The sequence below is a fragment of the Pezoporus occidentalis genome, unplaced genomic scaffold (assembly GCF_034315485.1).
Source record: "Pezoporus occidentalis ecotype Australia unplaced genomic scaffold, CSIRO_AGI_Poc_V1 ctg111, whole genome shotgun sequence".
Classification (NCBI taxonomy): Eukaryota; Metazoa; Chordata; class Aves; order Psittaciformes; family Psittacidae; genus Pezoporus; species Pezoporus occidentalis.
In genome coordinates, this window is record NW_026912898.1 from 2080543 (window position 1) to 2211163 (window position 130621).

Below are 130621 nucleotides of genomic sequence, written 5' to 3' on the forward strand. Positions count from 1 at the left end.
TGGTTGTAACAGCATACTAAAAAGGAGGGCAGATTGGTTTGGGTGGGAATGTTCCTTCCCAGACTCACCAAACAGCTACTAATGTTCAGACAACAAGCAGCGGGACAGCCAGCCTTTTTACTGATCTGTCCTCCAAAATCCACATGTAGTTATGCTGTTTCTTTGTACGTCCAGCTGCGTTTTCACCCCAGCCAGACGCCCATCCTGTTGCAGTGGTTTGAATGCAAGTTATCCTGAAACAAACGTATAGGAGGGTCCCAGCTGAGGCCTCCAGGCTTCTTGATGTCCTTAGCATATAGTCAGCCTCTTTCCTGGTGTCAGGGCACTGTGGTATCAGTTGTCACACTGTCCACACGTTCACATCCAGGATACGTAATATTCTCTGCCATCGCCTCTGCTGGAGAAACCCCATACAGTCCAAATCCACTCCATTTGAAAGCCTTTCTCAGGACCTGAGTGCCTTTGGGAGTCTGCCAGCACATATTAGCTGCAATGGGCAGTTCAGAGCTTGTGTATGTATTTCATTTATACCACTGACCTCAGTGGCAAACCCCATTGTCTCCGTGTTTTCTGCATCCAGGTAACTTACATGTTCATTTGGATTCACACTGCTGCCTCCCTCTTTCACTGTCCGTCATTGCTCTCATAGACTCATGTCTTGAACCAGACTGTAAATTTCTGAGGCAACAATCAACTTGGGAGAATAAAAACTAGTATTGTGGCTGGCTGAGAGATCTGCTGACTGCAGGTATCTAGGAGCTGCAGGGCAAAGCCAGCTCTTTCTTTGGGATGCTGTGCTGGCTGAGGGGTTTGGTGTTCTTCTCTTCCCAATGTATCAACTAGAATGCCTGAACACAAGGATGACCTGAAACCTACTGTTTCCTTCTCCTTTCCCCCTGCCTAGCTGCACTAGTGTTCTAAGAACGAAGTGTTCTTTGCTGTGAAACCCTGGTTGTGTGCACTGTCCCTTCCTGGTGTTATGAGTGAGGGTCTTTCTTTTGTTTAATCTTTTCAGGATCCCAACGTCACTTTCAGAACTACAGCTCTTTGGAGAAACAAAGCCCACAAGGCCCTTTGTGTCTTGGGACCCCCCCCCCCCCCAAGGTGCAAACCTGTTTGCTGGAGAAAAGCCCTACTGCTACCAATAGAAAACCTCTCTGTGGCATCCTGATTTATTGACATAATTAGTATCCCCTACTTCCCATGTCTGGAGCTAAAAATGCAGAATCCCATCACCCATGGATGCTTTCTCTTTTTCATACTGAAGCCTAAGGTATGCCTACACAGTTCACTGTAGAATATACACTGTGCCTGGCCAGCATAATGTGTGCCAACCCACCAGGTCAGACAAGTAGGTCCTCATGAGACTTTCTATGTTGTTGCCACAGTCCTCTTAGTTCTCCAGACTTCTGCCCATTTTGACTGTGAGCTTCTACCTGATGCTCAGCAGTACCTGTCTGATGTCTGGCTGTATTCACACCTTAATTTCTGAGGGTTTTCCTAAGTTATCACACTTCTTTTGCAAGGGGAGGGCAGGACCAAAAGCCTTATTTTGCAGTGTGGAGTTGCTGTTGAAGGACAAGTGATAACCTGCAGCAGCAGAGGCTAAGACATTTAATGGGTGCCAAACATACTGAGCAGAGTGCCAGTGCTGCACTGAATGGCACACCTGGGGTAGGAATAGCTCCTGAAATCCATGAGGTTGTCCTTGTTAAGGGCATTTTGAGGGCACTGTGAGGAAGCTGCCATCTGCCAAGTGCCCTCTCTGCCTCCAAATCCAGAGTGCTGTTGCTTCTGCCAGACAAACCACCTGTAAGGGCTTCTGTGTACTTCTGTGGGATCTTCGGCAGTCTCCAGAGCAAGAGACACAGTCCAAACAAGTCTTCCATAAGCTGGTGATAAGGCAGAGAATGAAGGGTATAAATGTCAAGATTATGAGCACTACTCCAGCCAAATGATGACTGCTTGGAAAGAAGAGTGCCTATGAAGAACACATGGGTTCTCTCTGAGGTAGCGTAGCACAACTGTTCCAAGAGAGACATTTTGACATACAAAATTTGTTCCTTTATGTTCAGCATTGCTATCTCTGTCTTAGTCACTGCTAGGAGACCACAGCAGCCACTCCTGCCTCTTAGGACTACATCGATTTTCTTTTTGCCTCAGTTTTCAGTATGTTTAAGCACAAAAGTGTGGTTTATAAACTCCTTGCTCAGCCTGAAACCCTTGAAGGTGTTTGCTGAGAAACCAGAGCTCCCACCTCAGGGCAGAGACCGCAGGTAATGTCTAATCAATGGGAAACTGAGCACTATCAGGACAGTAGTTGCAGACACTGTTGGCCAAGAAAGGTGCTGGATGCAGATATGAATCTTGGGACATGACCAGGGCAGTATTGAGAGCAACTATCCATCCACTGTCACAGATACATAAAGCTGATGTCAGAGATACGGAACCTAAACTGGTTTGCAGCAGAAAACTGTCCATCTACCAAGGGAGAGGGAATCGGCTTTAACATCATTCACAGTTACAACACACAGTCAGAAATCCAGCATCCCCAAGCCTCATCTAAAATTGACGAGTGCCTCCAAAGGAATTGTTTGTTGCTTTGTTTGCAAAAAGTGCAAACAGCACATCAGAGAAGTAAAAATGCCTTGGTGGCTTGTTTGGCTGCACACTTAGTGTATATTGTAATGAGCCATATGCTAGCTTTGTGTAGTATTCACGGGGTAAGCCAGCTGCAACGTGCAGCCGATTAGTTTGGTTGGAAAAACCTTCATTTTCCATAAGAGGGGGCCAGCAAAATCAAACATTCCAGCAGGTACCATCAGCCCCTATTACTGCTCCTGTGGATGAGGTGAAGCTAAGAGAGCAAGAGAACCTCTGCTTTATTTCTGTCCTAAAGGAGGGACCCTCCTTTAGCTCAAGGCTATTTAATACTAACTGGTTTTATGAACTATAACCCTTGTACATTCTTATGGAAGAGGTTTCCACCACCTCTTCCCATAGCTCCCAGTCTCATTGCTTCAGCCAGAGCTCAGTCGTTCAGCATTCAGCTTAGCTGACGTGGTGGAAACCTCCTGTGCATTAAGGGGATGGAGGTCAGGAGGGGATGAGAACCCGATGAAGTGCAACATCACGAAAGTGACTGTGCAGCAGGAGAGCAAATGCCCTTTTTGCCCCAAACCCCATTTCCTGCTGTGGCCAGAAAGACAGGAGTATAAGACGAGAGGGTATTTCCTCCAGATATCAGCTTTGAATAATTTATTTCTCAGGACTTTCCGCTGCCAGAGATGTTTCCTCTTTGTGTTAGACAAACCTCAGCAGACTTTCCTTCTGTGTACTTGTTGAGCCTTTCGCTTGAACTCACTTGATCCTCTGGCATCTGCCGCAGCCCAGAGTAAGGAGTTTCACAGCTTACTCACAGACATCCACTGATGGATGAGCTGAAACTTCCTCCACCAGGAGAAGATCTCCTTAAGATCTCCACTGTGCTAAGTGCTGAATCAATGGCTTGTGTGGCCACCCTCTGACCCAGTGAGAAATTCTCACCCAGAAGATAGGAACATCCATAGTTCTCTTAAGGGTTTTTTTTCCAAAGTATTATTGGCTGCATTTCCAAGCCAAATTAACAGCCACATCAGAATCTTCTACAAATTAATGTGACAGAATCAGAAACACAATGAACCAGCTGAAGTTTTTAGCTCTTAAAATATCTGATTAAACTTTTTCTTTCCCGTTTTTAAGGAGGAACTTCACTTAGGGGTATCCCTTTGCATGTATGTATATCTAGTGCTTTGACTGCTCTGGGCCATCATTACAGACAGGCAGAAAGGGACTGAGCATACATTATTTCAGAAGGGCTGGAAAAGAAGCCATGCAGCTGTCTCAGTTTTGGGATGCCCACGTGAACTTGACACTCTAAAGAGCAACAAAACCATGAAGCAGTAGTAATGGAAGGGGGTTGGGAGCAATGTGGGAAACCCTGGGGGGATACCATATTTATGTCTAAGGAAGAAGCCTGAATCGCTCTCATTAAAATTCCCCACAGACAGGATTGTTAAGATTATTCTTATTTGACATGATTATTAATGAGGAGGAGGAGAGAGCAAATTGCACCTTAATGAACTTCATAGATGATAATACTCTGGGCAGATCTGAGGGCTCCTGTGAGGAAAGACCACTGGGCAAGTAGAGCGCAGCGCTATCATTAGGTTGACAAAATGCTGAAACCTCTGAACATTGCATCCAATCCTTTCCATCAGCCTCATGGGGCAGACAACAACCCCCATGAGGGTGGTGGATGCAATGATTTCACTGGCAATAAAACCAGGAAGACTAAAAAGCCTGTTTTCCTTTAAATTCACCACATGGTCATTGTAGAATGGGACATGAAGCAACCTGGGGGGGTGGGGGGGGTTAGGGCAATGGTTAACAGGTATTTTACTTTACTCAGCCAGTTCTTCCATTTCTTTCCCTACACCACACCTGGGTTCTTTGCTTCATACCTCTGGTCAGTGTCCCATAGACAGACACCAGTCAAGCCCCATCCTCCAGGCTGAGCCCAAAACAATGCCCCTTCTGCCAACACTCATGCTGGAGCAGCTCTCCTATGAAGACAGGCTGAGAAAGTTGGGGCTGTTCAGCATGGAGAAGAGAAGCTGTGTGGAGACTTCAGAGCAGCTTCCAGTGTCTGAATAGGATCTATAAGGATGCTGGAGAGGAACTCTTCATCAGGGACTGTAGTGATAGGACAAGGGGTGATGGATTCAAACTGAAAGAGGGGAAGTTCAGGTTAGATACAAAGAAGAAGTTCTTTATTGTGAGTGTGGAGAGGCGCTGGCACAGGGTGCCCAGAGAAGCTGTGGCTGCCCCATCCCTGGTAGTTTCCAAAGTCAGGTTGGACGGAGCTTGGAGCAACCTGGTCTAGTGGAAGGTGCCCCTGCCCGTGGCAGGGGGTTGGAACTGGTTGAGCTTTAAGGTCCCTTCCAATCAAAAACTGACTGGAAGGCAGCACCACACGGAGGTTATGTGGCAAAGCACAACCAGTCCCAATTGCTGCCCAGCAAGCAATTTGGCAAGCCTGTAGCTCAGGTGGCTGTAAGGAAGCAGTGAACATAGGATGGAAAACTACTAGAGAGGGGTGCTGGAGGTCCCAGGAGAGAGAAATGCCTGGGGACAGAATAAGGGAGCAGATGGGTTCAGGAGGTAGTGCCCTCCTGGCAGGGAGCAAGTACCATCACCTTCTCTTAACTCTGCTCACCTCAGCTCCAGAAGGGGCTGAGAGTTGATGGCAACAGCCCTCCCCACTGCTGGGCAAGCTGGAATAAAGCTGCAGTTACCACAGAATGCAGCTGAACTGACTGGGAGGGCAGGAAGGGTGTGGGAAGAGGACACTGAGTGTCCTGGGCACCCTCAGGAAACCCCCTCTGCATCTTTGCCAAGTAATAAAATTGACAAGTGCGGTTGGGTGCACACCAGAAAGGTCCTGACATTTCAGAAATCCTTTGCTGTTTTACCTTTAATCAATCTGTACTAAGCCTCAAATATGAAAAGAAGTGCTTAGGGCAAAGGTGAATTTCATATTAAGAGTAAATTGCTTTGATGCTTGTCAATTTGCCAAGATCTTTACAGCAAGGAAATGGTACTATTTCCCAGGCTCCTGGCATGGTCTTAAAGGCCACATCTCACAATGACTCTCTTCCTTTCTCTCCAGCTGTTGTTCATACCATAAAAGCCATAAGCATAAAGATGTTGCTGCTGCTGCTGCTTTTTGGTATGACAAGGTGAAAAAAGACTGAACAATCCAAGTTGTTTCATGTTCCTGGAGCTTTACTGTAAAGGCGGAATGAAAACAGACCGTGACAAGCTCATTGGCACTTTGCATGAAGATTATTATTCATACATGTATTTATCTCCCTTCCCGCTCTGTGGAGTTCATGTTCCTCCAAAATCCAGCCCCATTACTACTAAATCAGAACTTCTACTGCATGTTCACAGTGAAGGCTCTCCAAATAAATGGCAAATACTTTTCACACCACACATTACAGTTATTTGTGAAGATTGCTGTGACAGTCATGTCCTCATTAGGCATTAAAGCAGGAGCATCACAATCTGTGTAGGTCCAGAACTGAACTCTAGCTACAGCAGTTTCATATAAAATGCACTTTTTTCAACTACCAGCACATATGCTATGAAGTATAATCACAGTTGAGGTATGTCAGCAGTGTGTTGAGGTATGCAAGAAACATGAACTATGTGGGTACAGCTTCCCACACACAGGGCTAGCACTGTTCAGTAAAGATGCAATACCACCAAGGGCAGACTGTAACTTAGCTGCGCTCTTCTGATGAAACCAGATCAGGGCTAAGCTGCTGTATGGAGAATGCCACAACACCTAGAACCACAATGAACCCAGACTAGCCTTCCTGCCAAGCACACAGGGCCAGCATGCTGACTTGGTCCGATCAAGGGTCCAGCATTAATGCCTTTGTCCTCCTCCCCTTCCAAACAACTGTGACCAAAGCTGCTGCACCTCATAAAGAACACCACACACCACCACTTAGCACCCATCTCCCCAGTCTGGCTCACTGTAAGCCACCCAGCCACTTCTGTGCCACCTCCCTGACAACCCTCACATATCCCTACACACACATCCCTCAGATCCCTTACACCCCTTATACATCTGCTCCTAGACCCCTCACACATCCTTTACATACCCCCCAGACCCCTTACACGTCCTTTACACCCCTTCACATCCCTTACACGTCCTTTACTTTTACAAACACACACACACACACACGACCTCTTACACATCCCTTACACCTCCTCGCCCATCCACACCCCAGATCCCTCACATCCCTTACACCTCCTCGCCCATCCACACCCCAGATCCCTCACATCCCTTACACCTCTTGGCTCACCCACACCCCTGATCCCTCACATCTCCCTCACATCCCTTACACCTCTTCGCCCATCCACACCCCAGATCCCTCACATCCCTTACACCCACCCCAGAGCCCTTATCCCTCCACACACACCCCCCTTCGGACCCCGAGGGCAGCCAATAGCATCCCCCGCCCTCATTTAACACGGGGGACGTGCGCTTGCACTGGTCCTCATCCCAGGAACGCGGCAGCGGCCGCGCTTCCGCTTCCCAGCCTGGCGCTCGGGAAGGAGGAATCTCTGCGCGCGCGGCCCGGGGCGGGCCGTTTCCTCCCCATCCCGGCGCCTGCGTGCGAGTGCCGCATCCCGCCCTTTCTTCCTCCTGCTCCTCTTCTTCAGTGAGGACGCGGCGGCTGCTCCGCTCCGCGCCCCGCCCCGGGCCGGGAATGCGCTGTCGGGCGGCCGGAGCTGCGCGTCGGGTGGGAGAGCGGGATGGAGGTGGAGGAGGCGTTCCCGCTGGTGGGGCAGATGGGGCCCTACCAGGTGTACCTGTGCGTCCTGCTGGCCGTGCTGCTGCAGGTGAGACATAGCCTGCCCGTCCTGCCCCTTTCCCCACGGGATGCGGTGCCGGGAGGAGGGCACGCACCCAAGTGAATGTGGGGCGAGTGCATGACGCTGGCTGTTGCCTTAAGGGTTATGCTTTGTCTCACTCGGTGAGCAAATTGGGAGTGTGCAGTTTGTGAGCTGCAGTGGGGTGGAATTAAACTGAGATTTCCGTGAGCTAGACTGGAAGGCAGCGACTGCTGTCATAGGCTGTGCTGGGAATCCTGTGCAACTTAGAGTCGGTGGCCTAGGGGAGTGAATTCTAGGTTGTGTGTGGCTTGTTTGTGGTGGAAGCGTTTAAAAAGCAGAGGTCACAGGTACCTCTGTGCGGAAGCTCCCATCTAATCAGTTGATGGGCTGTGATTGGTTATGGTGCTTTGGTTTGCCTTGACTTAACTCTTAAGATGTAGGGTCTCAGCATCAGGTGTTTGGCACAACGCTTTACGTTTTGGGTAGTCACATTTGTAATCTGTGAGATGCAAAACTGTGGCTTTCTTAAGTTTCATAATAAAATTGGAGTCCAAAGTAATAGTGGAGAGCTATGATGTTGTTCAGAGGCTCCATGACCAAGTGATATGCTCTGCAGCCAGGTTTGTCTTTGTTTTCAGCTTTGCTTTGTCTTTGTTCCCGCTCCCTTGTGGTGCAGAGGGGAGATGAGGATAATATGTGCATCTCTACAGTTAGGTCAAGACATAAAGTGTAGTTTGAATCTGAGAGAGGTTTAGTTTACTCAGTGTTAAAGCTTAACAGTTAGTGATTTCAGCTAGGCTGAGGAGCACTGGGTTACTGCCACTGTGGAAACCTACCTAGCTGCAGGAGGGAAGAGGGGGACAAACTTAAGTGTCATTGAATCATAGAATGATTTGGGTTGGAAAGGACCTGAAGATCACCTAGTTTCAACCCCCTGCCACTGCCATGCCACCTAAGGCTCTGTCCAACCTGGCCTTGAATACTGCCAGGGGTGGAGCATCCACAACTTCCTTAGGCAACCCATTCCAGTGCCTCGCCACCCTCACAGTAAAGAACTTCTTCCTTATGTCTAACCTGAACTTCCTGTTTCAGTTTGAGCCCGTCACCTCTTGACACTACAGTCCCTGATGAAGAGTCCTTCTCCAGCATCCTTGTAGCCCCCTTAGGATACTGGAAGCAGCTCTGAAGGCTCTGCACAGCTTCTCTTCTCCATGCTGAACAGCGCCAATCTTCTCTGGGCAGCTAGGGGCCAGACAGAAGTATTAAGCAGATTCTATGACCAAAGAAAATTCAGATGCCTGCTTTGTTTTCTCTTCACTGGTTTAGCTTGCATTTCTACTGGAAGAAGTAAAGAAAGATCTTTACAAATCTTGGAACTAATTCAGAATAACTAAAGGAAAAAAGTTATCAGGTTTGCAGGTTGTTTTTTCTTTCTTCTTAAGTTACCTTTAATTCTTGAACTTTACCAATGAGGACCATCCCCTGACTGATAGGGTTCTTTGCTTCAGATCATGCAGGCGCAGGAGTTTGTAGAGGATTTGGATGTGAAGTTTGTCTGTCAGACTGTGAATAGATTTGGACTTGCACAACTGGTTCCTGCTTGGGTGTTTGATTGCTTTCTGTGTTCCTTTATTGGTGCCAAGTTACATAATGTGTCACTGGGATGTGACACCATAGAGCTAGGTAATCATGGGCTCCTTTAGTGGACAAGATGCACCATCTGGCTGCAGAAGAGCTGTTAGTTTCTGTCACTGGTTCTGCCATGAGCTGATTATTCTCTTTTATTGCTGTCACAGAACCAGTAAATTGAGGCTAAATGAAGTTTTTGTGCAAACTCAAAGCTCCACCAACACTGACTGCAGATTCCGTATGTCCCATGGTTTTGGCACCACACTGCTGATTCTTAAACTTTAGGGCCAGTGATCCAAAATGTGCAATCACCCTCACCTAAAAAGGGAGGTAACATGTCATGTTACCTTGGATGGTATACTGACCCAAGGGGAGAGTCCCCAACTTCAGGCCCACTCCTCCAAGGAGGACTGACTCCATGTGCCTCTGGTCTCTTTTATACCCCGGTTGAATCTGAGCTGTGGTCAGGTATAGTTATGTAGCCCCTCATGGGCTCAGGGTCCCAACTTCCTCACTCCTTCACCCACCAGCTCACCACGTGGCTGGGACAAGAGCTGTGCATGCAGGGAAGCTCATCCAGGCATTTGTCTGTAGCGGGAAGCTCTTGAGGGCTTTGTCCAGGTGGGTATGGGTGCCACAATTGCTTGTTTCCCTGTCCCTTCCCATGTTCTCCCTCAGTTCCTTTGTGTTTTCACATTTGGCTATTAGTATAAAAAAAACCTTTGTATGTACTTAGAGATAAGAATACCATATGGGTGTGAACTGCTTTTGTCTACTGTGTCAAGTCCCTTCATCACTGATTCTGATATACTGAGCTTAAACTCTGCTTTCCCCGCCCCGTAAGATCCCCAGCAGATGTTCTTGCTTTCCTTGAAAGGCTTTTGTGCCTTTTCATTGATTCATCTTTCTCATCTTTTGAATTTCATACTTTCTAGGTATTTTCCAACATTTTAGTGGTTTTCTGCTCGTACAGATTGCTCCAGTAAACTACTTCTGCCATGTACTCGTACTGAGATGCCGATGTCTCTTGACTCTGAATTCAAATTACAAACATAGTTTAGCTCACAGAGCTTCTTTCAGCCAAGTTGTACCAAACAACTGTGTCTGCATGGGGGAGACTTTCCACATGGTAGTCAATGGGCTTCAGTGTACTGGTTCTTGACCTGTGGAATGAGCTTACTGACAGTGGCGAAAAACCTGCAGGTTGCTTGTAGTCACAAAAATGGGTTTGCACGTCATCAGTGTAAAACTAGATTAAGTAAGTCTTACAGGCTGCTGCTTTCATTTCTTTGCCGATCTGTATTACTGCTCTGCTACCTGCCAGTGTTACTCATGAACTCATTGAGCTGTTATTGTATTAAGGTAATCCTGGCTTAGCCACTACCAACTTAATGGGACTTTGGAAGACTTCTAGGAATGTTCTAATAACTTCATAATGGAGTGACAATAGTTAATGTAGAGAAACTTTTTTTTTTCCTGAAATCTGTGGAATTACCTGAAGACAGAAATTATCTGAAAGAATGTAGGGATAGTCTAACAACATGAATTTGAGGCCAGATTAGTCTTGCCTTTCCACTGTACCTTTAAGAGGGTGAGAGAGGAATAAAGGGAAGCTGGTAACTCTTGGAATACTTAGGACATTACTTTGAACTAAAAGTCATTGCTTGATACCTATTGATTACTAGAAAAGTGTTCACTACCTTCTGAAGAAATTCTATTGAAGCATTATTAAAGAATGGTGTCTTTTAAACCTGCAGAAATCTGAGAATGGAAATGTGTTTTACTCTATTAAAAGGCATGTTAAAACATGTTGGAGTTGAAAAGGGAGGTATTGTTTGCACAGCTGAAAAAGGTTTTGCCTGAAGTTGGGTAATGTGTATTGCACAGCAGTCTGGATAATTACCAAGGTGGTGTTTCTTTCTCTCCAACTTATTATTAGCTGAAGGGAAGATGGAAAAACAGGATGGTAACATCAAGTTTCTTGAATAATAGTTTGGTTTAAGGCAAAGGCATTCTTGATGCAGTGCAGCTCTAATGAGTAGTGCTGCTAATATCTCTTTGCTGTTGGCAGCAAGATCATGTATAATATCTATCATTGGAATATCCCAATGCAGAAAGCTGCTTTTAAACAGCCCAACTGCACAAGTGTTTTAAGGGAAAGCAGATTCTGGGGCTTGTGGCGTAAGTAAGGCAGGCTCGTCCCAAAATAATTCTACAGTAGTGGTGCCTGTCTGCAGATAGGATAGAGATGTGATCCCAGGCATAGCTTCATTTTTTGACAAGGCTATGACTCTGTTTCTTGGCATTATTTTTATCTACCGCCCCCATATACACATTCTGTGTCTTTAGTGGCATGAGACATCACTCTGTAGTTGTAATGATGGTAATAAAATAGTTTGTCGGCAAGTCTTAGCTTAATACTTACATTTGTGTGAGTCTGTTAAGCTGTTCTTTGAACTAGCCAGAAGTGATCATGCATTGGGCAACTTATTCCCAGTCCCTGAGTAGGGCTTTATCTGAATAGAAAGTACAAACCAAATCTGAAATGTAATGAACAATTTAAAATGAAGGGAAAAGGTGGCTTTAGCACAGATTGCTAGTATAGGGTGTTGAAGTTATTCCAGAGGCTTCATGACAGGTATGCTGTTTACCCAAAATTACTTGCAGTGTGCCTGAGTTCAACTATAAGTACCTGTAAGGTATGTAAGCAAGGTGGCAGATAGAAAAATGATTTACAGAATTGCTGTGTACCTTCCTTTGATTACCTTCCTGTTTGGCTTTTTTTCTTGATGTCTATGGGAGAAGTAAAAGTTTTAAGTCCCTCAGATTCTCAAGAAAGTTACAGAATGTGTGTCAGATGTGCAGCCTCTTACACAGAGGTGTGGTTTCAAACATGGCATGAATACAGACATAAAAAGGAGGGGCCAAAATTTTTATTTCTTGAGGTAAGCTTCTTATTCCTACATCTTTTTGTGCATTGCATCTTACTTGGAACATGCTAAAGGATGGTGTGGCTTTACTTGCAGAAGCGATGAAGCCTTTTAGAGTAGTTGCATCACTGAATGTAGTTCCTTCTTTTGGTATAGCTTACGTCCTGCTTGGGAAGCAAAATAAGCAAGGTGAGTGTAAGTATGTAAACTAATCACACAAAGAGATACTGCTGCTCATTTAACTAAGAATATCTCCACCTCAAAATTGGTGGAACTTCTAAGTGAAAACCCATTTGCTCCATTTGTGCATGGCACATCTCTGAAGGGAGAAAGTGTACTACTTCAGTCACCTGTTACATTTAATTTCAATGATTTAGATGCTAAGACTCTTTTAAATAGTTAACTTCTTGTCACTTTTCCAGAAATCATCCTGAGTGAAGGGGGTGTCATGAATACCTTATCAGCTGCCTACATCTCAGTCTTCTGTTGTGTCTTAATCTAACCCAGTGCACTCTCCAATTTATGGCTTGTGTTCAGGGGGAAAGTGTGGTCAGAGTGAGCTTGAGGCATCAAACATGAGCTGCAGCTTTGGGACCTTCCATTCTTCAGGTGCATCTGAACTGCAAAGCGCATGTAATTGAGCTCTTTATTTAGGTAGTTCTCAAAGTGTCATTCACAGCTGCTAGGTCTTTTGCTCTTCTAATCATCACTAGATTCACTCAGACATTGCAGTCACATGTTCTGTGTGTATACATCTGTATCAACACATCCATCCAGTCAGTTTTTGTGGCTTAACTTACTAGGCTGACTTCAATTTCTGTCTAGTCCTAGAAGATGCCTGTTCAGTGTGCTGTTGTAAAGATCTTAACAGAATTACTGCTGATGGGCATAGCAAGATGCATGAGCTTTGGGAGAAGGCATTCTGAAGGCGTAGCAGCACAGGGAAGGAAGCAGATTGTTGTGTCTATTAAAAAATAAAAGAATCTATTTTAAAAAGTGAGGGCTGCGTGCTGTGTAAAGAGTGAAGTTGTCAGAAGGAACTGGCTCTGGGGCTCTGTAGCTGTGGCTGAATTTGCTTTTGCAATGTCTTTTTAACAGCTGGGTTGGAAGGTGCCTGGGAGGCACAATGTCAGTGGTGATTGTTGTCTTCGTATGGAGTGTGGGGAGATGTTTTTACATTGGTAACAATAAGGTTATTGTTACATAAAATATTTTCTGCAGTGGCTGGTGTTTGGATTCAGTGGGAGCTGAAGCAATCCTATCTTCTGCATTAATGAAGATGGCTTTCAGCCTGGTAGACTGCTGAGATATTCCACCTAGCCCGACTGCCCTCTTAGCACCCTTGGAAAGTGAGCCTCGGAGTTAACATAATTCTACTGCATAGCAAAGACTATGGATTAAAAATATTTGTATTATGACACATTATCTCCCTTCCATTTCCATGCGTACACAGTCTAATTTCCTGTGTTTTGTAGGCAGTAAATTATCTGTGTTTTTCCATAAGCAAGCCACACCATCAACTTGGTTTTGGGAGTTTTCTGAAGTAGTTAACCTCTATACACCTACTATATAATTATATACACCTTTACATATTGCCTAGAGGTATTATAGTGCTTCATGCACATTGTTTGCATTGAGTAAAACCTCTGCTTGCTGTTTCAAAGTGTCAGCCCAGTGGGACTGGAGTCCCTCTAGAGCAATAGGATCTGTTTTCTAGGTCTTGTCTGTTTACAGTATTACCTCTAAGTTTGGGATTTAACCAGGTTAAACATTGTATTTGAGTTCACCTGGTTATTTTGCTAATCCCGCTGAGCTTTGAGGGGAAAGGGTGTTAAGAATTTGCCTTGGAAGGCACAATGAAGCTTTTGAGATCCTTGGGTAAGGAAAGCTGAAGAGAATTGTATGTATAGCTTATTCCAGCTTTCTGCTTGTGCAGCTTATACACATCATAAAATCATGGAATAGCTTTGGTTGGAAAGGACCGTAAGATCATCTTCTTCTAACCCCCTGCCATGGGCAGGGACACCTCACACTGGACCATGTCACCCAAGGCTCTGTCTAACTTGGCCTAACACTGCCAGGGATGGAGCATTCACCACTTCTTTGGGCAACCTGTTCCAGTGCCTCACCATGCTCACAGTAAAGACCTTCTTCGTTATATCTAACCTGAACTTCCCCTTTTTTTCCAGTTTGAACCCATCACCCCTTGTCCTATCACTACAGTCCCTGATGAAGGGTCCCTCTCCAGCATCCTTGTAGACCCCTTAAGACACTGGAAGCTGCTCTGAAGTCTCCACGCAGCCTTCTCTTCCCCAGGCTGAACAGCCCCAAGTTTCTCAGCCTGTCTTCATACGAGAAGTGCTGCAGCCCCTGAGCATCCTCGTGGCCTCCTCTGGACTTGTTCCAGCAGCTCCATGTCCTTCTTATGCTGAGGACACCAGAACTACATGCAGTAAATACCAGCAATGTCCTTCTTTTTGTCTGGATATTTAAATGTCAGAAACTTCTGATGCAATAAACACCAGAATTTAGCATACGGTCTATGCTTTTATTGCATCTTTTTACCATGTTAAAAGCTTTAGTCCTTTGGTAGCAAGGAAGTCGAGGCACAGCTGAGAATGCTTTTCTCATAGTCTTAGGTGAACTCCCTCTGAGACCAAGAGGCTCACCCACTATTCTTTGGCAGTGTCCCAGACCAGAGTGCTAAGGTGAGGACTTTGACCTCTTACAAAGCTGTGACTCAGTTATATTTTTAGCCAAAGCAGGCTGAAAGATAGGAGAGAAAGGTGAAATGCAGACAGAAGAATAATCCTGCTTGTTGAAGCAGGACTACATTGTGCCTGCTACTTGTCATCCCAAAATTTTTGCCTTCTTTTACCAGCAGTTCCTGATGTTTTGTTCATGTTATCCTATAATGCCATTGAGAGAGTTCAGTCCTGGGCTGGTTTGTAATGTATTTGTAAACTGGGATGGGAACTTCTGGCACTTTTTTTGCTTGGGCCTCATATAAGTCCTTCTTTACATAAAAAGAGTGGAGTGGCATTCCTGGCATGGCATTGATGGAGCTGTACTGCTGGTGTTCAACTGAGGAGTCTTGATGCTTAATGTCATTTAACTTTCTTGACTATTCCTACGATTGGATAACACCAAAACATGTCTCTATTCATGCATTTCCTGATTCAACAGGTCAGTTGAAAGTGTTTCTATCTTTGCTTACATATCCTTGCTTACTGCAGCCACTAGGATGCTTAAGGGTAAATTTTTTTCATTAAAAACCATCTGTAGTGTTTCTTTGTGTGCTGCTGCCACTTGTATTTTGATTTAGTTTTTTGCAGGTGGGGTAGGTTTCACCTCAAACGAAAATGAAAAGCATTATGCTTGTGCTCTCTAAACCAAATGCTTTGAGGGTTTCATTTCCTGAACTACTTCAAAAGTATGTTTATTATTTCACAAGACAAAAGCAAAGATGTTATTACTTAGTCCTGATGCGGAATTGTCTGAGTGAGTCAGAGCACAGGGATGCATCACAGATCATCACCTGGAATTCTCATTTCAAACTGTTCTTGAGTACTGCAGTCACACATCCCTAGCAACATGGACACTTAGCTTTTTAACACCTCTTTCTCCATGTAATCTCAGTCACTGCTTTCTTTCCTAGATGAGTTCTTGTACTTTTCATCGTAGTCTGTCTAGTTGTCCTTTAGCTTAATAACAGAGTAAAGAGATTGCGGATTTTCTTCTAAATTCATTTTGATTATTCAATAATTTCATGCTAAAAAGTTGAAACAGATTGATTTTCTTGAACTGTGGCGGGAGGTAAATAGTTTTCTCATGTAGAATGCAAAAAGGAGCTCATGGAAAGAAAATGCTTTCAGGTAATAACTCAGAGGGTCTCTGTTAGTTTAGTGGCAATTCTCTTTTAGGTCTGGGTGTAACTGCTGTACAGAGCAGAATCAGATTACCTGGGGGTGCTTACATCAAAATTCAGCGCTCCTCAGACTTTTTTTTGTGCCTATCTGTGGTCTTTCCAGGTTTGAGACTTGTTTTTGTAGCAGCCTTCTGAGAGAACACCTCCCTGCAGGTACATTCTTCCCAAGAACAAATGGAGGAGGTGCTAAGAGCAGAGCAAGGACTGCATTCAGGAGGTGGCTGAAGTGGGGTTTGAGGGATGGAGTGACATGCCTGAGGGTTTGGGGTTTTTTTTAATGGGAGACATAGCAGGATAAGTGACAGGACTTTTTGTTTGCTTGTTTTTCAGGAGATACTGTGTTGGGTTACTGTTCCACAGTGAGAGCTTGAGACAAGAGGTGGTTTTATTTGGCGAGTAAGGGGTCTTTGTGTTGTTACCAGCAACTCTTTTTGTCTCTCAGCCTTTATATTGTCTTGTGTTGTAGAACTTGTGCCACTTCTGTGTTCCAACAGGTCTAAAAGCACGTGGGTTTTAAGCCAGTTGTAATGTAGTCTGTTAAAGCAGTGGCCTGTGAATGCTCATCATTCACAGTCAGCAGTGGGGCAGCTCTATACCAGGCTTGAAATGTCTGGTTTCCAGCAATTTTATTTATTCTTTCCTAAACAGTGCCAAAACTGTTAATTTGCTTTATTTAGACCTCGTGTCAGTACAAATTTTTTATTTTTATTTTTTTACAGTAAAAGAGGTTCACAGAAGATTAAAAAAAAAAAAAGGAAAGAATTAATTTTGGTAAAACTGGGGAAGTTTAGATAAGGGACAATGAGGAGCAGATCTGTTCCAAATATCAAATTAGAGAAATGAACAACACAGGTGGAAGAAGAGGATACAACAGAGTAATATACTTGCATTAAATAACAGTTTTATTTTATCTCCTTAGTACTAATAATATCCAGATGGTTTACTTGCTGTGTGTGAGTTAGGGGGCCTCTGACTGAGGGAAGGGTGTCAGGAGGGGAACTTCTTTTCTCTCCAATAATCAACAGATTAACAAGTGCAATAAACCACTGTGTTGTGGTTCTGTAGTGTGTGATATTTGGTAATGGGGGCTATACATGGCACCTTGTATTGATAGAAGGTGAATATAAAATAGGATTATTTCTTAATATGGATTTGATGCAGCCACAGATGATTCATGTTTAGCATCTTTGATGGGTTTTGTCTTTTATGCCAGCTCTATGTGGCCACTGAAGCCATCCTCATCGCGTTGGTGGGCGCAACTCCTCCCTACCACTGGGATCTCCAAGAGCTCTCAGCTAATCAGAGCCATGGCAACCAGTCAGTGAGCGAGCAGAGAGCTTTTGGGGAATGGCTTCTGACCGCCAATGGCAGTGAGGTGCATAAGCACGTACACTTCAGCAGCAGCTTCACATCGATAGTCTCTGAGGTAAGTCTGAAATGGGTTTTGCTGCCTCATGTGTGAGCAGGAAATCTTACTGGATTGGTAACAAGGGGCTGGTTGTACTGCTTCTTGCTGTCATACTAATGCGCGTTTTGGTTAACAAGTGAAATGGGTGCTACCTCCAGGTCGAGAACAGGTAATCTACTCCTATCTGTAGCAGGAACAAAAACTAGCTTTACTTTACTGTTCAGATCTTGAGCAAAGTTCTGCTCCAAAACTTCCCACTTCTTCCATGTCAAAGTTACGTAGCCTGTAGTCTGGTTCTACAACTGAGCTGGAATCATGCCATTTGTCATCCTAGCATGCTCAAAATCCATTATGGACCCTGAGCTCTTTTTGGCCACCTCTTGTGATTCCCTTGCTAAGGTCAGGTGCGTGTAGTGCATCCCTCATGCAGTGAGCAAGCGGTGGAGGAACTGGAGAGGAAGATGCTTCTGCAGTTTTTGCAGCTCCAAATATGAGGGAAGATGTGATCTGTGGGGAATCAGGTGGACAAAGCAGCTCCTCCCATTCTATCTCCAAACAAGCTTTAGCCTGATTGGCATAGCCTTTGTGTTTTGTGTCTTCTTTCATAATCTAGCCACAGTCCCTACAGAAATGATTCAAGACTCTGCACTGATTTGTGCAACACCGTTCCTTCCTGGGCCCTTCAGTCTCTGTGAATGTCAAATTCTTCTGTGAAAGAGCCCTGAGTACATCTCTGAAAGACCTGAATTTAGAGCTGTACAGTTGAGTTGAGTGTAGTACCACTTGATAATTCAGGGGTGTTGTCCAGAGGTATTAATGCAATTTGAAGTAGCCCTGCAAAGCACTTAACTTTATTGGTTAGGAGCACATTAGTAAAAGCTGCTAGCTTTGAAACAGTTCCAAGCAGTTATGTACAACAGGTATTGCTGCTCATTCTCGTAATAAAGAGAGTATGAGTATATATGCCACAATTTAATTTAAAATCCTAATGAGTGGTGGAATTTCTTAAGCGTGATTTAAAGCTCAGAAAGGTTTTCAAACTTTCTCTAAGCTTTTTCTTTTTTGCTTGTTATTTATCCAAGAATCTTCAACTTGACAAGTCAGACACGTTTGTGGAGCCTATGAATGCTTTAGGACTTAAACTTTATATTCTTGTGCATTTTAGTTGCATAAATAAGAAATGCAGGTAAAGAACAAAGTTTACTTGAAAAATACAAACCAAAAAGAAATCCCAAGCTAACTTCTGTAGATCCTGCTTTTTAGCTCCTTAACAAACTTCTCAATAAAGGCCCATGTGTATAAAATCTTGTTACCTCTCCCATTTCCAACTGTTAAAATACATTTCCTTAAAGGTTTTTACCTGAGTATGTGGTGTATTTGGAAGTTATGTGCTAAAAAAGTGAGATCACACTTACTTGGTGGTTCTCATCACTAATTTCATTACTGATGTATAAAGAAGTCTTTTCTACATTTGAGGAGGATGTTTTTCATGCATGTTTTGTGGCGTTACGTCTGAATAAGGGGACCATTGAAAACCGACACTGAAATATAATCCAATGTAAAAAGGTTAAGTTGTGAAAATCAAACATATGTATGTAACATGCTTTATGTAGAAGAGGAAAGCCTAGAGCCCTTTAAAGGGCTGCATAGCTGTTGAGATTAATTTGCAGCTCAAATATTGCTTTGCAACCAAATTATGAGTTAATCCCTGAATGATTCAGAAAGCGTCTCGAGTTTGAGTTCTGGCAGCTTTTGTATACTGAAAGTTAGGGTCTGATTCTTCTAACTCTTACAGAGCACACTGGCCATGTTATTTCAAGATAAAATTAATCTCATCTGCTATTATTGTACAAATGTATTTTTCTGAGAATTGATTTTAAAATCTAGAGAGGCTTCTAAAGCTGATTTCTGGTCACGTGGTTGGTTTTAGAAGTGAATTTTGTCAATGTTGATGCTTTATGGGCACATTACCTACTGTATCAGTAAACACCTCACCATTAAAGTGACAATTCAAAATGAAGCATATACTGAGAGTAAGCAAGTTATTTTCTTGGAGCTTCTGAATGATTTTGTTTTGCTAGCTCCCTAATCTTGGTGAGGTTTAATTGCATGGCTATGCACGCATGGTGAAGTAGTTCATAACTGAGCTTTGAAATAATACAAGCTTTGCTAGAAAGGATATCTAATGGGATTTTGGTAGAGGAAGAGAAGATTATGAGGAGAAGATTAGAGTGTTATTACAGGGATAATGACATAATCACGAGTTTACCAGCAGAGGAAGAAAAGTTGGGTGTCAGTAAAATGATACATTATCTCAAGATACAAGCAGAGTAGCAAAAGTAAAGAGCACAAGGTATTTCCTTTTGTATTCTAAAAACTCTCACTTTTGAACAGTGAGAGCATGGCATCTGTTCATTCTACAGATGTGTGGAGGGAAATTTCCTGTCAGGTTTAACCTGAGACATGAAGTCTGTAAGAATCAAACAGGTCGGGTTTGTATTTAGAATGGAGAAGAACTGGAAATGACATGAAGTACACTATAAAAGAGATGAGTATTTGCAAATTTAGCCAGAAAACTTGGCTAATGCTACCAAAGTGTTTCTCAGTGACAAGACTCGTAAAGAAGTGTATAAGCATATACATTAAACAGGAAGTTCAAGTTAGGTACAAGGAAGAAGTTCTTTACTGTGAGGGTGGTGAGGCACTGGAACAGATTGCCCAAAGAAGTGGTGAATGCTCCATCCCTGGCAGTGTTCAAGGCCAGGGTGGACGGAGCCTTGGGTAACATGGTCTAGTGTGAGGCCCCCCTGTGCATGGCAGGGGTTTGGAACTGGATGATCTTAAGGTCCTTTCCAACCCAAACCATTCTGTTATTCTATAAGGAGGAGCATATGCAGGATTATCTTTGGACATACACCACAATTTTTATTTTTGCATAGTGTACCTACACTAGTGTCATGAGGTAGGACTGAGTCTGAGTTAGATTTATGTGAGAAAAGGCGATAAAAGGAAGACTGGGAGAAGGCTGCAAAAATGACAGTATTCCAAGGGATCTGTCCTGGATTTTAGAATCAAAGACTGCACATGATTTGGAGGAACTGTGCAGTTCGTTTAGTACCACCGAGTAGGAGTTGTGTTTGGCGACTGAATGTGATGCTAAGGATATTTACACAAAGCTTGATCTTCCTTCAAGTATGTGTCATTCCCCCCCCCCAACTATTAGCTATTGCTGAACTGCTTGGATTCTGGTTAATTCACTCTTTTTCCTCCATCCAGTGGTTTTTAATCGGCAACACATCATACAAAGTGAGTGCTGCCAGTTCTTTCTACTTCAGTGGTGTGTTCGTTGGAGCCATCTCCTTTGGCCAGCTCTCTGACCGCTTCGGGAGGAAGAAAGTCTATCTCACAGGTAACCAGTGCCACCTAACAACATGAATGAAGTGGAGGTGGTGTGGCTCTGAAGAGGTGGCAAGAGCCCAGTTTCTGCCAAGAGCTTAATATGTAGTAGTGAATCATATGCTGTAATTTTTGGTTTTGTTTTGTCCTTCCAGTATACTTCAGGAATATAAGCAGGAGCAAGAAATTAGTATTTGTTCAGTCACCATCTGAATATCTGGGAGGTGTTCTGTATTTAGGTATCATACCATATGGGCATACACTCATGCATATCATGCTCATGAGATCTCCACATGTTGCAATTAATATTCCTGATAACTTACTGGCGATGTTCTTAATGTATAACCTGCTAGGAATTTGCTGTACTGATTAAATCATGCAGACAGGAGGTAAATTTTATTTATGTGTGTTCTTCATTGTGTTTTAAAGCTCAAAAGCTTTTTTTATTGTCCCCAGATCAAACAAAAATTGGAACTTCATGTTTTATGGGTGTATTTATGAAGTTGTGTGTCAATAGGGTAGCATGTAGAGCTAGAAACAGATTATTTTTCTTAAAGGAAAACTTCATTCAAAGCAGATAAAGGTGGGCTTGCTATGCAGTGCAAACTCCCCATATACCACCCCTGGTAATGTTTCTCATCACTAGTTTGCATAGACTGCTTTTGAAAAATGAGAGGAGATACTTGGTCGTGTGTTTCATCTGTTTCTTCTGTATGGGGATAAATATCAAACCAACTTAACTGGAGCCAGACAGTAGTTCTGAGTATATGAAAAAAATCTGTTGTGAACCGAATTTGAAGGTTTAGGACTGCAAACTAGCTGTCCGAAACCACTCCTTTTTGTGTCCCCCAGTTTATGATACTGACTGTAGGTACTTAAATTTCTGCCCAAACCTGTGTTGTAGTTGTTGATTGTGTTACTTAGGACAGATGCCACTGAACTTCAAGTAAAGATACTGATAAATGCTTCTGGTTTTCTTTAGGTAATCTTCTGAAATGGAACCTTTTGCCTTGTTTTCTAGGTTTTGCTCTTGACATCTTGTTTGCCATTGCAAATGGATTCTCACCCTCATACGAATTCTTTGCCATCTCTCGCTTCTTGGTAGGGATGATGAATGGTGGGATGTCACTGGTGGCCTTTGTTCTACTGAATGAGTGTGTGGGTACTGCTTACTGGGCATTAGCAGGTAAAGTTTGAGTGCCAGTGTCTTTACTGCCAGGTAGATTTCAGTTTTACACAGTTGACACAGCAGAGCTAACACCATAGCAGCTGCAAATTTAACTCTGCTTGAGCATCTGTGTGACCACAGTCTGAGTCTTGCTCTGTCTAATATGAACCTTAGACAAACACACTAGATGACTTGGGGCCATTCAGATTTCTGCATCACTGAAGTTGACAAAGGTCCAGTTGAAACATCTCTTGTGAATGTTAGACAGCTAAATTACTCATCCAAAGTTCGCAGTAGCTGAGCTCTATCCATCACAATGTTGGACTGTGCTAAATGGAGTTTAGTGTTTGTGTGCTAATAGCAGTTCTTTCATTCCTGGCAGTTCTCAAAAAAATCAAAAGTGTTTTTATATAATGGGAAGATGAGACAGCTGCCATGCGGTAACCAACCTTAGAATTTAGAACAGAAGATATCAACACCTATAACTGTCTTGGTTGTTAGGTTTGAAGCTGTCCTTCAGATGTGATGTGCATAAATTGTTCAGTTACGCCTCTGGGGCCTCATCCAGTCTGTGATGAAGTCCAAAAGTGCTATGTTGAGATTGTCTTAAAATAGAGTATCTTGAAAATCATGAGAACTACAAATGAATACTACATACTTCTGAAAGTACCAGTTTTCTAATGGTATTTATTTTTACACATACAAAGCTGAAACATACATTTGGAATTGCAAGATTCAATTGTTTATGGGGCTTCTTTGGGTGAGGAGGATTCAGAAGAGTGATTTGGGCTTGTAGTGACCTTTGCAGTTAGGTGTAATACTTCTGCCCTGCATCGGTGAAGGACACAATATTCTTTGGTCAAATAGCTGTGGTTTTGCCTGTATTGTGGAGTGACCTTTTCTTAATGAAGTGTTAGTTTGTCTGATTCCATGTGTTGAGAGTCGGTAATGTTCCTTACAGGAGTAATAATGTTTTGTTTTGTTTCTAATTGTACGCTAGGATCTATTGGTGGCTTGTTCTTTGCTGTGGGAATTGCCCAGTATGCGTTATTAGGGTACTTCATTCGTTCCTGGAGGACGCTGGCTGTTGTGGTTAACCTGGAAGGAACGGTTGTCTTCCTCCTCTCTCTGTAAGTTATTTTTCAAACTGAGTTCCATCAAGAAAGATGTCAAAACCAAGAAACAAACAAAACCATTGAACAAACCAAACTACGAAGTCAAGGTGCCTTTTTAGGATGGCATGAAATGGTGTAGTTAAGGTATTTCTCTCAACCTCTGCCACTCCATGTTCTGTACTTCCTTTAAATAGTATTGCTGCAGTATTTGAAACTGTAAGTGTACACTATTCTATATGCATTATTACTGTAGATGAGATGCAGTCTCAAGTATGGTGCAGAAGCACATCCTGTTTTTTAACTGGCATGCGTAGGTCTAAACTGGTCTGGTATGCTACAAGATGCTATATATACACGTTAAGAGATACAGAAGTATTTATGTGGGTTTATGATAACATGATGCTTCTCTTACAATTGTGCTAACCCAGAAGGAACAGTGTTAAAATTGCTTGCACATACAGTCTTAAAGGTAGCATGAAATAAAAATAGGTAGCTTCCTTTTATTTTTTCAAATACGATTAAGAAGGAATAGGAAGAAGGCTTCTTTATTAAGACACCAGGGGTCTGTGTTTGTGGATTCCATCACTGAAAGCTATATGATGCAGTGTTCTCTTCTTACATACTTCCTGACAGTAAAATCTCAGTAACTGAAAGAAGAAAATAACTTCAGCTGCTGTTTAAACTTAAGGGTTTTTTCCTTCTAACTTCAATAACTTCTTGAATAAAACTCTTTGCTAAAGAGTCAGTACACCCTTTCAAAAGGAAGCATCACAACTTAGGGAAGAGCTTTAGAGGCAGTTCATGAAGTTAAAGTTTTTTAGCTTTCAGATTGATAAATACAGTCTTTTGAAGTGCCTTATTCATGGGACTTCAGAGCTGTGCTCAGAGGCTTATCTTAGTCTAAGAAAGGACTTTTTTACTCCAAGTTTCACACAGCCTCCCTCCTACATTGCTTAAAAATTACTTTGTGCAGGAAATACTACCAGTTTGGTTTTTTTTTAATTGTGGGAAAGAAAACCTGTTCCTTTCCAAGCTCTTTTCATTTATAAAAGCACAGATTCACTTTCCTTTAAAATTAAAGGTAAAATGTCACTTCTGGTCAAAGGCAAAAATCTTACAAACCTTCTGGCAAAAGTCTAAAGCTTAAATTACTTCTGGGAATCTGAAAGTAATAGATTTGCTTTGTAGACTGTGTTGGAGTTATAGATGTATCAAGTGAACAGTGCACATGGGGAGCAAGAGCGTGACCTTTGCACAGCCTCTGCCTTCCTGTCGACAGGAGAGAATTTGGGGAAAAGTTGGGAAGTAAGAAATGGAAGACAAGTTGGTGTTACAAAAACATCATCTGTTACTTGTAACAACGTGGTGAATCCTTAAGTCTCTGAAGACAGGGTCTCCTAATGATACTGTAACGTGTAGTATTGTGCATGTATGTTATGTGTATGTATGTATACATTCAACATAACTTCCTGGTATCTAAACTGCATATGACTTATGTTCCCTTTCCTTTCAGTATGCCTTGTCTCTGTTTCAGTAAGTGATTTTTATACCTGAAGGGTTGTTTGAAAAATTCTTTGTTACACTCAAATGTGTTTCAGCTTCATTTCCATAGGCAAGTCAGCCTCACAGAAAGAAAAAATCCTGTGTGTATGTATGTGTGTTTCAGATTCATTCCAGAGTCCCCCCGCTGGCTTTATTCCCAAGGCCGGCTGAATGAAGCAGAAGATGCCCTCTACCTCATCGCAAAGAGGAACCGCAAGCAGAAGTGCACTTTCTCATTAAAACTCCCAGCAGAGAGGAGCTCCAGAGAGGCTGGCAGCTTCTTGGACCTGTTTCGATACAAGATCCTCCTGGGACGCACCTTGATCATGATGTTTACCTGGTACTTGAAATACTTTCTAGGCCCAGCTGTGTTGCTGCTGCCTCTTTTGAGTCTTTGAGAGGAAATGTTGCTCACCCTGCAGATTATACTTAGCCTGTATGATTAGGGACACTGTACCTAAAAATGATCCTTTTATTATAGTATTTGCTTGGTGCATTTTTAACAGGAAGGCATTTTGCCAGTCTGGGTGTGAGGTGTTTTATCTCTGCGTTTTCATCATGCTTTGAGAGTCTCAAATTAGTTAACTGCCTCTTCTCTTCTGACCCTCAAAGGCTGCTTAGGGTTAGTCAGGCTGTTCTTTGTCCCATGCTGTGTCAGTACTTCCAGTCACATGGATCATTCTTGGTTTTGTGTATAAGGAGACCATTAACAGGGGGGTAGCCTACCTTGTGAGATGAACATGTTCAACCCATGGTGCTCTAGTCACCAGCAGAAAACTAATTCCAAAAGTGCCTGTTTTGCTACAGATAGCTCTGCTAGCCCTGAGGTCTTTTGCTGCTACTTTGAAATAAGCCTTGTGTATGATGTGTTACGTGAGTCCTCTGGCATTTCTATTCATACATTTGGTTTTATAATGCGTATATTTGAAGAAGATGTATTAAGAAGAAAACAAATGGCATCATTTTGTTAGTAGACAACACGGAGCTGTTTTTCCTTTGCTTTTCCAGAATGGCTACTGCAGGCTAGTTGATTTTTCTGTTCCTTAAATAAGAATTGCTGATTTCCTGCAAGATGAGTTAGTTACCAGTTCCTTTCCTCTCTGTAAAGGTGACAGCCAGGCAGTGATACGAAAGAAAAAATAAAAGATGCAAATGAATAAAACTAGACCAGGGTGTAGAAATTAAAAGAAGGCGGATGTGTTGTCTGAACTGTTTCGGAAAGGGTTTACACACAACTGGAAAAGCATGGATGAAAGTGGAAGCTGATAAAACCAAAAAGGACCAAGTCATAATTTCTCAGGTCAACTAATATAGTCATATTTTAATTTTATTCTGGTTTATGCCCATTCTTATCAAGTGTAGTCCTAAGATTAACTGAGTAATAAGTCAGTTGGGTCTGTGCAGAGGCAAAATGGTTTCTTTCCCTTGGAAGCACCATATACTTGTTAGGGTAACATGTTAGACCTTCTGAAACTCTAAATCTGGTTTATGGTGATTTGCCAGACCAGTGCTTTGATTTGGCAGGCAAAGTGGCAGCTCCGATTTTACTCTTTTTCTCCTTTTTGCAGGTTTGTGTGCAGCTTGGTTTACTATGGTCTTACCCTAAATGTGGGTGACTTGGGTGGAAGTATTTATGCCAATTTAGCCCTTTCAGGGTTGATAGAAATCCCAGCATACCCAATCTGTATTTACTTGATTAACCAAAAGTGGTAAGTATGAAATTTATTAACCCAAACCCATTCAGGGTTTTATTTTCTTTCAATTTTACTCAAAGATAGGTTTCCTGTATATTGCATCTCCTAGTTTATATCTGTGTATAGAGCTTCCTGCTTCAATTTGAAGGTGCCATTGATATGTCTTTGTTTCAGATAAAGTTTAACTTGTTCTCAATAGCTCACTTATTAATGAGCTGTCTGAATTTGGCTCAGATGGTGCTGATCCCGTGGATCAGTTGAACCGAGCTGTGCTAGCCCCATGCTAACACAAGATGGCATTCTTCCCACCTCTCTCTCGTAGTCCCCATTCCCACTATTAGATCAAAGCAGTTGCAACTGAACTCAACGGCAGCTGTAGTGTGGTTTCATGTAATATTTGCTTGTGTGCACTAGTATGTGAGCAGAGATTGATTCAAATATTCAGCCTTTTCCTGAGCCATGATACTCTGGACAATGTAGAATTGACCTCCCAGTTTCTTCTGCCCGTGTCTCCTGAGGAGCTTTACAAACGTGCACACGCAGTGGGAAACAAATCAAAATCCTAGAAGCTGTCAGCCACTGCATATAAAGACTTCTTGGTGCTCATTTTAAGAGGGCAGTAGAAGCCGTTTAAAAGTGTGAGAGGAAGTGTTTGTGGGAGATGGCATTCAGGATTCCCAACTGCAAATAAAGAGGCAGCATGAATTTAGAGGACTTACTGCTCTGCAAACGACAGATCTAATGCAGAATAAAGCTTTGTTATCCTTGCACATCAGGTTTGGCCGGAAGCGAACACTGAGCACATTTCTGTTCCTGGGAGGATTGGCTTGTCTTATTGTCATGTTCCTTCCTAAAAAGAAAGGTAAATACTTACTTTTGTTTCTGGAGTGCGTGATGAGAATTGTTAAACACAACATCCTATAATCTAAGAATTTGATGGTTGCTTGTAGATTAGGTTCATACCACACGTGAGTCCCAAGTTTTGAAGCCAGAGAAGGTAACTCACAAAAAGGCTAAGCAGCAGCCTTCCTAAGATCTTAAGGAAAGCTTGTTGGAAAGGGTTGGATTTGAGCTTTTGTCTTTGGATTCTGCCCTGTATTTCTGATCACACCAGTCACTCCTTTCCAGTGTTTGTGACTTAAACCCAAAGACTGATGCTATTTGGGGACTTTCCATAAGCCAAATGATATGTTGGTGTAAGTAGTATGCATGCAATTTGTATTTATCTCTCCAAGTGAAACACCGATGTCAAAAGATCTTAAGAATTGAATCTTGGTGCAAGTTTCCATGTTTTCCTCACTGCTCTGTAATGTTCAAGACTGGTATAACTGTGATATTAGTAATGTGGCCACATATACTTCAAGACAGGAGTCTGAAAATCTTCTGAAGCAAGGGGTTTTTAAGAAATGTGAAATAGAATGTCTTTTTTTGTAGACACACTGTGCTCATTTCTTCATTTCTGAATTTGTTCAGCAGAACAGAAACAAAAGTATACCATGAGTGGTTTTTCTTTTTAAAATTAGGTGCATAAATTCATCTCAGCTTGTAAGATTTTGTGTATGTTTAACACCTGCCGTAAGGAGAGCGAAAGCTGCAAAGGTTTGAAGCATGATTAAGAAAGATTAAACGCTTATGATAGCGTGCCAAAGTTACTCTAGATGGCTATGAATCTAATAGTTGAAACTTTTAAAGAGGAGCAACTTGGGTTTCCAGAAGTAACCCAGATGCTGGAGCCCAGACTCAGATATTCTGGTTAGGCTGGTACCTGATACCAAGTACATTTTGCATGTTAGTTCAAGTACAACATATGAAAGAGATTTTCAGAGCAGAGGACTGTGGAAATAATCCAGGACCCAGGAAATAATCCATATGCTGAACTGCTGAAGTTGGCCAGGAGCAAAGTGCCTTAGGAAGCACGATTTATTCAAGGCCGCAGTGGTTTATTCTGTAGCCTTCCTTGATAGGCATGTAACGTGTCTTCTGATGTGCTTGGTATAAGTGAGTAAGCACTGGCTGTTCTGACCAACAATATCAAGCCCATGTTTCCTTCTGTACTTGAAGGTATAGATCACCTCGGACAAACTGTCCTTTAACAGAAAACTGCTTGGCTCTCAGCAAATTCTTCAGTGGGTTTGCTTTCACTCCATGCTGTTGTGCGATTGAAATGATTAGAGATGTATTTGAGTGCTCAAAAGCCTTACAGGGATCACATTTTCTCTGTCAGATACTGGAGTGTTCGCAGTGGTGAATAGTCGCTCTCTGTCTTTGCTGGGGAAACTGACAATCAGTGCTGCATTTAACATTGTCTACATCTACACATCAGAGCTTTATCCCACAGTGATCAGGTAACACAAGTTAATTTTAAGGTCTTCATGTTTTCTGGTCTCTTACCTGATCACCTTTACTTCTTTTACTTTTTTTTTTAACTATACCTTTTGGGGTTTTCAGTTACATATAATGATTATATGTAGTTTACATGCTCAACTTCTTCCCTTATCTTTTAATTTCCTCTTCCCTCAAATTTGCGGTGCTTTTTTCAGACTAACCATATTCTTTATATAACAGTGAAGTATCCCTTTGGCTGCTTGGTGTGCTCACAGCCCTCTCTCCGCTACGAAGATAACAATAGTATTGCTGATACTTCTTTAATGAATGATATCTAACTTTTTCAGTGCTTTATAAGCCATACAACTGTATTAAACATTCATGCTTGCTTAACCAGCACCACTGAAGATGACTGGTCAATAAGCTTTGTAATGTTAACTTGATACTTCATAGGCCACAGGTTTCACGAACTAGAAGCAGAAGTACCCCATGCTTGTGCTGACAGAGCAGACAGAGGCATCTGTCATATGGATGTAATTTTATTGGGTATTTTAAGCAGGTATTGTTGTTGATGATCTGCCACCAGTGAAACTATACTGTGGTGTTTTTCATGGGTGGACAAGTCTGCTCATAAGTAGGGTTTGGATAAAGGAATTTAGCCAAAGTTTCAGGCAGAGAAGATGCATTAACTGAAATTGCACGTATGCCTCTATATGTATGTATGTTAGAATTCTGAGCATGAAAGGGATTTGTGCTTCTAAGCCCAAAGCATGTTTTAATTCCTGTCTTGGGATTCTTTCACTTTCATTTGACTTTGTCAGTTACTGTGGTCGGGGTCATGATTGAAGTGTGGGGTTTCTTCCTTGCTCAGTGGCCCTTTTCAATATGCAAATATCATTGATTAATGACTTTTCTTTGCTTCCCAGAAATGTTGGAATGGGTGCCTGCTCCATGTTTTCCCGGGTTGGTGGAATCATTGCTCCATTCGTCCCTTCATTGGTTTGTCTGAGCTTCTTACTATTACATATGTTTTTGGTTTGTGGCTCTGACTCGGCAGAGGCTTACAGAGGTGGGAGTAATTTGGATAAGTTATGGGTATAAACTAAGATATGTAAATTACATGTCTTAACAGTAACATGGTAGTCCAAAGGCATTGCAATATAATCTTTGTGATTAGACAAAAATCAACATTATTTAGTTCAGAAGGTGTTTTAGCCCTGTAAGAATTTTGGGACTTAGCTGGTGGACTTTAGCAATACAGTAATTTCAGTTTCAAAATGGTGATACTCAACTTTAAACCCTAAGTGAGCAGTAGCAAGAAACCCACATAGTTAAAAGATCTGCTGCATCAATATAAAGCATATGGGTTTAATTTATATATCTGAGAATAAATTAGTTTTGCTATCAGTGCACTTCATTGAATATCCATAGATTATAGTTATCAGCAAACCGGTTTATCCTCCAATGAATGGAGATGGTGATGGTGCTTAGTGGTGGACTTGGGAGTCCTGGGGGAGTGGTTGGACTTGATGATTTTAAAGGTCTTTTCCAACCTAGTTGATTGTATTTATGTGGAGACTTGATACACCAGCAAAGCTTTTGTGCACAAACTTCACAGCAGTCTGTTAAGGCAGAGAAAATTCTGAAGAGCAAAACATGGGCATGATACTGTTATTTTCCTCTGTGTTCATAGACTTGTGCATGCAGGTAAAAGTGTGCCAGTTTTTCACACAAACTGCTTGCTCAGGTCAAGTGACAGTTCCTTTAATGTAACATTTCATCTGGAATAACTTCCCTCTCTGCCATTTGCCATCTCCTTATGTCAGGCAGAGGGCTAGCAAAAGGGTAGATGAGCACAGTGAGCCTTTTAATCTACAGAATGAAACACTGGGTAGGTGAGAGTGTGAGCACCTCTGGGGTACAGCAGGCAAAGCCAAGACTGGTGCAGGTCTCCCAGGCAGGTTTAATAGGCAGCTTTTATGTCTCATTTGAGGCGTCTATTATGTTGTGCCTAGCAGAGATTTTGCACTGCAGGAGACACAAATCTTGGATCATAATGTTTGAAGGCATCCAGTTAAAGTGAAAATAGCTCGGTTTAAGTAACAAATTAACACTGATTTGAGGAAAGAAATATTTTTGTTGTTTGGAATTTCTTCAACTATTTTAATGCTTTTTCAGTATCTTTTGTCTGGGGATATTATAAAAAGGGTAGGAAGGGAAAAAGTTAATTGCTGAGATAAGAGATGAAGTATTGCTCTTCTACTTAATCACAGCCAGTCATTTTCTCAATTTAGCATTGCTTTTTACTATACAAAGTGAGCTTTTTGACACAAACAGCTAAAATCTTGCCTTTTAAACAAGCCCGGTGTACCGGTTGTACAGTGAACATACACATTTTGGAGCTGTGTTGTAGATGACTCATTTTTGCACACACCATCTCCTAGAGTAGTTTTGCCTGTAACAAGCCATGTAAAAACAGGAAAAGGCATCAGAGGAGTAAAAACATTGCTTAGGCTGTGGGGATAACAGGAAAGCCAAAGTTCAGTTGAAGCTAAAACTAGCAAGGAGCATAAATAGGGATTCTCTCAGCTAAAGGTAATTTAAAGAAAATGTTTAGACTGATGTTGAATGGGATGGACATCCTGTTGGTGGCTGAGATGCAGTAGGCTGAAATAATTTTCCTTTAGTCTTCATAAGCAAAGCCTAACCCCAAGGCTGTTCATACCAGCACTGTTGAGGAAGCAAAGAGCCAGCAAGCACTGAAGGAGTGATAGGTTCAAGAACAGTTAAAGCTGAAAGCTTTCTGTTCCATGCAGTAGGGTTCCCTAAGAGGCGGTGAAAGAGCTGGCAGAGGTAGTGAGGCAAGTGTCCATCATCTGTGACAGGCTATTGTAGAGAAAGGTCACTTCTAACTCTTGGGGGAGACAGGTGATGCAGTGGGCCTCTTTAAGGTTAGAAAGTGGATCCAGGGAGTTACAGGCTGAGCAGCTCAAACTTCATCTTGGGAAGATGATGTGACATGGCCTCTCAGAGTCTGCTTCTGAGCATATGAAGGCCAAGAAGGTAATCAGGACCAGCAAATGTAGATTTACGAAGGACAGTTTGCTCTCAGCCAGTTTGGTTTGATAGCCATTTTCATTGCAGAAAGTAATATGGATGAGGAGGGCTGGGAAGGCTTTTGACACTGTCTTGCAATATTCTTGTTTGGAAGCTGAGGAGGTGAGTCCTGATGAAAGGAATGTTTGATTTGAATGTTGCATGTTTACCAGGCTCAAAGGAATAGTGACAGGCTCAGTATTTGGTAGCTGGTGGCACGTGGAGGACTGAATACATCCTCGCCTTATTTCTAGAGGATGCAAAATAAGGCGGAGAGGTTGACACACCAAGTGGTAAATCTTGAGTGGGATCTTCTGGGCCAACAAGACCAACAAGAAGAATAAAATTTTGTTTGTGGTATGGACTTATTACATGGTCAGTACAGGCTGGGAACCAACTGGCTGAGTAGCAGCCTTGCTGGAAGAGACCTGGAAACAGCAATGGATGTCAAGTTAAATGGGAGCTGGCAGTGTCCTCTCATCACAAACAGGCAACCTTCACACTGTGCTATGTCAGGCCCAGTTCGGTGTGTAGCCCATAGATTAAGTTTCCTCCCAGTTCTAGAGGGATGTTGAAAAATCAGGAGGATCCAGTTGAGGGTAAACCAAGATGGTCAGGGCTAGGGCCCATGGCTTCACATGAAAGCTTGAGGGAATATTGCACCTTTGGTTGTCCCAGCAGTGTGGAACAGTTCAGCAGGGGTCAGGGGGACAAGTTTTGGCCTGCACAGAGGGAGAATCTGTCCTTGGAGTCTTTTCAATACTTGGTTACATAATGATGTGGTGTAGTCTTGGCTGTAGTTGTGCTCAGAGTAAGTGCTTGGCCTAGGTGACCTCAAGAGATCTCTTCCAACCAGCATGTCTATGACTGTGATACCTCTTTCCTACTACAAAGTGATGTTGCATTTATTAAGAAGAGTGTGTATGTTACGGACAAGAACTGAGTATAAATTCAGCAGCCATTTCTTTAAAGTCCATCCCTAAATCTGTGTTGATCTAATAGTATTGATAAGATGCAATTGACAATATTGGTTAAAAAGAGTAGGATAGGTAACTTTTATGCTAAATATGAATGCAAACACTTGCCAGATGGAATGGTTGTCAAGGCTGAGTGCTTTAATATGCAGTATGAATTAGAGGGAACCAATCTCAACCTAACTCTCTTCTTTCTTTTTTTTTGTCAGAAATCTGTACAGTGGTCTCTGCCTTATATTGTCTTTGGAGCAACTGGTCTTTTGTCTGGACTCTTAAGTTTATTATTGCCAGAGACCTTAAACAGCCCTTTGCTAGAAACTATTTCAGACCTGCAGGTATGCTCATACTGGAGGCTGGGTGATGAAGCCATGTCGTTGCAAGCCCTAGATGGCTCTCAGGTATATTCACAGTTTGTTGTTTTTTTTTCCTACTGTTCTGTTGTGTTTATTTCAGCTGTCAGCTTGAATATGCCACTCTAAATAGACGAGGATAGTGATTCTGGGCCTGTGGAGATTAAGCCACGGGGAAATATAGAAGGTAGTTTAGTAACCCTACTGTCACATCTGAAATGTGTCTGGAATTGTAGGCTGAAACACAGCTGGGTTAATTCCTTTCCTCAAGGCCAAAAGCTTCTGATCTTTTCCTTTGGGATAAGAGCCTCTCTAATATCTAGGATTGCTGGAGCATGCTTCATGCAAAGCTGGCCGTTGAAGTTTGAGAAGCCTCAGGTGTTAAAGAAAGCAGAAGCCTGTTTGTGAAGAGCTGTTCTAAAAGACAGCATGCTACTGCCTTGACCTGCACTCGCTGTTCTGCTATGTCAGTTGTTAGGTCTATCCTAGAGAGTCTTTAAATGGGTTAAGGCTAAACTAACCTCTAGGATCTGTTCTACTGTTGATTCTGAGAAATGAGTTTCATTGAAAACATCAGAGCTACAAAACTCCCAGGCATAAGCATAACAATGTGGCAGCAGGATGTTTTTCAGTGGGGCTTCCTTGAATGTTGTTTTTTCATATCACTTTATACTTCATTTTGTCTAACTCCTGCACACCTTTTGAGGTAACGCACATATTCCAGTCATGTGAAGGGTTGGCTTTGTACATGCCTGCACCTCTGAGATTGGAGTGAGATTAGAGAGAAGTATCTCTGGAAGTCCCTGAAAGTGTTCACAAACCATGGAGACAAGACCCTGGGTGACATATTTTAGTGGTGGCTTTGGCAGTCCTGGGGTAATGGTTGGACTTGATGATCTTAAAGGTCTTTTCCACCAGAGTTGATTCTGTGATTCTGTGAATTTGGATAAGGTTTTAATGCTTAAATCCCAGTCCCAAAATTTTAAATATTTACGGGCTAATCCAAATGGAAATGGTCAGAAACTTGAAGGGCAACTCCTAACCAAAAATGCTTGTTGTCCCATAAGGCTGTGATGAGATGGGATCCTTGTGACACCTTTTACTTTGTTTAATTTTCAGTCAAGCAGTCTGGGATTTGCAGGCATTCATAAGCTTATTTTCACAGAAATCAGGAGGCAGAGTAACTCTTATTTCTAGAATGAGAGCAGTTGCTTCTTTTCAAAGGCTTCAACACACTGCCTTGTTTCCCAGTTTTAGCTTTAATACTTCTTGACAGGACAGTGCAGTTTAGTGACAAAACCATCCTTGAAGAAAGCTTGAAAGAGGCAGCCCTGTAATGATTAATTTTATACTTTAGCTACTTTACATGCACATTTTACAAACATTTTTAACCATACTGGTAATGCGTTATGGCACCACACTCTTGCTGGCTACACAAATCCATCACATGCACTTACTTCAAGTTTACACCAGCTGCTACTTGGGTAATTATATCATTATTGCATCTTAACTGTGCAGATGGCTTACTAACAACAAATAATTCCAGCAGACAGTGCAGGTGTTACAACTTAGAGGTGGGGGAAAGTCACATTTCCATTTTCATTTTCCTTTCTAACCAAGTAAGCTCAGTACTGCTCTTTGAGGGGATAAGTATCATCGCCTATCAGTATGTGCCCAACTTGGTTCACTTATGTCACGGGCTGCTTAAAAATCCTAACCTGAACAGGATCCACAAAAGGGAAAAAAAAAAAAGACTCTTTTTGAGGAAAACTTTTCCCCAGATGGATTAAAATTATTGAATCCAAATTAAATGAAAGTTGGTTCAGGCCTGAAGTTATCCTGTAACGGAAGTAATGTTATATCTGGAATGTCTGTGACACATTAGGGGTTTATTTTAAAGCTCACAAAGGACTGATAAAAGGGAAAACTTGAACATTAACCTTATTTGACAAGGCCATGGAGAGGTCTTATGAAGCTGTGGTAAGAAAGACGTAGAATTATTTCACATACTCTGAATTCTGCCTCTGGAATTCATTGTCCTTTTGTACCACTTTCAAGATAACACATTTTCTGGCTGCCCAGGATGGAGGTTTTGTCCCTGTTAACATACATGAATGTGATATTGAAGTTGGACAGCATCCAGTGATAGCCTGACTTTCCTCAAATAATTTTAGAAATCCAGAAAGAAGCATAACATGATTCCCTTTATATTTTCTGACAGTTCTTAGTGCTCAAATTGTTTGAAATTCCTTTGCAGTTAGCGCACGTTGCTGTAGCAAAACTCCCTCTGAAGCCAGATCTAAAGCTACAGATTTTGCTTGCATGGTACTGTCAGTCGGGAACATAATTTCCATGTCTCTATTTTTTGCCCTCTCTCTCACCCTTTGCATATGACTAAGCAGGCAGAAGTCTTAGGGTGGATGGAAGCATACTGGAAAAAATCCTAAATGAACTAGATGGAGTTTATACTTTTTAACTGGAATGATTTGTATCTGTTCCATGGAAAAATGCTATGCTGGCCAAATAAGAATTAACTAGCTGTAATAGCTAACTTTAGTTTCTGTATATGATATAAATTATGTTGCTAAAAGGACTGGCTGGAGTAGGTATGCTTATAATAGGGAATTTACTCTCTGAGCGTATAAAGTGCTAATGTTTTCTTCACTTTTTTATAACCTCTTCGCTTAGTGTTGCAGGAGGATGATCTTAATTAAACTTGCATAGGGAAATGCCCATGCTACACATGGAGAAGTAATAATTCAGATGGAGAAACTTTTATCTAACCGAGTAATCTGAGTGTTCTGAGCCTGTTTCCAGTAGCTCACCACAGAGTAGGGACCTTCGAATGAATTTAAGAAAGCTGAAAAGATTGTCACTTCATTCCAGTCTCTGTCCTGCATGTATTCTCTAGTGTAGAACCAAGGTCACAAAGAAACATTAATTCACATAATGTCTTTTGTAAGTTTTAATACCATGATTTGACCTAGGTTTTCTTACTTTTTCTCTCCTAGCATTCCCACAGAGGTGTAACGATTGCTTATGTATTTTTGGAGAGGGCTTCTTTGCTAACCAGTGACTCTGTTTTCATTTCTAGTCTGGAGACAAAGACAGCTCTACAGGGAGTGGAAGTGAAGACGAGGAGTTTTATGATGCTGATGAAGAGACTCATATGATCAAGTAATGAAAAGAAGAAACACTGTCCTGTTTTATGCCTTTTCTTACTTGTCTGGGCAGTCTGGCTGTAAGATGTGTACTGGGGACCTCACCTGTCAAGGAATGTCATTAGGCAAGTGCCTGTGTTTCTCCTGACTAGCAGAGGGGTTTGAGTACTGTTCAGACTAATTGCACCACTGATGCTCTCCATACCAGGCATCCATTCAAATTCTTATGGTTCGTGGTGACAGTGCATGGACCACACTTGAAGCTGGGTGAGACAGCAAGGGTAGGACTGTGTGTGTGTGAAGCCTGGGAAATCACCTAGGCTTAGACATGTTTGGACAGCTCATCAGTGCACATGTTTGTATTCTGTTTTCAAGGTGGTTGATTTTGATTCAGTATAAATTGGTAAACTTGGAAACATCCACTGTTTGTTTTTATATACTGTGAAAGTGGTCTCAGAATGTGCTGTGTTGCTACTTCAATGGGAACAAATTCCTGAAATTGTGTGTTAAAATGGCTTCTGCACATTGAATAGGGGAGAGGCAACTATGAACATAAGGTTTCTCTCTCTCCACATAGGCACCTGTATAAAGTTACAGGGTGCAGCTGGTTAGTCATGAGCTGTGCATTCATTAGGTTAGTTATAATGGAAGGCTGGGAGGAAGGACAACAGAAAAGAGCAACTATAAAGCCTGCAGAATAAAGGACATTACTGATTTCTTTTTTCCCTTGTTTTCATCTACCAAGCATTTTCTTGGGGTTATGCCTACATCTGCCACATCTTCCTTCCTGTCTCAGCACTGCTGTTTGTAGCTTTGCCTACCTTTACCTTGTCCTCACTTTGCCATAAATATTGAACCTCAGCAATTTCTCTGTGCAGTGAAATATTCTGTGAAGGATATAATTTCCTGGGTGGGACATAGGCGAAGTATTTATCACATACTCTGTGTTGTGAGGTATGTGTTAGAATATATAGCTCATCTTTTGTTCACCTGTCTGTGTCTTTTATTTCTGAAAGAAACCTAACTCTGGAGTGATACGAGGAACTGTGGGTTGCTGTTACATTTTGGAGATTATTGCCAGGAAGCTGCTAGTATTTATTTTAAAATCTTGTGTGTAGATAGTTATTTAAAATAAATGGGGGGGGGGGGGCAGGGGAAGGCAAAACCTCTTTGAGATAGCATTTGGTTACTTGATGTTGTTTCTTAACCAGATGCTTGTTCAAGCACTTAGTTACTTGACCTTGTTGAGGAGGACAACTTCACTCTCCAGTTTACACTGTGCTTCATTAGAAGGATATGGAATACTGAAATATGAAGCATAAACATACGAGATGTTTCAGCTACAAAGATGAGGCCTTACAAGGGTTCAGCTTTCTTGATGACGTTGCTATCTTCATCCTCTAACCTGTACCTTTCTACTGATTAGAATTGACTTCCATGAAACATTTGTTAGTCATTATACATGATGTTCCTAGCAAAGAGCCCCACAGTGGCAGCGAGTCTATTGTCAGGCTCGCTAGCCATTGTTGTGCATGTTAGACTAAGGGAAGCTGACTGCTGAATATTTTCTGGTTAAAATCCGAGCTCCTTTACTCTGAAGTGAAAGTAAAGAAAGAGCATGGGAGGTTTGAACTTGAACTTTGTTCACTGGCAATTGCCCTGAGCAAAGTGCAGCTACCCTGCTTGGTGCAGAAGGCAGCCAGAGACTGCAGGTGCATACACGTAGTGCTTCCAATTGACCTGAACTTAATCCAGGCATTGACTGAGAGCAAAGTTGGGAGCTTCATTCCCTGTGGAGAATGTGTCAATATTGTTGTGATTTTTTTTGCCTGTTGTGAGCTTCACTAGAAGAATTCCAGCTTCCAGTGTTCACTTCTGGGGGTTGGGTTTTTTTTAAGACTGCTAAATAGTTTTAGATGTGGCAGAGCACTTTTAAACCCAGCTGGATAGTCTGTCTGTCTTATTTGGCCCTTTTGTATGCAAGAAAATGGCTCCAAATCAGGTACCCCAAAATACTTGGAAAGGTTGAATCTGTTTGTTCAAAGAATTTTTAAGTTTTTCATCCATATTCTGAATTACAGACAGCTGGGAAATAGCTTCGGAATAAATAAAACCTGTTTACTTAGAAGCAAACAGTGGTAATCTTGGCTGTATTAACATGCTAGGGAAGTAATAATCCCCTTGTGCTGGACACTGGTGAGGCTGCACCTCAAATCCTGTGTTCAGTTCTGGGCTCCTCACTACAAGAGGAACATTGAGATGCTGGAGTGGGGCCAGAGAAGGGCAATGGAGCTGGTGCAGGGCCTGGAGCACAAGTGTGATGGGGAACGGCTGAGGGACCTGAGGGTATAGTCTGGAGAAGAGAAGGCTCAGGGGGGACCTTATCGCTCTCTACAACTGCCTGACAGGAGACAGAAGAATGAAGTGAGGTGAGGTCGGTCTCTGCTCCCAAGGAGCAAGGGATGGGACAAGAGGGAACGGCCTCAAGCTGCACCAGGGCAGGTTTAGGCTGGAGCTGAGGAACAATTCCTTCCCCAGAGGGTGCTCAGGCATTGGAACAGGCTGCTCTGGGCAGTGCTGGAGTCACCGTCCCTGCAAGTGTTCACACACCGTGTAGACGAGGCCCTCAGTGCCATGGGTTAGTGGTGGCCTTGGCAGTGCTGGGAACAGTTGGACTGGATGAGCTTAAAGGTCTTTTCCAGTCTGGTTGATTCTGATTCTGTGCTGCCACGACCCAACAGGTTTTATTAGGTGTCTGCTGCCTCTGTCTCTCTTTGGACAGTAGGTGGAGTAAGTCACCTGAGAGGCAGACAAGAGCTCTTAGCCTTTCTTGTTCCATAGTTTTACTGCCCTTGTCTGCCTCTGGCGACCCTGGTCGTGTCATGGGACACCTCAACGTAATTTTCATTAGAACAATAGGATGCTATAATGGTTCAGGTGGAGGTGATCACAAAACCCAGACCTGAGCTGGGTTTTGTGATGGTCTTCAACTTATAATTAAACTTAACCTGTCCACCTTTATATCATAAGTATACATGTGCAAAACCAAAGGTGAAGAAAACATCAGAGGGTTTTCTCCATAAAAGTTGCTGCTCATTTTTAGCCTTCAATCTGACCTGTGTTGGCACCTTTGGAATTTTAAAGGGCAGCATCTTTTTTTGTGTCTACCAGAGAAACTCTTTATTGTTACCTTTTTTGGCCAGTTAATTCAAAAGTTTTGTAGAAGAGGGTCCCTCTAAAAGGAGCTCAGCAGTGTAGTACCAGGCTTCTTACAATTGCTTGCTCTCCCCCTTCGTCTTCTGAAGTCCACATCTATTAGGTGCTTAAGTTTCTTTTCAGAGAAGTTTGTTTTATAAGAAGTTGCCATCTGGTACAGAAGCCTGTAGGATCACTTTATTCTTACCCATAGAGTGTAATGGTTTGCAATAAGATACTTGTGCTATATGTAGCATTCACTGGGAAGAGATGCTTCACAGTGTTTTGTAGCCTATGTGGTCAACGCTTTCTGTATCTAGATGGACCGTTATTGCTGAGCAGAAGTTCTTGAGTTGAACAGAGCCTGCTATTTATGGGTCTCACAACTTGACAGCACAAGTCAAAAGGCCAGACAGAATTTGTGATTTTTTTGAAGTAGTGTAAGCAATCTGTGTAGGTCCAGTATTGGTGTTTGGGCAGTAAATTTGCTCTGAGAAGCTACTGGAGAGCAGAGGCTGATACAGCGCTAGATAGATCACAGTTTATGACATATTAAAAGGCTACTAGGACCCAACATCCTTGCTAGTTCAGTAAAGTATGACAACCTTAACCCACAGTTTTTTGCTAGAGTAGCTTTGTGTACTAAGCAGCCTGCATTGTTAACTGTTTTTTGTGTTGTGCAGGCACTGAGATACCTACCCCCAAGATGGGAATTCCTTCCTAGTGGGATTATGCTAGAGGAGAGGCTTTCCAGTGGTTCTGATTAGTCAGACCTTAATACTGTCTCAGGTGAGATAGGTTTGGGATTCCGCTACCTGGAGACCTCTCAAGTGACACTTGAATACAGCTAGGAGTGAAGGAGAGTTACAGGTCATGTGAGGAGAATTAGCTAGAGAGAGTAAAAAGAAACACTTTAGGACAAGGGTAAGTGAAAACAAGATAGTAGCTGTTGGGTGTAAATACCCTTCTTGCTGCTTGTGTTGACTTGAGACTTCTTTCAGAGCTAGCATTGGCTCCAGGGTATCCTACTGGGACATCATTTCTTCTTCATGTCAACTTCCTTCAGTATTACTATTTTAGTAATGAAACATTTCTTTGGATCTATATAAAACGGGGCACGCTTCAGTTTTCTTTTGGACTCAGTTTTTCTGTGAAGTGGCATGCCACGAAAATCATTAACATTTGTGAAGCCCTCTTCTGGACAATGCTGTAGAATTGGCTGTTGCTTAATTTGCCAGCTTCCCTTTACAAAAATAGGAAGATTAGAATTATTTGATGTAATTTTTGTTCCACATCTTCTCAGCCTTCTGAAAGGATTTTACTACGTGGCTATTTTTGGTAGGTTGAAGAGAATAGAATAGGGAGGTCATTTGAAAAGTCTTTTTTTGAAACTATGCCCTCTGAAAACAAAGCCAGTGCTTTTCATTTAGAGACTGGGAAAGTGCTGTTCAGAGACTCCCGAACACAGGGGAAATTTAAGAGCTCTGTATTAAAGGAGAAACACGGATGACTCAGTGTTCAGGTCGGGATGCTGAGTGAAGAACATGCCCACACCTCTCCAGACACACCTCGTTAACATGGAGCAGGTTGTAGCTGGTTGCCATCTTTGAAGGTGGCTTTAAGGGTTGCAGCCACATGCTCATCTACTTGCAGTGTGTGATCCGTGCCAGGGTTTCCAGACTCCATGGATGTACTGAGATTAGCAAAATACCCTTTGCAGAGCCATAGGGAATGCAGTTGAGCAGTACATTTTCCAGCCTATTTCAGTAAACATATAAAAGGAGATTGTAAAAGCATGTTTTTGTTGCCCTGAGCAAAAGGGGAAGTGAGGAACAAACCTACTTTTCCTAGTGTTTTAATGGAAGCATTTAAGCTAAAACTCTTGTTTCCCAGTCTTCTGCTTAATCACTGAATGCTTATTTGGTTACTATTACTATGTATTAGCTGAAGGATGGTGTGCTATGTATACCTTTTTCCACCCTATTAGAGTTTCTTTGATCATATTCTTTGACAGAACTCAGTCTGTGCATGCAAGCTGTGAGCCTTACAGTAAATACATCAGGAAAGCCCAAAAGCAGCGATGTCATTTGATGGTGGAAGTTAGTCTGGCCTGACACACCTGTGTCAGAAATGCCTGTATTCACCCATTTACCAAACAGGAGGCTTGGGGTATAGCTGTATTTTGAGTCTCGTTGTTTGTATCTTACTACAAGGTATTTTAAGTGGAAGAAGGATACCTATGTAGCAAATCACTGCGACAGATATAAATGTAAATTGGAGGCTGAATAGATTGATACAGAATTGTTCCATGCTGTGTGTTTTTAATGCCTTGCCCAGTCTGTTGTAGCCTTCAGATTTTGCAGGTGCTGCTGTTATTTAAGTCTAATCGAGCTGGGTAAAACTTTCACCTCAAGAGTCTGAATTTACTGAACTCTTCCATCTTATTTTTGGTACTTCATGCTGCTTCTGCCATGCTGGAAAAAAAAAGCTCCTGTATTGCCTAATGGGGAGCAGATTTTCCTGTTCTAATTTAAAGTGCCTGTTTTACAAAAGTCATCTTTAATTTCCTCTGTCAACTTGACATGGGACTGTGTGTAATGTAACATCATAGAATTAGATTATGTAAGTGCCAAAGACAGTTTTCTGCTGGAAAGTGATGGTTCAAAACTCGTTCTAGCTGCATTCATTTGGAATTCTTCCACACAACCTGATAAAACAGGTATTTACAAGCATCTCCGGAGCTTTCGGAGACGAAAGTAAGTTACCTTTGCTTGCTTGCCTTTCATTACGCAGTTCATTTAAGTAGCTTTTGTTTCTGTGAAACCAAAGAAATTAAATGAAGGATTTTCAGTGTAGCTTTTGTAGAACATGCAGAACTTATACCATGTAGCCATTATAGAAGAATCTGCGGAGCCTGTTTGCTTCTAAGTTGCAAATGTCAAAGCTTTACTCTGAGACTGATAAAATCTGGTTGAAAACTGCACCTTAGAATTTGTTAATTCATTCATCAGCCCTTCTAATTAGCATTGCTAATAACAGCTTGCCTGGAGCTTCATAGGCTCTAGCAGATTTGTCATGCACAGTCTGTTTGAGGCATTGCTACATAATAATGTCTAGAGCTTAAGTCCCTATCACAACTAAAGTTCACTGTGAGTCAGCCTGTTCCTCGCAGAATGGAGTGTGTTTAAACCAAGTACTTGCCCATCCTCATTTACAAAAGGGCTGTAAAGGAAAGAAGTCTTTAGCATGTGTGTTTCTGCCTCCCACCAGCACATTGGAGGTGCTCATGTTATACCCAATTTATCAGGAGGCAAGCAAAAAGTATGGTAGTAAGAAAACCTCCACCAATATTGGAAGTTATAGACTTAAAGATGTTCCATGAGAGTTATCTGGAACATCTCTGTTCAAACAAAATTCCTGACATTACTTTTTAGGGGGGAAAAAACCCAAACCCAAGCAACTCACTATTGCAGACACAGGGCAGGAAACTGCTGGATGACTTGTCATGAAAGAATTTATTGTGGTTCCTTTGATTTCCAGTATGCCTCTAAAAGACTGATTTTTGAGTATTTGATCTTTGTCACTCTGCAAAGTCTAACCCAAGGTTTATTCTGCTCTCATTAAAATTTGAGTAAGTTGTGTAGAAACTGGAAGTGTATTTTGTCATGTGGATACTTTTATAGCATTATCTTCCTTCTTGAATCTAATAATACTTTGATTTTTAAGCTACCTCTTTATATTGAGTTTTTTGCCAATTTTGTATTTAACTGAGTTTTAGGAAACTACAAAATATTTCCTTGTTTATTTAAGTGGTAATCCATGATTTGAAGGCACCAAGTCTTCCTGTTTAAAGTTTTTCTTAAAGAGCTTTTAAATGTAGTTAGGTTTTGAAGGAGCAAAATAATGACACGCTTTTAGAGCATGGATTCTCCTGGGTGTACTACTTGCTTTTAGAAAGGCCGGAAAGCCCTTTTGTAATAATCTCAGCTGAGGGCATGATTTTTCAGGAGCAATAAATCTGGGTTGGGGCATTGTCATCAATTTAATTTATTGCCAGTTAAAGAGCTTTTAGTTACTGGTTTTGGAATTGAAGGGGAAGATAAATGAAACACTTGAAAAACACTCCTGCTTTCTTCCAGACACCACTCTTCCCCTCTCTCCCCACATGCCATAAGCCCCGTGGTGGTCTCTAGTTCCTTAGCTATATGTTATCCTTGGTCCCTTCAGCAAGGCAACAGGCAGCACAGGAGATTGGCACCAGTCTGTTGTGCTTGCTGTTCTTTTCACTGCTCCTTGTTTCTTACTGAAGTGCTCTTGCGTGGGTTTCTTCACCAGCCACGGTCCCTTTAGTGTTGTAGCTCCTCCTGAGTCTGCTCTGTCTCTGCTCAGGTTAGGACTTTCTTTTTGGCATTTCTCCTGCTCAGCTGTCTCTCTGCCCCTCTTGTGCTGGCATGGTCTTACCTTTTTCTTTTTCCTCCTACTGTTGTAGCACTGTAATCTGTTTTTCTTGTCACTTAGTGCCCTTTCTTAAACACCTGGACATGGGGAAGCAGTTTGTTACTGTGGGGGTGACTGTGGAGTCTATATGCGTGCATCCTACTTTGATAGGTGGCCTTGCTTGAGCAGGGTTTTGGACCAGATGACTTACAGAGGTCCCTTCTAACCTCAGCTATTCTGTGATGTCTGTGCTCCCTGCTGCTGGGACTAGCACAGGGTAGCCCCTGGCCTCTTCCCACACACGACACCCTGCAGACCTCTCACAACTAAAACCCTGACAGTTATGTCCAACACATGAGTGAACAAGGGTTTCTTGCAAATCAAGTCCTTACACATTGGGATGGCAGTTTTTGTGAGTGGTAGTTGGTACTGTATTCCCTTTCTGTGTTACTGTTGTCTTAGGTCAAGTAAAGGAAACTCCTAAGGATATAATCAGACATTTATAGCCAAGTTTTGTGTCTGGTTACATTTGCATCCCTGCTGATTTCAAAAGACAGAACTTAGACCTCCGCTTGACCAGAGGAGCAGCCAGAGGGGTAAACTACTTTCTTTCTACTCAACCCTTTATCATCATGAAAACAAATCTCTGTATAGTCTCTATCCTGGAGACTTTGTATTGCTTCCTCATGCCAGTTTAATTTGAATCAACAATCAGAAGTCCTCGCCAGCTGAGTAGCAGGGAAGTGGGAATAGGGGGGAATAGATTCACTGCTTCAAACAAAAATCAAGTTGTATATAGTTGGTGTGTGTATTTTTAAATATTTGTAATTTGGCTTACTTGAATACTGTATGAGCCTTCCTGCATTAAAATGAGGACTGAGATACTTCAGAAGTACTTCCTCTTCTTTAACTGTATTAGTGTGCTGTTGTTAACTCAGAGTTGCACTGCTGAGAAGCCCGAGTTCAGAATACTTGATCTGGGAAGTCACAACTAAAGACAGCATAAGCTTTTCCACAGTGGAGCTTTTGTGGTGGTATACTCATATGTTCGTGGATCCATCTTTTTAAGATGCTCTTTGCCATAGGTGAGGGGCTGTAATAACTGTTGAAATATTCAGAACAATTGCACTTATCTGTTGTTTTCCTAATGTAATTCCTATGCATACTAACCTGTATGTGCTGTACTTCACTGGAGGTATGAAAGGTAAACATCAGGTTCTTAAATTACAAAAGGTAAATGAGTTTTGAAAGTAATTCTGTAAGACTGCATATTTTCCTGTGATATTATCTTCTAAAAGAGGCGATGGTGGTAAGCCCATGTGAATTTACTCAAAAGTTAATATTGGTGGTCGTTCCAGTCTCAGTCAATTTCTGAATTATTTTGATCATTTGAAATACAGTTTCTCTTTACTCATTTTGTAGAGGCTAATCTGTGTTAGTAAACCAACTTCTAGGTGATTTGTAGCAGCTCTAATACTGCCTCCGACTCATACAGTTCGTATTAATGTCTTTGTAACTTATTTTGTGCCTTTTTTTTCCCCTGACACAAAATCTCAATAAAAAGCAGCTCTTTTGCAACACCGCAAACCTGTTTTATTGTGCTTATTCTTCTACTTGCTTGATCCTTTTGTTTTCTGGAGGGGGATGAAGCTCTCATAATAGACCAGATATTTCTACTGGACTCTGCAGAAGAAAATTGACAAGGTGGAAAGCGGGTCATTTGGGAATGGCAGCGCTACAAAGCGCCTGGGAAACTGGGACTGTCAGTACTCATCAATATATTCCACCATATCTATCACAAATCATTTCTAACAAAACCCGGCACCAGTGCAATGTGAGAATCAATTTACTACTGGCTTCAGTTGTGCTGATTGATGTGGAAAGACTGGAAACACTTTGGGGGGTTTTAGCAGAGCAAGATGTCTGTGGTGTTACTAACATTTGGACTGGGGGAGTTTCCAAGAACGCTAGTTGGCACTTAAAGGATAAAGTGCTATGCATATGCATAAAAACATACTCACTGTCCTCTGCTTAAACATGGAATGGCAAAACTGAACACTTCATTACCTGGAGGTGAGGTGATAAATAGCTTGACTGCATTTCCTATCCACTGGCCAGTGACAAAGAAAGCAATTGTAATCGTCTGAATCTGGGAGGGGGAAAACGACTGTGGGGAAATAGGGATCCAGTCCTCTGTTTAAACTGGGTACCAGAGCTTCCATACCTCTGTATATGCTTAAAAAAAAAGGTAATTTAAAGATTCTCCTTGAATCCCTTGAGTAGGTGCCAAAGCACTTCATCTGTCAGGATTTCAAAGTGTACATGCTAAAGAAAGCAGGTGGTCTAAATGGTACACTAGACCTTCTGTTATGTTGCACTTCACTCTTCCTCAACATGGAGCTAACAACAACTCCCTGTTCATGCTTCCTGGGCACAGACCACTGGAAAAATCCTTTTTGAGTTTCTTACTGCAGAAGCAAAATGCAAACGCCTTAAGTATCTTTTCAGATTAATCTGTTGTATGCTTTCTAGAATCTGCTGAAGCTTTAAACACATTAAAACACATTTTTGAGGTCTTTTTAACTCCAGTGTTTTCATCAGCAGCCTTTCTAGAATGAGGAATTAGAATATCTGAAGCATACACCAACAAAGTAAATGGTATTGTTCATCCGTTGATCTAAAGCTGTAAATGGCTGTCTTTTGTTCTTGTTATTCCCAATGCTTGTGAGCCTTACTATTATTCCTCTATTATTATGACTATTATTCCTTACTATTACTACTTGAAGAATGGGGTTGATTGAAGAATAGGGTTGTAAATAAGTAACTTCAAGGATGTTAGGCTTTGTCAGCAACTACAGAGGTAAGGAAATGACTAAGATAAGCATAGCAAGAACTGGCCAGAACCAGCCTGGTGGTTACTGACATGACAACGATCCTGAAATGGAGTGATGAAGAGGAAGGTGAGGAAGAAATAACAACCAGGACTCCCAAAGCCCACTACCGCATTTTAGTGTGTGTGAGGGAGGAATTCTAGAAGTATCATGCAATGTATAATTAACTCAATGAATATGTATGTAATCTAAAGAATATGTATGTTTAAGGACAATATAATCACAGCCTGGTTGATGCTTAGATGAGACTCACTAGGAGGAGCTATCCCTGGTGTCTCTTGACGTCGTAGTAAAGAATATCTGCTTCTCAACTTAAACTTTGTTGGTGAGTTCCTGGAGTTTTCCCCAGATCATACTTGAGAGGATTGAGGGTTTCATTTAGTTTTCACTTTTCCTGCTGTTTCACCACGGATGTGGTGATTGAAAGCCCAGTGTCTAGTTCAGTCCTCAATGTAATTCCACCTGTACCATTCAAATTTGTTGTTCCCTCCTCTCTAATACATTTTATCTGCATCCAGGGAACTACTGGCCCCAAAGGATGCTTTGGTTGTCATCTGCATGAGGAGAAAGGAGTGCCTTGGTGACCAGCCACTGCCATACTTAAAGGCTGATTTACATTGATGTACCTTTCTTTTAGAACTGGATTAACTTGGGCTGCTCTTAAATGCAGCTCTGCTTGCCTGTGCTTTGTCTGGGAACTGGCTGTATCTCACTCGAGCTGGAGCCTGTTTGACTACCAAGCCATTGTATTGTGGTCTGTTGAGCCAAAATAAGGGAAAACAGGGTGAGACACCAAGAATGGGGGGAAGAGGCCACAGATTACATGTGGGAAGGACTGTGGGTTTTGTCAGTGTATCTTTAACCTTTGTTTTGTTGTGATGCTGCTTCTGTCAGTAACTTGTCACACTGACAAGAGGAAGACACCTCTGGAAGTCATCAAATGGGAGGTGTGGAACTATAGTGCCATTCTTTGAAAGCAGGGGCATTGAGAAACGTGTTTGTCGCTTGCCAATAACAGCCAGTACTGGTGTTGAGGTGGCAGTAGTAAGTATTGCCTATTAAGCAGCTGTGGGGCAAAATTACTCTTTCAAGCTGCAGCAGGCTTAAATTTAACTGAAGTTCTGCTGGAAACACACTGTTTCCAAGCCTCAACTCCTGCCTTTTCCAGCGTTGTGTAACCTACAAGATGCTAGATGACAGAGACAAGACAAATACTTGTGATCAAATTCTCTCTTGGTGAATAAAGGTCTTTAGTCCTCATCCATTGCTTATTTAAGAGCAACTTCAGTGAACAATCTTTGCTGCAGGGTGGAGGGGGAACCTCAACTTACTGGTGAAACTATATATAATATAAGGTAATCTAATGTCATACTTGGAAAAGTGGTTCGTGAGTGACTTATTCTTACCATTCCCTTTTCTAGTGAAGATGACAAAGATGCAACTGCTCAGATTTATCCCCATCTTAGGGAGGGAGGAGGTAATATGGGCCAGAAAGACTGAAGCATTCCTTTTGAGCTCATTTTCCCTTCCATACTTCTGTTACAGAAAGGTAGCTAAGATATGACAATTCTGCAATCTGTTCTGCAGCTAAAAGCAAGCGATTTTTGTTCATTTCTCTGCACTTTGTATAATCCATGCAGGAGCTTGGCAAAACTACAATGGGGAATGCCATGAGGACTCATTGAAGAGAAGGCTGACTGAGCCATGCAGATGGGATTACTTGGAAGTCTGTAGGTTCAGAAACGACTTAAAATCTAGTTCAGCTTTATTTTGATTCAGCTATGGTTTGAGCCATGGACCTGATCCCAAAGCTGGAGTGCTTAGGTGGTTTGTTTAGTATTGGCTTAGGCTTGTTAGTTCTGAGATGCCACATCTTGCAGTATAGGACTCCTGATCCCTAATCTGTTTTCCAGCTGCTCTGCTTACCAGCCATGCCAGGACAAGGTGATGCCTTTTCTAACATTGTGACAGAGCTGTAAAGCAGGTAAATCAAGCACAAGCAGCATTCAGGTGCTTAGTGCAAGTAAAACCTGCTGATAAAGGAAGTTGCACATTGTGGGGTAATTCCTTTCTTGACCAACTGCTGCTTCTTCCAAGAGCTCCTGCAAGGCTTTGTCACCTCCCAGAGCTGTTAGTAGCTCTTTGGATTTGATGGAAATCTACTTCATTTTGGACAGTGGGTGCACCAAATAGTAGGGACTCCCCACACACAAGTCCTAGCAATTGGATGACAGTTTCTCCCTCTTCCTCAAATATGAGGTGCATCTTCTCAAATGAAAGTGGAAGCTGTAGGGCAGTATGCTTTGCATCAGGGAACCGAATGCTGGTCACTGCAGAGCTCCTTGTATGACAGGAGGGCAGCGGGACTCTATCCATCAGCATGACTGTACTGCCATAATACCCACCCTGCTGTATGCTGCTTTTTAAATGACAGTGGGAGAGCTGTGCTTGCACAGGCCCAATTCTGTTTGGTTGATATTCACTGTGAAATGTTTGATTAACATCTTGTTAAAGAAGTGGAGAAGAATCCTCTGAAGCCTCTGCAAGGCCTGTCAATGCATAGGCTACGAGTGCAGCGATTAGGACAGAACCTGTGAGTACTGTACCTGAAATTAAGCCTCTGGGTAAGTCACTTTTTCTCACCCGAGTTTGTTGCTTTCTTGAGACCTTGACCCCCACTCCTACCTATAAACTGGAACCAGTGTGAATTTGCCAGATCACATTATGTTCAATTAGTGTTTATAACAATGATGCTGGGCAGAGTTAAAGTTGGCATGAAAATGTCATAGAGGAACTGAAAACTCCTAGGAAATTCACTATTAATGCTTTGATCTGTGCATGGCACATGGGGAGGGTGAGCTTTTGGGTTGGTGTGGCTTTCAGAAATGGTATACACTGAGCAGGAGAGAGCAGCTTGCACAGTGGCCTCTTCTCAGGGCTATTGGGTTGTTTGAATTGAGGGTCCATTATCTTCTCTAAAACTCTGAATTTCAGCTGTGGCTGTTTGGTCTTTGCCAGCGTTCGGCTGCTAGAGAGTGGTGAATGGAGCAAAAATTCACTCAGATGAGATTGTTGTTTTTCCTCATAGCAGGAATTGGATTGAATGACCTCCTATGAATGCTGTTCCACTTCCTCTTCCCTTCTGCCCCAAATTCAGCATGGTGGCAAAGCAGTCCCTCCTTCTCCTACCACATAGGTTTATTCATCTTGTTTCCCTATGTAAGTATACATACATGCATCTGCCTGCCCTCCCCTCCCTCTATGTAAGCCCAAGGAGCAAATATATAGAGTCATAGAATGGTTCGTGTTGGAAAGGACCTTAAGCTCATCCAGTTCCAACCCCCTGCCGTGGGCAGGGATACCTCACATTAGACCATGTTGCCCAAAGCTCTGTCCAGCCTGGCCTTGAACACTGCCTTTGGGTAATCTGTTCCAGTGCTTCACCACCCTCACAGTAAAGAACTTCTTCCCTATATCTAACCTGAACTTCCCCTGTTTCAGTTTGAGCCCATCACCCCTTGTCCTATTGCTACTGCTACCTCATGCCCTAGCCTGGCCAAGCACCTTGTTCTGCATCAGTGCTTTTATTCCAGGATTGTGTCTCTGTCCCCATTCCTGCTTCCAGTGCCCTGAATCTGTATGTAGCTAGTTCTGGCCCTGAATATCTACCCTGTGTCCTATCACTGCCTGGAGCAGATGCAGCACGAATGATTGGCCCTCTCCCTGTGGCAATTTGGATTTGACTGCACAAAACAGCCAATAAAGTGGATAGGGCTGGGGAGCTGATTACAGGAATTAGCTCAAAGCTGTATAGTTTTATAGTCCAAGATAGAGGGGGAAGTGTTCACTTGAAGAATGCCATGACATTCCTCGTTTCTCCTGCTGCCTGCTCTTGATGATGACAAGTATTTAGAAGTTACTGACTAAAAGAATAGCATACACATTTCCCAGACACAGACTGAGGGCTGTTAGCTCATTTTCCAGTCACTGAAGCTGGAGTGTGTAGCAATGAAGGTCATGATCTCATCTGTCTAGAAATTTTCTCAAAAGACTTTACTGAAGCCTCTGTTGAAATCCTCTCTCACAAGGCTGGTTCTCACTAGTTTGCTGAATCTCTTGATCTGCTTTGTGGTACATATATCATGCTTCTAATAAAGACTGTCTCTCTCTCATTCAGCTGGTGCTTTCATTCTCATCTGTATAGTATTTGCTCTCTCATAGCAATTGTTTCCCTCAGGGGCTCTTGCACTATAGAGTCAATGATTCTCCCCTCTTTTCTTCCCACCCAAAGCATGCAGTTGTCTGGCCCTTTCTTTCCCTGTGCTTTGCTTGAGACACTTCTACTGACAAAACCTTCCTTTACCCTCACTGCTTCTTCAGCTTCTCCTTTCCATCCTCTCCTCCATGCCATGTCAGCCTTGGAACATAACACCTTATGTTGCCACAGCCTAGGCATCACCTATTAGTTGTAAAAGTTTGATATCTATTACTGGTATGTGTGAGATGACCCGTGCTGAGATGTTTGATCAGGCAGCTTTTACAGTAGATTGGCCATACCACTAACCAAGATCATAAAACACCACAGCTGCTTTAATGTGGTTCAAACTCTTGTAGAATGTGCTTGTCCAGCCCTTTTCACTCTGTTTTTTGTTATTTAAAATCTCACTTTCCTCCCACACAAATCTCTTTCCCAACACTCAGAAGTAGCTCCCAAGGACGTGGCTCTTTGTGTCTGGACACCCTTCTCAACTGTTTGCTGAAGCTGACCCATTTGTTCTGCAGTGATTATATTTTCATCAAGAGAAAGCAATAGATCTTACGGGTATGTAGCTGTCACTGGCTTGTGAGACATGTAGACCTAGTTTCTAGTTCTGGCTCCAATGAACACATATTTTACTAGTAATGTACTAATGTATGTATTTTACTAGTCACTGGATGAAGCCCAGAAACAGCGATGCCAGGCTGAGTCTTCTCTCCCCCAAGTTTGTGTTTGAGTGACTATTCGCACTTAGTAGTGGTGACTTACTCAATTTGCTTCAAACTGCCATAAACTCGAGCAGTAAGTTCTCAAGTGGGTCGATTTGGACATAGCAGCAAAGTGTAAAAATAATACAAGCTAACACTGTGCTCTGGAGGGTAACCACATGAAAAATACCAGCTCCTGGAGATGCTGCGCTCCAGCCTGATTCAGCCCCTCACACAGACTGTGCTTCTTGCTTTGGCTCTTGTAAATCTTGACTGTGGTCGGTCTGTCTGTCCCAGAGTTATTGTGCTTCTAGATTCAAGGTCCTTTTCTTGACAGCTAAAAATAATCAGGCTACCAAGAGCCAGGCAAACCTATGCTAGGATCAAGAATTGAGGCAGCTTTTTCTCACCTGCCAAGACTTCCAGTGCTAAATGCTTTTCCAGTTGCACTGTGCTCTGCCAGACACCATGTTTTCTCCAGATGCTGCTCTTTCAACCATGTGTTTAAATCAGTGCAAGCCTCTTGGTATTTATTGAGTGCTTCCTTTTAGGCATTCAGGCCATTTACCTAGGCGTATAAATAAAAGTCCTGGTTTTGTGACTGTTGGCCACAGGTAGCTTTTCAAGATGGTGGGACATCCTGACTGAAACAATAGATCAGTACTTGTAGTTTAGTGATGGATAAAACAGTGATAGAGGAAAAAATATCCTTTGCAGGTGCTTGGAAATGGTCTGGTGGAATGTTTGTTTAAATCATGATGCACTGAACTTGCACTATTTCAGTGAACTTCCAGAGGACAATACATGCATTTAGAACTCAAAATGCTAGTTTTTCTGCCCAACATCTCAGTCATCTTTCCGGGGAGCCTCAGAACCGAGGCACCCAGGGCTCCCAGCTTCCTGCACCCCTGCCACTATCTGAGCTGTCCATAATGAACTTGGGATTTTCCAGGCTCTCTAAAAGCTCACTGCACTGGGTGCCAGTGATCTTGTCAATACTAGAAGCCCTGCTGCATGATTTATATTTGCTGCACAGTGGCTTGCTTCTTAAAAGCTGCAAAACTTGACTTCTGTGAATTTGCTAAGTTGAGGCTGGTCAGTGGTGAGTAGCAGCACCATCATGTCAGAATTTCCTGCATCCTAAGGTAGTGATCCTGTGGGAATGCTACACTGCAGCCTGAAACCACTCAGGGTTGTAAATGATTTTGGGTTTCAAACTCTTCCCAGGTTAAGAGAACTCATTCCAAGCAAAAACTCTCTGCCTTTTCCTGACATATCCGAACTGGCCATGAATGGAAAAAAGATCTCAGGCTTGATAAACCACTGGACCAGATCCAGTGCTATGCTTTGTATGGAAATGATAGAAGCCTTTAGCTTACTTGATATGAAGTGCAGGCCCAAGGCTCATGTGAGAACGTGTGGCAGTGAGAACAAGCAGCGTAGGCATGTGGAGCATTTTTGAGCCTGCCAAGTATTGATCGGGAAGGGGTGGGAATGAGTGGAGAAGCATTTCAAGTTGGCATCCATATGTGATTCTGATGCTGTCATAGTGAATTAGCAGCACTTTTTTCTCCCTGTAGTCCATCGCAAGCTTTTGTCATTGAAGCAGCCCCTTTGCCCATATCTACTTGTTTAAAAGACAAAGCGAAACCCCAAATAAATCCACAGAACTTGTGCCCCAAAAAAGCCTGTTTGTTGTGCTACTATCATCTGAATGGAGACCCTCAACACTACTGAATCACCGCTGCTAAAGACTGTCACAGCATAAATGTTATAGGGGATCCAAGCTGCAATTACTCATTTTGTACAGTCACTTAATCCACTAATGGGGAGAAATGGGGTAACAGTTTAAGAAGGCAAGAGAACTGTCAGAGGTTATTAAGTCTACTGGGATGATTTGTTTTGGTAATCTCTCTTGATCCAAGTACACGCTTCAGTTAATGCAACAGACTTAATGCCTCTGGTAATTAGAGCAAGAAGTGAGGGGTTATCATTAGCAACTGCGAATTAGGGATTATATTTCATCTGGAAGGCAGCATCTTCAACAGGGCTTATTTTTTTTGCCACTGCAGATCATCTGTGAGTCACGAGTGGTACAGTGGGCTGACTCATTTGTGTGATTTAGTAGAGGTTTTTCATACATGCTTACTGTTCCGTATGAGCAGTTCTTCTAAACAGTTACCAAACGGAAAAAGGCAAAATATTGGAATTTCTCATCCAGTGAATACAACTGCTGTTATTCACATGATGGAGGTGATGTTTTTATTGTACAGTTCGCAGTTCAGATTGGTTTTGATTGTAGTTTTGTAATATATCTGTCAGATCTATGAAACTGAAGAGTGAGGAAAGGAAAGGCAGGCAAGCATGGAAAGCATAAATAATCGCCGGCTTCAGAAGATACAAGATCAAATCTAATACCATTCAAGGTATATACTCACAGAACAGTTTTATGTGGGTTTCACAGATCCACAATCAGACTCAGTTGTGGATATTGCCAAAGGCTCGAATGAAGATGATATAGATTCAATATTTTTGCAGATATTAGGAAATCCCTAAATCCTCTTAGAAGAATATTGGCAGGAAATGAAGACACGGGTACAAAGGAAATTAGCCACAAACTGAACTCCATTACAAGGTGCTGTGAGGTAGGAAATAAAACAAATCAAGGAGGGGTTCTGTGCAACATAGCTGAATCATTTCAGATGAACTTATGGAGATCAGCAGGCAGAGAACTGTGGCTTTAAGAAGACCCAAGATATTGAAGTGTGCCTTGAAAATGCTTAAGAACAGCTGGATAAATCAATGGGTGCTCATCAAGAAGAATGTGGGGGACTGCCTGCGGTCAGCTAGCTATGTAAGTAATGCTGATAACCTCCTGGGGAACACCAGAGAGGGAAGGAAGGTTGCAGTGTCCTGAGCAGGAACTACCTGAGGATGATCCTGCCTCTCAGAAATATGCCCAGACTCCAACGGGGGCTTAAGCTTCCTCAAAAATCAAGGGAAAAGAAGGGGGGGTCTGAGGTGCCAGAAAGGTAGCCATTCCCAGTGCAGACCTCACCTGCAGTGTTGTGTTAAGCGCAAGGGCCCCCAGTATAAGAAGGACTTGGACCTATTGGAGCAAGTCCAGGGAGAGGCCACAAAGATGATCTGAAGGCTGGAGCAGCTCTGCTCTGGAGACAGGCTGAGAGAGCTGGGCTGGTTCATCCTGGAGAAGAGAAAGTTCCAGGGAGACCTTAAAGCAGCTTTAGTGCCTAAAGGGGCTACAAGAAATCTGGAGAGGGGCTTTGGACAAGGGCCCTCAGGTGCAGGACAAGGGGAATGGCTTTAACCTGACAGAGGGGAGACTGAGATGAGTTCTTAGGCAGAAGTTCTTCCCCGTGAGGGTGCTGAGGCTCTGGCACAGTGTCTCAGCAGTCCCTGCCTGTGGCAGGGGGTTGGAACTAGATGAGCTATAAGGTCCCTTCCACTAGACCAGGTTGCTCAAAGCCCCTTCCAACCTGGCCTTGAAAAACTGCCAGGGATGGCAAGTTCTTCCTAACATATTGTTTCACTCACTTTCAGAACCTGCCATTTATCTGGCTTCCTTCCTGGCTCACATATGCTGCTAGCCCCTCAAGTGAAAGACAGTCTGTAAGTAAGAACTGAGCAAGCATGAGGTATGATTCCCTAAATACTGAGGGCCTCATCTTTTTCAGTGCCCAGGTCTCATGGAAGCTGGTTTGGGAAGTAAATGCCTACATGTCTTTGTGAAGGAGTCCTCAAGTCCCTCAGAAAAAAGATGAAGGCAGATGCCTGGGCAACACAGAGAAAGGTTTGATTTGTACATCCTGAGGAATCAGATGCCCTGCAGGTATTGGTACTCCACTAACATACTCAGTATTTGACTGTTCATAAGGAACATCATGAAGGATAATTAGCAACAACAGCACCTGCTCCGAGGTAGCACCCAGTGCCTACCAAAGTACTGCCTTTTGCCACCGTCTATAGGGGTAATAAATCAGTCAAGGGATGTCAAAGTTCAGTTTCCAGGAGGAAATAATGATTTTATTCCCAAGTGGAGTGTGCCTTCCTTAATAAGGGACACTTAGCAGCATGGCATCTCATCTCTGTACTCTGTTCCTCCCTTCCATGTGCTGATGTACCCTTTTTCCTAATAGCCACCAGCCCTCGCTGGATCAATGGAGCCTGATCAATTGTTTTTCCCTCTGAATTATCCATATGGGGTTGTTAGCTGAGCTGCTGGCAGAAAACGAGACACGGCTGTTTACTGTAAAGAAAGCAAAGCAAACTAAGGGAGGGGACAGGCTGCAGGATATTTACTGTCAATACAGCCAGAGAGAGAGAGCAGAGATATAAGGAGAGGGGAGCAGAGGGGAGCAGAGGCTGCAGATTGCAACCCAAATAAATGACCTGAGTGTAAAAATACCCTTGCAGGTTCAGACAGAAATTGTGGATGGATTGAAGTCAAGGAGGGGTAGCTGAGAGTGCTTAACAAATGGTTTAGCGAAGGACTAGTGAGGCAAGGAAGTACTTGTGGCACAGAGAATAATGCTGCTGCTCATGAGTGTACTGAATCTGCAGTGCGATCTGAAAGGCACTTCCAGATCTGCCTTGAGACAGAGCAGTAGCTGGGATATTTCTGTGTATGCCTGCATGCAAGACCCATCATTTAAAAGTAATAAGAAGAATGACTGAACATAGAAAATAATAATTAGAGATAGTTTTCCAAAGCAGCTGGCTGTCACCATTGTAACGCAAACCGCAATAAAAATACTTCCTTGCCTTCTCTCTCCTCTTCTTTGTCCACAGAGGAGTTAGGTGACCTGAGTTTTGCAGGGCAAGAACGCTCTGAGCAGCTTGCTCTGAGTGCCCTTCTGCTTCCAGAGGCAGGTGAATGAGTGAAGAGTGATTTCACACTTTTGAGAGCAGTGAAGACCATCTTGCCATGAAACCATTCACAGATGAAGATGTAGAAATCCACATCCAGAGCAAGGTAAGGCTTTATCTGTCCAGATTTTCTGTCTCCCACACTAGGTGTTGATTCTGAAGGGTGCCAAACTTGACAGTTAGTTGCTCGCCTGCTGTCTTCATTTTTGAGGCAAGATTGGGTGAAGTTTCATGAGAGCTGCATTTCTAATGAGATTTCTAGGTTTCTGTTGCAGCATGTTATCAGGGCTTTCCGCTGGTAGCCTGATTCTTCAAGGTGCTTGTCCTCTTCTTCTTCAGATGTCCTGAATAGTTGCTCCTGATCTGGAATTCCAGATGTGAGACTAGATGTATTTACCAGCATTTAATCTAAGAAAAGGTCCTTGCCTCTCTCCCTGTCCAGCGGGCTTGGTTTGACAGAAAGAAAACTGAAACTACACCATGGGCTGCCTCTAAGAAAGATGCGTGTAAGAACTAGAGAGAGACAGTGTTAGAATTCACTCATCAGTCTGTCACCTCAGCTAAGGATAACTCTCTGTAGTCCATAATTAAAATAACATGTCTCATTAGCACATGCAGGCTGGAACCACATTTTCTATTTTATGAGCTATTCCAGCACTCAATTTTTTTTTCCATTATGAAGTGAAGTCAAATGGAGTAAAATCATCAATGGAACTATCTGTTTAATACAAGTAACTCAAAGTGAGCCATAACAGACATGTTTCATCACAGTACTTTGGCTAGATCCTATTTTATATTCTGCCTTCCTCAACAAAATGCAAGATGCCAAAGTGAAAACTAATTTCCAAAGGGAAAACTGTAAAGCTTTCTTTTCTGCAAAGGAGGAAATATTCTGGTTCCATGAAGGGGCTTGTAAGAAAGGCTTGTTTTCTCTGTGGAAATGTTTTGGTGACAAGTAGGTATAATTCTGTGAGAACTTTCATTTTCAGCCATGTTGTGCACCAGCAAATCATTCCATCAGAATCTGTTCAGTGAGCTATTACAGTGAACACTTCTCTGAAGGTTTATGAAGCAGAGCCACAAAGAAGGGAACAGAGGGAAGCCATGCACAGAAAGATGCTCATATGACAGCCATAAGTACAGGGAACAGAAGCAGTGTGTAGTTAAGTGAGGCTCAGAGTTGCCAATGTTTTAGGTTTTACTGAGAGTCTGTTTTTTAGCAGCCCTCCAGCTCTGATGGATTCAGAATTTGTGCCTGCTTCTGAGTCTTCTGTCCAAGTGAGGCTGCCTAACCTTCAGGTAGCCCCATTCCGCTTGGCAAAGGCTGCCTGGTTTTGAAAACAGGTCAAATTGATGCAATGAATCTCTGTGATACCAAAGATGCCTTCCTTAAGTCACGCAACAAAGGGAAAACTTGATGGAAAGTGCATATGGAGTGGATGTGACTGTGTAAATAAGAACAAATGTTCTTAACAGTCCTCAATATATCCCAGTCCTGTTTGCTTCCACCATACTAAACCCTTAAATGACCTTGTTGTTCTGGTTTTGTGCGTTTGTTTTGGCCTGGTAAAGGGAATAGTAGAAAGAGCCAGTAGGTATAGAAATGGCAGTCCCACAAAGAGCTTATTTTGTGTCTTCTACCAACATGTCTGTGCTGGTGCTAAAGACGTTTTAGATAAATTCTTTGGCTCTTCAGAAGCTGCATTCACTCCGTCATGTTCTGTCTTCTTTTATGCCTTCCCTTCTGTAGGAAGGTTTTATCTTCCAATAGCATGATTAGAGAGCTAATTATGGGTAGCAACAGTTAGCACCATCTGTCACATGCCCCTTGTTCTTATATCCCTGCCCCCGTGATGAGGAGCACATGTAGAAAGAGGTGTTCAGTGGCACTTCCTTAATAGGTTTTTGAGAGTATATCATCTCTTAAAGATTTCATGGCAACTGCTGTAGCCTGTAGGTGATGATGGCAAACTAAATGAGACCAGGATACTAGAGGTGGCAGAGAGCCCCTCAGAGAGAATATAACATAAGCAATGCATACAGAGGCACTCTTAAATCTCCATTTGAGCTGACCCACAGCGATTGTTTACTTTCAACAGAAAAAGTCTACTTTTTGTACCTAAAATCTCCTAGAGGTGGACAACTTTCCCTACCACGCATTACCGTTTTCTTGTTAGAGAAACCATTGCGTATCTTGCTGAGCAAGTCAAGCTTATTGAATTGCTTTAAGCAGTTACATTAACTTAGTTAACTGGAGGGGGAAGTATTCAAACTCTGTTCATCTTCAAGTTCAGTGTTAGTCAATTGTTATTCATTTGTTAATTGATCTTACACAAGCACTAATCCTTTTCTACCATTGTATGGTCTTTGTTGTGAAGAAGTGAACCTATCTGTCACCTCCCAGGGCTCGGGGAAACATTTCAGCATGCTTGAGTGTTCTGCCTGACAGGTCAACTTTTGACAGAAAGGTGTCCAAAAGGACTTTTAATGAAGTGCTGGTCAATGGTATTTTCTAAAGGGAAGAGTGTTGTTTAGATGCTGAAGAAGTTAAGCTAGCAGGACACGGAAGTTATGGAATAGGATCACAGAGTGGGTTAGAAGGGACATTAAAGCTCATCTAGTCCCCTGCCCATGGCAAGAGGTTGGACACCTTCCACTAGACCAGGTTGCTCTAAGCCCCATCCAATCTGGCCTTGAACACTGCCAGGGGTGGGACAGCCACAGCTTCTCTGGGCACCCCGTGCCAGCGCCTCAGCACATTGTAAAATATTTCTTCCATATGTTTTTGCTTCTTTTTGCTTTGGTTTTTGATAATAACAAAAGACTATAGTAATTACGTTTGACGGTGGCAGTTATGCTTGATCATTCACTTTAGCCAAGCCATTAATGCTCTAAAACTCTTGTTCCATACCTGCAAACAGCCCAATTGGGGTTTTAATTCTAGCTTTAGGTGGAGTTTCATTTTCAGATCTAGTTTTTAAAACCTCCCATTTGTTTCTGAAATTCATTTTCTTGCCTGAAGACAATGAGATTTAGTAGAATATGGTGAGGAAAGAGAAAAAAAAAACACAACAAAACAAAAAAAAACAAACAAGAAGAAATTAAAGCAAAAATTGAAACTGAATGAGATAGAGCATTAGGATGCAAAAAAAAGGACAGTAAACAGTCTTCCTATTTCACTCCACAGAGGTAGTTATGGATGGATAAGTAATGACGAATATGCTAATGAAATTTATCAATAGTGAAATCTCCTTTTCACTTTGGCAAATGTATAAGGATCTTTGGGAAACATTTAAATGTCCTTTACTAACATGGTTCCTTCCTGTTCCTCCTGTTGAATAGCCTTGTTTGGATTTTGACCATGCCCTTATGCACTTTTGATTTCTCAGGTGTATGTGAAGGTTCAGATTCATCTCAACACCTAGTGAACAATGAGACCAGCTTTGGAAAGATACTTTCTCACTATCTAGGAGTAGACTTTCCTTTGAATTTCAGATATGAAGACAGTATGAATACTTTTAACATATAATGTAGGCATCTATTCTATGATTCTATGATCTAAATGCAGCCACATATACCCACAACCTGACTAATGCACTCAGTATCTCTGATTCTTGAAGTCTTGTTAGCTCTTGAAATGGAACATATCCTGGATCTAAGAAGGGCTGGTATATGCAGGGGGATACTTTATCTGCATCAAGTAGATAAAGAATGAGACTGTAGCTAGTTGATAGTGAATTTTCATGGAATGAATATGAAGAGTTCATTCCATGAAATTTCATGGAATGAACTCTTTCTCTTCCATCCAATGGCATTAGCATGGAAATATCAATTAACGCTCAGCAGTCCTAAGTATTGGCCTTCGAGTGTTTAGCAGATGATGTTTATCGGCTGATGTTTACCAGCTCTGTCTCATGGCAAGTTGGTTGTTAACACACCAGTAACGGTAAGTTCTATTCCTAGTGCAGCACAGGCACAAATGTTTCAGGATGCATGAAGTTGCTTGTCTCTGTTTCCAACTGGAGACAGGGACTGCAGTTACCTATAATATGAGGTGTCTTTCTTGGAACCGACAGGTAGAACGGCGACATTATCTGGTTTCCAAAGCAGTGGAGGAGGTGCAGAAAATTATCCAACAACTGACTGCAGAAATCAGCTATAAGGCCGCACGTTTCCAGGCTATCTCCAACTCTGGCATTCACAATGAGAATATTAAGGTATGAATAAGAGCTCTAATGTGCTCTTTGGCAGCCTGTGGGAATCAGTAAGTGATTTCTCCATTGGGTAAGTGTTTGTATGGACAGTTACCTCATCCAAAATGCCACTATTGATGCACATTGATGGTTCTCTGTGAGGTTCTAGTGACTTGACTTGGTTATAGGCACTTACTCATGGATATCTTACAACTAGAGGAGGATCAGAGAGGGATGGGTGAATCAGGCAGAGCCTCTTTTTACAGCCGCAGCTTTTACAAAGAATGTCTATTGCCAAAGCTGTCAATCTGCAAGCAGGAGCCAAAGCTCTTTGGGAGATGGAAAGAAAAACCTGTACAGCAGTAGCAGTAGAGGAAAACCACTCATGTATGTCTTCCCGAGCTATGAGTCACATTTTTCACAGGTGGAAAACCTGGCAACCCACTAAAGAAAAAGAGGGGAAAAAAAATCCTTCTTCAGCTGTGAACATTAGAAAGCTCCTTCAGAGAAATATGGGTTTACTTAGTCACGGATTGAAAAGTTCTTTTTTACTGGAAAGAAATATGCTGTTTAGTGGGAGAAGTTAAATGCCTCCCTGTTTTAGCCCATCAAATACCAAAATGATAATGTCCTGTTCCAGCTGTGACAGGAGAAGGCTGGTTATTTCTTGTGACTCCTTAATGCAAGTGCAAGGATCTTAAGGTCCTTTCCAACCCTAACTATTCTATGATATAAGAAACAATTATAGCAATGGCAACTTCAAATGCAAATGACTGTTTTCATCTGAACCAGTTTACATAATCTTGCTCTGTCAACCCTTATACTAAAATGTAGCTTGTTATGGATCAAAGCATAGCAAATATATAAAAGCATGAGGCAACTTTTGCAGCTCTCTAGGATTAAAAGGGAAGAGCTGTGTGCGTATAAAGCTGCTGGAAGGGTATGGAGGTAGAGGCAGGATATAATCATCTAGTCTGAAACGCTGCTCTGGGGACAAACACATTCAGGTTTATATCTTTTCTGGAACTTAATGTATCCCAGGGCATGTGGTCCTGCCAATGGGAATGACCACAGTGACATAAAATGGTGTCACATCCTGGTTCATGTGTTCCTTAGTGCCACAGTTTGCCATCCACTTCTTACACTTGAACAAAGCTGCTTAGCTAAAGAGGTCTAACAGGGCAAAAACAAGGGGACCATTACTGAGCAGTAATGTGGTATTATGGCAGGCTGACCTGAACAATTTCTGCTTAAAAGGAATCCTCAAAATGTATTTTAAAGTGTCAGATTTGTTATTCAGCTGAACTCAGTGCTATAAATCTGTGGAAGTCACACTAGGAGGGCCTGGGAAACGGCGTAGTAGCTACAGAGCAGCAAAGAATGGGTTAATGATAAAGGTTTTTTTGGCTTGTGCTGCTCTGCTTCCACAAAATAGGATCTTTAATATCATTGCTGATGTAACCTAGCAAGGACTTGCTTCAAGGGAAAGCCAATGTATTAACTTTTCTCTATTTAATTTGCAACTTCTTCTTTCTCTCAAATTTACAGTGACTTCTCAGAACATTCTGCTTTTGGTTAAAAAAAATCAAGTTAACATGGTGAAGGGTCTAGATTTGTTGAGAAGCTACAAACTTCCTTCAAATATGCAGGGCTGGGTGAGGAATAGAAAGAAAAGTGGTTATAGATAGTCAATGTTTTTCTGTACCTTGGGAGACAAAAAGTCAAAATCTTTAATAAAAAACCTTGAAATAAAATTAAAATATGATCTTTTAAAAACTTTAAAGTGTTTGTTTTAGTTGTGAACCATCATTTTTGCAGCTGCCAACTTTGCAGGGCTGATGCAAAAGCTGTGGAGGCTTCAGTGGGCTGGAATGAGCAGGTTATTGTCCTGAGTAATTACTAGTACAACACTGCCCAAAGGCATTGCCAAGTGTTTAACTCTGTAATGATGGTGGTGGTGAGGGGGAGTGGATTTTCCTTTAATAAATAGGCTCGAAGGAAGCTTGCAGCTTTGCTCTGTGAATGAATGACCTGGCATATGCTTTCTCTCTGTTCTTCTTGTTTTCCTTTCTGCTTCTCTCAGGACCAGCCGGCTCTACTGGCCAAGTGGTCAGCTATGCTTCGGGGAAAGCGCCCACTCCACCCATCCATCCAGGTACAAAGGCTTCCTGGTGCCTGCAGGTCCCTGTGCCTGCTTCCTCCTCACCCACCCTCTTCTTCACCCACCTAACTGATCCTCCCATGGCTATTTCATCCTCTCCGCGAGAGACTGGCTTTTTTGCTCTTGCTTTATTTCTGACCTAATAATTCTGCCTTCCTGGGATATCCTGGCCAGGACTGCAAGAATGAGGCTGTATTTCATTTGCCCAGCATCCTGCAGGCAGGTTTTTAATACACCAGATTTGGTCCTAAGTTACACACCCCAGAATGTGAGGCTTTTGTTCAAGCCTGTGACTTGCTGGGGCCCATGGTCTGCACATGACATGCAAGACCATCGTGTGACAGAACATAGGTGTGAGACTGGGATTTGTTCACACAAAGAGGACACCGGCTGCCCAGCCTTGTGCTTTCTGGCGTTTCCTGGTAAGCCCCATGTGGAGGAGCCTTGTGACTCACAGAACACCTGCAGCTCTTCCCTTTAAAATCTGTTGGGTGCCAGTGCATACAAGGCAGCATGTTGGTGTGAGAAGGAACAGTGGGTTTATCTGCAATGTGGCCAAGGGAGTGAGATGAGCAGCAGGTGTATGACAGCCACTATATTTTTCCCTTATGGGGCCTAGCACTTTGTTCCTGAGCTGCTCACATGGATTTCTCAGCCCCACCAAACCTATTTGTGCATGTCAGCCTGGTCTACAGTGTCATTCTCCCAGTTCCATCCTGCCTTTAGGTGGTTCACGTTTGACAAAAGAAGGGCTTTCTCGTGTTTCCTTTGCCGTTTCTGTGCTTCTTGCTGGCCATCTTTTTTATGTTCAATCCACTGTCAAGGAGCAAAGAAGACCAGCTACTCCCTGTGAGCAAGGGAGCCAGGAGGTGAGCATGATAACATGGAAACACCTAACACCATGGTCCCCAGGCAAGGCAGAACTAGAGCGGGTAGCTGGGGTGAGCCAAGAGTACGGATTGTCAGGCAGATCTGTGCTGATAAGGCAGGTCTGAGGTGAGATCAGGCCAGGAAGCACTCATCGGGATCAGGATCAAGCCCAATGGTGGTAACCAGGGTCAGATTGCAGTCTATTCACCACCAAGCAAATCCATAGTGGCCAAGTAGGTCTGAGTCTTCAGACCTACCTTCCCTTCAGGCTGGGAAGGCAGCCTTGCAGGTACAGCACCATGGCCAGACTATGGCAGGCATAGCTGTCACACAGCTGGAGACCAGCACTCCTATGACATAGCCTGGGGCTGAGCTGAAATGAGGGTCCCAGGCTCAGGGGCAGAAGGTGTGAGTAGAAGTCTCAGAAAGGCTGCTTAGGGTCACTAAAGCCTGTTAGTGCCCTCAAGTAATGGCACCGATACCTCTGTGGTAATATTTTAACTCAGCTGAGCCACCAGAATGCTTTAGTTTATTACAGGAGAGTGACAAAGTGCTTGTTCACCTCTGGTGTACCCACCTCGCAGCAACAACTGTCACTTCACATCCTGCTCGTGCAGCAACTTCACTTTATTAATGTCAGTGTAAGTTATGCTTTGTAGCAAGTGGAGGTGAAAAGCTTCAGAGCCAACACGGTAAAATCTGAAGGAGTTTGGACACCCTCTCTGGAGCCACAGTTGTCAGACGGTTCCAAACTAGCGTTTGGAGATGTTTGGCTGTGTCCTGGGTCAGTGTGAGGTTTCATGGTATTTGTGTCGCCTTATTCACTCTTTGCAAATACTGCTTCAGCACTGTTTTCACTGGAAAATGGGGATTCCCAAAGTGAGGTCAATTAACTGGCTTGCAAACAAGCCTATCTGAGGGTTTTCCTTTGGTTACCATTTCCATTCTTGCACTGTTTGTGGCTGCCACTCACCAGGAGATTGTTTCATACTGTAGCTGGCTGAGACCTGGGTTTATTTCTGAGTGCCATTGCCCACGTAGGCTCAGGTGTGTCACTTGCCTCACATCTCTGTCTCTTAAAGGACAGCCATACATAGGGAAACACTTCTAAAATGAATGGGCCACATGCTTATTTTCTGATGCCTGTAGTGGGACTTTGAAAGAGATCAGAAAGTGCACTCCTTGCCATAGTTATTGTTGCTTTGAGATCTAGGTTTATCTCTAGTAACAGTTCTGAGGTAGCAATTTGCACTATTTTGTTTCCCAATTTCATTTTAGTCTGTGTATCTCCAAATAACCCTCAGACAGGCACAGAACAGGTCCTGGCTATATTCAACTGCTCCCATCATACCATGGCTTTTCCATCTCTCCAAAGCCCCAGTTTTACCTATTACTTCCTTAAGCCTCTTTCCCTTACTTCAGGCTTATGGATTTGCTCTTGTCTCCTCTCTCAATGTCTCTGCACTCTCCTAGGTCTTAGCACCCAGCCAGTTCCTCATCACAGTTCCTCTGCGTGGCCTGACCGGGTACAGGGAATGCCAGGTACGGCACTGGCGTTATTACACCGTGCATGGAGCCAAGCTCCTCTCTTCCGTGCGGGACCCTGAGGAACTGCATCAATGGCTGGAGGTGGAGCAGTTCTCCAAAAGCCTTCAGCAGTGGCATGAAAAGGATGTGAACATCGAAGGTGATCTGGTTCCAGCCAAAATCCTTATCGTCTTCCGCGAGCTGGTGGAGAAGTCGATTATCTCCTGTAACCTCTCCAGTGAGTTTAGTGGGGACAGGTATAACAGGAACTAGATGTCTTCCGCGCTGATAGAGGGAAACAATCACACTCACAGTGTTTATTTAGCTCACACGATCAGAAGTCAAGAAACATTAAACCCCTACAAAGTAAGGGAGCAGTGATGTATATATAGACCCACACTGAAGATAGAATTAAGTGATTCTTGAATCCTTTGTACGCAAGTTGTTGCTCCTTTCTTAGGAATGTGGGTATGGTCTCCAGCAGCATCACCCTCACAGTTCAACTACGATGCAGCCCAGATTTTCAGAACATCAAGGAATTTGTTTGGGAAAAATCTTTTTCTACTACAGCACTTTCAATTTATCTAGACTATCAAGAAAGCTAGTATAGGAAAACTGAATACAGGGATGATGCACAAGTCTGAGGAGAAAGTGTCTGAAGATGTGCATAGGGCAGATAGTGCTCTGGGGAAACCTTAGCTGTCCATAGCCTTCCAGCATAGGGTGGTGGGAACTAAGTAGAAGGATTTCTACTTAAGCAAAATCTATTGGACAAGCTCTCTTTTCCTTAGTGTCCAAGTTACTCCAGTCCTGTTCAGCAGAACGGGACTCGGGAAGTTTGCTTTCAGTAGTGGTGCTGATTCCTCTGTGAGCAATCTTGTTTATTTTGTATATGTATATTGAGCAATCTTGTGCCTGTTTATTTCCTCTGGCTATTTACAGTGGAAGTGTTGATAACTGCCATAATGCAATCAGCAGTGCATGCAGCATGCCTTCATAGCTGCAACATCTGTAGCTGATGCTGCCTGAACAGTGATCCTCATGCTTAATTCTTAACACCCTAGAGGCATGTTAGAGACTTCAGCTAATGACCATTTGGCTTGGTCCAAACTAAATAGTCTATGCCCATCTTTTTGCATTAACACACTGTGACATGATCAAATCCAGACTGTGGTGCCCCTTCTCACAGCACATTCCCAGGATGACTTTACCCACCAGCAGCCTAATATGGGTCTTCTGTATTCCAGAAAAATAGGAGCCATTACCACTAATCTGATTGAACTCTGAATTTTAGTCGTGGGAGAAAACAAGTTAAAGTCAATCTCAGCTTAGATCACTGCATTCTTCCAGGGAATGCTTGTTCTCGTAGAAATGGAAAGGTGGATGGGAATGTCACAATTGAGGCTCAGAGGGAAGACCGGGTGGAATGGGCTTGCATCTGAGGCTCTACTTATGTGAAAGTCATTGTGTTGAAGTGAAAACCTGACATTGTGTTCAGCAGCAGTATATCAAGTTGTGGAGCCAGAAGAGTTACTTCCAAGGGACCCAGTGAGTGATGTTTGGGCTGATGATTTTAATGCCTCTTTTTGTAAGGCCAGCTGAAAGGAGGTGGACTAAGACAAAGTCAGGAGGAGTCACTACCATTTTTGTTTGTTTCTGTGAAAAATGAATTTCCTCCATCACACAGTACAGGAAAAGATAAAGAAAAAATTCCCCTGATTTCATTGCTTCCCTGTTTTTAAGTCTTTGAGCACCAGCAGAACCAGTTTTTGAGGTGTGTCACTTTTCATCAGTGGAAAAACAAGCAACACAATTGCAGTGGTTTTGGAAACGCTGTGAACATATTTACATGCTGACACAGCGGTTGCTCTAATCCCTTTAAGCTGCTAGGGATCCCTGCTGAGGGCTTGGGAGCAGAACAGTTCCTGTTCTGGTGCCAGGCTTGGCTCAGCGGGGAAATAATATGCAGGTTTTAGTGCAGGTAATAAAGTTCTGGTTGGGATGGACTCCACTGCTTAGAAGGTAATTTACCCCTGTGCTTTCTGGGTGACATGCTAAACTGCTACTGGGAGTAGGCAGGTATCTCCTCTGTGAGGGCAGAAAGGTTGCCATCCCAAATGGTCATCGCTGCCCCTTCAAGTCTGTTGTGTATGCTTCTTCTCCTTAGCCCATGCCAGTCAAAATGAGGTGGGTTAACATGCCACTATTTAAACTGGTTATAGTAAATGTGCTCCGACTTTTACTTCAGTGGGTTAGAGCACGATCACACAATTGGCTCAGATGGCAAAGCTGAAGGAACAGTGACCCTGACAGCGTGACAGGGAAAGCTGGGGACAGAAACTTCTTCCATGAGCTCAGCTGGACCAAGAGGAGACATCTCACTTGGAAGTCCATTAGTTGCAGCTTTCATTCCTTTCTGCTCTTTTAGAGCATGTTGTTCCTGGAGATGAGCCGCTTTCACCAAGGAAACTTCTTTCCTCCGTACCACCATGGAACACTTTTTGACACTCAGCAGTCCCAGTGAGGCAAGCGGCCCTTTTTTTATGACTGCTCAGCACAATGGGCCATAAATTCTGGCAAATTCTTGGCTTTTAGGCAAGTGCATCTCCAGAAACAAAACTTACAGACAGCCCAAAAAACATTCTGAATGACCAGCAAGGGTAAGTCATGGGGACTGATCACAGATTTTCTGAGGGAATAAGGACATCTTTAGATATGAAGTGTCCATCTGGTCCCCTCTAATCTGCAGTAATCTCCTTGTACCGTACCATTAGAAATGTTAGGTTGCGCCAGTTGCTTATCTGTATTTTTAGGAAGCTGGTTCTAGGATTTAAGAGGACCCACAGCAGAAAATAAAGCATGGTTACTGAGTGTAAAGCTGAGAACTTTGTCATTCCTTCATCTTCTTGTTCTTGTTCCCCAGGGTAGATGGGTAGATTTAGGTAATAAGTTTTTCCTTGTGTTCTGCTTATGGCATTGGAGAGAAAGTGCTCAAACAGACCAATAGAACTGCAAGGCCCTAGACAGCCTTTTGCTTGGCTTGTAGAAAAGGATCTTTTAATCTTTAGTATCTTCTCTTGCTGTTCCTTCACAGGTAAAGTGACAATGCTGGAGAGCTTCAGCTCAGGGGTCCGAGTGGCTGTGGAGACCTCGGAATCCCAGGTTGAGGTGGAGCTGGTCCCTGCTGTGGAGATTCCAACTTGCTGGCCTGAGAAAGCCCGGTGGCCTCGTTGCCTTAAGCGTTGGCCTTCCCAGGAAAAAGTGCAGTGCATCAAGGTGAGCAGTGTAAAAAGCACCATTAGCTCTGTGCCAGAATATACCTCACAAGTGTGTGACAGTGGTTTCCCAAATGAAGGACTGAACTGCATGGTGACGGTGGGCAACAGCATGGTTGGAAGGTGTATTCTCTAAAGAAGTGACATTTCAAGGTATTCTGTCAGGGACTTTTCCCCCTGTTAGCGTGGTGAATTCTATGGAAACAAAACTGAGTTAACTGATGGGTCTCTCGCACACAGCTCTGCCTGCATAGCTCAGTGCTGACATGCATCAATCTTGCTGCTCTGCTCTGTTTCATGTAAACCTTCTGCAAACGAGCTGCTACCTTGCAGCTCCAGCCTAATCCCATCTTTCCCTACAATGTTCATGGCTGGATTCTGCCACTCCAGCTCAGCCCTATTGCCATGTTCATGCAGTTCCCATTCTACATTCTAGTCCTGCTCCCTTCTCATGCATGACCAGCTGGTCCATGGCAAAGTGCCCAGCAGAGCTGCACCTCTGCTTTAGTAGCCTCGCTAGTACTGTACCTGGTGGTTCTAGAGCTGGATCTCCTCAGAGCAACGGGTATCACACAAGGAAAGAAAACACATTGCACGTTTGTTTGACTAAGAATTATGGTGGGAGCATGACTCATGTTTGCTAAAACTGTCTTAGAATAAGCTTTGAGAGATGTCACACATCCTTTTCATAACATCCCTCTGCATTGCTCAGAGAAGTTTGCTTCTGATCTAGTACCACGCTTCCCCTTTTATCCACAGTCACTTGGTTTTGACCTTTTGGCCCGCTCCAATTACCACTGGCAGCTGTGCTTCTCCCGTGCTGAGCGTATGCTCATGGAAGGACTTGATGAAGATGGTGGTTGTCGCATGAAGTGCTTCAGGGTCATGAGGCAGATGAAGGAAGATGTCTGGTGTGCTGGAAATAAGCCTGTCATCACAGCTTATCACCTGCAGGTAGGCATCCCTGTGATACCAAGATACAGTCTTAGTATCTGTTGCAGTGGTTTCCACCCAGTAATGTCAAAATATCATAGCATAAATCACTGTAGTGTCTATGTAACTTCTAAGGTAACTGTCAAAACTGCAGTATCATTTCATTGCTTTACAGTGGCAAGATGTTCAGTAAATACAGACTCAAGTCTGTAGGAGCATTGTGACTGCAGCAACATAAATAATATTAGAGTTGAGGCCCCTGCTTTGTTTTGACTTCACGCAGGCATTGTAACTGTAAGTGCATGGTTACCTCCTGCTTCTTGACTATCCCAGCCATCCATGCCTGTGTGTCTGCCTGGAGGAAAATTGTGCGCTTGTCTTTGTGGGTATGCGGCAACCAGAACTCTCTTAGGTGAGCATTATTTCATGAATGAGATGCAAGCTACAATTCTGGTGCTGTTTCACCTGAGGTGGGAAAGGAAGAAAGAGGTAAAGGGGTAGTAGCATCCTCCCCACACGTACTTCAGGGTTCAAGATGGCTTCAAACAACATTTGTAAAGAAGAGATAGAAGGCTCTGCTATGGCTGTGTCTCCACATCTGACAGCTGCAGACACTGATGGAAAACAGGCAGCACCATTTCTCAGACAGCAAAGCAGTCTTGTTTTCTGGGCCTCCATCCTCCTGGAGCTACCAGGGCGAGGCTGTTCTCCTACCTTAAAGCCTCAAGCCAGCAGGATTCCACATTACTGATACGCCACTAAGATTTCTCCTAAAGTAAAGTTTGCAACCATCAGATGCTATTGCAGTCATGGGACTAATGTAAGTCAAGACGGACTCAAAAAAGGAGTTGGCAAGGCTGGTTATAGCTTAGCAGAGCATGAAACTTCTTGGTGCTTGCAAGAACAACCTGGTGGAAAAGCTGTCACAGATAAAAGGAGGAAGTGGAAAACCATTTAAACATTAGTAACAATTTCTTTCTTTGGCTAAGGGAGAAAAGGTGCAGGAAGTGGTGTTGTACGGACTCTTGATCAAAATAAAAAAGCTCTTTAGAAGCAATTCAGTTCTTTACTGTAACTGCACTTCAGGTTTTTACTGCAAAGGATTGGTTTTCCAGACAAAAGAAATGCTTCAACATCACTTATATTAATAAATAAATAAAACCAAGAGAGAAACAGTCAGTAGGTAAACCAGCAGTTGAGCAGAGGCTCAGTTAGCTTTCTTCACACTATCAGGTTTCCCCTGTCAGAGGTATCCATAAATTATGACTAAACAAGGCTCCATATGAAACAATCCCTCTATGGCAGAGGAAATCCTTGCCCCAGAAGCTGCAAAAGCCTTAGAGGACCAAATAAGCACACTCATTATGCTCACCTCCATAGGAATGAAGTTCAATGCTTGGAAGTTTGAAAAGACCTAGGTGCCTTTTGAAAGACAACTCTATGCCTCCAGTAGACAGCCAGCAGTTAGGGATGGCGTAGTAAATGCTGGGGATAGATTTGGCATCTGATTGGAAAATCAGTACTATTTTCCTTGCCTCCAGAAACTTAACTGTAACTACTGTCCATGGATCATGCTGGAGTAGTTTTAGTGTGACAAAAGTCTCTGCAAGTCTCCAAGGAGTAGCTTTTGCAAGGTTCTGGCTCAAATGCCTCGCTATGTCTTTTGTTCCCATAAAAAGAGTCTTCCTGGTTATTGCAGCTGTGAACACAAAATTGTTCACGTTGGATAAGGTGTCCGAGAAGAAATCTTTCAGCAGTACAACTATTTCAAGGTCTGTTGGAGGAAAAAACCAAACCCAGGCAATCCAGAAGAGTGTGGGTTATTTTGAACAAATTCTATCTCTGAAGAAACAGAGGAGTTGAAGGCTGTAGTTTGGCCACATCTTATAATGTCTATGGGTCTCTTGGAGTCATTGAATCTGCAAAATTAAATTGGGATTCAGAGGACAGTGAGGAACTTAGCAGAATTATTGAACCCACTTTATACCTTACAGACTGATGTGGCGTTGACCAAGGCAGTCAGCATGACTGTTTTGGTACAGTAAGTGTAAGTACCTTGAGAAAATTCTTTTCAGTCAGAAGAGTCTGAAAAATGCAATGTGGGCAGTGTAAAAATAATACTCTAAGAGCAATCATCATATGCATTTTGTTATTTGAACTATGGATTTCTCAAATGTAAAATTACATATAATAAACTTGGGGGACTAGAATATAAGCACATGCTGCAAGTATCATAGGTCAGAAAAAACAAGGCTGCACTTGACCAGAAAGCATGCTCTGCACCCGCTATAGCTGATTGGAGTCTCAATCTGTTTGGGATGCAGATCTGTGCACATTTTCGGCACAAATACGGCTGAAGCTGACAAATAATTTTGTTAATCTGATTGTTTTTCTCTCCCTCCTTGCACTGACTGGCTTCTACATTGGTATAATGGGCTATTTTCTACAGCCTAGCAGGCCTGGCATTTATACAGAGGTTACTGCTGGAAGACGGCAAATAGGCTAAGATTATTTTAGGAAGACTATTTTTCTTGGGCTCCTGGCCCAGTCAATGGAGAGGGGCTCCTCTGGGAGAGATCCTAACCAGGCACATCAGAGCTGCTTTGCCTGATTCGCAGAGGAAGCTTTAGTTGTGATCCCTGTGTCGCAGAAATGTTAACAGGGGAAGATAGCGGTGTGAGTCTCTCTGATTTCCAAGGCTGTCAGCCATTTACTAGCACTAAAAGTGCCTTAGTAAGCTGTGTGAGCCCTCGACAGAACCTCTAACACCTCTTCTCTCCCATCTGCTTCTTGCAGACAGTGCTATTCTGGACGTGTGAAAAATACCCACGCACCAAGGATTGGCGCTGCTTCCCTGAAGCCTTTCTGAGGCTGGTACAGAAGCTGCACAAGTGTGTAAGCCAGCACTTCCTCAAGCATTACTTTCTCAAGAACACCAATCTGCTCAAATATGCCAACACCAGTGACCTGGACATGGTGGCCAGCAGGCTCACAGTCTTCTTGGAGAACCCTGTTTTTTGCCTGGACTAAGGCTGGAAAAGGTCTCCTTGCTCCAGTCGTGAGCCGATCCCCCACCTTCTCTCCCAACCTGTGGCTGTTCTTCACGTCCTTCCAGTAGATGCTGCAGCTGGCTTTGTAAGGCATTTGGCACATGCAGCGTGAAAGAGAAGTGTCAAGTTGGCAGCAGTGGGCGGTGAAAACCGAAGGGAGGTATCACTTGATGCCCAGCTGATCTAATTCGCATTTGGTAGTGACAGTCTGCCTGGAAGCCACAGTCAGTGAAGCCCAACTTTCTGTGTCAGTCAGAGCAGGCAACTGCCTTGTTCTGTGTCTCTAAGTCTTGTGGCACCTAAGCAGAAAGATGGTGCAAAGAACTCTAGCTCTGCTGCCTACCGGCTGTGTAACCTAGCGCATTGCTGCCTGCCCCTTTCTCACAAGGACAGCAGGTTTAGTTCCCTGCTTACCTCACAGGCCAGCTCTGCAGAAGAGCAGAGGAACATTTCTGAAGTGTACTGAAGCTGGAAGCTTTCTCCAAGGCACATCGATGCCTCCATCTCCAGTTCAATGGGATCCTGCTCCAGTAGGAAGATAACCGCGCTGCTAGTGTTGAATAGCTCAAGGGAGGCAAGGAGAGGAACAGTGGTTTTTTGCCTCCTAGTTTTTCTCTCCTCCACTTCCACTTGTCTTCCAGTTGCTTCAAAGATGTTTTCTTCATGTTTGCCTTTGCCAGCTGTTTTAGTGCCATACCAGGGGGCTTTGCCAGAGCAGATTTCACTCCCACTCCTGGCTCCATTCATTAGGCTGGAAGAGGAGAGGTCTTTCCTTAGTTGTTAGCACCCATGTTATTTGGGGTGGTGCACAGAGGGAGGATATTTTTCACAGGCTGTTCGCTCCAACCCCCTTATGCTTTTAATATTCTGGATGTTTAAAAAGAGAATCATTTTTAGTGTTTCAAAAGAAGAGAGTTCTAGGACGAGTATAAAGGATGTTGGTTTTGATGCTATTAAACCACTAAAACTAAACCAAATTGGGCTTTTCTTTCTTACACCAGCACAGGAAAGTAAGTCATTATCTCCTTTGCCAAGGGGCGTGCAGAGATAGCATTTACAGCCCATACTCCAGGGAGCTGCTGTAGTGGATGGGCTGTAAGTTGACCATCCACGGTAGAGCGTCTCCCCCTTGTGTCAAATCGTGGTCTCACCATGCATTTTTAGCACAACCTCTGCTTTCTGGCTTGATTTTGTACGCGGGGATGTCTTCACAAGTCCACGGGAATCCATGGGACCTGATGGGATTCACCCCACAACTGAAGGAGATGTTACAGCAGGATCTCTCTCGATCATCCACCAAAGGTCTTAGGAATATTGGGAGATCCCTGCTGAATGGAAGCTAGGCAGTGTTACTCCAGTCTACAACCAGTGTGTGAGGGAAGAACCCAGGGAACTGCAGAGCTGTTAGTGTAACCTCAATTCCTGGAAAAATTATGGAAAAGACTATGCTGGGTATTACTGAAGTGCCTTTAAAGAACAATGCAATCATCAGTCAGCATGGGTTCCCAAAGGTAAAGTCCTGTTTAACCGATTGGATATCCTACAATAAGGTCACCTGCCTAGTGGGTGAAGGGAAGGTAGTGGATGGAGTTTCCCTGGATTTTAGTAAAGCTTTTGATGCTGTCCCTCACAGCATCCTTCTGGACAAGTTGCCCAGCTGCGGGATGAGCTGGTTCATGGTGTGCTGGGTGAAGAACTGGCTGAAAGGCAGAGCTCAAATGGCTGTAGTGAAGAGCCACATCTGGCTAGTGACCAGTGATATTCCTCAGGGCTCAGTTCTAGGGCCAGTGCTGTTCAATGCATTCATCAATGATGTGCATTCAAGAGATGAATGCACCATTAGCAAGTTTGTTGATGATACCAAACTGGGAGGAGGTGCTGTTGACTCTCTTGAGGGACAAGAGGCCTTTAGAGGCATCTAGATAGATTGGAGCATTGAAAAATGATTAATGAAATTAATTAAAGTTCATTTAATGGGATGAAATTTAACAAATCCAAATGCCAGATCCTGCAGCTGGGATGGAGTAGCACTGGGCACAGGTACAAACTGGGAGAGGGGTGGCTGAAGGGCATGTCCTGTGAGGAGAACACGTGAGAATGGTTCAAAGCTGCACCAGGGGAGGTTTAGACTTCACATTAGGAAGCATGAAGAGACAACCCAAGAGGGTGGTCAGGCACCGAACAGGCTTCCTAGAGAGGTGGTTGATGCCCCAAGCCTGTCAGCCTGTAAAAGGTATTTGGACAATGCCCTCAGTAACATGCTTTAAATTGGTCAGCCCTGAATTGGTGAGGCAGCTTGACTAGCTGATCACTGTATTCCTTCCAACTGGAATAGTCGAGTCAATTCTATTTGCTTCCTCATCCCAACTGTATGGTTGTTCTTCTACCGGTCTCCTTTATCTGATCCCAGTGTGCAGACCTAACCCTCCCATGAAACCAGCACCCTCTTTGCTCAGAACCTGACCATGCTCTCCAAGTCATCTTTCTATGTGGATAACCACATTGTGTGGAACTGTTTTGAACCGGTAACTTCACTTGCTAAACCTTTGCTCTCCAGGTTCATCCCTAAATGGGGCACAAGTGGCAGCTTTGTGATGACACCGTCCCTTAAAGCATGGTCTTCCTGTTTCAGGTGAGCAGAGCTATTTTGGTAAGGAACAAAGAGATGTCAATCTGCTGAGCAGATTCAGGCAGCTGTGACAGTGAAGTAGTGTCTCTTGTTTTGCCTTGGTTTTGTCTTGTGGTCAAAAGGCTACCTTCTGAAGCTGGAGAAGGGCAAAAGCAGATTGAGAGGAGAGTGAAAAATGTTCAGAGCTCTTAATCCTAAATTTGATATTTTGCTGCCCTGACGCATCATCTGTTTGGAATTTAGTTATGGCTGTTAAGGAACTTATATCCCTTTGTAGCCAGGGGGAAGTGTTTCAGTGGTGATATCTTAACTTGGCTGCAGCTGCATGTCTGAGTCCTCACTTGCTGCGGTTCACAGCCTTCCATGAAGCAAAATCGTGAGCATGCATTGCCTGCTGTGGAGTCACGAGGTGGAAGGTGCTGCTCTGCCAGGGCAGCAGCCTCTCACAGCCAGGAATGAATCAGCAGAGCCAGTAAGTAAGCATGGAATGATGGATCATTTTTTGCTCTCTCTTCGTGTTGATACCCAGGCAAATGCATCAGCTAGCATACGCTGCCATGGAAAATAACATTGTGACCATTTATATTTGTCCCTGCCCATGGCAGGGGGGTTGGAACTAGATGATCTTAAAGTCCTTTCCAACCCTAACTATTCTATGATTCCATTCTAAAACAAAGATCTGCCCTAGAAGGTAAGTTGCGCCTGACCATAAAGGCACAGGAATCATCTCCATCTTTTTCTCCAGAACAGTGAGACATGACACAGCTGGCCACTAGCAAGGAGTGAAGGGAAAGGCTTTGAACAAAGAACCAATACATTCATTGAAGCAGTTGAATACTCCTATATCAGAGATAGGTCTGAGGTATACTACATACTATCTTATATCACCTAGGGAAGGTCTGGTCGGGTGTGTGGGGATTTTTATGTGAGGTAGTTTCTTGTGGTGATGGGAAAGTTGTGCAGGAGGTCTCTGATTAAAAAAAAAACAAAACAACTTGCCAAACGTACTCACTGCATTTCTTAGCACCATAAACTTCCTGCCAATAGCTTTTCACTCATACATCCAGCCTGATTGCAACGTCATGCCCTTATCCCAAGGCTTTCCTCCAGGAAAGGATATCACATTGTGTTTCAGCTACAGAATAAGTTTTACGTTTCATATTTTCCAATTTTCTTCCAAAAGAAAGTGAGCACCTTGACAAATACAGACTTACGTGAGGTACATTAAATTTAATCAGAAGTTTTATCTTTGTTCGGAGCATCTGGAAGGGATGTGATGCTCATTTGTTCTCCCCCTTTTTGATTACTTTCATGTGTATTCGCTGACTCCCAAAGGCACTATCAGGGAAAGAAGGAGAATTCTTAACTTCTATAACTTTGTTACGGCTGGCTGTGACTTTTTGCTTACCTCTCAGTTTTGCTTTCTGTCCTTAACTGAATGATTGCCTTTAAAACAAGAAGGGGCAAACAGCAGCCAAAAGCGAACTGTCTTTCTTGCATGTTAGATGTAAGGAAGAAGTTCTTTACTATGAGGGTGGTGAGAGGCCGGCACAGGTTGCCCAGAGAAGTGGTGAATGCTCCATCCCTGGCAGTGTTCAAGGCCAGGTTGGACAGAGCCTTGGGTGACATGGTCTAGTGTGAGGTGTTCCTGCTCATGGCAGGGGGTTGGAACTGGATGATTTTAAGGTCCTTTCCAATCCAAACCATTCTACAATTCTATGTGAAGCACAGCACTTAAAAACAATAGACATTACCACAGCATTCACATAAGCAAAAGAGGGATAAATTAAACTGCATATCTGTGATGAGACATGGGGTCAATGAGTGTTTACAGAAATCTTCCGTTCAGGAGACATGAGACGGCAACTGCGAGAGGATTTTCTCTGACCGAGCCCTTGGGCGCCACTGTTTTTGCACAGAGTGATGGCACTCATCCTGAACACTAACTGAGGGGTATTTGAGGTACCTGAAAGGTAGCTTGCTCAAGGTAGCTTGTTGCTAGCTGCTGGCTGGGCAGGAGCGGGGCATGACCGCTGCTCTCCTGCCATGTGCTGGAGCCTTAATGGAGCCTTAACTGGGACGAGGGATGCTGAGATGGCTCATGGTGGATGCTAAGGGCCACCTTACAGCTATGGGGCATTCTCAGACCTCACCACAAATGCCATTGAGCCTCCATCTGTCAGAAACTTCCATTGGAAATGTGTCGCTCTACTACCTTAACAAAACTCGTGGTGTTCGTCCATTTATGCTGTCTGCCTTTTAAGTCACTAGAGGGCAACGTCTCCCTCTCCAGCATCTCACTCTTAAAAATAAGCATCTTGTTACTTAACGTCCAACTGAGACAAATGAACTCGATTAATTTAATGCTAAATTCTACTGCCGAAAAGAAGGAAAGAGACCCTGGGAGAACTTTCTAATAAATAGCAAGACTCTGGTAAAAAAGTCTCTAAACTCTGGGAATCAGTCCAAGAGCCAGAATGTGGATTTATTGCTTTCTGCAGCAAAAGATGGACTTGCAGTTATTCCCAAAAGCCTTGGTTTGGGGAGAGCAACAACAAGCAAAGTGCAGGCAGGGTTCTGGGAAGGAGGGAACTTGCGGGAATAGCCACCACTCTGCTTCATCAGAGCACGTGTCCTGCCTTCTCTCCACAGAGCGGGCCCTGGACCCAGTGAGAAGACATGACCATGACTCCTACTTTCCACTTTTTCTCCTCCTGCCCTCCACCAAGAGATTCTCTCTGAACAGTTTTTCTGATGCTACTACCCCTTTGGCTCTGGTGGGAATTGTCATTTCTGTGTGCACATCACCTCTGCTTTATGCCATGGGATCCAGGTGTACGCAGAGGCCATTACCCCCTCCTTATGCTCCCATCTTTAGTCTGGGGTGATGCCCAGCTATTAAGTTAGAGTATCTTGCAAGCTATGTTCCCAGTAGGAACAGCCTTCCCTCTTAAGCCAAACTGCAGCACAGACAATGATAGATAACAGGCTACAATATTGTGATAGTTAACAGGCTAATTCTGTCTTCACACTAAATATCTCTTTCTTTACCAATGTTAGGATTGTTGCTTTTAGGGAGAAACAGATTTTGTGTTATTTCCCTCCCTGCACCACCAAGACTCTCATCTGAGGCCCTTGTACTGTCCCATAAGATGGTGACACAGCATCAGTGCTCAAAACATGGTAAAAGATCTCACTCGCCTCATCAGGCCAAGCTTTTCCATCACTGCAGGAGGTGTGTGGTGCCCTTGGCCTCTTTGGGGTCTCACTTCTCTGGCTGGAGCAATATGCACAGGTAGCAAATGTGTTTTAGGCTATTCTCACCCAAGCCATTGCAGCACAAAGAAGTGGAGAATGCTTTTGTTATGATACAGGTATTTGTCAGTTCTGCTCCAAGCAACACCTCTGGTCTGAAAGAAAGAACTAGATCAGAGCCTGGCTTTTAAAGCATCTCCTGATGGGTGATGAGGAATGCACAGATGCTAACAGACACCAGGCCTGTGGAGAGTGCAGAATGTATTTTCCACAGGAAAGATTCTCTAATTTACCCTTAGCATCCTCACAAATAGAAACAACAAGGAAATGCATCAAGGAAAGAATTAATCAGATTGAAAGGCTTTGTAGTAATTAGAGAAAAGAATGGCATCTTCTCAGACTCCCCCGGGTGGTGGCAATTACCAGCTGCACAACTGTGGCTTCTGCAGCTTGAAGTCTTCTGGATTAAAAGCTAAATACCTTGTTCCTTTGTTAGAGAAGCTACTCGTAGAATCAGGCAGCTACACAGGCCGACATCCCAGAGGAACGTGCATCCAGCCTCCTTCAGCCTGGCAGGGCAACACTTCACAAGCAGGGCGACCCAGAGCCTGATGCCAAATCATGGCTCAGTTGCATCTAGTCCATCACACTTTTGCTGTTGTCTTGGAGGAGGTTGGTGCTCTTTGCTATCCAGCAACCCAAACAGCCAAACCCCTTCTGCTGCAGCTGCAGGCAGCCTTAAACCCATCTGCTTCTGCAGCACATCCCAACAGCAAAGGCCAGGTCACAGCCCCTTCTGGTGCCAATATTGTCACTATTAATTCAAGAGAGCTTACGAAAGTCCAGTACCAAGCTAGTAATGAACCAAAAAGAAAACAAAGCTCAGGAATTTAAAAAAACTTCCCTCACAAAAAAAAAAAAAAGAATTGTTAAGGAAATGAACATCAAGTGGTAAATTCCTGTGATCCCCTTCTAAAAGGGTAGAGGCACATAGTTGGGAAGGATCTCATCAACCACCAAATCTATCCACTGGTCTTTCTGGTCCATTCCCCCAAATGAACCAAGAGCTCTTTTAAAGGTAACAGGGTAAAGGTTAAATACATTGCTCCTGCCTTCTCAGGCAGGCAGACTGTTTCAGACCTGTACAGATCATCGGGAGCTGCCTTTGAACTTTCTGCCTCAATGTGTTCACAGCCGGTGTTGTCTGGTTTATACCAATACGATCAAGCTGCTGCTTTCCCTCCATAGGGTTTTCTGTCTGTCCAACCATCTGAAGCTCCCTTGGCTTTAGCTGAGCTTGACTAGATATGCCAAACTCTTATGGTCTCTTTTTCTCTGATAAAACCTCTGTTTTGGTCCTGCTCTGCAGTAAGTGTAATTCATCTCAATGCAGATAATTAGGGTGGTTTGCAGTATTCCAGATGGGGATATTCCAGTATCTCCTGTAATGGTAGCACATCACATAGATAGTGCTAATGCATGCAGCTGCAGGGGAAGGTACACCTAAGTGTCAAGTTCCCTTAAAATATAACTGCAGCTTCAAAGGAGGTACGCCTGTCGTCAATGATTTCCTTTGGCAAACCAGGTTAGGCAGGTTGAAAGGCTGGTTGAAAGGCTTGCCATGGTCTGGTTATCCTGGAAGTGAACTGAATCCCTAGGCTGTGCGCCAACAGATTCATCATCTCTGCGGGAGCTGAGTTCAGGCCAGAATCAATGAGTCTGTTTCAGCCTGTTCCTCTCTGCCCTCCCCAGTTGACAGCTGGCTCTGGGCTGTGTTTCTCCCCTTCATCCCCTTAAGCCAGTGGGAGACACCATCCCTCCTTGTAACGCAAATCCAGCTTTTTACCATTAAGCTGGAGAGTTTGGCTGTTTTCTAGCTGTGTCATTAAAATACCATAGACTGGAGAGGCAACAGATCAGTGACCAGAGCTAATAGTAGCAAAAAGGATTAAATGAACAATAGGTCTTGAGCGTAATTTATGAATGCCATTAGCCTCTGAGAGGGAATTATGTTATGGATGCTGTTTTGAGGGGGAAGGGAGGAGGTATGGGGGGGGGGGAGAAAGTATCTGTTTGCCTTTGGATTAACAAGCAACAATATTGATTTGCCATGTGATATGTCTCAGGCTGTTATGTTTAAATCAGGTATAATAACACCAGAACAAAGACAAACTTCATTTTCTCTACCTTGTGTTCAGGCCCCCATGGCCGGTGAATGCTGTGTTGTGTCTCTCAGCTGCTGGTCACGGAGCACCCTGGTAAAGCACAGTTCTCCATCAAAACTCTGCAGAAAGGCAGGTTTTCTTTTCTAAGAGGCATGACATCAGTTGCATGAGTGTCTCCTTGCAGCCTGTGCACCAGGGATGGGACTTAGCAAGCAATGCCTTTATTTGCGTGCCTCCTTCTGCCTTTCGTCTGATAGCCAACACAGTATCTCATTAAACTGCTTAGCTTGGCAGCTGGGGCCATTTGTTATAGCGTGATATGAAGGATCATAATCAGATTAAACCCCAGGATCATATTGTGGAGGGAAAGATTAGACTGGAGAATAAAGAGGAAGTTTAATTTTGTGTGACGGTGCAGGGTTGACTTTAGTTGGGGCAGCAAAGGGGGTTAGAAAACAATTGCGGAGGCTCAAGCTGGGGAGGAGGATTTCTTTTGCTGGCCTCCTGCCTGCTTTTGAGCAGAAGGGGTTTAGCACCCACTGTGAAACAGGGAGTAGTTCTGCTCCCTACCACCCTCCTCACAGGGTTGGTTCACTCTGCTTTGCTTCCCAAATGAGGGCTTGAACAGAGGCCTTGTATGGGGAAGGAAAACCCAGGGGGTGCAAATGACGCCAGAAGCCAAACCTGCATGTGCACTGAAGCAGGGTACTTCTGAGATGGGGATGCCCTTAGCCCTAGCCACTTGATTTCCGTTATCTCTGTTCTGGAGGCCCAGGTCCTTGAGCTGAACTGCTGCTCCTCAAATCCTTCCTACTCCAGCACATTCAGCAAAGCATCCTATGAGTCCTACAGCAGTCCAGGGACAGGAGACACCCTCCAAAAGTCAGCAGGAGCCCTGCAGTGTAAATAGGCAGGTAGGTGGTCTTCTGTGAGCTACTCTGATGTGATTTGGCCTAGTATTAAAAGCAGCAACATGAGAAGACTTGGCAGGTTGGGAAAGGCATCTGTGCCACCTCCAGTGAGAAACGGGTTCATGGGTCAGAGCAGCTCTGGTCTCTATCCTGAGCCCATTTTACAGGCAGGTCTCATGGGGAAACCCCAGAAACAAAGTCAGGCCTCTACAGCTCGCTCCATGGGCATTGCAGTGGGCAGCAGGCATCCCAAACCCTGCTAGAAGGACTTTTTATAATGCTGGCTGCCATTGAGCAGTTCGGGAACCTCTCTCCTGTATTTTCCCTGTAGTCAACAAGAAGCCAACAAAGCAAAATCTGTGGAGAGAACACCTCTGGCTGAGGTGAGCTCTAGGTTTAGCAGGGATGCATGCACTCACATAACCACATGCACACATCTCATCATCACTAGTCAAAACTATGGGAACAATAAATATATCCACTTTCAAAAACCAGTGGCTGGGCTGAGTCCCATCCCAAATGAAGTAAACAGCTGTCAAAAAAGTGGAGATAAAAATGGATATATAAATTTTTTAAAGCTGTACCTAAGGCCAGTGTAAGCTCTGTTCCCGTACTCCTTCTGTTACTTGCCCTGGAGATACTTAATGAATAATATATTCTCTCATCAACTTGATCTTTTGTTCAGATACTGTACCCACTTTCTTCTCCTTTGTCTGCTCTCCATTCCCTAGAGACTAAGTACTTTATGTCAGGAGCCTAGCAAAGGAAAATCTTCAGTTTCATTGTGCTTCCTGAAACTTAACACAATGCAACCCCCCAGTGAAACCTCAGAGTAACGAGGGGATCCTGTTCTAAACACATGGAAAGCCACCAGAGCCTTTCCAGCCACTTCTGGGGTGATGGAGAGGCACTCGGTGGGGAGCAGATAGATGAGACTCTCACGCCCTGCTCCTTGTGATAGAGCCATGCAGATCACTAATGACATCCCCTGGTTTGGGATGACGAAGTGCCAGCACGCAGTGGATAGCAGTGCCAGATGCTCGGAACATGGCTTGGGGGAACATGCATCCAACATTAACAACCAAAACCAGACAGCAGCAGACTGTCTTCTCCTCCTGGTGCCTGACAGAAACTGAGAAAGGGCACTCGCACAACGGCAGAGCAAAAATCTAGCCATGACACTCTTCAACCTTGCAGCAGGACGGAGGGATGCTCACTGCTTCCCCTGGGCCAGCCAAAGTCCTGGGCTGCCCCCTGGACCTTTGCACACTGTGTTGGCTTGTTGTTTCCCTGGTTGGAGCCAGGGAAACTCTGGAAGCAGATCCCTTTGGTAGCACTTAGAGGCTTTTCTGCTCAGCAATGGTGGGAGCAGAGCAGGGGCAGAAATCCTGCTCCAGCTAGTGAGCCCACTTTGGCTGTAGCAGTGTTCAGTGCTGCACAGGGTGAAAGCAGCTGTGTGCTCTAAGGAGCTGCTCCCTCTGTGGCACAAGACACTCCCATAAACATCCTTGCTGATGAAAGAGGCTGCTCCCAGCAAAGGCATCTCAGGTCTTGCTGAAGGTTTTAATAATGGATGATGATCATATGCGATAAGCATACAATATACATTATATAATGTACATAACTAATCTAGACAGAGCTAGGCTGGATTTTCCTTCATCACTCTCTAAAGGTACATGGGCAATGTGTGTTCAGGGCAAAGCCCAAGCTCTCTGCCCATGCACCCAACTGGAACCAAGGGTGGCTGCCCCTGTGCAAAGAGCACTGCTGAGAGGAGGGGACTGGCCCCATCAAACACTGTCCTGTTTCTCTGGTGACTTTGTCAGACAAGGGAGCCTGTGCCCAGGCACTGCCCCTGTGTTAGAGGCTCTTAAAGGTCGTGATCCTGCTAAAGTCCCACAAAGAGAGGCCCCGGTCTTTACTACACTTCTTGGAGCTGCTGCAACCCAAGAACTTGCTTGGAAATAGCTTAATGAAGCCCCTCCATGCATGGAGGGAAGGAAATTTGAGGCGCAGTGGTAAGATGTCCGAGCTGACGAAGTGAAACTCTATGACATATACAGACATGGGGCCTATGACAAGGGGACAGCGACACCTAAAAACGTGGTACCAACCTTCCAGCAAATCAAAGTACTTCAGGAGCCGTTAAAAAACATCCAAAACAAGAGTGACGACCTGAGATGATCCCTGCTCTGCCTCCTGCATGTGCAACAGCCACATGGCAAGCTGGACTGACAGGTTGGGATGGGATGTGAGAGCAGTTGGGACTTGGAGCTGGCAGCAACCTCACCAGATAGCCATTAATGTGATCATACTATGGAGAAGCTGTAGCAACTGGCTGCTTTCGTTTGAGAAAGCAGAGTTTTTCCATGCAAAGTGGAGGACCACATCCCTGTTTGTTTGTGTTATGCTCTTTAACTTTCCCCTTTTACTTAGGAAACCACAGCAAAAGCCACTCTTGCTGTTCTCCAGTTGAAGTCTTTGAACCTTCAGCCTACAATCCAAACAACAAAACAGAAGACAATGCTTCTACAAACAGTCAGTGTTTACATCCAAAATACATGCAGTGCTAGCATCCGAACCCAGTGTCTGCTCACTGAGGTCTGTGTAACACATGGTTAGTGAACAGGCAGGCTCTGGGGAGGAAACACCTCAGAAAAACACATAGAAACTTTGGCAATACTGCTTATTTCACATCCAGCCTGAAGCAGCCTGGGAGAGGCTGGTCAGGTACCCACAGACTTGCTGTGTTAAGCCTACATTGACATTTCACACAAAACAAGAGATGTATATGAACAGGCACATCTCTCAGTTCACAGAGACTGATCTGGTCTGTGACCAATAATAAAGGAAAACTACAGTATGTGCCAAAGACTAGTGTTTAATAGACAGAAGCTCTAATGACAGCCCAGCAAGAGTCTTGTAATGCTGACAACAGAGCTATGTGGGAACAATATAATGGTTCTTACCTACATACACTGGACAGCAGCTCAATCTAAACTTTAAGAGGCTGCAATTCAAACTTGGCATTTATTGATCTTTGTTCAGTTGTCTGCTCTTATGAGCTGGAAAAGCCCTATAACAAAACCCTGGTCAAAGGAAATACAGGTGCTGGAGCCTCATTGAAACACTCGTGATGTGAGACACATGGTAGTGCTTTGAAAGAAGACGACCATTAAAATCACCTGGATTCCCTCTTTTTCTTCCTTCCATTTCCCTTCACTTCATCACCACAACATCCCCAAAAGCATCTTCAGACCCTTTCTTCATCCTGGCCTGGGCAAGATGGAGTGTGTTATGAGCATCAGCTCACCTCTGAGAGCCTGTAAGAACTGGGTAAGACTTGAGTTGGGTTTAGCAGGGCTTTTAAGGTGGGGGACCTGTAGTTTCTTCCACGTATGGCCGTTTGGCACAGGTAGTTCTGTGCATCATTTTGCGATGGGGCATGGAAGCATGACTGCAGTGTTGCATATTCCAGGCTTCTCCTTACCTGTATTTGCACATGGGGTGAAAGGATGGCCAATGTCTTGTCCAAGGTGATGCAGCAGAGGGGGGAAGGCAGACCTGGACCCAGTTCTCTCAGCCCTCTGTCTCCTTAATGTGTGCTGAGCTAAGAAAGTTATCTGTGACTGTATGGCTGCTCCTGTATACAGAAAAGCTGCTGCTGTTAGTGATGCTGTGTTGTTACTTGATACAGTTAACTACGGCTGACTTCCTTTCTGTTTGGTTCTTTGTTTGTTTGTTTAAATCCTTCTTGGTGATTGTAGAGCCATCTCCTGCTAAATTACAGTGCTCTGTTTGCAGTGTTTCTTGTGCCTTGAATGTAAATAGGTTTCATTAGTTTCAATTGTTCCTGGCTGTAAATGCAAGACTGTCATGAGAAGGGCATTATATATACTACTGGCCTGGCCTCTGTCTAAAAGGTGATCCTGCAGCAGGATCAGGAGTGGCTGGAAAGACGGTGATTCTTAGACTGACCAGAAATAGCCGTACTTGCAGTAATTCTGTTCCTCCAGCCTGAGCAGGAAGCTATAACAGCATCTGTACCGTTATCACTACCTGCTCAGAAACACAGTGGCAGTGTGTGAATGAACACTATCACACTTACCTGTTGCAGGGAGGCAATAAATGCTTCTCTGCCCCCCTCCTGCTACCTGGCCTGGCCAGCCTGGGGGAGAGCCTCGCTGTGGGGTGCCTGTGTATCAGCTCCATGAAAACACTGCAGGGCCTAATGCTATATTTGGGAGCAGTTTGTGCACTGCAGCTGCATCCCCATGTGGAGGGGCTCCCCCTGTATCTGTTTCCCCCATATCTGGGGCAGGGCATCGCTGCTGCCAGCGGCTGGGTGCTCTGGTCTCCATCAGGGTGACAGTGGGTGTGCAGCTCCCACAGCTCAAGCTCTGCCTTTCGGAAAGAGCCCCCCCCTTGCTCTCCTCCTCTTCTGCTCCCTGAGCTTGTAGGGTCTGGTGGGAGCAGGATGAGGAAGGGGCAGGTAAGTGCCCACTCGTGCCCTCCGGAGTGCCACAATGCAACCGCTGCACTCCTTCCCCTGTAACAGCCGTGAGGCAAAGGGGCTGGGGGGCTCCAGGTTACCTCGGTTGTGTTCTCCCTTATGCCCCTTATCTACTTAGCAGTGGGGAAGAGAACGCTGCCACGGGCCTTGCTCCGTTGACTTAACTTTACATGTGTGTGACCATGCCAGCTGCAGGCAGCCCCTGCACCCATAGTCCTTGTGCAAGCTCTTCCTTCGGAAGCAGAGCTACACCATGTTGCTGGTATTACACCATGTAACGGGAGAAGCCTCCAGGCACCAAAGTGGTTTTCATACTGAAAAAGTTTTCCTGGTAGTTGATGGCATGTTTAAATGTGTTGGGAGGGCTGTTGGGTGCAGGCAGGCACTGGGGCTCTGTTAACAGGGAGGCATGTGAGGATGCTCCAAGGGATGCAGAGGGAGCCCTATTCCCCCACACAAGACCCAGGGCAGCCTACACCAGGCATCCAGGGACCTTGGTTTGTGGGGGACCATTGCATGCTGGGGTCGTCTGCTCCTCCAGGCAATGGCTGGCTCTGTGAGGCTGCAAGGTACTGCAGCATAGAATCATAGAATAGTTAGGGTTGTAAAGGACCTTAAGATCACCTAGTTCCAGCCCCCCTGCCATGGGCAGGGACACCTCACACTAAATAACATCACCCAAGGCCTCGTCCAACCTGGTCCTGAACACTGCCAGGGATGGAGAATTCACAAGCATCTTCCCTCCCTGGATCCTGAATCTGGGAGCCACATCAGGTAGCCAAAGCCTGCTTGAAAATAGCAATTCATGCACACATAAGCCTCCTCCTTTCCCCCAGAACCTGATGTGGGGAATGTGGTCCTCTGGGAAGCGTACCATCAGGAACAAGCTCAACTTGTGGGGAGTGGCAGAAAGTCCTGGGGCAGGTAGAGCTGCTCCTTTGTCCTGTTACCTGTGCTTTGACAGGGGCTCCTGGATTCAGGGTAACCCAGCACCAGAGGCATCCCAGCCAAGGCAGTAGGTACTTGCCCAAAGTAACTCCTTCCCTCACTGGGCAGAAACCACAACTGAGCGTGTCTGCACCCCTGGACTGAATCTGCCCTCATGGTCAGGTAATGCAAAGCGTTGCTTCAGACTTAGGCAGCTCCATAAGAAACTTCCTGAAAAGCTCCTCATTTTAATTCCATCCAAAAATGAAAGTTTTTTTTTTATTCCCACCTGCTCTGATCCAAGCCTGAATTGTTTCCCCTGCGTTACCTGTGCCAGCATGACCGAGCAGGCTCTCCACAGGCAGCAAACGTGCCCATTGCCCCATGCCTGCCCCATGCCCCTCCTCAGCACCAGCCTGGGCCAAGAACATCATGTACCTGCTAGTGGGTGGTGCGTTGTCCTTTTTCTTTCCCTTTTAAATGAGCGTGCTGGATTTATTGGGCAATGGAAAATTTCCATTCCAAATGACTCAAGTTACGCTGGAAACTGAAATATTTAAATATTTCTCAGCTGCCTTTTTACACAGTTCCCTCTTGTTCTTTCTCTCGGGGAGAGCTTTTAAACCCGCAGATGAGCTGCAGGGACACTCATTGCCCTCCACTTCCCCAGACCACAGAGTGTATGCTCCTGGATGCTGAGCGCTGCAGATCCCACTGTGGGGTCCCGATGCAGCCAAGCACTTTGGATGCAATCACTTGCCCTAAAGCCAGACATTAAGCTTGTTAATGGTGGCAAGTGCCTCCTTAACAGCAGTGCTGTGCGATGGTAATCAGATCCACCGGGTCCAAATTCCTTCCCACCCAGATACCAGTTCAAGGAGGCAGCTGGTGCTGTGCCAGCATGAAGGAAAGTCCACGCATGAGGGTAACTAGTGTGGGGCAGGAGCCATCGTTACTTAGCACAGTCCTTCTGCCCTCCTGCTCTGATTTGGATCATCCCTGGGCTCCCCTGATTTCACACAGCCGTCCAACGAAGCTGGGGTGATGCGTGGGGAAACCATAGGCAGTACCTTGGTATCTGGTTTGAGCCTCATCCATCTTGAAATGCTTGTCTATAAATGGAGTTATTTCAGAGTAGGGGAAAAGCGCTCGCTCTTTACTCCACACGTGTTGTTACTTAGGCAGGGTGATTAACATGCAAATGCCACTCGCTTCCAAATTAATTGCTAAGCAAGGGCATGCCCTGTGTCAGCAAGTCAGCCCAGCCCTGAGTAATGTGACTCCCGAAGGCAGTACGGCTGGGCACAAAGAGCAGCAGGGGGTTGGTGTGACTCCCTGCTGGCGCAGCTTGGCTCAGCCCTGGCGATGGTGATGGGTTGCTGCTCCCCTGCGATGTGCCCCAAGAGCAATCCCCTGCCCTGCCATCAGCCCCAAACCCCGCAGCATCCCCTGCGTGCAGCTGGGAAGGGGTGACCCTGGCAAGGATACCTGTTCTCCCACATGTCCTTCCAGCACAGCAGTCAGTCCTTCCTAGTAAGCAAGGTGATGGGGCGTGGGAAGTACATCCAGTGCCAGGGAGGACCTGGCCCCTGGCCCATACAGGTGCTCCCCACTCAAAGGAGTCGCAGTAAAAAGCATGCTCCCTTGCTGCTGCTGGCAGACAGGTGGGTACCTCCTGTGAGCATGCTGGCGGGCCCCCATGAGGCAGCCTTCCAGTACCTAAAGGGGCCTACAGGAAAGCTGGAGAAGGATTTTTACAAGAGCATGTAGTGACAGGACAAGGGGGAATGGTTTTAAACTAAGAGGACAGATTTAGATGAGATCTCAGGCAGAAGCTCTTCCCTGTGAGGGTGCTGAGGTGCTGGCACAGGGTGCCCAGAGAAGCTGTGGCTGCCCCATCCCTGTCAGTTTTCAAGACCAGGTTGTAGGGGGCTTGGAGCAACCTGGTCTAGTGGAAGGTGTCCTGCCCATGGCAGGGGTTGAAACTGGATGAGCTTTAAGGTCCCTTCCAACCCAAACCACTGGGATTCTATGTGTTCCTATGGTAAGATAGATGCTTCCAGCTGCAGACATGGGAACGGCAGATGATGAGCATGGTCCCATTGCAGCCAGCAGGGTGAGGACAGTCTGTGCAGGTGAGCCCAAAGCTTCTGGCCTTGCTCTGCTGTGACCAAATGACTCACGTTGCCCTGTTTTCCCAGAGCACAAGTGGCAGCAACAAGCCGGGGTGAAGCTGAGTCATTGTGTCCAGAGCAGCGTAAGCAGAGCGCGAGGGACCATCTCCAATCTGTGAGCAGTGGGAGCGCTGCCACGGCTGGATCCGTGTGCTGGGTGGGAGCAGGAGCTGTGCTGCAGCAAGGAGCAGCATCAGACCAGCGTGCTGCCTGTTGCAGTGCGGCTGGAGGCTTGGCTCTCAGCGAGAGGTTAAGATAACCCTGCCCTGTCCTTTGGTGGGGTTGGGTTTCCACTTCATCTCTGAACTAAAGCGCTGCTTTGCCGTAGCTCTGTGGGGTGATGGAGAAAGCAAGTCATGCCTATTCCACCTCCCCCATACTCCCTTCCCAGCTCTAGCTTACCATTTTTCCCCCTCTGTCAATCACAGCTATTTGTAAATCACTTCTGTCATTTTCATATTTAATATTACTCCTTAAAGCACTAAAGAGAAGATGACAGACCTTGCTCTGCATCTTAAATGTAATGGAAACCTCAAGGTATCTGTGCAGGTGGCTGCACTGGGCAGCACTGACAGCCACTCACAGTCATAGTCATTCCAGTAAAGCTCCAGAGCTTGGAGCCATATAATTATGAAAACACTACATTTTCATTTAAAAATAATAAAGTATTTTTCCAAGCCTGGGTGATGGGGGAGGGAGAAGTGTGAAAAATGAGCCTCAAGCTTCACTAAATACCAAATACAAATCCTCCAGATTCCTTTAGAAAGCATGCTTGGGGTTGTTTTTAGCCGTCTTCATGACACTTGAAAGTCTCCCATATGATTTTATTTTACTATTACTGTTATTACTCCCCTTCCTCCCCTTTCCCGCAAGCTGAGGAGCTGGCAGGAAAAAGGCAGCCATTAATGCAGCCATCAAGTGGTTCTGAAAATACAACCTGTGGCAACGTGGCTGAGACGGGTGGTGGTGCAGGGCTGGCTGTGTACATAGCCAGGGAGGAGCCTTCTATATTTAAAGGCTAATATGGTGGTTAGAGCAGAAAATAAGACAAGTGAGTCTGTTAATTAGGAATTGAAAGCCTCGGTCCCTGCAGCCCTGGTATACATCACGCTTTCTTCCAGCCTTTGGCTTCATCTCCACCCTGTTTATTTCACCTTTCCTGTTCATCTTGTATGTAATTATGATGTCTTGGAGCAAAGGCTTTCTTGTCTCAGTGTGGCAGGGCAGTCAGCTGCAATGTCTTTTCCTCCTCTTCAGGCCCCTAGGCTTGAAGATTATGGGGCTCACAGAGCCCCTTAACACACAGCAATAGCTTTTGCAAGTGCTTGATGTTAGATGAGATGCCTTTGACCTCAGGATGCCATTTAATAGCAAAGGCTCACCTGGTGCTGGTGTTAGCAACCAGAAGATGAAGTTTCTTTGAGGTATCGACTTCCCAAATGTTCCCGTTCCCAGTGTCATAGCAATGTTCTGCTTGAGCAGCCTTGGAAAGGAAAAAAAAAAGCTCAAAAACCATTTGACCTTCAAGATTTCAAAACCAATGAGTTTTGCAACTCGTGGCTCCGTGAGGGACTAAAGGCGTCATACCAAAACTTAGGAGAGCAAGCGCTGCTGTGTTGTTTTTGGCTTGGTATTCGAAGCAGGAAGTACCCAAGGTCTCAGGAAGCCAGTTTCCACAAATCCAGCCTAATTTTGGCAAATCCAGAAGGCTTGGAAACGACAGCTAGCTCTTACATGACCTTCATCACGTGGCAGCGGGAGGGTGGGAAGAAGTCTGGTTCCAGGGTATTTGAGGGTTTCCTCATTGCTGAAAACCAGCCTGAGCTTTACAGAACAGACGCTGCACACATCTATCCCAGCTGCTCAGAGATGTTAAGCCTTGGGCTCCACATGCTTGGATTTCTCTTTCCTGTGTGTCTCGCAAGTCCTGTTTAAGGTGATGGTGCTTCTCCATGTCAGGTATCAGCAGTTGGTTTTACCCAGTGCTCAGAAAGGGGGTTTTTGTAGGCTAGCAAGGGCTGTTTGCCTGCTCTGGTGAGACAGGGCAAGGCTGTTTTGGGCCCATCCAGCAAAAACAAGAGTTAGAGTGTGGATATTCTCAGAGAACAGGGTGGGAGGGGGTATCTCCTCATCATATGCTCACTGTAGTGCTCCCAAAGGCTGCAATGGGCTATGAAACCCAGTAATTCCCTGGGGTGACGGTGATCTGTACCACACTTGTGTCAGCTGCTTTATGTTGATACACAGCTGAGAAACAATCCTGCAGCAATCTGGTGGTTTTCCAATCAGAGGTCCATTACACTTAATACCAGCTATCTGTAAGGCTCTCTGCTCCACCTGCAGCCTTAAGATATCTCTTCTCCTTAATAATTCAGTGCTTTTAGATACGCACAGTAAAGATTTGGCCCCTTTCAGTAGGGACTTTGCCTCCCATGCAGCAAGCAGAAGTCTCTTGGTGTGATAATGCTGCCCTTTCCCTCTGGGATGGGCTTGCCTCAGCAGATACCAGAGGCAGCAATGCAGCTTTCCCCTCAGAGCTGGAAGGCTGCAATCCCAATCTAAACCTCCCTGAAAAAGCCCGTTTTAACAAAGCTGTAACTGTCCAGATTTGCTCTCCTGCTGTGGTTGCTGGTGCAATCCAACGTGGGGCATCCTGGGGCTTCCCAACAGCCACTGTTGTGGGGCTGCCTCATCAGCATGGCCCCATGCCCCTGGCAGCTTCTTATGGCTGATGGTGCTGAGCTGATTTATCATCTGTGTTTCCCTGTGTCCTGTGACTGCTCCAGGCTGTGCCAGTGCTTAGAGTGAAAAGAGCCTGTTGCTCCCCATGAGGGGTATAGTCTTGCCAGGTATACCATGTCCTCACTAAGGGAGGGCTGCTTATCTCCTAACCTGCAATGTGCCCTTGGGTATGTCTCCATACAACTATACAAAGCAGCTGGAGTCTGGATGTGGGGAGCATGGGAGTGCCTATACACACATGCTCTGTCCTTGCAAGTGCCTGTGGGTTTCTGCCCTGAAACAGTCATCTGAGGGAATGTAGATAGCAAGAAACCAGTGGAAGGCACAGGGAGTTAAATGGGATGGTTAAGAGGAAGAAAAGTAGTGAAAACTTTAACCTTTCCTTCCTCCAAGGACAGTGAAGATGCCCTCTCTTGTTGCTGTACCTGAGAGCACTTGTAGCTGCAGACACTCCTGTCTTGACCTCTAGTCTTGGCTGTACTGATTCTTTTAAATGTATTTTAAATTAACTGACAGTCATGTGTGAGGAAAGGCCAGAAATAAGCTGGAAATCCAAGCTGCCCACCAGCTGATGTGTCCAGTGTGAGCAGGAGCTTGGGACAGGGCTCCTCTCTGCTGGCAGGAAGAGAGCTGCATGTGGCTTTGCTGCTTTTACTGAATCCCCAGAAGCATCAGGGATGATGCCGAAAGAAAAGCAACCACCCTTAAGTTAGTGTGCCAGATGAAGGAAAAAGGCCAAACCCAGCAGGATTTGCCCTTCATGATGGTGGGGCTCACAGACAGGCAGGGTGGGATGCAGCAGCCAAGGATGTGGATCACATCTTGAGGTACCCAAGCACAGGAGCTGGCTGCTCCTGGGTGAGCTGGCCCCAGCTGCAGGGGACAAGGGACACTTGGAAAGCCATGCAGGGAGGCGGATGGCCGGTGTGCACCAGTACCTGGCTCCAGTACCACCCAGCACCATGGCCCCTCTGAAGGGCATCACAGGCAGTCTCACCAGCCCTCCCAGCTGCCCGGGTTTTGGCTGTGTTGCCACTGCTGCTGCAGTAGTTTTCCATCAGAGAATGTGTGAGAGGCTGGGTATTTTCCAGCAAGTGAGACAGAAACATTGACATCTTCCAGGACCCCTCCAAGTCATCAGCTGGTATGGCTGAGTCATGTTTATCTTGTTTTGAGGGCTGTGGCTGCCTCTCTTCCTCTCTCCCCACCCCTGCACCTCATGCTGGTACAACCACTGCCTTGCCTCCCTGCACATGTGAACGCTACCAGCATTGCCTTGGGGTGGCTCTGACCACTCCTGTGGCCTGTGCCATGTGGGAGGTGAGAGCCAGCCTGCTCCATCCCTCCTCCCAGCTACATCTCTCTGCATCCTCTAATTTGGCCCATCATGGTCCTCTGCACTCTTCAAGTCACCTCAGCTCCCCTGCCCTAAGCTAGTGCTTTTGGATGCTTAGTCCTGCCATGCCTTCATTGCAGCATCCTTCCTCCTCTTCAATCCCCCCTGCCCCACCACACTTGCAGGCAAGGCAAGGAAGTCCCCCACTGCAGGGGTCAATTCAGCTGCTGCATGATGTGATGTCCAGCATCGTTGTGTGTGGGGCAAAGTTTTAACTGAGGCTCTGTGGAGGTATTTGCAAGCTAGGTCATGCAGTCCCAGCCCTTTCTCTGCGAGGGAGGGATGCAATAGTACTCCTATTTTAAATTAACTTAATTGCTCATCCCACATTTTTCTGAAACAAAAGTATTTTTGCCTTGTGTCTGCTTTTTCCCACCCCCTGCAGCCCTTCCCTTTTTGCTGAGCTCTGATTCACATTAGCCTCAGAGAGGTGGCCACCCCAGAACACCCTCGCTCTTTCTTGTCTCAGAGGGTGAAGGAGTGCTGGGCTCTTCTCCAGCTTGGTGGCTCCAGGGCACCCAGTCGTTATCTAAATGAGCAGGCTTATCTCAGGATCTTTTCCATGAGAGCAGCACATAGGCAGCAGGAAGGTGAACTGTCCCCTAGGCCTTTTCCATAGCCCTTTCACTCCCCTATGCATTCTGCCTCCTCCTCCCCATCCCTGGGACTCAGCTCCCGGTTATCCGGCTGTATTCCAGTCGACTTGAATGCACGCAGCTTGAATGCACGTGTCTGTCCTGTTTACCACGACAAAAAGAGCCAGTGGAGGGAGATGTACAGACGCAAGCAGAGATGCAGGCAGGCGTGGGGAGGTGGACGGAGCGTAACCAAGCAGTGTGCACGTAGATGTGCGTGTAGCACTAGGCAACCCGAGCAAGACTTGCTCTGCGGCTACAGGAGACATGCAAATGTGTGTGTACACGCAGGCAGGCAGATGGGGACAGGACAACTGCAAACATCAAGGAGAAGACAGGCAGACATAGCCAAGCAGAGGAATAGGAGGCAGGTAAAGATGGGGAGAGCTGCAGAGGCAAGTGGCGAGGGGAAGAGGCAGGAGCTGCTGTGCAGGGCGTGTGCACAGGCGTGTGCCACAGCTCCTGTTCCCAAGGGAAGGGGCGAGTGGCTGGATGAGTCCAGCCTCCTCCCTGCTTGCTGGCTGGATGCAGAGCATAGGCAGCGGCTGCTTTCAGCGCCGGGACCCACCCGGAGCAGTTGTGCTCATTTTATAGACAGTTTCCTGCCCTTGGCTGCCTTACAAAACCTCGCAGCAAAAATCATCGTGAAAGAAGTTGTTTGAATGTCGAATGCTGACCTGCACAAGCCCAAACGCCACGGCCCAGAAATGTGGGCTCATTAATGCCTCCTCGCATAATGAGGAGAGGAAGTAAAATCCTTACTTGGTCAGGACATTTTGAGGCTGTCTCCGGGCTGGAATACTTGCTTGGCAGCTCCAGCATCTTGCTATAGGCTTGACCCAACTAATCCTTTTCTTCTTGGCTCCTTGATCTCTCCAACCCCTCTCCCCTCCCTGCCCCAAGAAGGAGAATGATAAAGTCCCAGTCTTCAACAGGAAGGTTTATGGAGCCCTCTTGTAACAGGAGCTCCAGAGCAATGGGGCTGCCCTGCCCAGAGCTCACCTCACACACCTCCTCTCACTGCTCTGGAACTGAGGATGGGAAGCCAAGTCCCCATCACTCGCTCTGAGCCACCAAGATCTGCTCGTGGTCACTTCCTGGAGACAATGGCTTTATTCCTTGGACCAGTGGATGGCTTTTGGCACGTGAGCCAAACCAGTGAATGGAAACATCCTCCCTGCAAGCCGCAGTGACATCCTGCTATTGTTGGCATCCTTTGGCAGGTTTGTTCAGCTGCTTTGTACCAGTTGACATCTCCGGACTTTCATCAGTGCATCGTATCACCATAAGGCACACGGGCTTCCTGACCTAGTGCCCAAGGAAAGCCCTCTTCTCCTGTTTACGGTCAGGATGCAAAAGTAAAGGAAGTTGAAATGCTACTCAGGAATCCACTCCAGGCTTTAATCACTACTGTCACTGCTGGAAGATGTGGGGAATGTTGAAAAATAATCACGGTGCTGTGTAATAGGATGCAGATGTTCAGGTTGTGATCTATCCAGACACTGTGACCTCCTGGCTACTGGAAGACAAGCCCTAATCAAAACTCTTGGAGTATAAAAAGCTGCTCCCACAAGCCTCCAAGAAACCTGGAGTGTTTGTGATGAGTAGATGCACAGCGGCTCTCACCGGGACCCTGGCTGGGGTAGGATATATCTGTTGACAGCATGGGAGAGCCATGGTGGCATCTCCTTGTTGTGGCCCTGCTGCCTGTGGGGACAGGGGTGAATTGCTGCCCAATGGTGGGGTTCATCCCCAGTCTCAGCTGTAAACATGCACTGATGCTATTTAGGGGATATAGACGAATCTCTTCGCTTGCTGCTGAGGCACCCTGGTTGCAAACAAAGGGGTGGAGGTGACTTTCCCCCTCCTTTCTTCCCTCTGCAGCCCACCTCTGGGCACAGCACAGGGCAGCCTGATTTAACCATGGCTGGAGCTGGTTTGCAAAGGCCCCTGTCAAGGCAAAAAAGTTAAAGTTATGAGTGTTTTGTAAGCTGGAGTACATTAAGGTACATACACACACATGTATCCACACAATATGTGCGCACCCACACCTCCCTGTGGAAGGGTGCAGGTTGATGAAGCTCCTTCCTTTCTATGCACAGTGTCCATGTTTGTCCTGTGCTTTTGTTCTGCCCCATGCTGGAGCCAGCTGACTGGGAGTTGCCAGGGCAGTTTTGGGAAAAGCAGAGGAGGAAAATGCCTTCTCCTACAGACCATCATGGTCCTGCTGTGCTCCTGGGAGGCAAAATAGTGCAGACCTCTTTGAGCTGCCACAGCGAGCCTTCCTGCGGCCACCAGAGCTGGGGTGGGGAGAAAAGGTCCAGACAGTGCCACTGCAGCTGGCTGTGCTACCCATCCTGGCTTCCTCCTCTCTCCTCCTTGGCACTCCCAGAAGCATCTACACTGGCCATCTCAGCTGGGGACTGCACTGCATGCCATGGAGGAAGAGGAGGCAGGGAGATGAGGGGATCAGGACTCCATTCTTCATCCTCCTGTGGTACCCAAGCTCCCAGTAATGACTAATGCACTGGCCAAAAATACCAGCCAAGCAGCACAGACTCTCCCTCCCTCCAGACATCATGGGCGCAGACAGTGATGGCAAATCCCAAAATAGCAAAGTTAGATAAATACAGAGAAAAGAGTTTATAAATTTCCAAGAGGGTGACAAACAGCAGTGCTCACTAAGGGCTGGAGCTGGTTTTAATCCAAAGGTTTTTTCCTTCTGCAGATGCTTTCCCCACACAGAATAAAAGATAATTTACTTTTAGAGCAAAACGACCTGAAATCTGAAGACTGTCTGACTCACAAAAAGTGATGCTGGGGACCGTGCTACAGCAGAGAGAAAATCTGTGGCAAACCTATGCCTGTAAGACAGAGAACAGCCAAAGCTTCAAGTTTTCTCTTTCAGAGCGCCATCACTTTCTGCCTGCTGAAAGCCTGAGTGAGTAGCTATTAGGAACCATATAGGTAAAGAACTATGTAATCTAACTGGAACAGGGAAGCAAGATGCCTGTTTTTTCTTCCAGCTCTGCTGAAAGCTTTCTGTGTGAGCTGGATAAATCACCTTGCTTTGACGTACCTGCGTGGATACAGATCATGGTACCAACTTCACTGGAGTCAGTGAGGCATGTTCACCTGCCATTTAAAGCCAGCAGCACCTGGAAAACCTTCACACGCTGCAAATAGACTATATTTAATATCAGTGTTGTTGGTCATATCTCATCCTCATGCTGTACTTGATGAGGATGAGAGAAATGCACAACCCTGGGGATGCATCATCCTCTGTGCCAGTTCACACAGAAGGCACAGGGATGAGGGGGACAGGGGCTGGATTCCATCCTCATTTTGCTCTCAAATAGGCACAGCGTGCTTGCAAACAGTGCAGTGGAGAAGGCAAAACTCCTTCCCAAGTGCCTGTGCTTTCTGTGGCAGGGACACTAGGACAGCCAGCTGCTGCATGGGGACACTCGCCCAGCTGAGCTGTGGCTTGGCTTTCAAACCAGACCAGGCACACTGGGTGTAACGGAGACCCTGCCGGTGCCCCTTGCTGAAAGGAGCATTGTTATTCCACGGAAATGACCTTTGGAGCCCAAGTGTCTTTATTTAAAATGAAACAAAACCAACCCTAACCGCTCTTTAGGCAAAAACAAATTAGCTGTTATTGCTGCACAGCTCTGGATACACTGCGGTCGTGTTCCATGCTTCTCCCTGTGACAGGTCGGTCAATACGTGGTGCTGCCTTAACTCATTGCTACCCCGCTCCCACGCAGGTGAGAATGGCAGGAAAAGCTGCAGGTCTCCTCCCGTGCCTCATATTTAATTTCCCCTGGGTTAAATGACCACAAAAAGAGGAAAGCAGTTGTACTGGTTTAAAACTGTCGAGCAGGAAGCAGAAAACCACTGCAAGTCTGAAGTGCATTATTTTACATTTAAAAACCCCCACTGTTGTAGGGGTTTTTTAAACCCCACTTAGGGCTCTCTTCTTTCTTCTTTCCCTCCAGTGAGTTGATGGCTCTTTTCAAGCATCTCCCTTTGCTGCCACTCCAGCGGAAGGTCGCAAGAGCTCTGCTTCATCTGCCTCTTGGCTGGGCGGTGAGCTGTAAAAGCAAATTTGGAAACAAGTTGCTCTGGCTGCACTGCTTGTTTGCTTTCTTTTTAGAGTATCTAACCCTTTACTTGTACCTTTATGTCCAGAGACAGCGAGGTACATAAGAGTTTCCCAGACAAGCTTTGCGGTACCAGAAAAAAGGTGTGTGTTCCTATCCCTTCTCTGACTTCCTCCTCATGTACAGCCTCAGCCAAATGTGGTTGGTGTTAAAAGTTTGTGACCCTTGCATGGTACTTTTTGAGCTTTTCCAAGCCAAACCCATAGACTTTGTTTCCAAACCAACTTTAGTTTTCCAGTGGGGGCTGGATAATCACAGTGCAGAGGAGGACACTAAAACCACAGCTTGTGCTGGGAGTCGCATGTGTCTGAAGCATCCCTCGCCTGGGAAAATCCCAGAAGCCTGCTGAAGGACGCCTTGCCTTGAGGATGTTGGTATTTGAGTGGATCTTTTAGGAGGCAGAAAGGGGCTGCTTCCTTAGGAGAGGAGGGCTGACCTAGAGAGGGGGCTCTGGTGTGACCATGAAGCCACAATGGCAAGCGCAAAACACCACCAGACACCTTGTCCCAGTGCTGGAGAGCAAAGCTTCCTGCACCTTGGAGGAAATTTCCACGGATGCTGCCAGCATCCACCCTTCAGGGTTTTGGGCCCTTGGGGGTGCAAGTTGAAGGGATGCTGTGCAGAGGGGCATGGAGCTCCTTTCTGCACCAGCCCATGTGCAAGCCTGTGTCTGTGGCAAGAGACTTCCCAGCCCAGGGCAGACATGCTGTCTCCTCTCAATAATTGCAGCCTTGTGCAGGGCTTGTGTGGCCCAGAGCGGGAGCTGGCTCCTTCCCCTCCATCACATTGTCTCTTCCCACAGCCTGGCTCCCACGGGGCTCACAGCTTTTCCTCTCCAGCTCCCAGCCCAGCTTTGCCTTGCTGGCTCAGTCTTGTCCTTCACATCTTAGTGCACTCTCCTGTCCTTTCCCTCTCCATTCAGATTTTCCTTCTTTAGCCCCACCTTAGCGTTCTCACTACACTGTCTTTGGCACAGAAGTCCAAAATGTAATGGGGAGATGCAGAGGTGGGCTGCCCATTCTGGAAGCTTGTCCATTCCTTTCACCTTGTCATCTGTGCTGCTGGGCTGGAAAGAACCCGACTGTGCCTGCCTGGCGGGGATGACAGGCCCCAGATCCTGGCCACACAATAGCAGCACTGTGCTGGAGAAAGCAGCTCTGTCCGGTTGCCACCGCACTCCACATCCGCTGAGCATGTGGGAGGGGAAGGCAGTTCCTCTGCTCTCCTGCATGCTGATTGCTGGACAACATCAGGGAGAGGATGGAGGGATCAATGTCCAAGACCAGCATCACCTCTTTCCCCTGTGCATTGCAAAGGCAGGTACCACTTTCCAGGGATAAGGGTGACTTTGCAGTTGCCAGGCTGGCAGAGCTTGGACCTTTTCTCTGCTACAGGTTCCCAGGGGAATTTTGGGCCAGGTATCTTGTGCCATGCGAGTGCATTGTGATCCCTACAAGCCAGGTACACAGCTGGGTCCCTGTAGCTCCACACTGAAGGTATGGGGAAGGAGCCCAGGAATCCCAGCCCTGGACCAACACCATGCACAGGGCCATGAGATGCACCAGCTTGGGGGTCTCTGCACCTGCCCCATGCTGTGCAGTTTGAGAAGACCCACAAACTCTCCCCATGCCCTTTGCCATCAGCAGCACAGCTCCACTGATGGGGGCCATCAGACAGACTTGATCCTGGCTCGGCATCTGGCATCACTGCTGGGCTGGTATAAAAGGGGGCTTTCTCAGCCCTCTCCTCATCCATTAGCATCTTACAAAGCTATGAGGTACCGTAAAGGAGTGAATGCGTCATCAAAATAACATTGCTGCCACTTGCAAAGCTGTGGCTGCACCCAAGGCTCTCAAAGAGGGAAGGAGGAGGGAGGCTCCTCTTGCCAAGAGAGCTGCCAATAGCAATGACAGACCTGGATGGGCAGTAGGGGCTAGCTGTTTTGCTCCATGGCCTTGCAGCAGCCCTGGGAGGGGTGGGAATTGGGAGCAATGTGGGGGTTTGCCCTCATGTAGGCATTCCCAGCTGTATGTCCCACCTAGAGAAACAAAAGGCAGCTCTTTCCAGGCTGATCAGTGTGTTACCTGCCATTATCAAAGGGGAAAAAATCACAACTTCCTTCTAAGCTGCTCCTAAAGTGTAATTCATGCTGGGGCAGAGGCAACCTTGGAAAGAGATGTTCCCATTGGGGCTATAAACCCCCTTTCAAACCCTGACTTGGAAAACGCTCAGATTTCTCTTCCTTCCTCTAAGGATTTCACTGTAAAAATCATTTGCAGAGCTCACTGCTTCACAGCTCGGGGCTGTAACACAGTATGGGAGGTTTTGATTAACGGGGATTGATGCTGCACTTTGGTAAGCTGGGGCCCTTCCTAACCACTGGCCCTCTTGCTCTAGCTTGGCCAGGGAGGCAGTGGGTTGGTTTGATGGCATCCAACAGAAGATACACTGTTTGGTTATTGTAGGGCAGCTTGAGATCCTGCTGATGGCTGACCTGTAGGTGCAGGTTTATTACTGCAGGTTTGCTCTTGAGCTCCTCTGTGTGTAACGGTGATGGTCTGGTGATGGCTGAATCACTGATACTGATCTCCCACGTCTTCCTCTTTCCTTTTTCTGAAGGCCACTGCAAGCATCTTTTGTAGAAGGAGGAAACACAAAGGGCTCTGCAAGCCCACAGCAAGGAATGAAGGGCCTGTTTGGATTTCCCTGCATGCCTCAACTCCTTCCATGCACATGTGTGCACATGCATGCCATGGGCACCATCCCTGTTAAAAAGCCTCCTCTGTAAGTTTGTTGTAGCTCTTGGAGAAAGAGAACATCTCCCTCACTTCAATTCATGCATTGAACTGAAACTGTGTCTTCCCGTTTCTACCCTGTAGGGGTTAAACCCCAGGGTTCAAACCTAAACAGGAGAGATTTAGGTTGGATAGAAGGAAGAAATTATTTACTATGAGGGTCGTGAGGCCCTGGCGCAGGTTGCCCAGGGAAGCTGTGGCTGCCCCATCCCTGGCAGTGTTCAAGGCCAGGTTGGACAGGGCTTGGAGCAACCTGGTCTAGTGGAAGGTGTCCCTGCCCGTGGCAGGGAATTAAATGATTTCTAAGGTCATTTCCACCCAAACCATTCTATGATTCTATGATTAGAAGACCGGGCTGGGGTTTAAGGACCAGGAGGAAGCAAGGGGGGTCCCAGTTGTTCTGTTCACGGGGATTGTGGTGGAGCCACCCCCTCGCCGCCATGCGGGGAAACTTGCTCCTGCAGGGCAAGCATGGTTTATACTTATACTATATACATGACTTATATACAGAGCCAGTCCTTCCTTCACCCTCATCAAAATGGGGCCAAATCCAGCTTGCTTCCTGGCAGCAGAGCTAGGAAGGGGCTGCACAACCATCAGGCTGCGAGCCAGTCACTTTGTAACAGCAGGACGCCTGCAAAGCCTGGTTCCACAGCTCCAGCAAGTCCTCCGTCTGGGATAAAACCCCTGAAACAATGGCCCCGCTTCCCAGCAGCCAGCGATCCAAAGGATGCCGCGTGCTGAGGCAGTCAAACATGCGAGGATTAATGACAGCCAGAGGAAACTGCTCTCCACCCGCACCGGTGTGGGATTCAGCAATACAATAGCCAGAAGGAGCACGGATGCTCCTCAGCTTTTTCTCAGGGCCTAGGGTAAATAATCCCCTTCGATGGGAGCTGTATGGATTCCCGTAAAGCTGAATAGCAAAAGCAGTTTCCCAGGCTTATGGTTAATAATCATTGTTTCCCAGGCCACATAATTATTATTGTGACTGTCAGGAACCTGGGGGAGAGAGCACAGGCACCACATTTTCCCAATCAGAACAATTTCATTCTACTTAAAAGGAGCCAGCTGTGAAACAGTAAGTGTGCCCTGACCCTCAGGAGAGGAAGACGGTTGGTGTCCATGCCCTTGTGGACCCAACACCCCCTGCAGTAGGGAGGACTTGGAGCTAAGAACATGCGACAGAAACCACAGCTCCACATCTCATGAAATTTGTCCCTGGGTCTCAGATACCACAAAAATGCTTTGGAAATTGCTGCAGGATAGAGCGAAGCAGGGAGGGAGGAAGGAATGTGCTCAACCCAGCAGGGAAAAGCAAGGCAGTTTCTTAAAAGGGCTAGGAAGAAGAATGGTACAAGGCTTTCTGCAGCCAAGGTGAAAGTGTTTTGCATGGCTCAGGCAGGAGAAAGCAGCAAGCAGCTGATGGGCATGCGTTCATTCATTCACAGGTGAGCTGGCAGTGCTGGAAGCCAAGTCTTTCTGGATGGGGATGGGAAGCTATGGAGAGCTGGCAACTGCAGGGCTTTTAAGCAGGGGGGAAAGGAGGACAGGCACCCCAGCAGCCCCCACAAGGGTAGATGGTGCAGAGCACCAGTCAGATCACGCTTCTAGATTACCAGCAAATTAATTTGCATGGCGGGAGAAAAACGATGCTGCAGGCAAACTCCTGCCTTGACAGGTCGGAGCGGTTACCCAGGCAGCAGGGGTGGGACCAGCCTCAGATATCACCCGGAGGAGACAGGGCAGCTCGAGCCTGCACGGTCCCACCGCACAGCAGTGCACATGCCAGCGAGCCCCAGCCCATGCAGAGGGGTGGGATGCATGCCCTGTTCCTCACACGTGCCAGAGCCAGCCAAGCCCTGCCCTTGGCAGCAGCAGCGGGGCTCTGGCTGGTGGAGGAGCCACACAAACATGGCATGGCATGTTTGTTGGTCCAAAGTGTGGTGAGGTTTGCAGGCTGTGCATCACCAAGCACCTTCTTTGCTTTGCTTGGGGGGGTTCCCTGTGTTTGCACGCTCCTCACGCTGGGGTGGTACCGTGAGAGGGAAGATATGGTACAGTTCAGTGAACACGTGGCCAACTTGACAACTTTGGAGACCAAAAGGCGATGCTTGAGAAGGGTGAACAGGGTCTGTGTGGGTCTCCTGTTTTCAGACTCGGACGGTCTGGCTTGCTTCATTTACCAGCAGTGCCCTCACCTTGTTGTCCAGATCTGTCCATGCTTCATGGAAGAGATGGTTTGGGAGAACAACAGCTGGGAGTGAGACAGTCATTCAGTGGATCCGTCCATCTCCTCTTTCCCAGGCTCCTAGGTAGAGCTATGGGGTGATAGCCCCAGGGATTGGAGCCTCCCATCTCTATCTCCTTTCACATCCCCCTGCCAAAAGGGTTTCACTTCAGGGATGTTATGTAAATGCTTTCCAGTGCCAGCACCCAATTTTGGCTGCTCAGGTTACAGGAAGATTGCGAGAGCCATTTGGAATAAAGGAGCAGCATTTAAAGGGGTACAGCAGCCGCAGCACATAGTGGGGCCAGAGAAGGGCAACAGAGCTGGTGAAGGGCCTGGAGCACAAGTGTGATGGGGAATGGCTGACGGGCCTGGGGGGGTTGGTCTGGAGAAGAGAAGGCCCAGGGGGGACCTTATTGCTTTCTATAGTTACCTGACAGGATGATGGAGTGGGGGGGGGGTGGGGGGTGAGATCAGTCTCTTCTCCCAAGGAACAAACGATAGGACAAGAGGAAACGGTCTCAAGCTGCACCAGGGGACGTTTAGATGGAGCTGAGGAACAATTCCTTCCCCAGAGTGTGCTCAGGCATTGGAACAGGCTGCCCAGGGCAGTGCTGGAGTCACCATCCTTGGAAGTGTTCATACACCGTGTAGACGAGGCTCTCAGTGCCATGGGTTAGTGGTGGCCCTGGCAGTATTGAGGAACGGTTGGACTTGATGGTCTTAAAGGTCTTTTCCAACCCAGCTGATTCTATGATAAGATCAGGAAAGGTTACTTTGAGCAGGTCTGAGGTGCAGGCAATGGGGCGATGACTTTCCTGAGGTTACACACAGCAGTAGGGTGTAAACAGTCTCCTCCCCTGCGCTAGGACTGGTGTGTTCTTTGGCTGCAGTCTGGTTTCATCACATGGTGACTGTTCTCAGAGCCATGCTATAGAGGGAAGAAATGTTGGATTTTCTGCTTCCAGGTCTAAGTAAAGGGCTCTCCAGCTCCAAGACGTTTCTTGCAAGCAAGCACACAATTGCTCTGAGGCTTGTGGGAGCTGTGATGCCCTCAGCCCCTGCAGCTCTGCCAGTGAAGGGGGAGCCAAGTTCGGGGGTCTGCCTCGTGCCTATTGCCAGGACAGTAACACTGCCAGTCAAATACAGGAAAAGAAATGCCTTTTCCCTGAATCCAGTTCTAGGACATGTGGGTCCCTTGGGTTAGATTCTGGCTCAAAAGAGAATCTTCTCCAAATAGACCTTCTCTAGGGACTTCTCTGGCATACTCTGCAAACCTTTCTCTGTGGGCCATGATACTGTCATGGAAATGGGCAGTTGAGGTTGCCGGACCGTTGGAGTGGATAACCCATGTGCTCCAGCTCTCCTGCTGGATGGGAATGGATGGAGGCAGGTGCAAGGGGAGGGGGAGACCTGGCAGCAGGGAAGGGAGAGGCAGGTTTCCTGATGGACACATCACATCTCTGTGCCCCACACTGCACCTTGGGAAGGTAAGGCAGGGCTCAGGCAGTGGCAAAGCGATCTTTCCCTTTGCGTGCTCCTTTTCAGAACAGGACCTGTCTGGACCACTCACTCCTTGGCCGTTCAGCTGAGCCAGCCAAAAGAGGGGCCACATCAGACCAGTTGGCAAGGGCTGAGTTTCTTTAGGGGAGGTTAACACCAGTGACATTCACCTTCTGCCAGGGACAGTTTGGAGGTGTTGCTGCAGGAGATGGGCACCTTCTCTATGGTTTGAGCTTTGAGCAATGGGCCTGTCGACACTTCACAAAGGCACACAAAGAGCAGCCAGAAGCTGCTCCCAGCAACGCAGACGACAATAACATTCCTGTTGCCTTCAACTGCTGTCGTATTTGAGCCATTGTATCTGTTGACAATACGCTGTGGGGAGAGCTGAGGCGCTTCCAAAATGTGCCTTCAGAGCCAGCCTGTGAGTGATAGAATTCTTTGGTACCCTGTCACAGCACCAGTGCAAACATCAGCTCAGCTCCCTGAATGGCTGTGGTGGTGGGATGCTGGAGAGAAAGCAAGACCAGCATAGGGGTGCTTGGAAGGACAGAAGAGGGAGTGAGTGGAAGGATGGAGGTACATCTGTAACCCAGACCTTCTTGCTTTTCTCTCTGACAGTGCTCCCCTCCTGCAGTATGCATGGTGAGAGAACCTGTTTATATTTTGTTTCTGTTCTGTTTCTCTCTTTGGACTTGATAGGAAAAAAAAAAAAGAAAGCAGCAGATGCAATGGAAAAATGAAGTGAGAACAGCAATGCTCCTAGGTCACCCTTCTTCTCCTTTCCATTGTGCTTGCCAAGCACAACCCATTTCGGTCTCTGCTCACAATGCTTCGAGCTGCACTACACCATGCTCCAGCCCTCCAGAGCATGAGCTGAAACAGAATCTCCTGGCAGCCCCTGGGAAATGCAGCGGTGAGGAACACATACAACCACCATGAGGCTTTCACCCTGACTCCAGAGCTGTGGGGTAACACCATCACGAGATGAGTGCGCCAGGGTACCACGTGAGGATTGCGAACGGCCCAGGAAGACACCATGTGCAGCATCGGAGCAAGCGGCCAGCCACAGCTCTGCGTGCGTGAGAAATGGCATGGCAGTTAGGATGAGGCTGTTGATGAGCCCCGGGGGGGGGTTCATACACCAGTGTGTCATCCAAAAGATATCAGTTTTCCCTCTGCTTGTCCACAATCCTCATGACTCTGAACTGCTCCTGTTTTGGTCTGTCCTGAAGGAGAGCTTCAAAACACAAGGAGCATAATCCAAGGTAGAGCCCCAGGCACTAGCATGTTCAGGTGCCTGATCCCTTGCACTTGGTCTTAAAGAGATTAGAGTTGAACTCTCTTCAGCAAAGTCACCTTTGGCCTGTGCCCTGCAGACGCTGTTTCTGAAAGGTCCATGAAAGGTAGCTAAGGAGAAAACTTGCTGGCCAGTTTAAATTCACAGTGTGGGGCTTGTGCCTTCAAAGGGAGAAAATATTGTGAAGATCTATCAGAAAGGTTGAAAGCCACCAGTAAGTGAAACTGGAGGTGTTTACAGGAGATATGGCTATGCTGGCTGTGGTGTATCTTTTTATTCCCAAAGAAGTTTTGCCTGCTTTTAGAAAGCATTGCAGGACCTGGTTCCTCTCATAGTCCTCCCTTAAGTATTGGCTACAGAGTAAATGGAGGATGTTTTTCTTCCCTGAATATCTATTTCCTTCCTAAATAAACCACGGTTGAGTCTGTTGTAGGGTTTTTGTTTTGGTTTAGGTTTTGTTTTGTTTTCTTTTAATGGAAGAAACACAAGCCAGTAAGGGTCTTACAAAGCTTTTAGTCCCTGGATACTATGAGGATTGTTGAAATCACTGAACACAGAATAGGACAGGACCTTGGGATCAGCTAACCCATCCACCTTTCCAAGGTAGGATTAAGTAAACCTAGCCCATGCCTGGCAGATGTTTTTTGACATGTCTTTAACAGCACTCCAATCCTCCAGCCTACTTGGGAAGTGATTCATTCACCTTATTATTTAGAGATAGTTTGTGGTATTGAGCTGGATCTTACTGTGTTTTAGGCACGTGAGTTTGACTTTTCCCAGTGGAAAAGAGAATGGGTTACTCCCTTGCCTTTTGCAGTGACCTTTCACATGTTCAAAGCTTATTACTGTGGCTCCTCTCAGTCTCCTGTAAACTGAATGAAAACAAAAGCCATGCTTTCTAGATTTCCCATTGCAGTTTGGGGGTTGGCCGTGGTGGGAGCAGCTGGGCCATCCTCTCTGCAGATCTTCCACTGCCTGTGACGGTGATGATAGAGAGGCAGTGGATAAAACATGACAGGTCAAATGCCACCAGTGCTCTGCACTCACATTGCTCAGCTGAGAGCAATTCACATGCATCAGCACCAAGATGCCCTTTTGCAAACCATCCAAAGGCTTGAAGCTGTGGTTCCCCAAAACTGCCTTCATCCTCATGAGTCACAGGACAAAGAAGCTGCTGGGTTTGGACCCTGTTACCTGGTCTGTGTCCTCTACCAATATGAACCTTGTGATCTCTTCTGCTCTGACTCTTACCTCTTACACCACTGAGCTTCCAGGAAGTCTTGGACTGAGACTCAAGCACCGACTCTGTGTGGGCAAGTTCAGACACAGGTTTTTGCAAGCAGGTCTTTGCTTCACCCATGGACAATTTTCATCTGGGTGGTTTGCCTCCAGCCCCATCTGTTGTTGTGGCTTCACACACGCAGCTCATGGCTTGTTCTTGCCTCCTACTCCTTGGCCTGCCGAAGTCCCATCCCTGTTGCAAATACCACAGCCTTGAAGCAGTCAGGTACAGTGCTCCTCTCATGTTACAGAGAAATCAATTCTTTTCATCCACAGAGAAGTAGAACTGCACTGAACTGTTTTCTGAGTCAGCGTCACTCTTGAAGCTGGTGAAATGTCAGGATTTGGTCCATGGTTTCTGCAAAGCTGTTGTATGATAAACCTAGGCTAATCCCCTCTACGTAAGTGAGGCTAAATTTTGTTTATGACAGGACATTGCTCCATATCCAACCTATTGCAAGGACACACTTTCTGTCTCTAGTGTTATTGTCTAACCCTCCTACGCTTAAGACCTGGGGGTCACCCCATCGATATTGCAGTGGCAAGAAGTATTGTCTCACTGCATTCAGCAAGACAAAATCATGTTTGCAGGTAACATTTCAACAGCTCTTCTTATTCAGGCTGAAGCCTGGGGCATGTTTAAGGTGCTTGGGAGACTTAAGTGTGGATAGCTTCATTTTGGCCTGCTGACAGGACATAAGACTTTGGCCCCATTCTCCACAGGTTTCCCCTTAGCTGCTTTGCAGAGTCATAGCATCCTTTCTGCCACCACACAAACATACTTAATGGCATGCCTTGCACTTCTCCTGCAGCCAGGACTCTGGCCTGTATCACCTACATGTGCTTGTACCAGTATCATCCTCTTCATGCGCTCAGAAAGAGGAGCCTCTGAGCTACCAATCGTATGGTAATGAAATGGTGACCTTGGTCATAGAGGTGACCTGGGAAATGCCTAGCTTTAGGGTTCCCTCTGCCAGGTGCTCCTTGCCTCTACCAGAAAAGATGCAGCTAGGTATGGCATCCATGCTAGCATGAAAGTGCTACTGCTGGGGAGTTCTGCGTCCTGAAGGCCATGCACAGCCAGTATGAAGCCCCTGCGCTGGGGCTTTTGGTGGGGTACTGTTGTCATTGCATAACAAAGCTTTGTAATCCCCCTCAGTACATACTCATACAAGCTTTCAAGAGCTGGTAAGTGCTTTTCACAACCAGAGCAATTGCACGCTGCAAATCAGGGTGTACTTCATGTTGGTGGTTGGGTGCCCCCTCCCAGTGGCAGTTTTGGTTTAGTCACTGACACGTGAGGACCACACCATGTCATCTACAACCAGCACAGCACTGCTTCTGACAGCTCAGTCTCTCTGTGCTCAGCACTGAACAGTTTCATTTCCACCGCCAAAGCATCTGTCTCACTGGCCTTGGAGCTATGGTCGCCCTCACAGATCCTTACTCAGGCTGCATGAGAAAGAAACATCCTTAAACCCATGAATGATCATGTATTACTTTTATTGAGGGTACCGGTGGGATTCCCTGCCCCAGGATGAGAATTCTGCAGTGGAGATCTGTATAAACAGACATGCTCTGTGCAAACTCCTGTGCCGGTCTGCTTTGCACTTGGGGTCTGAACAAGTTGCATCTCTACTTGCAATTGCCGATACAAACTCTCCTGATGCATACAGACCAAACACTGCCTGACTGTCTTACCGGGTTGCCAGCTCCAAATGGCAATTTTTGAAGTCCCTGGCAAATTTATTCTGAATTCATGTTCCAAAAGGGCAGGAAGCATTCAGGCATTTCCTTATCCCACAAAAGGTGGAAAAACTCTCAGAAGGTGATCTACCTTTTAACATGCTGCTTTTGTTCAGAGGGTTTCTTACACTGAAAGCCAGGTCCGATGCTTGCTTAGCTGCTCTGAGCAGTGTGAAAATGTTGTATTATGTGGTTGTCAGAAAACCATGATGAGGCTTGTCCACTTGGGAAATTTTACTGACATAACTTCTTTGACTGTCTGAATTATGCTGGTGTAGCAAAAGAGATGATAGATATGACCACATATTATATGTCATTCCTTAGTTAACAATGCCGTGCAAAGAACATGTGGGCAATGCCTTGTTTTGATGTCTCTGGCTTGTGTAGACGGCGGCTTCCTCAGACTGCAGTCAATTCCCAAGGCTGCACAAAGGTTATGGACTGCCTCCAAGCTTCCAGTCAGGGACCAAAGTTGTGTGTAGGGGTATAGTAATAGCTAAACTACACAGTTACTTCTGATTATATGCACATCAGGGACACTAGGACCAGGTCTTTGCTACACTTGCTATCAGTCAAGGTTGTGAAGAAGCGTGAACTTTTGCTTACTGAGGAGTTGAAATAAACTACAACTGATAGTGTAAAGCCATGTGTGTTTTGCTGTACAATATAGCAGTGAGTTACCTTGAGAAGGAGTTTCTTAACAGATACCTTGCAAGACAGTGGCCAGCCAAGAGTGTTTTGCAGCTAGCAGCATCACCAAGCACCTATATAAAGAAAGGATAAAGGTTCTGTGGTCTGAAGAGCAGCAATGGAGGCAGGTCCCAAAGCAACTGAGTCCTACAAAGTCCAAGCAGACCTCAGATCCATGCAGTGAGTTGTTTCCTAGCAAAGCCTAACAATGATTCGTGTCTTGCCTGGTCCTCCCTGCCCATGGATACCTTGACAGCTTCACCAGCTGACAGGGGAAGAGGGCTCCCAGCAAACAGAAGCAAGATAGCCCTCTTCCACACCTTTTAGTCCCAGGTTATTTAGCCTGACCATAGAATAGAACCATAGAATGGTTTGGGTTGGAAGGGACCGTAAAGCTCATCCAGTTCCAACCCCTGCCATGGGCAGGGACACCTTCCACTAAAGCAGGTTGCTCCGAGCCCCGTCCATCCTGGCCTTGAACATTCAAGGGATGAAAGCTCCATCTGGACACCATCAGCTCCAGGGAAGGACAAGACACAAACCCAACTAAAGTAGATATGTAAGTTTCTATTTTTTTTGCTATAACAAGTAGACTTTGGTCTTTCATGCTCCCTTCTGCAAGACAGCTGATTGGGAAAAGGCAAAGCTGGGAGGCTGAACGCTCCAGGTGTAACTGAGATCCGTGTTATGCTAAAGAGGAGCTTTGCTACACACGGTGACATTTGTTATGCCACTGTTTGGCCAAGCTCCTGTTGCTCTCATTAATGCCAGATTGGGTTTCCACCACCCATCTCCTGCTGCTTTTCATTATGTGGCCATTGGCCAAGAACTGCTGGGGAAAACCCTACCCCTTAGCATGGGTGTCAGCTGACCCCAACCAAACCAGAGAGCTGTCGGGGTGCAAGGGCATAAAAGAAAACAGCAGGAATGTTGGATGAGCAATGAATGGATGAAGGTCAGAGAGTTAAAAATGCAAGAATAGGGAGCTGGGGGGAGCACAGAGCAAAGCCCTGCCATTCATGCCCTCCTCTCCCTGTGCACATCCAGAGTGCAAGGAGAGAAATAGGGAATAGGAGGCTGCCAAGGTCTTGTGATATGGTGGGGCTGCAGGGGGAGAGGGTGAGGTAGAAAGGTGGGGATTAAAATACATAGCCCTTGGGGAAGATAGGAGAGGGGATGGGGATGTCAGGTGCATGCAGAAGGCATTTATGTCTGGAGACCCCATAAACCATGCTGTGACCATGCCTGTGCCTGCGGCTTCTGTGGGGTGTGGAGTTGGCTCGTGGAGATAGCAGTCCTGCTGGTGTCCTTCAACATCTGAGGGTAAGGGCAACGCCATTTAGGGGCTGGGAAGAGGGAGCAAGTGGAGTCCAACCATTTTTAGTCCAGAAAAGCTCTGAATTTGGTGACATCTGCCAGGACTGTTCTCTAGAGCACTAGGGTCTTTCTGCCATCTGCACACAAGTGGAGGATACACAGTGGGAACTGACCAAGGACATCCCCTCTCTGCCCCTTGGTGGCTGCAGGATACCTGGCCCCCCAACTGGACAGGGGGAGAAAATAAGATGAAAAAAACCCTTATGGTCAAGATAGTGACAGTTTAACAATAAAAAACGAGTTGGGTGTGGAAACAAGGCTAAAAGAGGAATTTGTTCACTTCCCATCAGCAGGCAATGTCCAGCCATGTCCTGGGAAGCCCAACCTCAGTTCACATAGTGGTTGCTTGTGAAGATAAATGCCATAACTATAAACATCCTCCTTCCTCCCGTTCTTGAGATTTTACTGTTGAGTATGATATACAGTATAGTCATATGGTATACAATATCCTTTTGGTCAGTTTGGGTCAGCTGTCCCAGCTGTCCTCTTCCAATCTCTCATCCACCCCTAGCCTATTTATCTGTGGGGTTCAGGATGGAGAGAGACAAAGCCTTGACACTCGTGCAAGTATTGTTCAGCAGTAGCCAAAACACTGGTGTGCTATCAGTGCTGGCTTAACCACAAATGCAAAACACAGCACCATACGGGCAGCTATGGAGAAAGTTAACTTGCCAGCTCCATCCCAGAAAAACCTAGTACAGACAGTAGGCATGGCTTGTCTCTTTTGTACACACACTTGCTCACTTCTTTTTAGACACTTGCCATCTCGTTTGGACCTGGGACTGCCTTCCCAGTGATACCCATTTCCTAAATGCCATTGTGCCAGCTCCATCATGTATATAATGAACCATTGTCCGATGTCCTCAGGATGTCCTCTGATGCCCCACCCAGAGATGCCCATCTCCCTCCTGCATGCTGTCACATACACCCGCAAATGAGACGTTACAGACGTTTCTGCTCATACACACCCATTTGTTCCTACCACAAATACAGCTCAAACATGAATCTGGACCTTTGCTGGCAAGCTACTTAGCAACCTGAACTCTTCACCTAAACTAGATGACTGCACAGGTGAGCAGCACTTACAATGAAAATCACTTTAGCTTCCCTTCTGGCTTCCCATCTGCACAATGTGGTAGCCTGGGAAGCATGTTAGGTCAAGAGATATAGAAGACAGAACTAGCTGCAGCTGCCTTGAACAGCATTGGGAGGATCTTTGTCTTTGTTCAGTTTTGATCCTGCTTTAATACGCAAACGAAACTGGTTTAAGGCAGCATGCAGAGTCCCTGGGAAACCCACTGCTACAGCAGATATTTGGCTTTGTCTGGTGTCTGGGCACGCCATGCAGAATGGGGACTTTGTGTTAGCCTTTAAAAGATAACTAATTCGTATAGGAGGTTCATGAATATTCAGCTTGTGCTTAGGGTTGGGAAGAACAATCCCTAAAACAAAGAGGCAAATTCTTTTACCCTTCATTCAGGGGAATGCAGTTTTTAGCCTCTGGGCTGTGAGTAGCCTGCACCCCTGGACTGTCCCAGTCGGGTCCATTAATGACCCATGGTTTTCCAAGCCTGAGCATGCATCACTTGTGAAAAACGGATACAGTCAGCAGGGGCTTGGAGTTAATGTTTCCAAATGAAGGAGAGTTTGGAGGTGAGTCCAAGAGCATAAGGAGCCAGGCTGAAGTCAGTCAGTCTAGCTGCTGTAGCCTCTCTGGCTTTGTCCCTTTCTGTGGCTAGTACCTGCCCTGGAAAGCTGTAGCAGAGGAGTCTCCCAGCAGCGTGGACAGGGATTTTTCTTCATACTGGGGGTATTCCTCTGCGCAATGAAAAGCAACCAGTGCAGACTTTGCCTTCACCAAAGAGGTTTGTCAGTAACATGCTATTCCCAAAGCTGTGTGTGTTCTCCTTCTCCATTTTCCTTGCACAGCACACATTTTAGAGCTTAGACTCACTGTCAAAGTACTGACAGCAACAAACTACTAATAAATAACGATTGTACCTTGTTTGTCTATGTTCAATGACCCTGCATGTGTTTTGAACTCAAGATACTCCTTCCCAGGCAATATGCAGCTGGCGAGCAGGAGTTTGCTATGCCACAGTGGCCTGGGTGCATATCTAGGTTCCTGTATACATACTTCTCCCTGCAAAGCAGTTGTTGGCATTGTTTGCAGGAATTTCCAAGGGAAATAAGCTTTCCTGGTAAAAGTGCTCCTTTGCAGCATAATTGTACCTAGACTTGGGTTGTTACAGCTCTTTCACAAAGTGCTGCCTTTCCTCTTCCTCCCAGCCCCCTTCCAAAATGATTACACAGGTAGCACTTTTAAGTACAGACTTGTTTTCTTTGACTTCACCCTTACAGGAACTCTCCAGGCTCCTGCAACTGTTCCGTGTTGTCCAACCAAAGCAGTAGAACAAGTTGGGTGACCACTGGGTGAGTGATCACCACCTCACAGGAGGGAAGGCAAACAGCCAGGGCTGGAGATGAGCAAAGTGGGCACTGCTTGTGCCAAATGAAGGTGGTGTTACTTTCGTGGATCTCTGGTCTGGTCCCACAACTCTGCTCCAGAGGTGGCAGGTTGTAACTGTGCATTAGTGCTACCTTCTGGGTGTGCAAGGCACCTGCCCAGAGATGTGTGAGCTGCGAAGAAGGCTCTGTGTGACCCTTTCCCACTTGCCAGGAGTGTGCGCAACCCCAGTTCCCACTGCCAGACCCTGCTCCCTGCTTCACCCACTGTCTTTCTTTTGCAAAGGTGTCTGTGTCCTCCTTTCTCCCCTTTCCTCTTTTACTCTCTTTTCTCCTTCTGCTCAGCTCCAGCTTTTTCATCCCGCTCCATACTGCAACCCTCCATTCCTCCTGCCTTCCTCCAACCCTGTCTTTCTTCCTCCTCTATCACCATTCCTCTTTTCGTTTTCCCAGGAAAGGGGCTGCTCAGGCTGTCCACCTGCTGACCAAGGAGGAGGAACAGGGATGAAGGAGAGACACAGTCCATGGGCAGCAAGACTGGTGCAGCATAACCCTATACTGCTTTCACCCTGAGCAGTGATGGAGAGGGCTGTCACACCGTTATTGTTGTGTTGGCATGGCAAAGGTGGGAGGGAGGAGGCAGGGGATGGGGGGAAGGGACTTGACATTTCAGTTGCCCCTTTGTCTTTTTACCTCCTCCAGTTTATCTGGTACCCTGTGGAATTTATGATCCTCCCCCCTGCAAAGGGCTGTTGTATTTCAAGTCACAGAGTGCCTTCCAGCTGCGTGATAGACTTCCAGTACTTGGGCCAGCTAGCCTGCCCTTTAAAAACCTCAAAGGCTTTAATGAGCAATAATGAACTTTCTCCCAGCAACAGATTTGGGAGGACTGATTATCTATGCTCTACAAGTGCAGAAACAGTGTTGACCCAGTCTGAGCCTCTGGTGGAGCTGAGTGATGGACACAGCCCATAGTTTCTCATACATTATCCTGAGGCTGCTAATAACCCCTTGTCCTTTTTCCCTCCCCATGTTCAGCTGGATATTTGCCCAACTTGGGGAGAATAAGGACATTAACTCTTGTCACCTGAAGAGGCAGAGAACAGGTAAAGCTGAGACAAGTCCAGGAGAAGTCAGCCAGAATAATCCCATCTCAGTAGCAGTTGTCATCTAGGTACTGCTTTCCAGGTAACCCAGTTGAAGTACCTTAGCAGTGTCAGCCTTATCTGTTTCTTGTCTCATTGCTATAGTAAGTTGCAAAGGGAACAAGAAGCACGGCTTGAGAGGATGTAGCCCCTGCAATTGGAAAACCACAGCTTCCAAAGCAGTTCTGCCAGGAACGGCTTTTAGAAACAGAGCAGCCCCTCAGTGAAGCCCCAGCACCAGCAAGCAGGAGGAGCAGTTCCCCAAACCCACCACCCCATGTCAGACCACTCATTAGGGGCTGACCTCTACCTCTACCTCCCCTCTCCTTCAGGCAAGGTCACAAATGGGATGAACCCTAAAAACATCAAGACAGCCCCGGCAGCACTGCCTTTTTCTGATTAGTGAGACACAGCTGAGAGTCATTGGGATAAACCCAGCACTGGGAGCATGACTTTTGCTAGCCCTGTGGTATGGTGGGAGAGGCAGATGAATACAAAGATGTGGATTTCACACCCTCTGTACAAGGTCTGAGGCTGTGGAGGAGCCTTGAGCACCTGGGGATGTGGCAGGCTGACCAGAAGCTCTCTGAGGACGCAGGTAGGTGCTGATGTAGCCTTCTGCGTGCTGGGTGAAGCACCAGGTATCTTAGCTCCTGGGGCAAGGTATCATGTGCAAGGTATCATGTGTTGCTGGTGGTTCCGCATCCCTCCGTAGCTCAGCCAGGGGTGGAAGGACACACAGACTTCTGGCAAGCAGGGTGCCTGGCAGGTAGGGCTTTGTCTGAGAGCTGCCAGCCCAGCATCCTCTGTCTGGGCAGCTGGGCTGGCTTTACTGCAGTGGTACAAAGTGCAGCTGTGCCTGTGCTGCTGTGTGCTCTCCAGTGCCGTTTCCTGCCACTCAGGCATCCCAGACACCCTGAAACCGTCCCTTTCTCTAAGAACACAGGAGCCTGAAGGCACATCAATCTACCTTTTCTCTCTGACTTGGCACATACAGTGCCTTTAGCCTGTAGTAGGTAGCTGTAAGGCTGTTAACTTTCCTCCCTGTCCTGAGATGCAATTACACCAGTCAGAGCTTTTGTGCAACCAACACTCAGACTGTCAGCTTGATAGGAATGTCCTCCTCTGTTATCACCTGGCACTCTGGATGTGTCAGCCTTCCTCCTGGATGCCACGTTTCAGAGGTCAAGAGGATACCCTTGAGATTCAGCTCTCTTGCAGTCACTTTCGATGTTCTCCTGGAACGTCTATGCCTCAGAAAGGGACACATAAGCTGCAGACTTGTTGGATTTGCATTAATTTTTGTATTTGTCAAACATGGAAGGCCTGTTCTTCAGTAGCTCTGATACAGCCGCACTGACATCCTCTCAGTGGGATTTGCAACAGGATAACTGATGTTAGCATGTTTCCTGGATCGATTTCAGCTTGCCTTCCTGTGGCTGTGCTATGGCTGCTCTGGTTACCACTTGTAGATGTGCTGAAACCCAGAGCAGTAATGCACACCATGTCTTCTGCTGTGCGTGCTCGTGTGAGGGTGAGAAGGAATGCCATCTGCAAAGGCTCCTCCAGCTCCGCCACCACAGAGGGCATGCAAGCCTCAGTGCTAAGACCTGCAACTCAATCTGTAGACATAACCTTTTTGGTAAATCAAGCTGAGCGTCCCAAGTTCTAATTCTCCTGAATTATTAATGTTTTGCTCAGGAATTAATGTGTGTCAGGCTCTGTTTATGGGCCCACGTACTCATTTCAAGTGTAGGCTTATCCAGGCTTTAGAGACAGCTAAAGGCAAGAGTTTTGCTCAGTCTTTCTTTTTTAAAAGACCATATGAAGTTATGACCCAGGGACAAGTATTCTCATAGACAAATGGGGCCCACATTTCAGTTTTCTATTCCTCCACCAGGGAATTGTTAACTTAAGGCCATGGGGAATTTCATGTTGGTGTCAGAATCCAGACTGAGTTTGAATTATATCAGGTTAAAGGCTTGGACAGGTGAGAAAAACTTTAAGAGAAAGCAGCAAGAACATGTGATGGAGCCTGGCATGTTTTCCTATGGACACAGCAACTGGGGAGAGACCAGAAAGCCTGCCCTTTCATACATATTGTGATGCATTGTTCTTCATCTTCACAGAAGCAAGGCAGGCCTGGCTTGATTTACAGTAAGAATGATTTATGGTAGGCATTGGGGAGATAGTTCCAAATTTTTAAGGGTCAGCAGTCCTCCAGTCTCTGCCACTGCCACCCACCAGTTCCATCAGTTCTTAAAAGTCCCTGCAGTTCAGGCAGGGCAGGGTATGTATGATCCTGCCTCAGAGCAACAGGTGGGTTAGATCAGCATAAGCTGATGGGTGAGGCAATCGGGATTCCAAGGAATCTTCCAATTCCTTGGAAGAAGCAGCCTTTTGGGGTATACATTCAGTCAGCTGTGTGTGGGGCTGGGTGATGAGAGCCGGAGGTGTCCTGGCTGTACCTCTGTAGGAGGAAGCATGGGCGCACCTTGTATACAAGTGCATGGCACAGTAGGAAACGAATTTACAGCTTGATCTTATTCATGGTTCAGCTCTAAACCCTACCCTTTGGATCAAGCTTTTCTTTCCCCTTCAGATTTAGGGTAGAAATCTAGTCTTGTGGTCAGACAGGTGTAAAGGTCTAGTAAGAGTAACTACTCAGCTACGCAGTGCAAAGCACAGAATTAGGTGCAGTACTTTAATTACCTTTTTTCATTACACTACGATATTGCTTCAAGGCATTCACTTTTATAGTGGCAATGACCCAGTTCATGCTTCTTAACTTGGGTGCACTGACAGCAAGGAGCTTGGCTTTCCTACCGCAACCACATCAAACAAACAACACAATCCTGCATCAACAGAGGCATGAGCACTACTTGCCAGCAGGAATCAGATGTGTAACCTGCACCCGCTTGCGTGGTTGTTTTCTACCCCAGCCTTCTCTGACCATTACATCTGGAAGAGACATTTTGCAATCTATTGCAGAAGAAATTGGGCTCCATAGGCACATCAGGAGAGTGGAAATGTTAGAAGTTAACAGCATGAGGTGGAGTACCAGTTATGGCCAAGTGCCTCTACAGTCCTGAACACCTTTTTCAGGTGAAGAAGGGGAGCTGACATATTTCTGTTGTGCTCCAGCTTGCCACAGCTGCCTCATGGCACCCTGTCTGGAGTCCCCATGTCTGATCACACACTGGTCTTTGCTGGGCTGTGATTTATTTCTTGCTATCTTATAAGCTGATTTCAGGATTGCTAGATGGCCACAGATCTTGAAGGCACTCATGTTTTGCTGTCAAGGACTCTGAAAGTGCTGCTAGAATCTAGCTGACCCCTGATACGCTGTTGCATGTGTTGGCAACATGGATGAAAAGTATTTCCTAAACTCCAAAGCAGAGTAGGCTCCCCCTTTGGAAGACCAGTAAGTGAATCTTCCCTCCTCTTTTACCCAAACATTCTTCCCTGCCCCTGCTTCTACTCTCAGAGGTAATGCCCTTTTCTCACATAGTTGCCTGGGAGAGGCAGGAAACCCAACATGACAGATCCATCTTTTTTAGGGTGGAAGCTCTCCCAGAAGCCTCGGCATATTGGTGAAATCCAACGCCCCCGAGAACCACCCACTTCACTCATGCTAAAACCATTTCTTTACAGATTGCATGGAACAGTCTGTTGCACAACTCTCAGAACATCAAATAACCCCCTTATTTATAGTATATACACTTACAACAATAAACCTCCCTTTAGAACTGTATTGGCCAATACAGATTTAAAAGGCTTTTTTTCCTTTTAATCAACCTCGCAATTTGTTGTTTAAGCATTCAGTGCTTTAGCTTGAGTGGAGCTGGTCTCGTGACTTCCCGTAGGACTAGTTGATTAGGTTTGCAAAGCTTGTTTCCTCTGCTGTGGTTCTCCAGGAGAAGATGGTACCGCTCCAATTTAGTAATGCCAGCTTCTTGCTCAATGTGCTCAGCTTGCATAGGGAAGTCTATGTTTTGAGACTGGAAGTATATGTGGGAAACATCCCAGAAATGAAGCAAGAGGAAAAGGGACATTTCTGCAAGCTGTTAAGTAAGATTAGAAAATAGCTGTAAAATTCAAAAGGCTGTTTCTGCAGTAACTCCAGCCTGTAAAGGCCAGCAGCAGAACATCAACTGCTTCCAAGCAGCCTCCTGCATGCCCACTGCAGCTGAAATAATGTGTTTCTGCCAGTGCCCTGGGCACTAAGTCAGGCCCCAGAAGTCACACATGTCTCTTAGGTCCAAGCTAGTAGCCTTGGCCAAAGGCAGCTGGCAGCTTGGCCAGATGAAGTCTCTCCATGATGGCTAAGAGAGACAGGCTAGCTCAGGCCAGGCGCAGCGCCTGAGCCACACTGGTCCCGTTGGACCAGCAGCACCCTGAGCCCATCAAGGGTCACCATAGATGATCAGCTCGGGGTACACTGAGCCAGGAGGAAAGCCCTCTGCACCATTCCCTGGTCCGGCCAGCCAGCACAGGGAGCTTGGCTTCTCCATCACCTATCTTGTTCCAGCCCCCTTATTTCAGCCAGGGAAGAGCTGACACCCTCCCGTTCTTCCCCAGTCTTTTCCATCTCTTCATTGCTGGTAACTTCCTTAGGGCAAGGAAATACTTTCTTTCACCTGTTGGTACAGTTCTTGGGGAATGATTTGCATGCTTTTATGGGCAGTACGTGCCCTTGCCTGGAGATGCAGGAAAAGAGGATTGCATGGGCGTGACATGCATTAGATCTTCAGAACATACTTCGAGGAGGCTGTCTGGGGAGTTTGGCAATGTCCTTGGAGAGGCACACTCTGAAGTAATAAGCTGCAAAGAATGAAGACAAGGCTGGTGGTGTTTGTTACTGGTGTCTTCATACTTATCAAGGCATAAATAACAGAGAGGAAGCTCATGCTATGTAGGAACTGGAAGCAAGGCAAAGCTTTGTCATCTCCCTATTGGTATAGACTGGAGATGACTCAGGCTGTTTTCCTCACTACCTTTTTGCAACGTATACGTATTTATACATGTTTATTTCAGGGAGGTCTTACTTTTAAAATTTCCAAGTGTAAGTATTCCAGAAGAGCATCCCAACAAACCTTCTTCATGGGACAGCTGCTTTTGCTGTCACAAGAGAGTTCTGTTGGTTTAGCTGATTTCAGTAAGTGAAACAAAAATTACCATATATTGGCAAAAGGACTTATAAATGCATTCAACAGCATTGCACTAAAGGCTTTTACTATTACAGAAATTTCAACTTCTGTGCCAAAAAGAGAGGCGTGTGTGTGTGGGGAAGATGCTCCTTAACAATATTGCTATTCTGGCACAAGAAAAGACTTTCACAGATCTGCCTTAAAATTAATTTTCTCAGGTATTCACTCAGCTCATGATTAGCCTCTCCCCACTAAACACTTCTACAATGCAGCTAGAGACTAGGCTCAAAAGAAGCTAGTGCATCCAGCAGTCCTCCTGAACGCTCACAGATGGGAACAAGATCTGAAGTGACACTGAGCCCTCAAACTAAAATAAAATCCTCAGGCTCTTTAAAACTGAGAGAAATTTCCTTTAGAAATGCTGGTTCTGGTGGGTTTTTGCTTTTATCTGCAACAGAGGAATCTGCTGGGTTTGAGCATTAGATCAGAACATCTTGTGGCTTAAGGGTGGATCTCAATTATGCAGCTCAGGTCTATCACTAACCTTAATGGGCTCTGCATTGCTTCTTGAGGACAAGCCCATGCAGACAATAGCTATGTGCTGGCAAGCCAAGGTCTAAACGCACCTAAACCACTATATAATCATTTAAAAACCCCACACTGGATAGGGAGTTGGGCTGATGTACTTCATGTACTTGGCAGATACCTGCGTGCTGTAGAAAGTAATGTTCACTGGAGGAGCAAAGCACATTCTCCTGGGACATGCTATTCCTCAGAGCTGCTCGCCTGGTCTACCATCTGCACTGTAATTGCCTCTTGGAATGCTCAGTGCTAACACTATGGCCCCAGGGAATGCTGCTTTTTCAGCAGCCTGTGGGAAAGAACAAAGAGGATGACAGGAGAGTGCTGGGAGCAAAGCACAATGGTAGGCACCTCACTCTTCTTCAGGGGAAAACCCCAAGCTACAAGTCAGCAGATTTACCACAACTTCAGGCACTATTAACCCAACATTATGGCAAATGCACACCTATGCATTGCATGAAAGAAGCTGCTGCACTTGCCCAAAAGCAGCTGGTGCCAGAAAGACACTGAAAAGAACCGTTAATATGTGGGTGAAGAGATGATGTTCACCTAAGCAGAGGCTGGGCTTTCAACTTTGCCTGGTATCCCAAGCAGAAGATGGGCTCTGCCACAAACTTTCCAAGAAGCTTGGGCATGACAAGTTTTGGTGCAATTCGCTGTTCCTAACTTTATATTATTTAAAAAAATTAGGCCTTTGAACAGGGACAAAGTTAGAGGAGAAATGTGGGGTCTTCCAGAGTGACACCTCACTTCTAAGTTCAGCGGTGGATGTTGGTAGAATGAATTGAGTATGGAAACATCATGAATCCCACCCTGCCCCTCTGCTGTGTTTCTTTGTCCCTTCTGTGCAATGTAAATAATGACACAATGAGGTTCTTGCTGTGGGGCTGCAATTGGAGACACAGTTTGCCAGCTGGGTAAATCCACAAGTGGCTAATACAGTGCATCAAAGAGGATATGAGAGCATGAGTGAGCTTTCAGAAGGGTGTACCCATGTGCACCTCTCATTACTCATGGTAAGTGGACAGCATCTTCCTTTCAGTGGGTATTGCCTTGTGCAGCCAAGGGAACTGATGCATCCACATGATCTTCCCCAACAATAACTTGTTCCCATGTGCGTGGTCTCTGTTCCTGTCAACTGCCAGCTTCTACTTCAGGCTTTTCACTTTTTCTTAATCTGGGTGTAATCCCTCAGACAGGACCTATCACAGCCTCTGGCTGATGTGCAACTCTTATCTTGGGCAACCAGAAGCTCTACTCAAGTGTGACAATTGCATGATAGTCTGCCTGGTACAATGGGGTGGAGGTGTCTGGCCCCAGTCAGACCTGCCACCCTATTCCCATCAGCAGCACAGAGATACCACCGAGGTGTCTTGCTGATACAGGGGAGTGCGTAAAAGTTATAAATCAGAAGCACATCTGGGCAGATAACGTGGAGCAGCCTTTTGGACATCTCTGAGCAGGGCTGTAAATCCCCTCAGTCTACAGAGCCCAAAGCCAGAGGATGGAGAAAGAAACAGAGCAGCATCCTCCCCAGAGCTTCTCCTTGGTGGCTGGCTCTGCCCTGCCAAAAAAGATGGGGTGACTTGCATGCCTGGAGGAGACAACATGGGTGCTTCCTTGGTTGGAGTCTGAGCCACTTCTGCGCTGCACCAACTTTTGGAAAGTTGCTTCATCGGGGACTATAGTGATAGGAAAAGGGGTGATGGGTTCAAACTGAAACAGGGCAAGTTCAGGTTAGATTTTAGGCAGAATTTCTTCCCTGTGAGGGTGCTGAGGCGCTGGCACAGGGTGCCCAGAGAAGCTGTGGCTGCCCCATCCCTGGCAGTGCTCAAGTCCAGGTTGGACAGATCTTGGTGCAACCTGGCCCAGTGGAGGGTGTCCCTGCCCAAGGCAGGGGGTTGGAACTGGAAAATCTTAAGGTCCTTTCCAACCCAAATCATTCTATAATGAGCTCTCCGCTGCTCTGCTCTGTAGTCAGACCACAGCTACACTCAGCATACGTGCTGAGGGGTGCTAGGATAGCAGTGTCCAGACATGCTCCTGTGGGTATGTCAGACATTCGTGCCCATTCCACTCAAACCCTTTCTTTGCAATGCATGCTGAACCTGATTAAAGTATGGTAGCTCCCGTGTCCTCTGGTCTTTACACAGAGTAAGCAACAATACAGACAACACTTGCTAGGACTTTGCTCTAACTTTCCCAGGTCTAACAAACTTCAGCCACTTAGGTAAAACTGCAGGTTTATGTATGTTCTTTCTGAAACTGGAGGGGAACTACATCTTGTCCTTACTGGAGTAAGGAGCCATCCATGATTTACTTAAAATGTGAAGCAAAAATATATGCACACATTTGTGTGAAACTGCTGGAAAAATCTCTGGGCTAGCACTTGTCCTTGAGGACACCAGAAATCCCAAGTAATGCCAGTAATGTTGAGGAGGTTAGGCTGAGCTCTTGCAACAAGAAACAGAATGGATTTCTAAGTATTTGCTTTCAAAAAGTTGCTCTACTTTTTCATCATGCTGAGGAACCCTTCTCCAAATTTCTGTTATCATGAGTCTAGGCTGCTTTTTAGGCTTTCTTGTTTGGGTTCTGAACATACAGACACAACACTTTTATAATGACATTTTTGTAAGAGCCAGCAACCTTGTCAGCTATGTCTGTCATCTGAGTTCTCCCTCTCACTCATCGGTTCTCTTATTGTCATGAATTTCCTTATTTTTCCATAGAGTAATATTGCAGTGTTGAAAAGCAGCTCTATTCTTTTTCTCTGGGACAGTGATCAGGGCAAACAGGTAGTTTGTAAAATCCTTGAAGAGAAAGATGTTCTGCAAACAGAACTTGTTACTGAGTTAAAATGATGTTGCAGACAAGAAAGACTCACAAACTTGAAGCAAAAATCTATAGCTGGTCACTGCTTTGCTTGCTCATGTCTATTGGAGTTGCTCTGGGCAGTAAACACTTTGGGAATACAACACGTCCTTGGCTATAGCCCATTTGCACAGAACAATCTTGCTGCTGAATGTGCATTTCTTACTAAGGGTAACTGCTTATCTTAAGGCTATAATGATACTGATGCACTCGTGCCATCAACTGCAACCCACTGTTCTGGCAGTTCTCTTGTTTTATTTCACCACCACAAGAGCTGAAATGAATTGTATTTGATGGTGAGGCTTATTTTTGCTGGCCTTCCGTCTCAGGCGGTGGAGGATTTTATGGAGCTGTCTTGCCTATTTCAAAACCTTTTTTTAATCACCCTTTTTCCCAGCAGTTGCATTGTCCTGAAATAGCCCTGTGTATAAACACCAACCATGCATATGCACTTCATGGTTCCCAGGGTAGAAAACTCCCTTTTACAAACATGGTTTAGGAGAACTACTGTGACATCCCTGCTCTTTGCTGGACTTCTTATGCATCCAGCTAAGTTGACAAGCAATTTTTCTGCACATAAACTCCAGGACTACTTCTGAGCATCAGGGATTAGGACCATATTCAGACTGTCCCAAATCCAGAAGGGGGTGTTTCCTAGGTCCTTCCCTGGCTCTGTCACTTCTGCAGGACCCCAGGGACATCCTACTTGAGGCCCTACCGCTGTGCTTCAGGCAGATAAGAGCATTTTCTTACTAATTCCATGTGCTTTACCTAACAACTGTGAAGCACTTGGCCTAAACTATGGGACCTGTATAGGAACTATACTCAATTATAAGCAAATGTGGGGATCCTGGCTCCCATGCCACGGTGACAATGCCAGTTTATAGCAATGTCGCCTTGTGCTGGCACTGCTGTTTGTGAGGACCTGATGTGAGAGCAGATCCTTGAGTAAAAGACTCCAAGGAGAAAACATGGGATGCTTTCTACATGTTTGTTTCAACTGGGATCAGTTCTCCAACCTGCTTCATACTATTTGTTCACAGCATTTGAGTTAACACAGTTGCTGGGAGAGATAGCAAGTGCCATGGCAGCAGAAGGAAGGGACAGGAGATTATGGTGGTGAGGCAAAGCTTTTGCCCTGCTAGTGCTGATGGATGTTTTGGGACATCCAGGCACAGCCTGACTCCTGAATGAGATTACTCTCCCTCTTTCTTAGTGACACATCCTTCAAATGCACCTTGGGGATATGCCTTTACTCATTCTGGTTTCTTCCTTACCACATACTGCTTTTGAGACAGTTACGTAGAGGAACTACTACAATGTCTGCTCTGCAGTGCTTGCCTTATCACAATACCTGGTTTTGTAGTTCTTTGTGAAAGTCTTCCCGGGAGTTGGATTATCCCAAAAGTGAACCTGCACAATGAGTGACTCTGTGTCAGAGCACTTTTAATCTTCTCTCTATAATCCTGAGGCTGCACAGAAGGATTTCCTTGGTTCAGGGAAAACCAACCAACCAAAAACCCCCAACAAAACAAATCAATACCACTTCTAAACAGCAACTACCTCCTTCCCAAAGCTCAAGTACTTCCATGACAGTTTGATAACTACAGGCTGAAAAATGTGTCCGGTGGAAGACCCACAGTGAGAGTCTGGGCCTTGAGAATAGGGTCCTAATCCATAACCTATTACTGTGCGCAGCACTTGCCAAGAGACCACACAGCGAGGTTGCACCATGATCTCTCCTTCCTTGAATAAAAAATGCCTGCTCTAATGAGAAGCAAGTCCCTGATTCAGCAAAGCACTAAAGTGTTTTGATGAACCAGGGCCAGACTGAACATCTTGTGCAGAACTCAGTTGTCTAGCGAATGATATCAAATATTTTATTGATGGATACAGACTTAAATGAAAATTAAAGATGTGACTATTTAAGGCTGTAGGTGCCCAAGCTCACATTGTTCATTTTTTATTGTATTAAAGTAATCATTTGTACGGGAACAGAAGCAGCCACCTCCAGAAAATCCATCCCTGTCATGCTGGGAAGAATATTCTAAGTCCTCCCCGCAGTGTCCTATCAATTTGATGGCTTATGTAGCTTGCCTAGAAACTCATCACATTCAGGCTACTTCGAATCAACAACTTTTAGCCATATACTCTTTGTTTCTTACCAGGAATGATCAGCTTTAGTACCCCTACTGGTTGTTTAAGGTATGGGGAAGTGAGGCACAGCATCCTGTAGGCCAGATCAGATATTAAAAGGTATGGCTGACGTGGTTGAGCACCACCAGCCAGGTCTTAAGATTCTGCCATCACCATTACTTGGCTGTCAGTGAACAGGGAAGGCACTGAGCTTCATGCTGACCTTGGTCTCTGTGGTTGCAGCCAGCAAGGGTCTCTGTCAGCCTGCTTTCCTCTAATACCTCCGTTTGTCCTGCTAAAAGGGGCTTTTGAACTCAGAGAACATTAGTCTTGGAAAATGAAGCATGATGACAGGTGAAGTTAAAACTGTCTATTAAAGCTGCCTCCCTCTCATTCATTGTGCAGCATTTCACATGTTGTAACTGAAGGCTGCACCACAGTCAGGTAGAGAGAGCAGAGGTTGCACTTTGGCACATCCTGACATTAAGGTGTTTTCTCTTTGGAAATATCATATTTTTCTAACAACAAAATTTTTAATGGGAAATTATCAATGCCTGAAAATGTATTTGTAGCACAGTAAAATGTCAAACTGTTTTTCATATGGTGACATACACTTTATAATTTCTTGTTCTCCACCCTTGAGCAACAATCTTCAACTCCCTTTTACTTATCAGTAATACACCCACTTAACTTCTCAGCTGGGTAAAAAAGAGTCGAGGTATGGATAAAAAAGTGGCATTTTTCACCAGCTTGTATGTATTTATATGCTATCACTTTTCTGCCATTGAATATAAGCAGGTGCAAAGGGGAGGAAAAGGAAAAAACCCTAAACAAAGAGTACATGCAGACATTTCTGGCTGAGCCTTATGCTCTTTTAGATATATTCCCTACAGCCACTAGTGCTCAAATGATTTGCAGAGAAAGTGTAAGCTCCATGGCACTTAGTTTATCTGCTCTGGAATGGCAACATGCACACAGAGATATACACTGTGGTTCCACGGAGTCTAGGGATTACAAAGCTGCTTTATCTCACAGATAACCCACTGGCAAAGAAGAGCAAACTAAAACCAGCGTTGGTAACTAAAAATGGAATGATAGGTTATGATTATGGGCTTTAAAAAGAAGTGTCACTTCGATGCATACTACAGCTTTGCCCAGAGCAAGAATTGAAGCCTTTATTTCTTACATTTGTGGATTCTTAAACATTTTTCCTGGAGAAGCACAAATCCTTGAATAGTGGATTTCAACATATTGGTGTTGGCTTTGCTTTTTGTGCTCTCACAGCATACCCCCTCCTTGAAGCAGTCTTTGGGGATTTATGAACCAGTAGTAAACCCCATCTCCTAGCAGCCGGACAGGAACCACGCTCTCCTAAATTCCACACATTGAACTGATTCACTGCATGACTCTAGTAGGCCTCCACCTCCTCTCTGGTAAAATGCAAAAAATCCAGGTTTTTAGCTGTGGGGCTGAAGCACTTTGAGTTTACTATCGGGGAGGGCTGAGCAGCTGGAGCTCCCACCTACGGAAGTGCCAAGTGCCCAGGAATTTCATACAGGCATAGCACTGAGGCACTTGAAATGACAGGAATGCTGCATATTTCTGCCATTCGCCTCTGTAGCCTTCAACACCACTGCTCTAAAGGAAGGTAATACCAGTTATATGCAGTGGCAAAGGCTGCAGCCCTCATTTTCCCTTGTGAGGAGCCTTTGTCATGTTTTTGCAACAGCATTTGGATGGCACGGAAGGGCTCAGAACAATACAAAATACTGTCAAAAATGCAAAACGTTTGTACACCCAGCTGGGGGGAGAAAAAAAGCAGAGGAAGAAACTTAACTAAATGCAATCGGTATAGTGGATCTTGATCTTTGCTCACCTCATAGTCAGATATTCCCCCACACCCACTCCTTTAATGGAGTCACTGCCTTATCTCTTAAAGTGATCTCATTAAAAGCAGGGACACAACAGCAGGGGGTGTGAAATCTGTAATTACAGAGGGAAGGTCGATAGAAATACAGTTATATGCAACCACCTTGTCTTCTTTGAGTCCCCTGTTAGTGAAATTATCCTTCAAAAAGCACGAATCCCTTTTGAGCACCTTTCTGAACCACACTGATAGAGGTATCATGGTGGAGCACATCTTGCTTCGTCTGCACGGCTACTGCTTTTGTTGCCTGCTTTAGTCTTCCCCATCCCCTGGAGACAAGTGAAATAAGGTACAAGTGCATAAAGGAAAATAGCTTATTTCAGCCCAGCTTCCATTCCTTATGTTTTGCTGAGTAAGTGGAGCCACAGGAGATTTTCTTACCAACCAGGAAGGGCACTGTACTGAACATAGGCAGACTGTCCCACCATGTATGTATTCATTGCCACCAAAGCTTTGGTTTTCAAGGTGCAGGCCAAAGTGAGGCACTTGTTGCAACACATGCAAAATGCTGGTGAGCATGGGAGATGCCACAGGAAGAAAATACATGCAGGAGATGACATTCTTTCCTATTCTGGGTAGTATCCACTGCTGGGATCCTAGTTTTCCCAGCAAATGCAGCCCTTGGCTGTGGCAGTTGCAAAGAGATAAAGAAGATTTGTTTCTCTGTGTCAAGCTGGATGCACTGTGCTACTGGAAGCAGGAATATGAATGAGCAGAAGCTGTCATATGTAGCAGCAAGGGCAAACGTCTTTTAGATCTTTGGACTCTTAATTAGAACCTACGAAAGCTTTTCTGCATGCCTGACTCCATTTTCCTGTCCTTAAACAGGCCATAATAAAACTTTCTGCCCTAAAACACTTCTCAAAGTAAAAAGAGCTGCAGAAGGGCAGCAGCAGCAGGCATGCATCTAACACCCTGCACTGTTTACCTAAGGCCCACCCTTCCTTCAGTGCATGCTGTGCTGCCTACCCCTGGAATTCAACTGCTCTTCAGCAGCCCACAATCGCACCACAAAGAGCAAGCGGTTCGAAGGGAACAACGATGTATTGCTGCAAATCTGCAAAGTAACAATTCACTGTTACTCCCAGAATGAAATGAGAGGGAAATACAAGCCAAAGAGCAGGAATTTTCAGGTAAAACCTGATTTGAATCTGACCTGCTGGCACGAATGAAGTTCCCTGTATGTTATCTCTGCTGCTCTTGGTCACCCTGCCAAGGTATCAAAAAGAGTTTGTAATTGCTTGTAGATACTGAAAACAGAGCTCTCCTGATTTTTCTTCAGTTAATCTCACCGATACCTATTACAGTTGGAAAACACAAGTACTCTACCCTCCCTGCCTGTTTTGACATAATAAAATTGAGTTTGACCTATATGGATTTGCAATTTGTTTAAATCACTGCCAGGAACAGATCTGAGACGCCGTTTTTTCTCCTGAAAGAGACTCTAGGTCTGAGTTTACAGAATTACAGTTGCATGCTACAGTTTCGTGTTGAGAAGAAATGCATCAACTACCCCAAGGCAAAAGCTGGATCAAACTGACAGTGTGCCAAATCAGCCACGATAGTTAGGTGGCACTTCAAGGGGCAGCATGGCTCAGAAGTCATCTGGAAGTCTTCTTTTAGTGTCCTACTGATGATGCTTCACTGCTGCATAGAAAGAAACCCAAGTTTGGCACAGTGGATTGCTCTTAAGGACTGAAATGGTGCTAAGGAGTGAAAATGAATAGGTGATTTCAGGCTCTGAAACGTCTACCCAGTTCTCCTTCTCCCTGCCTGCCGGCAAGAGCCAGGCCTTTCATGGGAAGGCTTAAAAGAAAACCTCAAAGGAGTAATGAGAGCTTGAGAGTGCTGCCTTGGGGTCAAGACGGTGCAGCTTGGGAGGGGGATGGCTGCTCAGGTGCCATGTATTATCTAGGTAAACCAAAAGCTTCTATCAACACAGTGCCAGATCCAGTAAAGACCATCAGAGGCACAAATGGAGCCTATGCAGAAGACTAAGAAAGTGTCTTTGAAATGCTGGCTTGCTGTCCAAAATTGCATCTGAACTCACTGTTGTTTTTTACTTTAGAGTTCAGGATGTTCAGGCCCAGAAGCACCCCAGTATTGAGCAGGCTGAGCTGTTAAGTCCAGATGGAATCACAAAGATGGAGTGTCCTGCATGTCCACAAGCACCACATCCACCAGAAGCTTTAAAAGCAGGTCTTTGGCATGGTGATATGACAAAGCTCCACCATCAGTGTGGTGCCTCCACTGCTTTTTCAAACACTGTGGCAGTTGTAGTGGCCCCCTTTCCCCTCACATACATGGGTCTGTCAGGCAAACTGATGGACAAGCTCTTGCGCAGGATGTTTTAGGGCTGAGTTCAGCTCTTTTCTCCTGCAGAGGGGAGTTTCAAGCCCCGCTTAGCAGGGAAGTGTCATAACTATGTTCTTCCTCCTCAAGAAAGTTCCCATTTCATTTCTGGTGCCCTCAGCAGGTGAAGCTTCCCATGGGGAAGAGGCTACTGAAACACTTTCTCATTTCCAGGCTCATGCAGGGTCCTGGAGGTTTTGCTAAGCTGTGAAGAATGAGAAAGAGCAGGAGCTGATTTTCTCTGCCAGAGAATCAAGACAGAAGTACAAAGCGAAGTGATCAAACACAGTCACAACTTCTGCATCTGCCTTTCCCACAGTTTGAAGGATGATGCCTGTACTGGGTGCCTGGAACTGCAGAGGGCACAGAAAGATGCCCTGGAACTCTTCAGCAAGCCCTTGATCACCAAGTGTAGTGATCACTAACCACGCTTTGAAGTGGTTTCTGGCATATACATGTGCATCTCCAGGGCACAGAGCACACCTTAGCCTCATAAGGCTTGTGGCATGGCCCCTCACAGCCCACTGAGGCAGCTGCACAGGCTCAGGTTTGGGTGAGAAGGGGTCTCTGGAGGTCTTGTGCCCACTAAGTGACAAGTGGCATCCCTCAGGAGTCTATATTGGGAACAGTACGCTTGAATACCTTCACCAGCAACAGTGGGATTGAGTGTGCTGCCAGCAAGCTTGCACAATACATGAAGCTGAGTGGTGCAGTTGACACACGTGAGAGATGGGAAGCAACTCAGAACAACTTGGGACAGGCTGGAGCAGCAGCTCCATGCAAACCTCATGAGGTTCAATGGGGCTAAGTGTAGGGCCCTGCATGTGAGTCCCGGCAATCCCCAGTATCTACAGGCTGGGGGGGTGGAGGGATTGAGAGTACTCCTGAGGAGGACTTATGGGTACTGGGATGGAAGACTGGGCATGAGCTGGCAGCGTGCACTTTTAGCCCAGGCAGCCAACCGTATCCTGGGCTGCATGCAAAGGAGCGTGGCCTGCAGGTGGA

The 130621-nt window shown here is 45.3% G+C and overlaps 2 protein-coding genes across 4 annotated transcripts; both read left to right on the plus strand.

Annotated features, from left to right (window-relative positions):
* The first annotated feature begins 7124 nt into the window (after positions 1 to 7124).
* SLC22A15 (solute carrier family 22 member 15) lies at positions 7125 to 45387 on the plus strand. 3 transcript variants are annotated; one of them, XM_062632874.1, is made up of 13 exons: positions 7125 to 7458; positions 17153 to 17365; positions 20624 to 20756; positions 21765 to 21929; positions 22912 to 23041; positions 24693 to 24908; positions 26137 to 26277; positions 27039 to 27124; positions 28487 to 28607; positions 29514 to 29586; positions 32867 to 33055; positions 36102 to 36184; positions 44263 to 45387. In XM_062632874.1, exons 1-13 carry the CDS (start codon positions 7372 to 7374, stop codon positions 44282 to 44284), a joined length of 1659 nt encoding a protein of 552 aa, XP_062488858.1. In that variant the 5' UTR covers positions 7125 to 7371; the 3' UTR covers positions 44285 to 45387. The 3 variants fall into 3 exon arrangements, with proteins under 3 accessions (XP_062488858.1, XP_062488875.1, XP_062488866.1); XM_062632891.1 differs by having other exon boundaries at positions 32867 to 32992; XM_062632882.1 differs by lacking the exon at positions 44263 to 45387 and having other exon boundaries at positions 36102 to 37037.
* Positions 45388 to 55435: 10048 nt separating this feature from the next.
* Positions 55436 to 74346, plus strand: MAB21L3 (mab-21 like 3). Its single transcript, XM_062632993.1, has 6 exons — positions 55436 to 56649; positions 60620 to 60760; positions 65241 to 65532; positions 68389 to 68570; positions 69329 to 69523; positions 72299 to 74346. The coding sequence occupies exons 1-6, from the start codon at positions 56602 to 56604 to the stop codon at positions 72530 to 72532; spliced, it is 1092 nt and encodes a 363-aa protein (XP_062488977.1). The 5' UTR covers positions 55436 to 56601; the 3' UTR covers positions 72533 to 74346.
* Positions 74347 to 130621: the final 56275 nt, after the last annotated feature.

Excerpts from the sequence above, each read along its gene's own strand:
- SLC22A15 (XM_062632874.1), top strand. The coding sequence starts at position 7,372 with ATGGAGGTGGAGGAGGCGTTCCCGCTGGTGGGGCAGATGGGGCCCTAC. Across the intron at positions 7,459-17,152 it reads TGCTGGCCGTGCTGCTGCAG|CTCTATGTGGCCACTGAAGC; the intron begins GTGAGACATAGC and ends CTTTTATGCCAG. Across the intron at positions 21,930-22,911 it reads TGCTTACTGGGCATTAGCAG|GATCTATTGGTGGCTTGTTC; the intron begins GTAAAGTTTGAG and ends ATTGTACGCTAG.
- MAB21L3 (XM_062632993.1), top strand. The coding sequence starts at position 56,602 with ATGAAACCATTCACAGATGAAGATGTAGAAATCCACATCCAGAGCAAG. Across the intron at positions 56,650-60,619 it reads AAATCCACATCCAGAGCAAG|GTAGAACGGCGACATTATCT; the intron begins GTAAGGCTTTAT and ends TGGAACCGACAG. Across the intron at positions 60,761-65,240 it reads TTCACAATGAGAATATTAAG|GTCTTAGCACCCAGCCAGTT; the intron begins GTATGAATAAGA and ends GCACTCTCCTAG.